Raw genomic sequence first — 121,807 nt, 5'->3', positions numbered from 1 at the left:
CTTGTGAATTTTGTAGTCAGGCAACTGGAACTTAAAAAAGATGAAATGGAACATTTTGGATGTGATGCGTGCTATTGTTTGTCGCTGGGACAAAATATCAGCTGATGCAATAGCCTTGTGCTTTAAACATGCTGATTTTTCAGCCCATCAAGATGATGAAATCGAGTTTGATAATAATTTGGAAGACCCTGAAGGTTGGGAAGCGATAGAAACCCATTTCAATTGGTGTAATTCCAGTAGTTTTGTAGGAGCTGATGACTCTGCCCCCTCTTGTGAGGAAATGACTGATGAAGCCATCCTAATTGCTGTGTGCAATGACGTTGTAAATGTAGAATTACGCTCTAATTCAGAGGATCTGGAGAACAGTGTTGTTGCTCCCCCACCAAAAAACGATGTATTTAAGGCCCTTGAAGCAATCAACGACGTGTACAGGGCAGCAGTGCCTCAGCAGACGATCTTGGTTCATTTACTGCCGTTGAAAAGTATGTCATGCGTGCAATGGAAAGAAAATTGAAGCAAGCAACACTGGACTCTTTTTTAAATTAATTTTCATTTAAATTAAATGTGTAATTAGTATTTGATTCTGTGATTGAGTCTAAGTGAGTTCCCAAGCTGTGGGGGATGTGAATAACGGCAAGTTTATAGTCTCACTCAAGTTTGTTTGAGTATATTTTGTTTATTAATTCTGGACGTTTGCTTAAGTTATATAATTTATGAGGAGTTTTGCAAATTATAATTCGTTATTTATTCTAGATGCAAGTAATGCACTGTTGGCGAGGGCATCTGTAAAAAAGCTAATGCTGTGCTTTTATGTAATTTCTAAACTTCTGCATCCTTTTTAATCTGTCGCAGTCATGAGAGAATTGAGAATGTTAAATTAATAAATTGCTTCTAGAATTGAGAATGTTAAATTAATTAATTGATACTTATAAGATTTGTTGTCCATCGAGTTCAACTAATGAATATGCTATTTCTTTTCATACACATTATACACATTATATCATAACCCATACACATTATATCATCCGCTGTGTCTTGCAGCTTACTTTTGTTTTAGCTACTTAATTGACATATGCAAAATATCTGCGTAATATTTTTCGTGAAGTGCTTTCAAGTAAATATCTTTTGTAACATAACCAATTTTGATTGAAATCGTTTATATTGCAGTGCATATACTCAATATATTATATCAATGACGTCACGGGCGTAACACTCAAAATAGAACTTATTATGAAGCAACAGCTATTATAATGACATTATTTTGCATGCTTAGCAAATTTTTTTATGTTGATAATGCAGACAATGCATTCGATGAAAGAAAAAGTCTTCCGAGGCAGGGTTGTTCCACCACCTTATACCGTCTTCTTCTGCATAAACAAATGCGATGTGATATATCACCTAGCTTCTAAGAAACGGGTAGGTATAATAAACATGAACCAATGGAAGCATTGGAGGAAAGATGCAACTGCGATACAATATTATCAATAATTGTTTGAATTTTCAGTAAACAAATACTATGATTGTGGATTGATCGCGTAAATGCTCTTAGTTCAAAGAAAAGTGTGGCTGGGTCAATTGTGCATTGGAATAATTTTTGACAAAGCAATGATTTCCATGATTTTGATTCAGTACGGCGCTTATAATTTGAATGGCTATTTCGATGTTAAGGTAAGAAAATTAATTTAGTGATGCAAAAAACATCACATTCTTTCTAAATTCATGCTTACGTTTCTCAGTTAGATTATCTCCGTCCCCACACAAATCCTGCTCCTATATAATTGTTGGAAATACATTTATTGGCTATTACTTGCTCCACCTCCAGTTAAGTGACAATTCACTATAGGGAGTGTTTATTGGAGCACCTTAGGGTCTCGTTTTATCGAGGTTGTACTGTATTTGGTGATAAAAAAGAAAGAGTATTGTGATATTATTTTTTAAGCTGGTAAAAACTAGCTCCACACAATGGTGAATATGATGTAATTCTGCTAAATAATTTATTTATGTTTATTTATGGCATACTCCAGCTGTGTGAGTGATACAACTTCAATCTGATGACTGTTGGTTAATTAAAAGTTACTAGCGAGTTTCCACAAATACTTTAATTTAACGTCACATCCAGTTTCAATACATTTTGTAGTATCTTTGTGCAAAATTATGTAAATAACGCAAAATGTGTTGAAACTGGTCGTGAAATGAAATTAATATGTTATATTTCCATCAGATTTACCCTGAAATAAGTCTCTGTATGGATGACTATTTTTAATCCTGGGGGTTATATAATGAATCTTCTGGGGTACAACAACCCACTGAATCTTGGGGTGGGAAAGATTGTGGAAAACTCATTGACAAATCTGAATGAGTTAGCTAAAGCAGAGGGAGGCTTCATCCTCTCCGCGTAAAATTTTGCATGACGTTCAAAAGCAGAGCCACTAGGGATGAAGGCTCACATAATTTTTCAAATTGTGTAGCATCCAGTGAAAATGATTTCATGGGGGGTCAGTGCCCCCTCGCTTTCCCATTTTTGCATCCCTGTGACTCTTATGTTAATAATACAGTCACACTTTCACTTTTGAATAATAATTTCCATAATGTCTTTTAGTATTTAAAATCCCTAACTGAACTTTGTATCTATTTATAACAATGAATTTAAATTATGCTGGTTTTCATTGATATTGATACATGCATACCTGTTTATCTTGATAAAGAAGACTTCGGCAATTTCATTTATGGTTGTGTAACTGTGGATTTTCATACTTATGTAATTTTTTGTGATATGTGCTGACAATATGCTTCTTAGTCATTTTATTGAGACATAAACTGAGTGTGTGATCCAGCCATGTGATTGGAGTATTTGTTTATTCTTTACAAATGATTCATCATGACAAATTATTACAGAGATAGGTAGACTTCATCTGTATTTTTTTCTAATTAAGTACCATTGAGAATAAGTCACTAATTTCTATTTATACATAATTTATTGTTTCTTGATTAAAACCGCTTACCATTGACTTTACTCTTTGATTATTATTGCATTGACATTGAAAGCAAGCTGGCTACTTGGAGGAGGCTCCCTCTAGCCCTTTATAAGCTTAATTTGTGATTGCATTTTGTGTGCTTTTTCATCAGTTTGCAAAAATACCCGCAGCAATTTGATGAGTGCGGGGTGATCTATTTATTCTTAATATTTGCACTGGTTTATTAGCATTCATGAGGAATAAATTGAATAAGTTATGAATTCAATACGTTTTGCTGGCCTCGTTGGCAGTGGGGTAAAGTCCTTGCCTGCAAAACCGAAGGTCGAGGGTTCGAGTCTTGCCTGGGTGAGTTGCTCCTACCCAGGGCATGAATTTTCATGCATGTTTAATTAATAATAATAACAACAATATCTGTAATGATCACAGGTTCCCCCAATTACTATCAGATTAATGTATTTGGAAAATGTTCAGGCAGGACTCGAACCGGCGACCATCGGTTTAGCAGGCGAGGGCTTTAACTGCTTAAGCTTCAGAGATGGCCAAATTGTTAAATGTTATGAAAACCCAAGTGTAAAAGCCAAATAGCTCTGTTTTGCAGTGGTGCAGCAGTAAATGAAATAATTTTTATCACCCTGAATACAAAGTTCAGTAAACAGCCTTAATAGTAACTTATTCCCTTGTGAAATTCGGATCACTTTGCCATCAGTGAAGAGGGTGGTCACTTTCATAAACCCATTTAAATGTGTGGGAGCGCAGTTCAATTATTTATAATTATAACAAAAGCCTTGAAAATGGAAAATTTAGTTCAGAAACATCGGCAAATATTTTCTTTTAAGCCCCAAGATTACATATTTTTATTAGTTATTAATATTATAATAATATTTTTATTAGTTCCAAGACATGAGGTTAGCATTTATAGAGCAAGTCATTCAGTTGCATATATGTACATAATTATAATAATGATAAAAGGCTTCTTAAGTAGCATTTACGTAAATATGCAACATATCATTCAAACAAATACACAAACACAAGTATTGGTCAGTTGGGGAATCCTCTTTAGCAATATTTGTGCCAAGGAGGATGGGAGCTCATTCTCATCTCCTTCTGATTTCCACATTTTTCCACGAATTATCCTTGTTGGAATCAGTGACCTTTCATTAATTGGGACATAATAATATCCCCAAAATTTTACTTGATTATTGATTTCTTTTACTTTACTCTGATAATTTGGCAAAAATAGGAGATTTTTTTCACATGAGAAATGAAAGAAACTTTTTCCTGCTTATTGTGGCCTTGAAGCTCTGTTAGACGGATCAGAGATCTTTCATTGACAGTAAGGATGTGGGTAAGTGAAAGAAGACTGAAGCATCTTCTTTGACTGTTTACCCCTTGATTCACTTTGAACTAAGATGGTTTTGTTTTCCTTTTGTGATATTGACCCGTTATCTTTTTGCAGTCATAGTTGTGTACCAGAATGTATAATGGATTTAAGGTTTAAGAAAGAGCTTTAATAATTGCTAGGTGGGGCTTAATGTGTACATGTATAAATTTTCCCAACTTACATCTCTTTTACTTTGTAATTGGCGTCCTAATATACCTCACCATATGCCTATTGTGGTGGCCTGCTGGGCAGTCTGAAGATGTATACTACATTCATGCTACATTTTAACATAAATCCTTATACATATATGAATGTTTTGCCGGTGATATATAGTTGGGTAATTTTTTTTATTTGGACTAGAAATAATGGAATAGTAAGGGAAATTGAAATAGAAAGTTTGTAAAGGTCAATAGATTAGATAGTTTCTCCATAGTTATTAGGAAGGGAGATAAAGCCAATGGCAAATTACAAAAAGGATCATTCTTGTTTCCTTTTTTGATTGTTTAACTTACAGCGATTGCCATTCACTTTGTTTCTCTTGTGTTTTCATCCAGCACTGCGGTCTTGTCGAGAGTTCTACACTCTTTGATAGATTACTGCTGGGCATTGCTTGTAAGGGACTGAATTGTGTTTTCTTATTACGTGTAAAAACAACCTCTCAGAAAGAGGACCACTATTAAGGGAGGTATGTTAACCCTTTCGAGATGGCAGAGTTTTCGTCTTAGCATGACTGCTGTACTGAGCCCCAAGAGACTTCTTTCTCGTGGTACGGAGCATTTTTGGAGGACATTCGTAAGGAAGGGTCTCGTGGATACTCACACGCTTTCAGCTCCAACCTTTTTCGACCCCTTCCAGCTAGGACTCTGACTCTGAGGGTAGTTGTGCTCCCTTCTTTCTGGGTTTATGGCCATATCTGTGGCATTGGTTCGCGGTCAACTTATGGATTGTTTACATGTATTTGTCATATGGATAATTGTTGCTTGCACGTAAATTGCTGACTTTGAATTTAATTCCTCATTTTTTTCTGAGTATTGTCAAATTTTAAACAAAGTTCTAAGGTCAATATTAATGCATTTAATGCAGCAATAATTTCCATGTTGATGTTTATACAGACCTCGAGATATAAGTTAATATTTATCTTAGAATTTTGTTTAAAAATTGTAAACGCTGCTCAAAAGACAAAGAATTCAATTCTTAGTTTATATTTCTAGAGAAATGAACAAATATTTATTTTGAAAACTGACTGGATAAACAAATGCATGACCGCTGTCCCTTACCACTAAGAGGGGTAATAAAAGACGAGGGGTCAGGGTACCTCCTCCCGGATTCCGAGGGTAAAATCTAAACCCGGCAGCGTTGGGTCCTGAAACAAAGAGGACGTAAACCCGCGACTGTCATAAAAGGGGAAGAGCTATAAAACATATTTATACGGCTTTCATTCACAAGCATAGGAAAATCTGCAACGGAAATATACAGCTTTCGTCTCCCGGATCAAGAAACGTCCACATGTATATTTATGTCTTTAGTAGGGAAAAGGTTAAGTAGACCAAATAATGCCACTGTCATGCTGCTTACCTATTAGGCCACCCAAACCTCAGAAGGTTTTTGTCCTCACCAACAGCTCCTTACCATTTCTTTCGATCTTCTATCCTGGAATGTTCTACTCCCATTCTTCTCAGGCCATTTCTGATCTGGTCTTTCCAGTGCAGTTGTGGTTGTGTCAAGATCGCTTTCCTCTTGGTAGGGCTTCTGACACCATATAGCAATTTTATCATAACTGTTGTCATGCTTGATTCAGTCATCTCCTAGTTAATTGTGATAGGTGTTTTATTTTGTTTCTTCTAGTACCATTTAAAGTCAACTGCCAGTACAAACAAAATTTAAATGCATTGAATATTAACTATTATGCTAGCATTCATGAAGTTGCAACGCACTAGGCTGAAGAAATATCTCTAATGTCTGGGACATGTTACTATGTCTTTTGTTATGGATATGTTACTTTGTCTACAAATTCAAACTGTTTTACTTTTTTTGTTTATAACATCTAAACTAATTTGTTTAGCACGGTTTTCTGTCAATGGTAGGGCACATTACAGATAAATGGGAGTCATATTCCTCATCGAACATCACTAAGACCTTCATTTCAGTGGACTGAGCTGCTGTCTTTATTCTCCAAATAATCACTGGGCTGGGATGGGTCAGACTGAGGAGTTATCCCTGACAACTTTAAAGGCTGCCTTGCCATGCCATAGTGAAATGTGTTTACTGTCTTGCATGGTGTAAAAAACTGGGAAAGAATGTTGCTATAGACGGCAAGAACACACTTACTCCGAATTTATTTTCTGTACCAATGCTAAATTTCATTTATTTCAGAAAATTGAATTCAGGGAAAAATTGAAGCAAAAAACTTAGAGATTACATAGAGACAAAAAGTTAAAATTGTATTGGCAGAAAAATTATAAGTAAAACCAGAAGGACACTGCTATTAGTAAAAAAATTATTGAACTAGCAGTGAAACTTAGATAGGATTTGTTCATATATTTCCGTTTCCTGTAGAAAAATTTAACCTTCTGGTATTAAACCACATTTGTGAAGCTGAATTGTATTCAGACAAAATATTTTTACTGGGGTAATTGTATTTTTTGCCATTTTTAAAATGAGCTATAGAGAGGATTTATATCGCCTGACCTGACAAACATTCTAAATAGCGATGAATTAAAAAAAAATAATAGGTTAAGGAATGCATTTAAGCATCCTTACTTTACCCTTTATGATGTAACACACAATGATGAAAAGGGAATAGAGTTCTAGAAAGCAGAAGTAGCCAAATGATTTCTTATGTTTATGGGCTCAAGTCATCCTTAAGGATATGCACTGTTGCATGACCCGAAAATGTTGCATATTGCCTAATTTGTCAGTTTTATCAGTCGATAACGTTCAACAACCCAAATTTGAAATAAATACATTCATGATCTCATGTTATGGAGGAAAAACAGTATATTTTTGCTTAAAAATTATATTTTTTCCAAAAATTAGTCTCGTTGAAGTTCGGATTTGTACAAACATGTTTAGCAGACTCTTTTCCAAAACATATCATATTTAGACTGATTGGCGATTTTTTTTGGGGTTTCTGCAGTAGATGCTATAAAAATTTTTTGTTTTTTTTTCCCACAATTCTCGTGACTGTGGAAACTGCTGACAGGGCTCGTAGTGGCAGTGCCACTGGAATCTAAGAGAGTATTTATTCCAATGCTCACTTTAAAATAATCAGTATATATAATGAGGAGCTTATAAAATCGATAACTCACTGCACAGATGCTCAGCAATCACCCACCGTACAGGGGAGTGCAAAAAATTTTCAAGGGACTATATAGTAACGTGCAAGGATTTCCCCTCATGAGGCTCCCGCAATAAAGGATTAAAATTCAAAGATTTCTTGGACAATTCTCTTTTACTTATACCACTACTTTTTTATGTTACATGACCTGGGTTTCGATGAGAAATCATCATCTTCAGGCGTAAATTATTACATGTACATCTTATTATTGTTACCTAGTTACCAAATGGAGGAAGAGATGAATTTTAAAACAGATGCCAGAATAGGGAAAAAGGATGGGTAAAGATATTCGTTTATCTGAGTATTGTCCTGGTTTTTAATAATTTTTAAAATTTCTAACTGCTCTGGTGAGTCCAATTCATGGCAGTCGTTGCATAATTTTAAAATATTCATTCAGGAATCCCACTCTAATTTATAAAATTCACTGGTGTTTCCAGGTTTTCATGGTCGAAATGTCGTCAAATTCACGGTCTGTGGATAAGGCATTTTAGACAGAAATATTGATCATAGCAATCATCGGCCACACGTTAACTAAAAATGTAGCAAACGCAACTGATGCCATGAATGCAAACGCAGCAATGAAAGTGCTATCTCTCATGACTTCACCTATCGTTAGCAAAATTCAGGGCTGACTAAAGGTTGCGAGAAGGAAAATGGAGAGAGCAGGGTGGCAGGGAGGTGAAGAAGTGTCTGATTTTTCACTAGGGTTAATGAACACTTTACCGGTTACTGGTCTTCCGATCACAGGCTTAAGGTCAATGTGTCGCCATGGCTCACGGACCAATAACTGCTCTTTGAATACGCGTGTGTAGATAAATGCTTGGACAATGTCTGCATGTGACTCGACCTTGAAATATGATTCAAAAGTAGATTTTTCTTTTCATCTGCCAAGCTTTAAGGTTTTATGATGAAATTCACGGCTATTTTTAGGTTTTTTCACGGTAGACTAAATTTATGGCTAAATCGTAGTTTTAAGGTTTTCACGGTTGTGTGGGAACCCTGTCATTTTAAAATCACTCCAGTTGCATATTAAGTGTTTAGCAAAATTACTTTCATCATCTTTGCTATTTTTGTAAGCACTTACATGTTCTTTTTTCCTGACTTCGAAGCTTCTTCCTGTCTGCCCCACGTAGACAACATTGCAATCGCTGCATTATTTAAAACTATCGAAAGTCAGGACAGCACTCTGATAAACAAATATCTTTACTAGAGATGGGTCGAATAGCAGATTTCTCGAATTCGAATATTAAATCATTGCTCGAATATTCGAATACCTCGAATACTAAATGATGAATGCTGGAATGTTTGACTCGGTTGCCTATGCAGCAGGTAACACAAGATTTTGGGGAGTAATTTTGATTTCCTTTAAACGATTCGAACAGGAATTTAGCTGATTAATGAATATTTTAATTTTATGGAAACAATTGGGCATATAGTTAATTCAACTAACATCGCTTTACCCCCACTCCTGCTGCCAAGTGCTAGCTGACAATCTGAGGCATTTTGCAAAATACAAGCTCTTTTCCACCGGATTTTCTTCAATTATTTTCAGTCCATCTTTGGGAGTTCTCACGAGATAAGAAGATGAATTGGAATTGCTATCAGGGAGAAACCAAATATTCTGAGAAAACATCCCTTTGTCTGCGACTGTAACAATGAAGATTTATAGCACCACTCATAAATTGTAACTTGATATATGTTTTCGGAAAAAAATACCGCATCAACTTCCGAGAAGCTCTGCTGCTCATATCGAGTTTCGCCAGAATGCTAAGTCTCCGTCGTATTTTGACATTTATTTCTTTGCGTAAAATGCTTAAATAAACTCATAAATACGTCGTGCTTGGTCTTATTCTTTTTGAAATTACGCGCGCATTACTAATATTTCAATTCAATAAAGGTGTAACATCAATTGACGAAAGTCATTCTTAGACACCTTTTGTGCTAATAGATGACTCATGCAGCGGTTGACCTCCACAGAAATGGGGAACTTCGAAGCTGGTAGGAAAAAAAAGGTCAGTGGGGGAGAAAAGGGAGGGCCCGAAACACGTTTCTATTGTTCTCGTGTAACTTGGTATTTTTTCGAAGCTAAGGTCTTCGTAATATGATCCCTGCGCGAGCTGTGACCTTTTTTTATTTCGAAGAAGAGTAAAGCCTCAGAGGGAGGGGGGCTAGTGCTGAATGGAGAGGGATACCAGATCTTGGGAAATGCGCTAATGCAAGTATCCCACGGTACTCACACAGCAGTTGACCTCCAGAAATGGGGAACTTCGAAGCAGGTAGCCAGAAAAAGGTCAGTGGGTGAGAAAAGGGGGGAGGGCGTGAAACACGTTTTTATTGTTCTCGTAACTCGATATTTTTTTCGAAGCAGGGGTCTTCGTAATGCGATCCCTGCGCGAGCTGGGACCTTTTGTTTGATTTCGGAGAAGAGGAAACCGTCAGAGTGGGTGAGGTGAGTGCTGAATGGAGGGGGATAGCGGATCGTGGGAAATGCCCTAAGGTTGCTATCCCACGGCACTGAAGTTCTCCTGGTGGGGGGAATCGGGGATTTTGGGATTTTTTCACCCGACCATTTTCGGTTCCCCTCGTCGAACTCTTTTCACCGCTAAAATCCACGAATTTGATGTAATTCGTCAAGTTGCGTAAAACGGCGCTGCGAGCACTAAATGACTACAGTTCTCTACATTTTTCCGAGTCAACTACCAACGACGTGCGTGCGACAGTGTATGACGCGAAATTCAAAGTATTCGAGGTATTCGAGGCGGTACTTTTAGCATAACTATTCGAAACCTCGAATATCGAATACTTTCTAATATTCGAGGTATTCGAGTATTCGCGGATACTATTCGCACATCTCTAATCTTTACCCATCCTTTTCCCCTATTCTGGCATTGGTTTTAAAATTCATCTCTTCCTCCGCTGGGAAACTAGGTAACAATAATAAGATAAATGCATCATAATTTATGCCTGAAGATGATGATAACTCATCGAAACCCGTGTCGCGTTATGTAAAAAAGTGTGGTATGAGTAAAAGTGAATTGTCCAAGAAATCTTGTAATGGAATACCATACAGTTAAGAAAGAGTTAGTGAATTTTGGTTAAAAATTCACTCAAATCAAATATTGTACAGCAAGCTCTGTATGTTTCTTTACTTTAAAGTGCTATTCATAGGCGGATCTAGGGGTGGGGGGGGCACGGGGGCACGTGCCCCCTCCAGACCCTTAAAAATATGCAAGATTTTCATTACGGTCCCACTATCATTGCGTTCGTTTTGTATTACGAGGTATCTTTGTGCCCCCCCCAGAGCAAAATCCTGGATACGGCCCTTGCTTGTGCCCCCACCCCCCCCCAGAGAGAAATCCGCCCCTGGTGCTATTTAACATGATACATACGTCCTTCTTACTCTTAGCATTTTGGTTTATTCATCAGCATATCAATGGATGACTGTGCACCTTATTTCTAGGAATAATAATCCTCTCTCCTCAAAAAATAAATCTTTAATTGTAAACCATGATACTCTTTCTGATGCTCTAACATATTAAAATGCATACAAAAATATGATTCTGCTAATTTTGAGTGGGTGTACAATATCAAACTGTAAACTGCACTGAATTCATATAAACTCTTATCATTTGAAATAACAGATAACAAAATTCATGGAAAAATAGACTCAACTACAAAGTACATGACTAATGGTAACTATGTATCTACTGAACACAAAGCATAGCCATCTGAACACCATTCACCATCTTCACGATTCTCTGGGAAACAATTTATTTTTGAAGAGATAGCTCTTCTTTTATTAGCTGTGCAAAATTCTCCATCCCCTGTTGGATAAAAAGGATATAGTAAAGGTTAATGATGTCATTGCCATTGACAATTTCAACAAGGATGCTCAAATTATACAACTCAAAACTAGATGAAAGTTCAAATGGTCAAATCACCGAATATCTCGAATAATGAGCCTTTCACACTATTTGATATGCGATGACACTAAGTTATCAAGTACTTCAATTTCGAATATACAACAGAGATCATCCATGATTCCTTCAAAATCTGTTGACAATGGTTGGGTCTCTCATGATGGTTAGCACATTTGGTTGGTTTAATACTTTAAAAATAATTTTACCACAACTTATCATAGAAAGTAAGCATTGAAATATGTAAAATGCTGATCACTCCACAATTAGAAATGTATGTATACCTTAGAAATGCATGCAGGATTGGCAGTTTATTTTTTTCTGACTACCTGTTGTATGATGAAATTCACATTTTACATGTTCTAATTTTAAAGTAATAGTCAATTATTTACTTAATTTAAACTTTGCAACAAACTCAGTAGAGCATTACCAATAATATAACCTTCAATGTGCATATAATAAAAACAAAAGAATTGCGGTGCTTCATGCGCACAAGTTTGATCTAATTGTGGGTGACAGTAGCATCAGGATTTAGGAGCTGTAATGAAGACAAAGGAGTGGCAAAGTGTTCAGCTTTTTTTTAAATTTCAACTATCAATTGTTTTTATAATTGGTGGAAAAATGCCTATTCAGTATTCGATATTCAAGTGAGTTATTTGGAAAAAAATTAGGTATTCGTATACGACATTCAAATTTGAGAAAAATGCTATTTGAATCATCTCAACTCAAAACTGCTTCCTAGCAAAGAAGTTTGATTACATGTTTACAGGGCCCAGGGCTTCAGGCGGAAGTCCCACCCCCTACCCTGGATGCATTAATCCAACATTTGCAGGTGACTCAGTATTTCTATGTGAAACCTACCCTATTTATTTCCTCCTCAGTTGGCATTGAATAGGATAATCTCACATACTGACAGGGCTTGGATGCATCTGCCATGAACACGTGGCCCGGGACAATTAGTACATTCCTCTTCACTGCTCTTACTGTCACCATTTCGTTCACATCTTTGATGCCATTCACTTTGATCCATAAAAACATGCCAGCCTTTGGTACAGTCCATTCAGCCAAACCTGTGTAGGAGATTGAAGTCATGATGTGCGTACCTTAAATTCATTAAAATAATTTCACAGTGCATTGACAGATAAAAGAGAAATTTTAAAATGAATGCTCAAGAGTTAGCCATTTGGCTAAATACACAGATTTTTACAATATCGAGAGCGGGGGGTTTGTATTTATACTGATCCTAATTTTGGTAAAAAGGAGAGTAGCTGAGCTATGTGAAAGTATTTCCCCTAGGAGGAGCTACTATTCTCCAAAACAAAGAATTATGTAGTTGAGCCCCAAAGCAGATGGTAACCTCAGTGACAATAAGCAATAATGACTGTCACGACACTTCTGGAATCATCAAATTCAGTCAGGTGATTTTTGCCCTTAGAGCATTTCCTCCCTCAAATGTTTCACACATACAGTTAATAATGCTAGGGACACTACATGATATTTTGCATATATATTTACCCTCACTATTCTCCAGATTCATCAGGGAACTGCGCCCTTCCTCACCGTTAAAAATAGAGAGATGTCACACAGGGTAGAATCACTAAGTAGTGGGACTGAATTCATTAAAAATTTTTCACAGAACAAACCCAGACAAATCCTTAATATTCCATGAAATGGAGCACCCTTGTGCTTCAAATAACACATGTAATGCGATTCCCGGAGAGTGTACACTTTCTGGAACTCACAATCCACGATCCTGTTCGTAGATGTCATCATGGCCCCTTGCAGGTCTTCTACAGACCTGTATGTATCTGTTTCCCTTGAAGTCTTGCCAGAGCCATGGAAAAAGGAAGAAGTCTGGTTGTGCCAGATATGGACTGTAGGTGGGGTTAGGCGATGTGGTAACCCTGTTCTTGTCTAGAAACTCCCTCACCAGTAGCATGGTGTGGCAGAGTGCATTGCTGTGGAGAAGCATCCAATTATCCGCAATTGTTAGCAGCATGTGGAGGATGCATTTCTGCAGACTGTCAAGCACATCCACATAAAAACTAGCATTCACAGTCTGCCCAGGGGTTATGAACTCCCTGTGAACCACCCTACGACGGTCAAAAATGACAATGAGCATGTATTTGACCCTTGACTTGTTCATTTTGTCTTTCTTCTCACGTGGGGACTTGCTGGTTTTAAAACCCTCCCACCTCTCAGAACAGCTCATGTCACTCAAACAATGTTGAGCAGCTCATGGCAGCATCCTTAACCATTATGATGGTCTCGTCATGGTTTTCCGGAGTTTGACACAATTTTAATGGCATATCACAGCTTGAGATTTTTCCCCGTCTTGGATTGAGACCTGACTTCTTAACAGAGGTTCATGGAAGTTGACGTCGTTACTCTCCACTTATTCACAGGTGACTGGAAAAAAATATCAGGCTCTTCAGAAGGCTTCCACTACCAAACCCAAGTAGTCTGTTTCCCCATTAGCACTGCAGAAATTCAGTCCTGATACTTTTTGATCCAACCCTGTACATATGGACATTAAAAGGCAATAAAACTTCCTGGTTTCAATATTTCCCATTTAACCCAAATCCCTTTCCCACCAACCCCCTTCCTAAACTCCTCCACCTCCTTTCCTAACCCTTAGCACAGGAGCCAACCCCATCTCAGTATTTTCCTGGCCTGGGAAGGCAGCTGACCGTGCCCAAACCATCCTGTGAAATTTGTGAGTCATCTTCAACTCGGTTTGTACTTGCTTATTTTTTCTCATTCTTTGAGTACATTTTTATAATACATGCCGACATATTGTTTTCCACCGCTTCAAACAGCTATGTCCTCATAGCTGATTCATTAAATTAATGCAGACTATGATTCAATTATCCTTGATAAAAACTGCAAATGGTAATTCCCACACATTAATTCAAAACTTAACTACTGACCATAGCTTCAACATATTGAGTCATTTTCAAGGCAGACCCCTGAAAACCATGGAAGAAAGAAAACTATGGTCGATAGTTGAGTTTTGAATTAAAGTGTAGAAATTAGCTATTGTAGTATTTATCATGGATACATCGAACTTCCACCAAGTCAAGCCTGAAATGATTCCATGAGATACAAGATTGTTGCCTTATTTTCCTCACTTAGGTTTTCAGGAGATACGTATCCTAATCAAAAGCAGAGGCATATAAACAGATCCCAATTTCTGTAAGGGAGTGGGGCTGAAATCAATTTCTCAAAATTGAGGACATTACATACTCACTTTAATTACCTATTTAGATACATAGGTATTTACCTGTTAGATGTTTCTCTGCAGCTCTGATCATCATATCACGCTTTGATTTGTAATATTTCTGTACAGATTTCACATGCTCTTCAAACTTATCAGTTTTCCACAATTCTAATAGATTGGATATGATGACCTAAAAATCAATTGGAGAAAATGGAGATTAGAGAAAGAAATTGCACCCAAATATTTTATCGCACTTTCTCTTCTATGTACTAGGTGGAGATGGCTAGTGTGTGGTCTATTTAAGAAAAATTGAAAAACTGAATTTCTCATTCCATCAACAGCCTGGCCAGGTATATAAACAGTAAAAGAGAACCTGAGGCTCCAAATCTATGGAAAAAGGGGAAAAATTTGGAATTTCTAAATAAAAAGAAAACAAAATCACTTGCATCATTATTTGTGATTAATCATTTCTTTTTAGGAAATTCAGTCCCCAAAAATGAGAATGACCATCTTAAAGAGAGATGCACGATACAGGGAAATGTTCGACATAAGTCACTTCATGGTCAAATGCAGAATTTTTTAATGCAATAGCGCTTTATTATATATATTTATAGCACCTAATTACTCCCAGAAGAAATATGTTTGTATCACTGAAAGGAGATCAATTTCTCAAAATAGAGGACTTTACATCTATATTTTAATTATCAAGAATATGGAACATACACAATAAAAATTCAGGACTAATTACATTTTTCTTGGAAATCATTACAGACAATTTCAATAGTAATTTTTCTTACAGTATCCATGACCCTGGAACAGGGACGCCGACTTACAAAAAAATATTGGGTAGGCCCAAACCGGGGATCTTGCCCCGGGAAATTTCATAAGTAGTGAGTTTTCAGTTTTTTAAGCATTTTAGAAGAGTCATGTGATCAACATTAGAACCCTGATAACTCGAATCTCGATACTGGACACTCAAGGGAAAATCGACAAGCTTCACACATTTTTTCCTCACACCCATAATGAAATTTTGAGGGGGCTCGCACCCCCTCAGGCCCCATGGAGTCGGCACCACTGCCCTAGACCAGGCACATTGTCAGGGAGGGGCTTCAGGCCCCCCCAAATTACTTTCCCTTGTGGCGACCACCCACAGTACATCTTCTGAGGAGCACACTAGCCCAGGAGCACTTATCTAACACCTCATTTTTTGATTCTCCACACACACAGTTAGATTTAATGATTTCTGCTTCTGGCTAGCAATCACATTCACTTTAAGCATGATGCAAGCTAAATATATAGGGCAGAGAAAAATTATGTCACCAAATTATAACCCTGGCTAGCTGATGCCAGCAGGAACTGAATTTACTAGTGATGTTTTGGTCGAAAATGCATTAACCTGAAGAAACTTTTAGCCAACCACTCCGATTGGCCGCGAGTTTGCTTTGTTGCTGGAAGCTCTGGACTTTGAATTCTTTGCCTGCCGGAGATCACGATGCATGAAAGGCATCCCACAACAGGTCGAACTTACAGCCATTTCAAGTGCTTCGTTAAAAGTCTCTGTACTTTAAAAATGGTACATCTGACCGAAAAATCATCCGTAATTTTAATTTCCACTGGCATAGGCTATCCAGAGTTAAAATTTCGTGACAAATTTTTTCTTCACCCTACATAGCTAACTTGATAAAATGTACTGTTTTCTAATGTGTGCAAATTAATGGAGGAGATAACAAGAGAATGGGCAGCCTACATACTTCCCTATCACTCCAAGAAGCAAACTTACGCGCCTGCCCTGAACCACAGGTGTATTCAGACATGTGTTTTGGGAGGAGGGAGAGGGGTTCTGGCAAGCATAGCCAATATGTCATTCACAATCAATCCTTTTGATCCAAAGATTTTTCAAAATTTAACAAAACTAATAGGCATCCCATTAAAGGACTGATTAGCCACTTAGAAGTTTTGGCCAAAATAACCACGGTCACCACACACATTTTGCATTCATTATTGGAATTGATGACCCCCTACCAGGGAATAAATGGTAGCTCAAATATAAATGATGCTTGATTTCATGGCAAGCTATTCGAGACTCAAATCACCGATGACAGCGCTGAAGGCAATGACGTCATTTGCTAATATGGCCAACGCATCGAGGATGGTGTTGTGATGATCACATTGGTGTAATAGGATGAGACGTCGAGCCAATGTGAAAATTAAAGTATAAAATATCAAAGGAGATTTTTCTTGGCTTTGAGGAGGTATTTTGATTCCTAGGGGCAATGAAAAATAGCAGTTAAGATTAAGGAATCAATAAATTATAGCTGAAATATCCTCTACTAACTCACGGCGATTACTCAAAGACTTCCTAATTACCATAAATGCTCCGATAAAAACACTCTTCTTAGCTTAGTAGAAAAGAAAAGTCTAATATGTTGGTTACCTTAAATGCCTTTAACCAACAAACCACCGTGATGAACTTTTGCAATGAATGGCAACTAAAAGGCATTGTACATGAATATGAATGCATAAAATATACTAATTACAATGTTGTGATAGCTTATTAGCACAAATATAATTAGAAACATCAGAAAATACCCAACAATACCAATGATTAACTTTCCATTCTATTCGGGTTTCTTCACCGCGTTTGTTGTATTTTGAAGACAACAGTTTTGCTGAAATTACAGTCGGCGTCTTCAGGTCGAAGGTAAAATTTTTGGAAAATTTTTCCGCCTTATATAGGCATAAAATTTTCCGCCTTATATAGGCGGCGGCGGCTGCTGATCCGCTGCTGCTCTCTCATTGGCCGGTTGTCCATCTCTCATTGTTGGTGGTCGGAGAATCCTCTTCCATGCAGTATGCAAGTTGTAGCCTTGATCTCTGTTGAAATTTGCGGGCGTTTTCGCTATCTCAATAGCCTCTCTGATCAAGCGAGGGAAGTATTTATTCTCTTTAGCTATTATCCTGGCGTCTTCAAAGAGGATGTTATGCCCAGGTTCACTCCAAGCATGCTCAGATACGGCTGAGAGTTGGTGCTGCTTGTTTTTCGTAGCCCTCCGATGTTCCTGCAATCGGACTTTCATTGACCTGCAGGTCTCGCCAATGTAATATTTGCTACATGAACAAGGCACTCGATATATACCCTCATAAAGGTCCATTGGGAGTTTATCCTTCGCTCCGGGTAGCATGTCTGATATTTTTTTTCCACGCAATTGAAACGTGTAATTACGTTGTGTTTTCTGAGCATTCTGGCAATCTTTTCTGATGTGCCCGCCACAAAGGGAATTGTGGCGTATGCTTCCGGCTCCGGCCGGCTCTCTTCCTCAGAGGTCCTTTTTGGGGCTGCGTCTTTGTTTTCCTGCTTCACAAATCTTCTATTCAACATGCTACTGCTGTAGCCATTCCTTACCAGCACTTCAATGAGATGCTTCTTCTCCGCAGATAGTGACTCGGTGTCTGAGATGGCATAGGCACGATGTATTAATGTTGCCACCAAGGAGATTTTTTGCACTGGGTGGTGGTGCGAAGAAGCGTTCAGATAGCGGTCAGTATGAGTTTTCTTTCTGTGAACGGCATGTCCTAGGAGCCCATTTCTTTTCCTTTTTACCAAAACATCCAGGAAGGGAATTTGACCATCATGTTCCATTTCCATTGTGAATTTGATGGCGTGGTGCTGCGAGTTGAGATGCTGTAGGAATTTCTGCAATTCTTCGGCGCCATGGGGCCAAATGATGAACGTGTCGTCAACGTATCTCAGCCAGAGCGATGGTTTCTTTTCGTACGACGCGATGGCCTTTTCTTCGAAATCCTCCATGAAAAGGTTCGCTACAACTGGAGATAGTGGAGACCCCATAGCTGCCCCCTCTGTTTGTTCGTAAAATTCCCCATTCCATAAGAAATAAGAATTTCTTAGACAATATTCCACTAATTTGGGAAAGTCATTCGGGATGCCTTCAGAGATGAGTCGTCGGATGATATCCACTGATTCTTGGATAGGGACGTTTGTAAACAGAGACACCACATCAAAACGCCCGCAAATTTCAACAGAGATCAAGGCTACAACTTGCATACTGCATGGAAGAGGATTCTCCGACCACCAACAATGAGAGATGGACAACCGGCCAATGAGAGAGCAGCAGCGGATCAGCAGCCGCCGCCGCCTATATAAGGCGGAAAATTTTATGCCTATATAAGGCGGAAAAATTTTCCAAAAATTTTACCTTCGACCTGAAGACGCCGACTGTAATTTCAGCAAAACTGTTGTCTTCAAAATACAACAAACGCGGTGAAGAAACCCGAATAGAATGGAAAGTTCATCTAACCAACGCCGCGAAAATCTTCGAACCTACAATACCAATGATTTGTCGACATTGGTTCCTTAGGTAATTTCTTGGTATCCTCGGAGTTCTACTTCCGAATTCAGCCGATACTTAGCGTATTGCTTGTCTAGATTCTCGAATAATGAATCAAAATATAATATGTAATGATTACTCTATAACTGGTTTTTGTGTCCAAATGGATGAAATATTTACCTGAGATAGGGAGCTGGCGTGCAGGCTTGCAACTTGCATGTGGAGCTCAATCCTCTTTACCAAGGGCTTTGGCCCCGAGACGAATCCCATTCGAAGTCCTGAGCTGAGGATTTTGGAATACGAATCAAACCTCAGAACTCTGCCTTCCGTATCCATGGAGAGGAAACTTTGTGGGTTTTCCTGAAAATGATTATCATTTTTGTTAAACTCTACTTCTGGGAGGTAATTTACTTCATTGCAAATTTGTTAGAGTGATTGAGAATAATAAAATCTGCTAGCAAAATGACTTTTTTGACATAGGAGTGATTTAAATTAAACATTGGTCAAGAAGGAATTATTTATAAAAACTTAATTATGTTATTTGGTCATTACCATTAACGTATTCAACGGTGTTCGGCGAGATGTTGTGGAACATAATGATATTACTGTGGACATGCACTGAGTTTGCTCTTCATTTATCATTTTATCATTACCATTAACCATTACTGCTCAGTATATGAATACACAGGGTTCGTGCCAACTTTCCATTTCCCCTGATTTTCCCTGATTTCATGTCCCAATTTTCTTTATTTCCCTGACTTTATATCAAGTGCAAAGCAATTATACACACAAACTCGCAGTTTGGAAAATGCAGCATGGTTCATTGTGAAATAAACTTGATTCATCCCGTGAGTGTAACACATTCCAGTTAAAATTTCAAAAAATGTAAAATTCACGCAGTCATTGCTCAGTATCTGAGATTATTATTCATTATGTAAATCCACACAAAATTAATGAAAATTATCTATTTGCTTTCCATTATTGCAGCAAACTAACGTATCACAGCGATTTAACCCAAGGAAAATATCACTTGACACACTGTATTTTAATCTTAATCTTATTGTACAGTGGTTTCCAAAAGTACATCCACTTCAAGATGGCTCTCTGACTAACAATCCCTTATTTATCTCTCATCAACATAGCGTCAAATCAACAAAATAAAAATAAAAACAAACATTCTCACAGACAAATAAAACAAACAACAAATGAACTCAAAAACAGAAAACAAACTAAACATATACAAAAGTGATTCCGGTCATAAAAACACATACATCAAGACACATACATCAAAATTAGTCATCATTTGAACTAAATGCCACAGTTTTATCAGTTACTAACTTAGCCCTCTAGGCCTTAAGGTCATTTGTTTACTAGTACCCCGGGCAGACTTGCAGGGTTATACCTCTGAGGGCTGGGAACCAAGACAGAGACTTTCACACCCTTACGAGGGGTGTGTAGAGGAAGGAAAAAGGGAATGGAGGCACTGCCACAATGTGAGTCCGACGATGCCACCAGGGTAGATATAGGGAGGGAAAGGTTTAGGATGGAAAAATCCCAACACTGTACATACAGTAAAACCTCTATGTAGTGAACCTCTTTACATCATAAACCTCCATACAACCCCTACGGTCCTGTCAGATTTACGTGTAAATTTACAGGCAAACCTCTTTGTAGTGAACCTCTTTCTTTCATAAAACCTCCACTTATCATACCAAGGAGATACCCCCGAGACAGCCTAACTACCTCCGCAAATTGTTCCGTGACAACTATCGACCATTAATGCAGCTGCGATTACGTACATGGAATGATTTTTTCAGCAATACATGTTTCACACTTATTTTTTTTCTTTTACACTTTTAATATGCTGTTATTTTCATGTTAACCATTAGTTATGGCCATTTTGTTATGTATGAGAGTATACCTAACAGTAAATAAGAAAAAAAGATATCCAACTATCCTGTGTATCCAAGTGACTGTTGAATTAATAGAGATCACATCATTTTCTCTTGAATCATGGTAAAAATCACGCGATAGCGCTCGCTTTGTGTTATCATTAAATAATAAATATGTAGTCACTCTTGTATGCATGTTTATATAAACGCATGAATATAATGGTTTAAAAGAGAGTAGTACCTTACATTTCCAAAGGATATGAAAAATGGTGCATATCACTAAAACCTCTCTATAGTGAACCTCCATACATCAAATTGCCCAAATTTTAGTCCCCTCCATTACGATGTAAAGAGGTTTTACTATAATTAGAGTGACAAGGGCTAACATTAGGTAATTATTAGGCCATTAGGCCAGCTAAATTTTGAGCCAATGACCTCTTCTTCACCTCTCTCTCTCTTTCAGAATGCAAACAAAACAAAACATCCACCTTGCCACTTCAACACAGGAATGTTCAACTACTGTTTCACTAAATTAAGTGTACCGGGGTCCAGCCACAGTGATAACTTTACGTAGTCACTGGCAATGCACAAATTATGCAAAAATTCCACAGAGAAAAAAATCATTCACCCTGACCAAGATTCAAACCTGGATCCCCCGATTTTCTGTCGAATGCTCCTTAATTTTAGTCTCATATACTTAATTTAGCCAAGAACGAACAGCTCTAATGCTCGAAGCTGAGACTTTGCTATCTGGCTGTGGTGTAGTGCGCAAGACTTGGACTGCTAGTTTCACAATAGGCTCAGTAGTCCAGACCATCTTGTCTGGTATAGTCCTAAAATTTCCAAAAAAAGGAACAACACCTTGGTAGCTTTACTGGATAAAGCACTCAACCAGAAGTTGGGAGATATGGGTTTGAATCCTGGTCAAGGCAGCTGATTTCTTATCTGTGAAATTTTTGCACAATACTATTTTCACTTTTATGCTGCACAGCTGAGTTTAATCAAATAATCTAATTTCCCAGACAATTCCCAGAGTTCACTGACCCTTATAGTTATGAACCCAAATACATACAATAATACTGCTATTTAGGCTTACATCAAGGAAATGAAGGTGATAATATGGGTCATCTTCGAGTATCAGTAAGTTGTACTTGCAGGCTAATTGGTAGATTTCCTTCTTTCTCTCCAAAAGGAGAACCGTTCCAGTTGGATTTCCTCCAGTAGGGTTGATATACATTACCTGTAAGAATGGAATTTTCACCAAATAAATGCAGGACAAACATCCAATGCACAGATTGAATAGTCTAAAAATTAAATACATATGTACATATTCAACATAATTAGGTTGATTTTTCAAATTCTTTCTGCAACAAGTGCATACTTCTTTATCATTCTTAAAATATTACTGATAGAATGTAGGGGAAAATGAAAAATAATCTCATATAAAGTAACAATGTACACATAATAATTTTTACAGACATTATTGTTTTTCCCAACTTTGAAAATTTTCATGTGTTTTCGATGAAACTTAATGCCCCCAACTAGTCACCACACTGAGTTATGGAACAGACATTGTCCCACAATTGACTGCGTAGGAGGCATGGATGGGTGGAAAACTTTCTCCATACCAAAAGAAAGAGTCAAACTGCCCAATACTACTGGTGGGCATTACATGCACTTCTGTGTAAATTTAAATTAGGTACCTTGGGCACACCTTTCCTGTCATTCACACTCTTTCCTTTGAAGCATGCCTCCAGTGCTTTCCTGAGCTTATCAGGCTGCATTCCATTCTCATCTTCAGGAATGCATATGAATTGAGGATTGAGGGGCTTTAACTGCAAAAGGATAAAAAAAGGGTTTTATGCACAATTAAATAAAGTAAATGAAATTTATCCACTAGTTTTTTCCCAAATGTAAAGTTAAGAAAATTCCTTCAAATTCTCAGTCGTTAAAAAAAAAATTGCTAGAGCTAGAAGAATGCATTATTAAATACATAGGTATCCTATAGGTATTCATTGTTAAATATACATTGCTCTTGAGGATGTTTTTAAACACAATATTTATAATTATAAATGCATGGATATAGTGACCTACTCATAACTTATTGAAAGAAATATGTATGCACCCACTTTCTTAACTTTTATCCCTCACAATGATACTCATTCAACAACGCAAGTACATAATCTTGTGTCTTCTGCTTTTCAAAGATATTAGTTCTGGATCAATCATTAAGTAATGTCACATTGATTGAGCAAGAATCTAATAATAATGAAATAAAATAGGTAATTTTTAATTCTTAATAAAATGTATAAAATTTATACTTTGACATAAAATTTTGTTGTAGGCATATGCATGTACTGATCTCTGCACATTACCGAAAATTTTATAAAAGGTAATAACAAAATGTAATTGGCACTTACACCTAACTAGAAATAACCTTAAAATAGTAATGGTAAGAAATTCTAGTGACAAATAGCAAAATCTCAAAGGCAATTTTCCAATCTACCTATTTCCTAATTCACAGCATGCTTGTAAGTTCAAACATTATCATCAGATGCAGGGGTGCAGGTAGGAAATAAGGCTAGGGGGGGTTTTAGGCACAACTAATACTAGGGGGCCTGAGGGTGTGGAATACGTGCCAGGGTAAGGGGCCCTCCCCCAGAAAAATTTTAAGATAAATGTTAAGTACACCAATGGATGAATTTCGCCACGAAAAAATATTTGACTAAGCCGGGATTCGAACCCAGATCTCCCGATTGCCGTGGGACCCATCCCGAAGTTCGCTCTGAGGAAATGGCTTGGTGGTGTAACTGGCTAACACACCTGACCGGCAATCGGAAGATCCGGGTTCGAATCCGGGTTAAGTCAAATAATTTTTCGTGGCGAATTTCATCTATTGGTGTATTTAACTTTGCACCCGTGCGCGTGACTGCGTACAAAGTCACTTATTCCTGTAGTGTCTTGAGATAAATGGTTAAATGGTGAGTTTTACAGCTTCCTGAGGAATATTTTATTAATTCTTACACTATTACATAAGTAATATTAATTTAATTAAGTAAAATGGATTTAACTTAAAAATTTCTCTGAGCTCTATGGGGGGGAGGGGTTTAACCCCCAAAACCTCACCCTCACTGCACCCATGATCAGATGGAGACTAGATGTCTTTTCCTAGTTCCAAAGAATATTTATATGAGAACAGAAGTGAGATTATGAGAAAAAAGTTTTGTCAATTTCTTCCCTTCATCAAAACCTCATTTTGCCTCATAATCTCATCTCTCCTTTGTTACATACACTTTGAAAGCAAAAAAGACATTCAATTTCCACTCAATTATTAATATGTGAATGTAGGAAAGTGCTAAGAAATGAGGCGAATGTGGTATGGTGTGGTATTTGGTATGAGGAAGCAATGGACAATTTATGTCATTTGCACCACAGGGAAGAGCAGGGAAGAAGAGTGGAGAAAATCTCAGCATTAGAATTAGCCTACTCTTAATATAAAGTACCAAGTGAACCATGGCTGAAAGTCCCATCCAATGGATGGAGTGTCATACTTGAAGTGTCCTCCACACAACATACAAGCAGGGCTCAGGAAAAAATATCGGTCACTGCCTGGATTTGAACCCAGGCCCATGGGTTATAAAGCCAATAATCTAGCCACCACAAAAAACCATTCCCTCACGAGTAGGATATTTTAATTGTGGTTCCGTTTTTGTAACAGTGAAGGTCTATTAAATATACACCCTAAAAATGTTTCTTTTCTAGCACAGTTACTCACACAAAATTCTTCATCTACCATCGATCACCTGTCATTCCACAACAATTTGTTAGGTTGGCTGATTTTTAAAATTCAATACTTTACCTCAATTCATTTAGGACTTACGATTCCTAAGGCTCCTGTGTAAATAGGATCTTGTACAATTACAGGTTCCCCTTCTTCCAGGCTCATTTCAAAGGCTTTACTCAGCCCATCTTGGCTGCCGGACGTGACTATGATGTCATAATTATCCCAATTTGGAGGATTGTGGGTTTTCTTCATGATTTCAAACAGCTGCTTCCTCATGGCAGGGTAACTACAAAGAAAAGTCAATAAATGAATAGCCTCCAAGTGTATTCATCATGGTGGAACATATAAAAAGGCTGGGCCTTAGTTAGATTTCAGTTAAGATCTTAAACTGAGGCCAGAAATGGACTCAGGCTGTCCTAGGGCAAAGTCTGTTGAACTCAAATGAATAACATTGTGGCGTTATTTGAGCATTTACAGCTGCATTATGTTGGCATTTGTATTACTCAGGTTGAATGGCTTCAGAATATCAATATGCTCGTGGCAATTCTCTCAATCTGCGGGAGAAATATTTTGTACCTTAAAAACCCTAAAATCAGTGTTATTCTTATCCCCAGAGAAATGTTTTGCTTTCAATTTTTTTAATAGAGTTATATTAAAGATAACCTCTTACCCTGACTACAGGACACTCCCTTGCCCCTGATACTATCATCTCCAGTAAATTCTGCTATATCCCCAACTGAAACAAACACTTTTCATTTTATAGAAGATAGCGTTCACTTTGGTATAAAATTTTTATTCTTCAACATTACTTTATTTGTTTGACCAGGGCTTTTCACCTCTTAATGGCATAATCAGTCAATTTAATCTTTGTTACAAATCCCCAAAATAGTTGACACTGACATGCCATCATGAAATGGGTACACCTTGATGGTGCAATAAGTCCTTGTGCTATGTTGAAAGTATTCTGTGTACATTCTCAAGGTCCCTAAGACTTATAACATATTCCAATAACCTATCTGAGATCCCCCATTGGGATTTGAAAATTGTAGATTATTTTTAATATCAGTCTGAGCCCACTATTAATTGTTAAATTTTATTCATTAATCTCAAATATGCTTCCAGAAGGCAAAACTGATCATTTATTTTTATAATTAAGTTTACATCAGTTACAGTTAAGGATTGGGAAGGAAAAATGTGTAGGCAGGGTTAAAGTTAGCGAAGAAAAGTTGTGAATGAATGTATTCAGAGAAAAAGTTGTTGGTTCCGCCTTAAGAGGGTGGAGAAAAATTGTCTGAAATTTTTAACCTTGGATAGCTGATACCAGTGGGAACTAAAATTACCAATGAGATGTTTTGATTGACAATGCACCATTTATAAACTGCAGAAACTTTGAGCCAAGCGCTTCCGATTGGCCGCGCGTTTTCCCTGTTGCCGGATGCCTTGGATACATCGCGATCTCCGGCAGTCAGAGCCAAGGTGCATAACGCACCTTGGGCACAGCATTCAAAGTCATTAGTTGCCCAGAGCATCTGGCAACAGGGGAAAAAAAGGGACAATAGGAGCGCTTGGCGCAAAGTTTCTGTCATTAAAAATTAGTGCGCTTTCTAGCTTAACAGCATTTTTAATTTTGATTCATACTGGCATCAGCTATCCAGGGTTAAAATTTTCTGAAACAATATTTCTTTACCCAGTGTTAAGGAATGGAGAGAAAAATGATTGAAGGCAGAACGATGAACGTCTTTACCCAGACCCTTAACGTCTTTACGTTAATCGTTGTCTTCAATCATTTTCTCTCCATTCCTTAACACTGGGTAAAGAAATATTGTTTCACATTGTATTGTATTGGTTCATAACAAATCCTCAGTGTTAAAATGGAATTCCAAGCTTTATTAGACGATTGGAGTTGTGTAGATTGATGGAGCAGGTAACTGACCTATTTCTAATAGATCTTAACCAATAAAGGGACTACACCAAACAACAAATTTGTTGGGACAGGAAAAATCATGCCTTCGCTGCATGGGGTTTCGATGACGGCTGTGATACGTGGGTCGCGTCTGCACAGGGGCATCCAAGTGTTGCGTGTTCTTTATGATGCAAGTCGAATAATTTCTGAATCTTTGTTTACTCGCCATAAAAATTTTTTCTTTAGCGATGATAACCAATTTAATTACTGTCGGCGTCAAAATGATGTGCCGCTGTACTTTGCAAATTTGTATCTGGACTTCAGTGCATGCTATACAAATGAATAATATGTCACTTTAAAGGAAATTTTATTCTCAATTCTAATTTATTTTGTATTTTATGAAAAATTCAAAAATGTAGACACGCGAGTGCAATAAATTACTCCGCGCACCATAAAAGACCGTATCGCCGTTCTCATAGTTTTTCGCGCGCTCTTCCTAACAATTTCGACCGAAGAAGCTAAACGATTACGTTTTTAACTACGTTTAATGATCCATTGTTGTTTTCGACTGAAGAATTTGTAAAACGATAATTGATACGACCCTATGGAGCTTCGGCAGAATTTCACACAAATGCTTAAATTTCAGCTTTCTACCTTTTTTTGCGGCGATGGTAGTCGAGAACATTTTTGGAGTGCCATAATTTAAGTCGATATCAGTTGACAGTTTTATGAAGCCATTATGCTTGAAAGAGCACGAGCACATATTTTCCTTCAGACTTACGAGATAAAACGCATTATTAGAATTCCATTGAATGATCGGTAATTATCTATGCTCGTAACCGGTATATACTAGATATGGGTAAACGACGATGAATATTAAGTGGAGGTAGTGAGTCCCCACGAGAGACAACACGCCAGTTTGCAATGCCCTGAGGTCACAACGGCATCCTCACAAGATATTGCATTGATGATGCCTTCATAGAAGCTGGACACGAACGGCATTCTGTTGACTTAACCGTTCTTCTGTACCAAAACTCAGAACCATCCTGGAGTAAGCCAGGTAATATTTGAATACACGCCTTTTCGCCCTTCATCTAGTACACTAGATGGAGGGAGAAAAGGCGTGTTAATTAGTTAATAATTACCCCTTCATAATTGAAGCAAATTTAAAGTCAGATTTACCCTTAATCAGTCCTTAGCAGCACGTATCTCATTTTAAAATGTGCGCCATCTGAAGGCTAAAAATAGAAATATTTGGAATAATTAGTCTTTAAAGCACAATCACATGAGTTGAATATGTCTTAACAGTTAAGGGAATAAAAACACGTGAAAGAACCTGATCCAACTCATTTTTTATGACAACAGAAAGACCTCTGTCCATGCCAAATAGAAAAGCAAAGATCGCTGTTCCGAAAACTCTAGTTGTACCGGTAATGTTGCAAGGAAGCAGTTTAGAATGGAGATGTTTTCACTCGATCGTAGCAATATACCTAACCAAGCACACGCACTGAAATGAGTGAGGGGGAGGATTGCATTGCATTTCCAACTAACTCCTCTCAAACATTCCATACCAAAATGAAAATTATTCAATTACAACCGAAAGAAAGAATAGCTATGCCTACATAGGGGCAGTTTGGGCTGATTGTGAGTTCCCTGCTGGGGCTCTCCTTTGGAGAATTTTAGGCAATGCACGGCCGTAAAATGGATTTTGACGCTATTCTGGCTCTTAAAAACTAGATAAAATTTAAAGAAAATAGCAATTTCGTAATAAAAATGCTGTGATAACTGAGATTTCACAAGTTATAACATAGGAAATTGTATTATGGTTCTATTATCTACTGAAGAGAATTTTTTCCCTTAAACTGCACCAAAATCTAAAAAAATCCCAGGAAAATAATATTTTCGAATAACTTTTTCAGAAAAGCATCAGGATAGCAGACTGTTGACTGATGATGATGAAAATAATTTCGAAAAATTACATAGGTTAAAATCATTTTTATTTATAAATAAGAAGCGGTAACTGTTTTCAGTTATTTTAATTCAAAATTATTCTATTTAAAAGTAGTTTTCTAAAGTCATATGTCTCACACATATCCTCATTTCTCTGGTGACTGCTAGCTCAATCTGCCGCAGAATATTCAGTCTTTCCTCCAGCTTCTGGCATTTAAAAACTCGCTCCAAAACATCTATTTCATCCACCTGGGCGCATCACGCTATTGCTACCTTCTTCTTCTCTCTCTTTATCGTCCACATTCTGTCTGCGCCAAAATTCGGGGATCCTCACTGCTAATCGGTCGGCTCACTGCTAATAAAGCAGTCGGCTAACACAGCGATATTATTATCACACTCTTCGAAAAATACCCCATAAATATACAATAACACTGGTTAACATAGATTTTGTCCGAGAAACGTTGTTGGGTGATGTTAGACGTATTTTTCGCGCTGATCTGGTGGCTAATTTAACTAAATCGTACCAAAAAATGGGCTGCAATATGAATTTAAAAATTCACTTTCTCGATTCATACCTCGACTTTATTTCCACCAAGCCTCGGCGCTGTTAGTGATGAACACACTGTGTTTTTCCACCAGGATATTTTACACAAGGAAAAATGGCACCAATGAAAGTTCAGCAACATGTTAGCATATTACTGCTGGACACTGACTAGAGGCTTGCCAGGGGCTAAATATGCGAGGAATTAATTCTAAGAAAGTACCCATTTTTTCACATTTTTTAAAATAACGATTTATTTCTTGAAATGTCCTTGAAACCTTATTTAATCCGGTCGTCTTAAGGAAACTAGACGTAATATTAAAAAAAATCTGAGCCAAGTTTCGTAATCAGCACGAAAAACACCTTCAAGATCACCCAACAACATGTCTATGACACGGAAAAAGTTTTTTTTCTTTGGCCAGTGTAACAGGGTAGTTTCCTTCATCAAAGAAAATGAAAGGCATTGATTGCGATTCGTTACCCACCATTACTGTATTCATAATATACAAATTATTTGGTTTTAGAATTCCCAATTTAAACGAATGGAAATGGTCAATTTTAAACTCATTTGAAAAAGGCAAGATTGGCGCCCATGCGATGCCACTCCACGTGACGTCACAGGGACGTAGTTTCTACACGAGAGGATAGGAGTTTTACATCGTCTGAGATTACCAATGCATGTATGAGTCACAGAGCTCAGGGAAACATCTCTTAACCCTCTCATGCATGGTGTCCTCATATGAGGACGCCAAATGTCTGTCGCTATAATGTAACCATATGTGACTGTGTCGGTTCCCTAAGCTCCTAGCAGCTTTTTCATGATGTTCCGATCCAGCAGAGACAAAGAAACTTCATATTAGTGCTATATTGTCCCTCTTGGAAGTCAGCAAAGGAGTGGGGGTAGTGGCGCTGTGATCGGAGCGTGGATGCTCATTTTCGTGCTGTGATTTCATGGGTCTACAACCAGTGGATTTTGCCTTTGACTATAAATATTTGATTTTTGATGTTTAATTAATTATTTACGGCAATAAGTTAAACAAATTTTATATCTATAAACATGTTTACGGGACAAATGTCATGCGTCCTCAAATGAGGACATTATGCGTGTACAAGGTCAAATGCATGGATAGTATGGAGTTTTGTTTATTCCAAGATTTTGACATTCTTACATGCTTATAAACTCAATGCTAATTACTTTGAGTGTTATTTATTATAAGTAATGTTGTATGATATTTAAAAACAGTACAAAGACTATGTACTTATTAGTTCATAATTTCTATTGCCAATATCTATACAAGTTTTGCGATAAAGTCGCTATTGATCCTTTCAAAGGAAATGATCTTACATTAAAGTTATTTTTATCACTTCTAAGTAACTAAATGTGACTTGTATTTGTATAGCAAATATTATAAATTATTTAAATATTAATATTTATAAATTAAGGGAGGCATTATTTGCAATAAATAAAAGAACGTTAGTAAGTCATGAGAATGTAATAATCAATAGAGCTAATTGAGATAGTATATTTGTGAAGAAGACTTGTGGCATGTAAGTTTATTAAAACTGAGACTTAATTATAGAATAACACAACCTACTGAGTTCTCTTGCTGATATAATATGATGAATAGCAACCCAAAAGACCAACTAAGGACGTTATTGACGTAAGTATTTGGTGCTCTAGTTCCCGTTTTTTTTACTGTTTGAAATTGATAAAATTGTCATTCGCTAAAATTCTAAGTATATTTAAGCATCACAATCAGTATATTGGCTGGAACAATATATATTTATAATCGCTTCCCAAAAAATATTTCATTGATGACCTTGTTTCAACTAGCTAACAAGTGGCAACACTTCCTCAGGATCGCATATGCATCTCAACTAGATCAAGAAAACGACTCGAGCAGAGTCGGATTGTTGAAATCCTCAATAATGAATCAGAGGATGGAATGGAATGGGATAGTGATGGCTCTATCCATGATCCAGGGAACATTTCAGAAATATCTTCTTCATCTGATGAAGATACCGTTGGCATTGCAACATCCAACAATTGTGCAAGTACAAATACATTGATATCTGTGAGTTTTGGGCGATCGCCATCCTCAGCTAATCGTAATGCAATATGGTTTGCTGAAAAGGATAACCCTTCATTAAGAACTCCCCGTTCGACTTATTCACGGATGATGGTAAACTTCAATGGGGAGTTTCCTGTCGATTACTTTTTAGGTGTAATTGCAGAAGAATATATGAAAGATTTAGTAGAGCAAAGTTGCCTATATGCATTTCAGAATGGCAAAGAAAAATTTAAACTGCCTATTTTGGAATTGAGAGTTTTTCTTGGAATTACTCTTGCCATGACGTACGCAAAATGTCCTAGAGTTAGACTCTATTGGTCTCCAGACACTGCACTGGTTTGAAACCTTCATAAGTGGCTGAAAACGTAACTATTAACAGATATGAAGAGATAAGGCGATATCTGCACTTCGCATATTCTTCTAGAATACCAGAAGATAACAGGGACAAGTTGATTAAAACCCGGCCATTTTTGGAAATTCTCCACAAATCATTCCATAATTCCCTTGATCCAGAAGAATTACAATCGATAGACGAGATGATAATTCCTTTTAAAGGGGGCTCATCCTTGAAAAAGTATCTCCCAAAAAAACCAAAGAAATGGGGATACAAAACGTGGGTAAGGACTGGGGCATCTGAATATGTTTTCTGTTTTGAAATGTACCTGGAGGCATGAAATAAATTGGAATATGATACATTGGAACATAAAGGGAAAACAGGTTAAAAGAAGCAGTAAAAAAGTTGAAGGATGTAAAAGACCTAAAGATAGGTGGGAGTTCTCCCATTGCTACTTCTACAGATGGTATAACCGTGGTTTGGTGGATTGGCAAAAATGCAGTGCATACTATATCATCATACGCCGGAATTCAACCCATGGGAAAAGTCAAAAGATAATAATGAGTACGTGGATGTAAACCGACCCGTGAGCATTGAAATTTATAGCAAGCATATGGGAGGGGTGGATCTCATGGATTCCCTTGTTGCATTGTACAGAAACGATATACGCAACTCAAGGTGGTATATGAGGATATTTTACCACATGCTGAATGTAGCGGTGGTTAATGCCTGGCTATTCTGGAGGAAAAGCAATAATGTACCAATGGTTGTACTCGAATTCAAGAGTAGGGTGGCAAACGGACTGATTTTCAGTGGCAAAGCAGAGCAATCGAGAAAAAGGGGACGGTCAAATTCATCAAGCCCTTCTTCGCAGCCGATGAAGAAAAAAAACCGACCCATAAAGGACATAGATGAGCTAAGAGTAAGTACATGTGGCCATTACCCAAAAAAAGTAAAAGCAATAACACAAATGGGTGTCAGGACAAGAGATGCACAAGCAAAACCAGATACATGTGCGGCACTTGCTCTTGGTCCCGCTATTTCCGGATTGTTTTGAAAGTTTTACACGAAATGTACATTCAGGGGCCCAAAAATATGTATTGTTATAAATTTTAAACATTTTGTTACTATTGTAATTTTCGGATTCATATTTTAAAATAATTGTTTTGCAAAGTTGTTATAAATGTTTGCTTGTATTTTTATGTTATTTTCCTTGCCTTGTTGAAAGTTTGATGTAAAAAATATTGAAGGAGATATCTTTTATACATTAACAAAATTTAGTAACAAATACCTGAAAAATATGTTTCTATGAATGTTAAATAAACAATTAAAGACATAACAATAATAAAAGCAGAGTTGAATGTTTTTTCTACCTAAAAGATCTAATTCATAAATTCACCGGATTTTGTCACGATGACCTGTTTCAGGCATAATGTCCCCATATGAGGACGTCAAAATTTTGCCATGTAATTGCAAAAATGTTTATTTATAACAATATTACTTCAATATTATGGTCAATCACATGAAGAAACTCGATTTAAAAAATTTTTATCGCTTGAATTTTGTAACTCATGCATGAGAGGGTTAATAATCACTTATTAAAATTGTCTAAGGTCGGAAAGTTTCCTTCGTTTGATAAGGTACTAATAATCCATATTTAAGCCAAGCGCTACCTCCTAGCAGGATACTCTACTACCTGCTACCATCCTGCGTCGTATCAGCGCTCAAGCCTCGCCTCAAAGTCACCTCACAGGGCGGCAGCGGGAACCAGAACGACGTCACACGGACTTTTCCCATCATTCCTACTTAGCCGTCGCGTTTTCGCGCGCTTGAAAAGTTTCACTTTTCGTTTAATCGCGAAAAATAGATATCGTCATTCGAAAATCTAAGAGCGTGAAATACGTACTCCAGTAGTAACAATCTTTCGATTTAGGCAATAAAAAAATAATAGGAAACCACCCTATTGAGCGACTTCACTCCATTATTCCCCTTACTCCGGCTGAGGGTCGTCTAGGGCGTACATTAGGGCGGATCGCAAAAATCGATTTTTTTCAAATCCATCTGGCCCAATGAAAAAAAGTTGTGGGACCGATCAAAAATAAGGCCTGAAAAATTTGAGACCTATACGTGAACCCCTGACCCTCGCTCAAATGCAATTTAGGGGGGGAGGGTCAAAATTCGAAAAATATAGTTTTTTATGGTCATTCCCTATAGATTTTGCCGAGTTACTGCCCTTATAGGGCAAATATTTCGTGCATTTTGACGTATCTGCCACCGTTTAGCCACAAAATGCCTAATTTGAGTCCGCGTCCGCGAAGAAAATATTCCAACGCCCACGCAGCGTCGCGGATACCAGAGCCGCAGGCCGATCCCTTCCCCTCCACGCTCGCTTCTCCCCCTCCCACGCCTCTAACACAGCAAAATTCATCCCGCGAATGCTGCTAGGAGGTCGTTTATCTTTGATAATATAAATCAGAAGATGGTAGAAGGTAAAAAGCGATGCGTAGTGAGACGACTTGTCCCTTATTTGGCGCCTCGTCGGCGTTAAACAAATCGATGTTACCAACTTTCAGAGAAGTGATGAAATATTTTTAGACCTGCGCACGCAGGAAAGGAGACTACGGTCTATGAAGACGCCTCTCCAGTGGCTATGAAGGTGTGTGAACTACGGTGACGCGCTTCTCTTCCATTATGAATGTGACTAAATGGATTTAGCGGTACCACAGGAAGTACTAAAACTTACGGAAAATCGTAATAGGCCAAAAGTAGGGTTTTGATGAAGTATAAGACTCAAACAATTTTAAAATGTTCCTTTTTGCAAACCAAGCAAAAAGGAACATTTTAAATTATGCGATATTTTTGCGTGTAAGTGCATGGAGGAGCATAAGGTTCCCCCAATGAGAAGTATTTTGAGAGAGAATCTGACGAAAAGAAAGATGATGGCTGCTGGATTGAACCCTAAAGAAAATCGACAACTGAGGAAAAAAGGGAATCGTAGGAGAGCGTTGAGTCATCATCGTCAATTCTTGTACGGGAAAATAGTATAAAAAATTTTCTTCATCAATTCATCCGAAGAAAATTAAACTGGCGAGAAATTAGCCGATTTGTATCTCTACTTTCCTAATGAAATAAACATTAAGGACTATAACCTCAAATTGGAACTTCTTCGGGGAAAATGCGTCTGCCAACTGTGATAGAGGTATATGCAAGAACCAAGCAACAGCAATGATCGTTCCCGCAACTTTTGCAAACGCAAAAGTCATAGCTTCGTAAGATATATCAAAGCTAGTGTACCAGAATTACTTACGTCGACAGAAAAAGATGCTAACTACTGTGAATAAGAAAAGAGAGGTGTCATTAAAGGGCCTTTTTTTATTGGAATGAAAGACTATACTCTTGTCTGATGAAAAAAGGGAAGAGGACTTATCAATACAAGTTTAGAGGGGAATGTGTGGTGTTAGTTGAAGAAACAGGGTCCCACTTTTGGAGGTTTGCCTCCCCCGTCGGAGGATTAGCAAAAGTTATAAAATCTGCGATTATCGATTCCTTTCCGAGTGAAAATTAGATACACAGAATTAAAAAGGATTTGATTACGATGGTACCAAGCGAATACCGCCCAAAAAGGAGGCATCATCCCTTTGCTATAAGCATAATTCCAACATCCCTTGCAGTGTGGGTAGACTCTTCTCGGGATGAAGAAGGATTTGGTTCTTTCCCGGCGAATGCTGTTGATGAAATCTTCTCGGGAAATCAGCCGGGTGATGATGGCCATTGCTGCCAACGTTTCGATGGCCTTCTCTGCCATCGTCTTCAGGGCGAATAAAAATTAACCCGGGGGGAATCCCGAGAAGATTTCATCTTCTCGGGATTCCCCCCGGGTTAATTTTTCCATAATGGGCAACATTTCAAGCTCCGACTGGGGGCTCATCCTAAGGGATAAATTTTGTTGAACCCCGAAAAGAGTTTACCCACATCATTCGCCGGGAAAGCATCAAATCGTATTTCATCCCTTACAATGGTCTATTTGCTAATTGCACTATGTTGACTTGGATTTGCGACATAAACGTTGTGAGGGTAACCTAGGGGCCCAATTTGCGTCTCTGCAAGGATGCGTTTGGCGACCAATCCGAGATTTTTTTAATTGCTGGATTTTAATATCGACATAAAGGCTGATGATATATTGGAGAGAGACTCCGGTTCCTTCGCCTATATCTGACCTTAGCGCTGTGGAATTTAAAAATCTATTGATGAAATTTCAAATTTAAATTTCAATATTCATTTTGCTATACATAAGGACGAGAGATTTGCGAAAGAATTTACCATAACTTTGTTGACAGCAGCAAAAGACGAGGAATGACACTAACATAAGAAATAAAGACTGGAAAGCAGGTAATTGAGTAATTCCTTCGTGATTGTTCCTCACTGGACGATGCTGATACATCAAATGCTAGTAAGACTAACGAAGAAAGACGCACTTGGTGTGAATTTTGTTGCATCTGTGGCGTTCGAGAGGGGAGCGGGGAGGGTACGCCGGCGGCCTTCACCCTTATTCATCCATTTAGTCACAGCCGTCGGACAATACCGGAATAGAAGTGCATAATCTAAGTTCCCAAACCTTCATAGCCACTCGAGAGGCGTCTTCATAGACCGTAGTCTCCTTCCCTGCGTGCGCAGGTCTAAAAATATTTCATCACTTCTCTGAAAGTTGGTAACATCGATTTGTTTAACGCCGACGAGGCGCCAAATAAGGGACAAGTCGTCTCACTACGCATCGCTTTTTACCTTCTACCATCTTCTGATTTATATTATCAAAGATAAACGACCTCCTAGCAGCATTCGCGGGATGAATTTTGCTGTGTTAGAGGCGTGGGAGGGGGAGAAGCGAGCGTGGAGGGGAAGGGATCGGCCTGCGGCTCTGGTATCCGCGACGCTGCGTGGGCGTTGGAATATTTTCTTCGCGGACGCGGACTCAAATTAGGCATTTTGTGGCTAAACGGTGGCAGATACGTCAAAATGCACGAAATATTTGCCCTATAAGGGCAGTAACTCGGCAAAATCTATAGGGAATGACCATAAAAAACTATATTTTTCGAATTTTGACCCTCCCCCCCTAAATTGCATTTGAGCGAGGGTCAGGGGTTCACGTATAGGTCTCAAATTTTTCAGGCCTTATTTTTGATCGGTCCCACAACTTTTTTTCATTGGGCCAGATGGATTTGAAAAAAATCGATTTTTGCGATCCGCCCTAGCGTACATGTATCCAGGAAAACCTGCCCTCATGAAGAAATTAGAGATGCGCTTCCCTCTACTCCATCCCAAGAAACAGACAAATGCTGGATAGCGTGAAGGTTTTTCCACTTCAGTGATTTGATGTCTCCGGTGTTTTCTAATCTAGTTTGAATATATTCAATTAGTTGCCTTCAATATGTTCTCTTGACTAGGAAATCAACTTTCTGATCGAGTGGTTTCTCTACTCGTGCAATGAGGGGGAAATTGAGTTTTTTCTTTCTCCTGACATAAATATGCAATGATAAGCAAAGATATCGTACTACCATAGAGTAAGTATATTATAGAGGGCTCACGGCATAGGAGGAAATCGTATCGACAGTTTTAATTCTCAAAAAGAAGGAAGATGGCACGATAGTAGCTAGCCAGAGGCGAGAGGGTCTTTTTCTTCAAGGTCACCTCGCCTATCCCCTTTCCTTTCCGCTCCCCCTCTTCCAACTCAGTCAGGCCCCGAGGAAGATGATGTTTACATCGGCCTTAGAGAGCATAGGAGAAGGGGAGGCGGCGCTCAGTGGCCAGGATCGCGAAAAAGTTGGACAAAAATCAGATTTTCGTTGGATGTCTTTGAAAATTGCACTCTACACGTATTTTGGCATGCTACTTTCATTTCTGCAGTTATTTTCACGAAAAAATATTATTTTAGGCGATACCTGGAACTTTAACTTATTATATGGCAAATCGTAACGCTAACTGCATAGACGAACGCAAATCATGATAAAACATGAAAATAAATGATAATTAGTTATGAAGTATGAGTTTATGATCTTTGAAATTAGTCAATAAACAAAAAAAGGCTAACAAGAGGGTGTTGGGTTCATTGACTTACGTTAAAGAGGTGCGATTTCCAGATTTCGTGAGGTTCTTCTATATGGACTAAAGTAATTTTTAAATAAATGTCAAAATAGTATTTAAGTGACTCTTTTATTCTCATATAAGCATGGTTAATGATTTATAACTTTACGGATTATGTATTATAATTATTCATCATCAGATTCTTCCCAATCCCACCCATCCCTCTCTTCGCATTCGCTCGCAGAATTTTGAGACTCTAGCAAGACCAAGAGATCACGAACCTCCTGCGAAAGATCTTTAAGGCCCCGACATTTGTTCAGTCAGTTCCTAATGTGCTAATAAAAGGGTTCGATGTCAGGATCAGTCACCGGAAAATATCCTCATTCGTATGAATTAGAGATATTTTTCTCGCGTAATGCTCGCGGTATTTTCTAATATCTTTATTGCGAGATTCCTGGGCCTCCTCCGATAGTTCTTCAATAGGAAGAAGAGCCGACTCGATTACATCTGCACCATGTATGCACTTTATGCTCCGTGGGTGGCATGTAAAACCATCCATAATGTCTCACAAAAGTTTACGCTGTATATAAGCAGAACTTCTTAAATTTTACCGGATCAATCAATAATCCGCAAGACAGAGATCTCAAAATTGTTGAGAATTGAAAGATTAATTCTTCTTCTACTCCTGCAAATTACTTGACTTCAAGCAGCTTCGTTTTCCTAATTTTGGACCGCGTAGTAACGTCAGTGAATTGTTTACTTGGCCTACCCCTTTGTATATCGGATGTACCTGTTAAAAAATGAGACTGCTAGAACAATATCCCAGGGGACCCCATGTCACCATTAAAATACTAGGAAAATACGAACCCGAGGTGCTTGGAAGGTTGCGAAATACATAAGGGAAATCAACAATTTTGTTCAACCAGTTGCCATTCCTCTAAAAAAAAGAGATTGATCGTGAACTAGCTCGCCATCTTCTCTCGTCGGAATAAAAAAATTTCATGTTCAAAAAATTAATAAGCTCAAGTTTTGCCTTTCATCTCCGTGTAATCTGAAACAACCCCCTAGATATGCATTCAAATTCCTTTTTCGAGCAACTATGGTTTTCTCTTTTTTCTCCAGCATTTTTCCGTGCAGTTCTCGCCGCGTAAATGCCCATGAAAGTTTTGACAGTCAACAATAATTACACAGGTTTGTAAAAAGCTACACAGCAGTCCTCTTTCTACAAAGTTTAAATATAAAATAGAAGGGAAAATATGAAAAATAGTGCGTGCCTCGTCTCAGACCAATTTAAAAAAACGGAAACTAGAAACGGAAATAAATGCAACATAGTATACCTGCTCAATAATCCTTATTTATGTGGTTGTCAGGAACTAATAAATTACTGAATCACATTTTTTTAGTTATCACATCACTATAACTTCTTTGTGAGATCACTGTTAAACACAAAAACTGTGGCTAAAATAGGACTTCTCAATTAGTAATGGGTATGCGTTCACATCGACAGAAAAGGAGAAACTTAAGGGTACCAAAATATTTTGACCGCTATTAGGACGGAGTTAAAAAGAAGAGCCATGGAAATGTGGCCATTCCCCCAGATAACTTGTAGACAATTCCGGTCCAGCGGCAAATGATGTAGTCAACATAGCGGTACCAGAAGATGTTATATGAGATAGAATTCCCGAATCAAATAATTGGCGTTTTGAATTGTCCGTAAATATTTCGGCTATTACAGGTGAAAGGGAATACCACATCGCAAGGCCGTCTGTTTGGTGATCAATATTCTTATTGTACAAAAAATAATTTTGGCTGGCAAGCTGTTCCATTAGACAATGAAGTTCACAAGACACACTGATTTTAATACTGTGGTCTCTCAATAAGTAACAGAGTTGTTTGTACAGGTACAGAAGTAAATAGATTTTTTACGTCAAATGAAACTAGCTTGGAGTTGGATGGTGACGTATGAGGTGTTGAAGTTTGTGTGGCAAAATGATGGGGCTATTAATATTATATTTTGGTGAAAAACCAGGCAATTGCCTAAAGATGATATTTAATTTAGGGGCTAATTTAAAAAATTACAGCAGGAAGATAAAGCTTTTTTAACACTTTTTTGGAATCTATCCGTTGGATCACGGTAGAGAATCACGAATGAGGTATCCTCCAACACATCATCACATTTGGCGATGCATGAGACCTTATTACGGATTAGCTCACCGTTCCTTTTTTCTGCTTTGGAAATAATAAAATCTTCTTCGTTGACCTTCTAATTGATTGATCAAAATCAACTTGGTTGTGATTAACTTTCATACGGTGAGATGTACTTGGATTAGCAAAGGTAATATAATTATATATATTGCACAATTTTATTTTCCTACATTCTCGCGCCGGAGGGCTACTTGTACGTCGACTCCGTCGAAATGTTTTTACATCAGATGGAAGTTTTTTAACCTTCTATAAACACATCACTAGTTTTTACTCGTCGGGACATAAGTCCCCAACAATGGAGGAAAATGAGGGTTACACCTCGGGAAAATCATTGATAGATGACATTTCAGCCACTCAGAGGAAGTACCTCCGCAAAGGCTCGTCAACAGGTTGCAGTTCGAAGTTTGGACTTAAAACTTTATGTTGCATAATCTCTGCCTTCTCTTCAGGTTTCCACCGCGTCCGTTGCCTTTTGGCGAGAACAGTATCGACAAAAGCCAACGGACGCGGTGGAAACCCGAGGAGAATGCAGAGATAATCTGATCAACGCCGCGAAAATCTTCGAACCTACTTTATGTTGCATGATTATAACAAATCCTGTATTAGTGTTGAAAATCTGTATTTAAATGAATAACTTGTTATCAAAGACAAAAAAATAGGTTTTGGACTGTTAAAATGTGTACGAAAAGCAATCAATATCTAATATACATAGAATCAAATGTTTTATAACAATTAATGAATGGATAACTCAAGATTCTAACGCGATAACATATTTTAGCCTACGAATTAGGATTCCCCATGAGGCCTACGAAGCAAATTTTGCTTGCAGTTTCGATACACAAAACTGCATAATAGGAGGTTTAATTCCGAAAAAGGGGAGGGCGGATAGTTTTGAATCGCCATATTTTTCTAGTGCCGCAACATCTTACAATTGGAATATGCCAAAAATACTCCATTCGATATTGCTATATAAATGCTCACCGCGTAAAATGTATCTTTGGATATTTAGTTTTTCGGCCCCTGGGAGAAGGGATTCATTCATATAATGAGGCAAGAATTTAAGCAATGAGTGAACCCGGGCCCAATTGCAGCCGCTATTTGTTTTACTTTTAAGTACCTCAACTAAATGCTAACGCTTAAAACAAAACTTTCCTCAAACGACAATGCGTCTTGTTATTGACGAGACGACGATTATCACAACTATGATCAGAATAAGGTCTCAAGGAAAGACAACAACATGCATTAGATGATCCCCGGCCCCATACGTAAGACCTGAAGTAGAAAACTGGCACAGCCGAAAGAAACCTTTCCATTTTCGACGTGGTAACAGAATGGGCCATTACTCATCCCGCTATCGAGCAAACAAATCAAGGTCACCGACCACCCCTATTCCCAAAAATGCTACTGCTGATCCATACCTCTTTGTGTTCGTTTGAAGCTGCGCGCTTAAGAATTCATTACCAAATACTTTTAAGCTTTAGTTACCAACTGTGGTGAAGAGGCTATGACCGTTAGCGAAAGGCAAACAGTGCATTGTTGTTCAATGTAGAGATCCAATCTCGCATTCCCTTTTTATTGTAATATTCCGGCACTTGGTGTTGTAAATAGCATTTACACTTCACCAAAGTGAGGTATTTCCTATTTGAAGTTCTGAAGCACACTACGCGAAATGTATTTCATCCGATATGTTGATCGTTCAACGATGCGATGACCATCAATAAGATTTATATTGTCTCTTGAAGCGAAAAGATCTTACCTCACGGAAAATCTCTTCCTCGTCAAAACAAAACCCTCGCCTTGCCAACCAATCTGATGGCAAAACGAACTCTTTTAGGAGGCGGGAGCTTTCTGCGTAGACCCAGGCCAGTAGGGAAAGCCTGACGAGGTGCGGCCATTAAAAATGCATAACTCCCCTTGTAATTGAGATAAAGTTACAATTCTTTCACCAAAAATAAATTTATAGTTTTGTCCAAATTTCATACGCAGCATATATGGACCTATATCGTAAGATACGAAAGTTAGCAGGCGATTGATTTTTACCCTGCAAAATTCCAGATTTTTCGTCCGAAAGATATATAAACACACATAACAACGTTGAAACTGAGTTATGAACAAATTAAAGTTTACTAGTATGGAAAAAAATGTGATATGAACATTTCCTGCAAGTTTCAACTTTATACTAAGAACAGTCTGCCGGAAAATGGATTAGGATTATAACCTCGGAAAAGTGAAGTAACTAGCCGAAATTCGAGAAAATATTTTTTATAACAATTGTTATAAACAAAATCGAATAATTAACGTCTCCACTTAACGTAGCAACCCTTTCTGCTTCAGAATATATTTTTAGACTTGTGGAACGAGCAAATTAAAAAAATTGCCAAAATTCTTCTAGTGACATCTGGTTAATCGCTCTAGAACTACACCAAAAACGTATACGATTTTTGTACGTGTGGTGAGCTCTCTATATATACTTACTCTATGGTACTACCCACTAATTTTAGTTAACAGTTTTCAATTATTGTTTCATTGTCTTACAATCATTATCAGGTACTGATATCAGGACTGGCAAGGATGCCAGGTGGTATAAATGGTGGTCATTTACCATGTTTAAACTAATACCACAGCTTTTGCAGTGATTCAATAGCAAAATAAATTACAATATAGTTAATTGGAAAGTGAATATTTTAAATCAAGTGGATCACATAAAAGCTATAATATATTAGTGTCATGTTTACTTTCATTTTCTTATAACCTAATTTCTTCACTGTCTTGTGATATTTATCGTCGATACATTACAAAATGGCGGACCCTGTTATTCGACAAATTTTGTGTTTATGTAGGGTTATAAAAAATATTCAAACTGATAACTCGAGATATTTGCTTCCAAATTACATAAAACCTTTTCAAGTGTCCATCCAAAGATCATCTGCGACCGTTTGCAAAAATCAAAATGAAATCGATGTTTTCAGTGTCGTGTCGCACAGTCCGCGCCTGCGTATGGAATGCCGTTACGCGGCGGACATTACAAATTACTTCAAAATACTTCAATCCCGTGCCAAATACTTCGAAATAGGGAGGTTCATTTGAAACTTCGCTGTATGGGGGTTTGTTGTACAGAGGTTTTACTGTAAATCCTTTCTTAACACTCTTTGGTAAACCTCAGAGAAAATAAAAATAATTTAAGGCAAATGGTAAATTTTACATAAGGCAATGGAAATCGTACACATTACCCACCTGTGCCACCCTTACACCTGCAGCAACCAGCAAGAAAATACAAGTGGAGAAAAATTGTGTCACGGAATTTGAGCACTGGGTAGCTGATGTCAATAGGAACCAAAATTACTGTGATGTTGAGGTCGAAAGCGCACCATTTTTAAACTACAGAAACTTTGAGCCAAGCGTTCCGATATACCGCGAGTTTGCCCTGTTGCCGGATGGTCTTGGCCATAGGTCTTGGCAACTCATGACTTGGAATGTTTTGCCTGCCGGAGACCGCGATGTATCCAAGGCAACCGGCAACAGGGCAAACTCTCGGCCAATCGGAGCGCTTGGCTCAAAGTTTCTGTAGCAAAAAAATAGTGCGTTTTCGACCTGAACGTGATTGGTAGTTTAGGTTCCTACTGGTATCAGGTATCTTCCCACTGTCCCTATCTGGGATTTTTCTTCCTGATAGGAAAATCTCCCCGGGATGGTGGAAAAATAATTGCGTATGCTTGGTTTCGCTATTTAGTGGGCCCTTTTTGCTTCTATAGCGTTGAGGTGTTTTTCCCCGTCCCTCCCTTCCGCTCCTATCCTTTCCCAGAGGCGTCGCACAGTGGGCTAGAATAGAAAAAAGCTGGCCAAAAGTCGCTAGAGTCTAAGATATTAGTAAATTAACGAAAAATTTCACAAATTGTGTATTTTAAATGTGCAATTTAACTTATTTAGGATTATGTAGGCCAAAATGTTGTTTAGAAGGGCGATAACAATTAAAATAGGCGAATGTGATGCGGGAAGCAAACTCTACAGGGGCACGCCTATCTTCTGCTCAGGAAATATCAAGGGAAAAATAGAATTTTTTCTACTGCTAACAACGTTAAAGCTATCAAATAGTTTTGCATAAGGTAAATTTTGAGTCAAAAAGTCAACTTTTCTGGTATGTTTTACCCGATTTTTTCTAATCTTCTAATGTTCTAATCCTTGTGTCGGGCTTCCAATGCCTCTTCGGAAAGCTGCCCAATAGGAAGAATGTCATATTTCACGATTCCCGCTCCATGTATAAAAACTTTGTGAATAGTTCCCTCTCTATTTTCCAAGACGACACTATGTAAATCTTGACTAGTCACTGTCGTTGTATCCATAACTGAGCAACTACTCTGTGGACGTCCTTCGGCAATTCGACAAGGAATACTGAAAGGAAACTGACTCGGCTAGAAATGAGCGAGCCAATCGCTTAGACGGCTTATTTTGGGAAAATTACATTTCTAGATTGGAAAAATTTGCACGTGTTCAAAGTAAAAGAACAAATCTGGGGACACAAGTGGGCAGCCGCCGAGTGAAAAGGGCTAGGAAAGCGCGCGAACCGTTAGGTTTATTACCGTTACCGTCCGCACGCGGCCTCCGCGCGAAGATCCAAGGGTAAAACCGTCAGATAAGGGTACATACCATAAAGTCACCGCAAATAATAAGTAGTTGAGTGCAATGCAACATAAATGTAAACCAGTGGCAGAGACCATAATAATTTATAATTTTAATATTGAAGAAATAATAGCTAATAATTTCACTGTCAAAAACTTGAATCAAAAAGACATTAAAAAATATCAGGTAATCAGTTCCATCGAAAACCGAACTATCATCATTCTTACATGGGTAGCAAAAAAAATTGCTGACTACAACTAGGAATCATTTTAAAAATTTTGCTTAACTTCGAACTGCTTCTCGCTACAATGGAAAGTAAAATCTTTTTCGATAGACGCGACCAACACTTTTAAAGCGCTTCTGACGTTGAACAGATCAATCCAGTGTTATAGTGGATGTTCACTCGACACTCTCTCTAGGACAACTGATGGATGTGGTACGCAAAAACAACCGAAAAACCCTAACTAAGAATTCCATTTGTCGGAACAAGTGGCGGTAAGGGTCGGCAAAAAGAGACAAAAAAGTGTAAAAAGCATAACATGGGATAGCTACCGATGAATTAGGGGAAGTAGAAAAGAGTCATTACTGGTAAGGTTGTAAAACCAGCATTGTCGGGCCAGTAAGTACGGAGGGTCGCAAATCCTCAACCATTCGGCGTGGGCGCCTGTCGCTGCACGTGCATGACCTTCCTAAACCCCTCGACCGCAGCCTGCCCATGATGCTTTAGGGAAATCCGAAATTCTGATAAAATCCTTTCAAATATATTTTAGCCATAACTCTGCCGAGGAACCTTCCAATGACCTAATCGTAGAATTGCCAGTCACCAATATAGCAAGAAATTCTTATTTGCGACAAGATGTTCGTTGAATTTAGCCATTTACAGTATAATGTGCAAAAACAATATGACAATTATTCATAAAATATGTATTCAAGTGACAAATGTCATTGGACTTTTAGTATTCCGTAGTCTTTATGTACGGATATCATATCCTTTCTTCGCTTAGTCCCGCCGCCGCGCCGCGCCGTTTCGTGGCCGCCACAGTGGACCGTGCGGCCGGGGTGGATTCACAGAAATATGGTTGTTAAAATTAGGATCGCAAGTTATCGCAAAAACTGCATTCTGGACATTATTCTATATGCTTTTGTCTATCTCACAGTGCAAATAACTCCGTGTATTCTGATGTATATACAAACGATAATTGCCGTTAAAAATGAAATTCAATGAAAAATCAACAGAGTTTTTGAAAAATTATAAAAATATAAAATTAACAAGTAAAATCAAACAAACACTGTCCATATTCATTTTATGAAGACCAATTTTATGGATAAAAATACATTGAAACCAATATTCGTAACAACGACACTGTAATGAAGCTACAAATTTAGCTATTTTCAACGGAAAAAATTTGGTCGCTAAAATCACTCCGACATGCTCTACTTTAAACAGCTGTAAAAAATATATTAACGTATTCCATGCTTTGTATGGTATCCTATCTTATAGAGTACATGCTTAATAATGAATATCAACTGTTTTTGGTTGATTTGCGCTAACTTCATTTTTCGACTTTTGGCCAGCTTTTTTGGATTTTGGCCCACTGTGCGTCGTCGGGCTCCTATCGCGGCGGCACCTCTATCCTTTTTCCTTCCTCTCCAGCCCCTCCCCGGGTGACCGGGCGTATAAGCCACGGGCTTGGTTCCTGGCCCCGGTGTGTTGTAACCTCTACGGGCTCCCCTGAGCCCTCATTCTCTGGTATCAGGTATCCTCCAACGATTTGATCGATCGATTTTTCTCTTATATAGGAAAATCCTCCAAAGGCTCATTAATGGCTGTTGCTGGGTTTCGCTAGAGTTTCCTCCGCGCCCTCCTTGGTTTTTCTATGGCCTTGGGGTAAGCGTTCTACCTTCCCGCTCCAAATCCTTACCTCCCCCCCTTGACAGTTCGACGGATAGAGTTATGTTATCTTTCGGTCGTCTTCGCCTGAGTTTGCCATCAATTTTTCCCTTAATTATAGTCATCTCCAGGGTCTTTATTAAAAACCTTTCGCGAGTTTCCGATAAACCGAAGGCATACGTATTTCTGCCCGTTTTCCTGCTATCGAGTTAAATGGATAAATGAAAAATGTATAAGGACATAAACGGAACAATTACATAATTGTTTAGATAATAGACTTAAATAGATTTGGTGACTTAAAACACTATAAATAAATATTTGTTTCTAGTCCCATAATCTCTATTTTGACTAGAAGCGTGATCATTTAGGTATAAAATTGGCATTGCTAATCTATTTTCTTTATTAGGGCTGACCAACTCGTCTATAGCAGAGAGAGACTTTGATAATTTGAAAAAATATGCTCTACCTAAAAGGCGGTATTACTGCACCTTTGCACCACTGTATCGATTATAGATAGACGGTACTATTTCAGTATGCTCAACTATAGATACAGTATTATTATAGTAATAAAATCCAATGATTCTGGAGATCCCGCTTAAAGTCACTAATCGGTGTAAAATGAGATTTGCAAAGCTTCTGTTCGACATAAAAACGTTTATTTGTGTCTCATCCGGGGTAATTTTCGGAAAAAATACAATTTTTAGCAAAAAATTGCAGTTTTTTTCCGGCTAAAATGAAACATTTTCCTGAAGGAATAAAATAATTGTATAATCGAAAAGGAAATATTACTGATTTTAATTTTTTATGGACGCATTTTTTTTTAATAACGCCGAAATATTTGGCAAGGTTTAACATTCCAAATGTCAGGATGTGGTGCAAACCCTGCAGGATGCCTTTAAAATATGATTAGGCCATAAAAGATCTCAAAATCCACGCACGACTGCTTTACTTAATTTATTTGCCTTTTCATCAATTTATACGGGAGTTTTTAAATATTTTTGATCCATAATTTGTTAGATACCAGCTTCATTAAACATTCTTTCCAGTCGGGCGATTTATATCTTCCTTATAGCTATTATTAAAAATGGTTTGACACCCCATATACCTTGGCTGAAGCATTTTTCCTCACAAAAATATTTCCAGTTGTATAATTTCATGGCGACCGCAATGTTTTTAGAAGGCAACAAAATTTCACGGTGTACAGGAAAATCTAAAGCAGATAGCACCGTTCCAGGGCATGAAATCCACTCCTATCTCTTAATATGCTAATTTATAATCTTCAGCATGAACGGTTTTAAAATCCAATGGAGAAAAGTCTCTTTGACCAGGAATAAAAGCAAGGGTATTTGGATAAATAAAGATATTCACAGTGAAGTCACAATAGTACAATATTTAAAAACAGGAACATATGGAGAGCAAAAATAATCAGCATCTTAAGTCAAAAAAGACCTTTAATTCACAGGAACAGCCAAAAAACTCATACAGTTTTAATGGCAAAAAAGTTATAAGAGAAAGTACATTTACAGCACCAGTTAAGGAGATTTATGATGATGTAATATGAATAAAAATATAATTCATACAAATCAATTCAATATTCTATCAATCCCCGTTTTATATAACTCAATAAATATAATGCATATAATTGGTTAATGCGTCTGACTCTGTCATCAATTTTCCGCACAATTGCCAAACTCAAGTTCATAAAAAACGATTAAGATAACCTTCACCTAAAACCCCTTATCGTTATCTCATTTAAATGTAGTTTTTTTTAGTCTCAAGCTAAAATTAACATTTTTAAGGCCAATTTCTTGTTATCATTATGAGAAATGGTTAAAAATCCAAAGATTGGTTTGAAAAAGATCTTCACTCGCGAACTGGCAGTATATTTATAATTTTAACTCCGACAGAGAACGCTATCGGATTTAAATGTTTCAAAAGTGGACATGGTCATTATAATTGTAACTCGCGCCAAGATTCACTTGCGCATTAATTTTCGGATTGTCGCTGACAGTCATTAAATAATAATAAAAATCGCACTTATGAATTCTTGACATCAAACATGAACTCTTTCACTGAATTCTATGATATTCAGAGAGAGGGTGAAATACAATATTTTTTCACGACTATGCCATTGATGTATTTTCTCTGTTTAGCCTTAAAACCTTTCCCGAGATCAGCAAACGCTTTCCCCGCATAAGGAAATAAAGTAAAATAGGTGCCCTAGTTAAAAAAACTACCTTTCCGTAACACTGAGGTAATACCTTTTCATTATATGGTTGATTTAAAAAGCTGTAAAGTGCAAATTAGTCTTTTAGAGAAAAATCAAACGTCTGAAATATGTCCCGGCGATTTCCCGCCTTACTGCGTCATAAAAGGCTCTTTGGGTCTCCTGCCAGTTAATATTCTTTTCTTTGCCGATATATTACTGAACCCGATTTGAATTCCCTGGTTATATAATAGTTAGGTATAAAAAGATAAAGTTGCAAGCCAACAAGTAATGCCCACTACAAGGCGTAAAAATGTAAGTATTTTCCCAACCAAAAACCTTGAACCCAATCCTTCCATTTACAAGAATTCAATTAGTATTGCAAATTAGTAAACTCTTAAACATTTGCCTTTATCTATATTAAAAGATAACATCAGAGAAAATAATTCAAAAGTAAAATATCTGAGTACAGGCAAATGTTAGAAAAGTGTACTGTTAACAGATACCATGGAAATTTTAAGATTAAAGGATAAATTTTAAGAGAGTAATCCGTCACCAATAACGACCAGTCGGGCAGGGAGTTCCTTCAATAACTATATAGATTCGATAGCTACAAAAAATTAGACTTCCAGTGAAAAATCAAACATTTTAAATATTATCCGGCGATTTCCCGCTATATTTCATCATAGAAGGCTATTCGAGTTCTTCGCAAATTAATGATATCATCTTTGTCGATATTTCAGAGCCCGATCTGATTTCCTTAAATGAGCGTCCTATTAAGATGTAACCTTGAATTTTTCATGGTGCACCGTGTAAACCCATATAAACAGTTCTATTAATCTCGAAATTGAAAGTTAAACATCAGATGAATAGCCATAAAAAAATTCCCCCGGACCGGGAAACGAACCATGGACCTTAGGCTTTCCAGGCAATTTTGCAGACCATTACACTAGGTATCGAGAACCCTGATTTACCATGGCAATTATACCGAGGCTCATGGTACTAAATGAGTGTGCAACGCTTTCTGTACGCCAGTAACAATTTTTGACGAACCGCTCAGCTTTCTTTAGTGTTTCAGTAATTTCACGCATAAAGTCTTTCTGCGCTAGATCACATATGTTCACCATGTATTCAAGGAATGGTCGGCCCTTGCGGTTCATCAAGGATTCGCGAGGGAGAAAGGACTTCAATGAAGCCACAACCGATTGAGAGGCTCAAACCTGCGATAAGCCCTCTCACTAACTATTGAAATTATGACACAAATTATAGAAATATTACACACGAGCGCCATGCACAGGGTCTCTCGTAAGTCGCGATATCTAGAGCGTAACTTCGCGGGGTCGAAAAATTTCCAATTTTCAAATGGGTAATCCATTTACATCTGCAAACCGCCGTCCATGAATTACACGAGGTGGTTTTGACGATTTTGGGACCCCTTCCTCCCCCTCAGTGAGATATCGTGATATTTGACTCAACCTCCTCCGCCCTCTTTAATCCCGCGTGAGATTGGTCAATGTGAGTATTTTCAGTGTAAATCTCTATCTATGCTTCATTGCGTTGGATGTAAAAAAAACAATTTGTTCAATCTTCTGTATTATTTCTACTGTATAGATACCTTTTTCTCAACTTATACGCAACCAAACTCTACAAATGAGGTACCAAAATGAACAGAATTTATCAGAGAACATGCGACGGCATATCTTATTTCCTAAATATTGCTATTGTTTCCTAAAATTGGTTTTAAAATAATTAAAAAAAAAACAGTAAAATATTCCTGACGTTAACGGCGCACAAACTGATACATTTGTTCATTTGAAAAAATATCTCGGATTCTTTCAATAACTTTTTATCAAAATGCGGCTGATTCCACATTCAAGTCTCCTGTTGATACGTAAGTATGAGTCATCATGTGCGTTTAACAGAGCATAGTGTAATTACTTCCAATGTTGTGTTTAAAGAGGTCCTCTGACCCCAATTTGTACATGAACATTCCAATTAAATTTGTACATAAGACTCTGCCTTTTTTTCTACATTTTAAAATTAGAAACGCGCCTATCCCTCTGTGGACCTGCATTGAAAAGAGCGGGGGAAGCCCGCTGGGAGCGGGCGCAGCACGCTCGTTATTTTTATTTAAGATTAGTTAAGACTAGTATTTAAGATGAGTAAGATTGCAATCTTACACTGTTTCTTGCGGAAAAAAATACGTGATACCTACTTGCCAGGAACCCAATCTCTCTCCCACGTGAGATTGGGTGAGAATCGGTTTGACCCCCCCCCCTAAACGCCTCACGTAATCAATGGATACCTCCTTATAGGCTTTTCGCCGGATATGTTGGGACGCCAGTCGTTTAAAAAATACAGAAAAGAGTAAAGGAAATGCGCGTATTGAGTTCCATTTACAATTTATTGTTCTGGGGAAAACGAATTCCTAATCCTTTCGGCAAAGTATACTTCTTAATCTACCATTTCTTTCGGACCTTGAAATATAGAAGCGTTCTTGTATGATGTTCTGCGTGTCGCTCTGAGAGATATCTATTCTCAATTTCTCAAGCAGTCTAAGCCTAGCGCGGAGCCTCCGAGTCTCCAGTGGCTCCCAGCCTTATTCGTTTTGCGCCTGTGTAACGCTTTCTGCACGCCCGTAACAATTTTTGACAAACCTTTCAGGTGTCCTTAGTGTTTTATGAAGTTCACGGATTTAGTCTTTCTGCGCTAGATCATATATGTTCGCAATATATTCAATGTGTGGCCGAACGAGTAAGCAAAAGCACCTCTATTACACTTTTTTACCCCAAAATCTTGTCACAACACGCTTGACGAATCCTGGCTACTTCAGGCCTCTGCCACAAACACTTCTCATATGAGGGGGTGAGAAGTCAATGGGTACAGTTGATTATTTTTTTCTAAGTAGAGTTAGGAATAGAAATTAGGCAAAAAAAAAAACGAACGAGATCAACTGGATATTTAGTATTGCGTTTGAATTTCCACTCGATGTCAACACAGATCAGAGACTCGTATTCCTTGGCTTCTAAGTTTTTGTATATTTCTTTCTTCAATTTATGTGCCTAACTCTGTTTAGAAAGAAAATCACTTGGCCTTTTGGTTTGGCTTCTCACTTCCTCATATGCGTTCCCCGCGATCGGTTTAATTAGGAGAAGGGAGGAAGAAAACATTATTCATCAATAAAATAGAATGGTAGGCCGGGTGCCAGTAGAAAGAAATAAAAACGTTTAGTTGGAAAATATGACCGTACACAAAAAAGATACCAAATACTTCAGAGCTGTAGATGAAACCACACGATGCGGAAATGCGAGCCCACCACCAAGAAACCACCAATAATTAAGTTCTTTTATTTCACGCATCATGCAATGTATCGCTTCGTAGATAGGCGGATCTCTTTGTACATGCGCATAGATGCAAAAAGGGCAGAAAGACACGGCTGGTCAAGGAAGAGAGAAGGGAAAAGGTCTTCTAGGTATTGGCATAAGATGTTAGTGTGCCGATTACCCATAGAGAAATTAAATTGGCGATTGAATTGCCAAGGTGATTTGCCGCAAGTGAATTACTAAACGATGCTTTTCTGGTGCAAGCGCCTTCGTGAGATAAGATTTGTGAAGATTTTGCAAATTTTAAAATGCATTTGCACCAGCGTATTGAATCACGATTCACTTGAAGCGTAATTACCTGAGTGATTTAATCACCAATGTGATTTCAAAATACGATATATGAGACATTTTCACCACCTCTTTCTGACATACCTCAAGAGGTCATGTTGGGTCTAAAATTTTGCATAAATTTTGACACAAAAGAAAGTTTTGACCATTGAATTCGACACCCCCATGACCTCTTCCTGACGCTACTGTGCCTTCTCTGTCCATTAGGCGCCCAATATGTATGTAATTAATGTCTACTAGGTACAGTTGATTAATAAATCATCTTTACTCCGAAGTTATCTCATCCTCGTTTTGTACCGCTCCTTCCTTAGTCAACTTCTTCGTAGCCAATCTGTAAAGAGTGTATAGATTCCATGAAGGTAATCCACGGAGAACAAAGTTATTTAGGTACATCAGGACGGCTTTAAAAAATGAAAGCACGATAAAATGGGTGAATCGAAGAAAAAATTTATACTAATGCGGTTAAATGATTAGCTATGACAGAAAGAAGTGAAGAAAACTTCCAATTCAGAAAACTGAAAATATTTTGATGATGACTTATAAGACCCATTGCTATTTGGCATTGCTATTCGGAGCTGAAAAAAAATATATAACGTAATTAGCGTACAAAAATAAGTAAGTTATTATACGTTGTAACGCTCAGTAACGTTGTCTTTTATAATAATGGTCAATGATTTGAAATCCTATGGAAAGGCTTGCCCTCAGTTTTTTTTTAAAGATAAGCTCGCCAATGATTTTCTTTGAGGGGAAGGGGTCGATTAAATGATGTGCGGGTTGCCTATACGGATGTTTTGTTGTCGATTCGCAAGCTTTGGAAAACCAATAATTCCGATATGTCAGCTCAATATTTCGTAAGCATATACTGAAAGTTAAATCGTCGTTTGTCATTTGCAGACGTTGAGGAATGTGATTACATTGAAAAATGGTGCGTCAGAGAACTAGTGGTCTCCTCAGCCGATGTATCGCAAGTAGCCTCTTGAATGGAAAAATTTTGGTGGGGGGAGAAGTACCCCCTATGGCTACGTGCCTGTTTGAGATATTAAAATACACAGTTTCCCTGAATACACACGGCTGCATGATGACAGTGTGCCCAAAAAAATTTTGTTTTCATTAGGACTGGAACGATTCAGTTCCCTTGCATAGATGAATCTAAATTAAACCTAGCTCGAAGTGGACATAATCTAGGTTGGAAGTACTCATTAAAATACAGCACCATAAACAAAGGTTTTAAACAACTGAGAAATGTGTGGGTGCATTCTTATCACTAACCATTGATCTTAAATACGATGCTACCAAATCTGATGAAATAAATTCCCTTGAAGCGTAAAAAGATAAGTAGGCACACCTACAACATTGCATTATCGGAATCGGTAAACTTTTCCCCAACGAAGAGGCATCCCAATTTATCCGAAATACTTAGAGAATATGCACACCAGGACGTTGGAATGTAACAGAAAAGACTACCTACATGAAGATCAAAATGTATTTTTGTTACGTTGCCTATCAGTTAAACTATACCAATTAATACCAAATGCCTAATTCATTAAACTTTATCCACAATTTTGAAAGAACATTAGCAATTATAAATATTTCTCTCGACCTCCACTCATAAAAAAGTGGGCTTTCCACTCAAGCAGCGGTAATCTATGTATATAAAAGAGGATGTCTGTTTGTCTATCCGCTATGCGTTTCCACATGGCTGCACGTATTGGTGCCAAAGTTAGTGCATAGGTCCTTTTCATGCTCCCGAACCCCGTACTGCTACTTTCGGTTGCGTCCGACGCGGCCTTCGAATCGTTTTCTCATTACCGAACCCTGCAAGTGCGCTCAGCGCCACTTAGCACCCATTCTCCACCCTCTGCTTACTCTCCCACCTTCCGATGACATCCCCATTCACTCCGCCATGTTTGTGCATCTTTGTGAGCGCTGTGTGCGAGGTGAAGGCCGATTCGGCGACTTCCAGTTCCAATACTGCCTTTACTCGCAACTTCATCGCTCACAGGTATATGGCCCACGAATATCCTTGCTGTCCTTTTAACCGTGCATTCCGGCGGATCGCATTCCTTCTAGCGTTCTTCGATAGTTTCCCATTGAGAGGTCAATATGACCACGGATTCCAAGTACTAAGTTTCCCCTTCTCTGGGTAATATTTCTCCCGAGCAACGCCCGACTAGTAGAGATGGTAAAAGAGGATAAAAGCTCATGATTAGTCCAATGGAGAGGGAGAATGAACTTTCGTTTGCAAAAGTCTGCGAGCACTTAAGCTCCACTCACCAGTCGAATAGATGGGGCGGATGTCTGGACAACAACTCTTGGGCTGATCGGTGAGTAATTTTGAGGGTGAGGAAGTCCGTAAAGGAGCGAATTGGGGTAAACCTCAAGGACTATGTGGTTGAAGGAGGAGGCACCGGCTCAGAGAATGGAGGGGAGGAGATGGAACACGGGCATATCTAGAGGTAAAGGCGATGACAAGTCAACGTTCGGCTACCAGAGAAAGGAAATTCATCTGATGTTTCCCCCGCAATTTCACACGCGTGCGTAATGGAAGCGGAGTAGTAGATACTTCTTAGAATGCTTCGAAAATTTACCTTATCACAATTGGCATGGTAATAGTGAGCTATGAATGACATAATCTCGCGTTCCATCGCCTCCCATTCTTTCCCTACCCAATCCCACAATAGTCGTTGAATTCAACGCCATGTCATTAGATCCGTAGAGTTCGATGGCGGCGGGATATTATCAAGAGGCAATTTTTGCGGTGGCGCTCCTGTGACTACGCCGATCGTCTTCACGGCACGAATTGGTCACTGACGGCTGAAAATTGGTTTTAAATGGTTATGGACTACAAAATAAAGATTAATTGAAAATTATATGCTCCCATGGATGATTAAATATTGGACGATATTTTTTTTCAGACTTGTTTGTCTAAAACACGACGGCCAGGACGACTGGTAGCGGGGGGGGGGGGGGGGGGCGACAGAACGACCCGGAGGGCCAAGGGGTTGAAACCCTCTATGGGGGATATGTGAACATTTTTATCTCTAGAAATCACATTTTACGCTATTTTGGCACTTAAAATTACATATTCGTTTGATCGTCGGGAAGCTGTTTCGCTAAAATTTTCTGCTGAAATTAATGGGTTTGGGGGGTGTCATGTGCCCTGTCCCCCCCAATTGACCCAGGCTACGCCACTGCTCTGAGTGTTTGTTGTTCTTAACAGCTGGGGCGAAATTAAGCAGCATGGCCAATTTGTTGTTAATAATTGGCGAGGTATTAGAAGTCAGAAGAGTAAAAAGAATCTGATTATTTTCTGAAGGGGTTATTGGAAATGCTTATTTTAGAGTTTTTTTTTAAGATTTGTATTATTAAATTTAATAAGCTGTGAAATTCTCATTTGTACAGAACATATTATTCTGAAGAAACTGCCATTTTCATTAACTTTTATCTAGATTTTAGGACCCAGAATAGCATCTAAATCCATTTAATGGCATGCAGTTTTTTTTTAATTTTCCAGGGGAGGGTCCCACCATGAACCCCAGCCGAGGGCCCCCATTCACCCCAGACTATATTTCAAATAAGCGAGCGATCTGAAACAATAAAAAAACTAGGGTCTGATATATTTTTCAATAACCTTTCCAGTCATGGGTTTCTTTTAAGTATATTCACCATCTTATTTAGAGGCATTAATTCCCGTAAAATAATTTCAACAAAAAGAGAAGCGAAACCAGCCGGGAAGATCGCTAGGCGTTCGCTCTTATGTTTCACAATTTTTTTCACGAAGCTATTGGCAATATCAGGCTAAAGTTATCAACTCGTATTGATATTACAAGACATTTTTTCGTTCGTTTAGATTAATATCTTCGATCAGAATTTCTACATCAAAGTTTGGACAAAAATATCAAAATTACGAAAAATTTTTTCGGATAGCCCTTCTTTATACCCTCCTTTAATTTTGAATTAGTTTCGTGAAAATTCAACCACTTGGTTTCGAGAAGGTTTCTAATTCAAAATTGGAAAAAAACTTTAAAATATATCGATTGCGTTGGTTAGTCCCTCGCGACACCTGACTTAAATTTCTACTTCGGCTCTTGGACATTCGTCTCCAGTGTGACGACGGTTTTCAGAGTCCTGCACGGTACGATAAGGGAAGCAGCTATGCATGACGTCCGTATAACTAATCCACCTCACGATTCTCCCTCACACCCTATCCACATCTTCCACTTCCCATCCATTAAACTAGAGTTACCCTGAATTCGATGGGCCCCTGTCCTGAGGTTTCCCAAAACCTACCGCAGTTCCCTTCCCACTCTACCTCACTCCATTGCCAACGGCCTTATAAAAAGCCGCAACTCATACAGGAGAATTCTTACTTGAATATTGGACGTCGTGGTGAGAACTTTCGTTCATTGAGCTGATGGTAATGTTCGCTGTTTTAGCATGAAGTGCTCTGCTGGTGGACGCCGAGGACAAGTCTGGCCGGTGTTAGGTTCCCTCCGAGTAAGTTAAACAGTTTACCTTAATGTCAAATTAGCTATTTAATTGGTAAAATAATTTGTCGTGTTTTTTATCATTTACTCTAATTAGCTAATCTCATTTAAACATTAACATCGTTATCGACTAACTGCATTGGATTGATAGCCACGAAAGTTTCGAGGAAATTGATACCGACATCTTGATTTGGTTCTGTTTAACACGCAATTTAGTAAAAAATATTAGATTAGGCCTACTATTTTTATTTCTCATCAAGCTCAGGGGGGTTATTTTTTTATTCAGATTGCACTTCAAATACGAAGTTAACGATATTAGGCCATACGTAACATAAATATCGATCAACGCCTTGTCAAGGCGATGCGGCGATATTATTGAATCACCATTTAATGTCAACGAAATTGATTTCAGTTGTAAAATAATTCGGCATGTTCTAATGCCATCAGCAGCTATTGTAATTTTTACTGTCAATGATTACTTATTTGGATTATTTTTTTTATTCCTATCTTGATAGACTGATTTATTTTCTTGGAGTCTTTATTCTAATGAATCATTTTGATCCGTTTCAGGGCAGTCATCTGAAACCTGCGCTCTACGTTATTTGAGGCTTTCCCTCCCTTTCACAACGCTGCCTCTGATACTTTGACCACAATCAAGTCTTCTTTTCACGTTTCAGCCTAGGCGATACCTTAACTCATTTCTTTTCTTATTGTAACTTCTTACTTTGTCATATTAATAGATCAGCCCTGGTGCTGCTCTACTCAAAATTCTCTGATCAGCTGGTATTTGTATATTTATTTTTCTAAATCCATGATCAATTGCTCTGCTTATAGATTTCTTGTGGTTTAATAACATTCTTTTTCCGTCACGAATTCTAAAACTTTACTCCTACCTTCTTTGCAAATAATATTTTCACCAAGCAATTCTTCATAATTCTCTCAAATTCGTTGCGGTATTAAAATTTCCATATCGGCCTTTAACGCACCTGATCTTCGCTGCTCGCGCTATTATCCGCATGATCCACATTCACGTCTTCCTTTCCGATGGCCGCGGCGAGCGGAGGTCGTCTAAGGGATCAACCTTCCCCATAATGCTGGCGGAATATGACCTTAAGTTCTCCACTCCTATTGAACTTCTCCGGAAATGTACTACCTCTACTACCCAACCCCACCGATTTTTTTAAATCTTTAGCCTTCAGCCTAATTCTCCCCCGTTTGAAGAACCTCCCGACGTTCTCCGACAGCATCGAGGTCCAGCCAGCAATGAAGACAGTGCTAGTGAAGTGATCAGAGCTCTAAATTCATGGTCAGTTGTGTGATGTTAAGTGTCAATTTGCGTGTGCAACGGGGGAGCGTCGATGGAAGGCTGAGCTCTTCCGCCGATGGACCTTGCAGATGAGATAAGGTAAGGGAGCGACTCCTCTTCCAGGGCACCTAGATATTGTGTAGGGTGTCCAGGTTATCTCTCGAGACATGGCCCATTCGCGGTAGGGCCCTCCGATGGGGCTTTAAAGAACCGTACTTCTGCTCACTGCTCCAAGTACAAAGCTTGCCTCTCTGGAAATGCACTCCCAATAAAGAATTTCTTTCCTCGTCCATTTCATATTTAAATCATGGTTTCTTGCGCAGTTAGGTGACTTTTTTTTCAGGTGACTACTATTACTGTTAGTATCGTACCTTATGCCTTTCTGAAAATATCCCCTTTAAGCAAATTTTAACTCCCTAATTTAGTTATAGGCTGGCCAGGGTTTTTTTTTTGGTACAGTTTTCTTTTTCAGGTGACCAATATATTAATTACCGCCGTAAATTGTACCCCTAATTTTTTCGAAAGGTTCTTAATTAGTAGGATCTCCTTCGCTACCTAGGGTAATGTTTATAGAGGAATGCACCCAAAGCGTAGGAGGTTAAAGAAATTCTTTTTGGCAAGTAGTAGTCCGGTCTGGCAAACTCTTATCTTGGAGCAAGCAGAGTACACCCTTAGAGAAGTGGTGGGAGCAATTAGGGACATTAGCTGATGGATTAGGTAGGAAATTTAAAGGTGTTAGGCTCTTAAGGTGACTTACACGAAATTAAGCTCTCCTCATGTAACCCTACCCTGAATAAGTGGATTTTTAATGGTATGTGATAAGGCTTATTTTTTTTTGCTGGTGGAGCTATAAAAAAAATGTAAAATAGTAACAAACTCCTCATTGTAACAGCACCATGGTGGACTCGGAATGCCTGTAAATTTTTATGTATCACACCTGATTGTAAACGGCCTTTTTTTTTTTAAATGTGAATTGTAATAAATGTTTGTGAAACCAGTTCCAGATTCGAAAATACAAGGCGTTCTTATTTTATTTCCGAAGGCAGCCCTCGTCTGTTTTGAAGACGGGGCTGTAACATGGCACAGTAGGACGTCTCTCGCTGTCATTCGTATGGATGTGCAGAATTCGAGACGTGATTGGGCCGGCCATTCGGCCTTCGTCTTGTTTTCCTGTCAGTGACGAAGGCCGAGAATTGGGTCCCAGCGAGCTAGCATGATACCTCTTTGGGTGGCACCAGGAAACTCATGCACTCTTTATTCACTTCTTCTCTCTCCCCTATTACTTTTTCTTCTTTCGCTATCTCCGTGATGATTTTCGTAAATTAATTGTTATGTTGACGTGGTTTGGCTAAATGATATCTACTATTTTACTAGTGTGTAATATATTTTAACTGAAAAGTGTGATCGCCATAAGACTGTGTGTGTGGGATTAGATTTTTTGGCGATGGTGTTCATTTCTTTCAACGCATCCGTTGCATTTTTGTAACAAAATTTTTCTTAACTAGCCGGCTTCAAAATTTCCGCACTTACTTGCTTCTGTTAATAATGCAATTTTCAATAATCACATAATTGATATTTTGTAGAATTGTAATAAAAGTTTCGCATGGAAAAATAGTTATAAATTTTCTAATTAAATGGCGTTAGTAATGACTTTAAAAGATCTGGTTTAATCGATTACATGATTTATCACTTAGTATTAGAAAATGGGAGTAGAATGAAAGAGATTGAAAAAAATGCCTTTTCCAATAAAAAGTCTAAATTCGCTAAAATAATAAAAAGTAAACTTTCCATTACTCGGGGAGCACAGCGTGGGTGTTAATTAAGTTTCAATCTTAACATTGCGTGCCAATTCCAACTCTCCTATCAAGCTCTTCGGCGCTAATTTCCAATTACACTACTAAGAACTTGGACTGAATTGTTAGTGAAGAAAACCTTATTTTTTTTATTTCTTACCGAATCTTAATATTTTGTAAAATAGCGATTTTTTAAAGTTTTTTTTCTTCTTTCGCTATCTTTTTGTTGATTTTCGTCTTTATGTCGACGCGTTTTGGCTAAATTATACCTACTAGTTTATTAATTTGTTATAAATATATTTAACAGACGAGTTTGGTCGCACGACCGTATCTGAGATTAAATTTTTTTTTTGACGATGGGGTTTATTTCATCGCATGCTGCATTTTTATTGCAATAATTTCCTACACTGGCTGATTCCGTTTGTATGCTTCACCGATGGAGTCTTCTAAGTTTAATTAGTCTTTAATCACTCGGGGAGTAAGGTAAGTGCTAATTAAGTTTCAATCATAATATTGCGCGCCAATCCTTACTAGCCACTCAAGCTTTCAGACACTCATTTCCAATATTAAATAGCACTCGGACTTTATTCTTGGATTGAAGAAAAGCCTATTTTTTTACTTTCACTGATTTATTTGTACTGTTTTTTGAAAAACTTTAGGTTTTTTACAATTCTCATTATTTTTACCTTTTTTTTACTTATACTTTACCAATACTTTGAGGGCTTCCAAAATTTTACCTTCACTGTTAAAGACCTGTAATATATTTTAGGGGTGCCTGCAATGATACACGGGCACTCGGGGCTATAGGAATTTCCAAGTAAAATATAAGAAATAGTTTCAGGCGTTACTCAATATTTTTAGAAAGATAGGATAGTGTCTGCAAGATGGCACCGGATTAAGTACTGATTTTGCTTAACGACTATAGCGATTTTCGCTCCTGGGGGGGAGGGGGGCGCAGCTGCCCCCCCCCCCTGCCCCTCGCTGGGTACGCCCATGCCGTTGAGGGCATCGAAGCTGTTCTACGAAGGTAATATAGACATCGTGTGAACACGCGTAGGATTAAGAGTTTTACACAAGGTTACACACGTAACGATCAACAGTGAGGGTATAACTTACAGCTAAGGGACCTGCTCCTATTTTTCATATCCCTGTTTGACAGAAACGAGGACTTCCTCCTCACTTGCTATTGTACACAGGAGCGAGTAATCCTCCGATAGACATTTCGCGCAGCGATGGACACAGTGGCTGTAGTAGACTGGGCTGGGCAAATTACAGGCCGCGGAGTATTTGAAATACGAAATACCGCTCCGAATGTGTTTTTAAATGCGCAATACCACATACTTTTGATTTGTGTACTTGAAAAACAAACTACTCGGTGGGGCAACATAATTTCCTTTTTCGACACTTATTAAATCCCAGGTTTTCCCGGTGTATCAGTTGCTGAAAAGTTTCTCGGGTTTTCCACCGGTTGATGTCGTCCATGTCTCACGACGTTTCGATCAGCGACTGATCATCCTCAGGGGATCTTCCGAATGAGGATTTCCTGATGATCAGCAAGTCGCTGATCGAAACGTCGGGAGACATGGACGACATCAACCGGTGGAAAACCCGAGAAACTTTTCAGCAAGTTATTAAATCCCATTGTATCGATCAGAAACTTTTTGCTTGTTTTTTTATAATGTAGGCACACATCTAAAGTTCTGTTTCACACAATTTTGAAGACCAAGCCAAGCAGGTGACGTTCCCCATTCTCCAGACAATGAGTACACCATTTTTTGGCGTTTGTCATGGCTATTACCAGCATATCAGGGGGTATGCTCGTAGGCGGATCTAAGGGGCACCTGCCCCTCCAGACCCTTAAAAAATATACAAGATTTTTTATACGGTCCCATTATCATTGTGTTAGTTTTGTATAACAAGGTATCCTTGTGCCCCCCCAGAACGAAATCCTGGATACGACCTTGCTTGGGCCCCCCCAGAAAGAAATCCTGGATCCGCCCCTGGGTATTCTGGAAAATTCATCCCAAATGTTGGTATTAAAAGTTTGCAGGGTCCTTGGACTGTGCACATAAACATGAAATATCAAAAGATTCAATTGAAAAAATCGCAAATAAACATTCAATCGGGAGAGAGGGTCGGCCGCTCCAAATCGCCCCTAGTTGAGATGAAGCGCTCAGGGAAGTGTTCTTCAAAACAGCCACCTATGGTCTTTCAGTGTGAGCCGGCTTAACGACAAATGATGGCGATTGAATTTTGCAGGAACAAAACTTCATAGTCGCGTCTATCGAACAAAACCACTAGCGCTCCGCTAAAACTTCAACCGACTGAATGGCGCCTATTAAAAAAAAAATGAAGTCATGTTGCCGCACCCTGTACAAAATATTATTTTAAATTTTAAAATACAAAATACATTTGCATTGAAACTGAGGTCTTAAAAAAATATACCTGCCTCGGCACCATAGAAGCTCTATGCTCGGTACGTTATCGATACTCGCAAACATAGCGAAGACGATTCTATGGGAAACAAAGTAATCTCTGGAGCGTAATGTTACAGAAGTGTTATCAGAGCTACTTCAAAAGTGTTTTACAAATGTATTTTTTATTTTAGAATGGGAATAAACAAAAATCTGCATTTGAAATACAAAATAAAAGACACATTCAGGTCGTGCATTCGTAATACCAATTGAAAATGCATTTCAAATACGAATTTTAAAATACGTATTAAAAAAAATAAAAAAAAGTATTTGAAGAACTGCCCGGCCCTGCGTGTAGGTATGGAGAATTGAAAAGCTATGCAAAAAAAATAGGGCACGCAAAAATTTTTTTGCGCGGGGACGTCTTTGCAGCCCGGGTTGATGATGATACTAATTACCCAATTGCTCGGTGATTCAACACTAAGGCTGGTTATGATAGGTGAGGGTAGAATTCATGCTAGGCTAACCCGAAGCAGTGAGATGTTCACACATTCACATCAGAAGGTACAGTTCCTTTCAATGGACCACCTCGCACAAATATTTGGCAGTACCGTAACGCTTCACCTGCTATTTACTAGTGTTCCTTTCAATCAGTGTTGCATGGAGCTTTTGGTTGAAAAGGTAAGTACTGACATCTGTCGTGTTCATCTGGCTGCATTGCATAGCAACAGCTCTCCCGATGCATCTCACGTAATGAAAGGAATCATTTTTCTTCTCTTTCATGAGTCTCACCCCTAGGAGTCTTCTCATCGCGGTAATGTTGTCGGAACTGTTAAATTCAATGGTTAGATCGCACTAAGTGCATCCTAACAAACTGCAACCTTCCGGAAAATATTTGAACTGATCTGGGTTTTTAATTCATGGCAACCTTAATAAATAATTTTATATGATAAACATATCGAGATCGTAAAATTGCTAGCCATGGAATTTCGGTGATAATAAATTGTAGAATAAAAAAAGATTTGCTTAAATATAAGCAATATTCACCATGTATACAATCCATATAACGACATGTTAGTAAAAAGCCAATGCAGTAAAGGCAACACTAGGTTAGCTTCAGCTGGGGTACTCATATCCATAGCCAAATGTGATAACGACCGCGTGGTTCTCCCGATTATAGTGTACATATATTAAATCCCTTCAAATATTTATTCATTCCCTAAAATTTAACTTAATTTATCACCTTTGGATAGCTATTACTGAAAGATTGCTTTGATATCATGCCTTATTTCGATTTAGTGCCATAATCGATTTAAAGTCGCATTTAGGATCACAATGAATATGTCACTTAACCTCCACATTAATAAAATCAAAACAAAAGACTTACAATTTCAAAGTGCAATAACCTTTATTGGCTAATAAGTTCAATCAATCAATGCGGTTTTTGGCATTGTTTCATTTTGACGAGTGTGTCGATATTTGGTTTTAATTTTGTAGTTGAGAAGTGTCTTCTAATAAGGTGTCGCTATAGCGTCCTCAGTTTAGTTCACGGGTGCGGCGCGATAGAATATTTTCCTTAGCCTCTGAGAGGCAGCAAGAAAATAGCCGCTGGGCAGCGGGTAGATGACCCTCGCCATAAATGAAGTACTGGACAAAAATATCTTACCACTCAGGAACCGAAAATTTCCTAGTCTCGAATCGCAGGCGAATCTAGAATGCCACTGAACCTCGTCCCCGATTTAGAGAACAACAAACACTCGGAGCATGGAGAGAGGGCAGACTCCCGTGCCGGTCAAAGAGAGTCTTGAAGTCCGCGGAAGAAGAAGTTTTGACCAGCGATTTTCATAGTAAATTGCTCAAGTGTCCGCGTGCGGGAGGGGATCATTCGTGGAGTTTCCCTGTTCCCCATTCAGATTGTTATCAGATGGACAGGTGAGATCTAGTAACCAATATGCTTGTCACGCGTTCAATAACGTTCGGAGAGCGCAACTAGACTAGCATACATAAAGCTCCAGCTAACTTTGGAATGGCTTCCCTCAGAAATAGTAAATCTTGGAGAAAAAAGTGCAGCGACAATTTTGCAGATAATTTCCTCATCTACACTTAGGGACTGAGCAATTTTTACTGTAAAACTAACCGTTTGGCCAAAAGGATCCATAAAACCCATTTTTTATGACCTGGAATAAATGTTTTGCACACACGGGATCGATGGGCAGTTCTCAGGATTTCATTAGAGAGGTATCCTTAATGACTATGCGAATTTTCAACTTGTTGGGAATTTATGCAAGGGTCAATGTCTATTTCGACCGGGTTATTAACTAGTATTTGAGGCATAAATATTTCGAATTCAATAGGTTTTTCAGTTAAAATAATTATTTCGGTAACAGCAAGTAACAACTAATTTTCCCTAAAACGCACAAGAAAATAAGTTGAACGGTGATTGCGTCAGCACCGAAAACTATGCTGAGAATCTCTGTCAAAGCTCGAACGATATCACTCCGGCGACAACGAAATCAAGGAAGAGCGCTGACTCGCACCTAGGCTAACTTGCCGTTGTGGAAGGAGGGGAAATCACACCAGCAGATGAGGGGAGGTAGTTTGGGGAAAAGGTGTCTGGCTTCGAAAATATTATGATTGTAAGTTTTTGTTTGTTTCTCCAACTACCTTCAGGAGGACGCGGAGAAAATTTTGCTAATCTGTGGTTGAATCATCTGTATGCTAATGGGTGCTTTCCATTCATCGTCAAAAGTCGACTTGTGTCGAGATTTTAATGTTCCATTCTGTGTGCCACCGACTGTAGTGACACAAGTCAACAAATGATTATACTCAGGAATATGCGAGTTATAACCACTTTCCGTGAGTCGACTCTAGTTGACGCGCGAGTCGCATCAATGGAAAGACCCAATGTAAATTGTTCGGTACTTTAGAAATGATTTATTATTTTTAATTTCAAATAAATTATTATTAATAGGCAGGTGTAACGTTTGATATTCTTTTTATGTTAAATTAATACTTCCATTGATTTGATATTTGTGTTACAATTGATGTTTATGTGGAAAGAAAAGGGATTGGAGGCAGGGGCGCAGGTAGGAATTAAGGCGGGGGGGGGGGGTTTAGGTGCAACTAATACCGGGGTGTGTGGGGGTATGGAATACCCACCAGGATAAGCGGTCGGAGCGAGATCAATAAATTGCTGCGGAATTTTAAGATAAATTGTTCAAAATGGTGAGTTTTACGGCTTTCTGAGGGATATTTTATTAATCCTTACACTATTCTATTAGTAATATCAATCCAATTAAGTAAAATGGATTAAACTTTCTCTGAGCTCTGGGGGGGGGGGGTTAACCCCCAAACCCTCGCTGCGCCCCTGATGGAAGGTAGCTAAACGGTTGTTGAGGGATGAAAGGGGGATTGTTGTGTGAGAATAAGCCATTCAAAAAAGATCTGTAAGGAAGGAAACGAGGAAATAATTTGTACTTGAAAAGAATTAAAAAAGGTTGTGGAAGATAAGTGTTACACATGGTTCTCCCCAGAATCCGCGTAGTAAGGTTACAGTCACAAAAATGGCAACACCGTAGTTTAAAGGGGAGGGTTAATTAGGTGGGCCAGCATTTGAATATCCCTATAGGTGGCTCCTCCACTACGGAATTTTGCTCTGTTATTAACAGCTTTTACGCTGAAATTTAAGGTATTTAGCAAAGTGGTTGACGTCAGTATTTACCGGCCGTGCGCCAAAGCTTGGCCCATTAATTGACGTCATTTTGGTGACAGTAAAGCGTAAAAAAGACCGGTTTGCCCCAGCTGGGAAACGATCTGATTTTTTTAAACATTACAATACCACTCCCCATAGCACATTTTAAAGCAAGGGTCTTCAATCCGCGGCCTGCCGGCTAATTTCTTGCGGTCCCTAGAGGCTACAGAAAATATTGCATCTCGCCACACGATATAAAATATACATCGACACAGTCCTCAAAAATAAACAATGTAAAAAACCGCATTGATTAATTGAAATTTTTGACCAATGAAGATTACTGCACTTTGAAATTATTTTATTTTATTGATGTGATGGTATAAAGTGTCATGACTTCTATACGATGAAAAATCGATTTTTGGCCCTTCCTTTAAAAAGGTTGAAGACCCCTGATTTAAAAGGCTGAAATAAAAATTCGAGAAAAATTAAATAAATAAGCCACGCCATAAGGCCTGCCCCTTCCTACTACACACAACGATATATTAACGGCACGGTTCAAGGACACATTTATTAAGTGAACTATTGATTACAGTAGGAACTATTGATGACAGTAGGAAAAAAAATTAATGATGATGATCAGTCCGAAACGCACCAATTTTAAACTACCGAAACTTTAAACCAAGCGCTCCGATTGGCCGCGAGTTTGCCCTGTTGCCGGATGAGATCGCGTGACGTAGAGACGCAGGGGCGCAGCTAGGAATTAAAGCTGGGGGGGTTTAGATGCAACTAATACCGGTGTGTGTGGGGGTATGGAATACCCACCAGGATAAGCGGTCGGTGCGAGATCAATAAATTGCTGCGGAATTTTAAGATAAATTGTTCAAAATGGTGAGTTTTACGGCTTTCTGAGGGATATTTTATTAATCCTTACACTATTCTATTAGTAATATCAATCCAATTAAGTAAAATGGATTAAACTTAAAAAAATCTTTGAGCTCTGGGGGAGGGGGGGTTTATCCCCCAAACCCCGCCCCCCTCGCTGCGCCACTGTAGAGACGAACCGCAAGACTTTCTACACATTTACGTGTCACGTCGTTGGTAATGGGCGAGGGAAGTTCTTTAGTGTGAACTTACAACCATAGCGCTGCCAGTCATCCGAATGTCGAACGCTTAAATGGGTTCGCAAGGCCAGATGTTTTCACTAACAATAAGACGTGATTTCCGGCAGGCAATGCATTCAAAGTATTAGTAGTCCAGAGCAGTGGAACTGCGAGGGGGGTTTAGGGGGATAACCCTCCCTCCCCCCCCCCCCCCAGAGCTCAGAGAAATTTTTAAGTTTAGTTCATTTTACTTATTTGGATCTGTAGTACTCATAGAATAGTGTTAGGATTAATCAAACATCCCTCAGAAAGCAGTAAAACTCGCATTTTTAACGATTATTCTTTAAAAATTTCGCAACTCCCGCTTACCCTGGTGGGTATGCATTACCCCCACACCCGTAAGTATTAGTTACGCCTAAAACCCCCACCTCCCTAGCCTTAATTTTTAGCTGCGTCCCTGGTCCAGAGACTCCGGCAACAGGGCAAACTCGCAGCCAATCGGAGCGCTTGGCTCAATGATTCTGCAGTTCAACATTGGTGCGTTTTCCACCCAAACATCATTAGTAACTTGGGTTCCCACTGGCATTGGTTATGTATACGGAAAATCGTTGGGTTTCTCTTCCTTATAGGGAAATCTTTTCTTTCTAGAAATAGAAATTATGTAGAGGAAAGAGAAAATCTAGTAGTAGAAAGAAAAAATCATGGTTTCGCTATTAGTGGGCCCCGTCGTCCATTTGGCAGGGTGGATATTTTTCCCTATCTCATCCCTCTACTTTCCCTGGAGGCATCATTGGGCTCACATCGCGGCGACGCCTTCCATCCTTATTTCCTTACACTGTCCTTCTCCTCCCGAGGTGCAAAGGTGAAAATCGAAGGCTTATAGGTTCTGCCCTCGGGAGTGTAACCCCCCAAGCCCGCCCAGGGTCCTCATTTCACCTGGCATTAAGCTATCCCGGGTTAAAATTTTGCAAAAAAAAATTTCTTATAAATGGATCAAAAACTCATAAAATTTGTAAACAAAAAAATATCAAAAAGCTGAAGGAGAGAGAAAATTTTCCAAGTTTTTACCCCAGAATTTTATAATGGAGTGACACTGTAGAATAGCAATTAGGAGATTGAAAGAAATCCAAAGATTCAAACGTGATGGAGAGGAATTTTTCCGTTTTGGAATAAATAATGTATCCTCATAAATTAACATATGATCGTTGACCATTTCCCGTATTTATTTCATTACACGGAGGTTGAAATGAGTTCCCATTAAATGAATAAAAAGATTGGAATCATTTCAGGAAAACCTTGTGAATAACTCTATATTAGAACAGCTGGAATCGAAAAAAATGCAACTTTGGCATTGAAATATAAAATGAGCCTGGCAATAAATGAAATGAATATACATAAAACCAAAAAAACTATTCGGAAAAAACATAGTACAATATACCTGTGGTACCATGTTTCCCACAAACAACCTATGATGCATCAGAAAAGATGAGAAAATTTTGGCACAGCCAGTGAAGTAAAATGTTTCAAACAAATATTTCCTAGTCAACAGCTAGATGTGTGAATTTTGAAATTTGGGAAGAAATTTATATTTTTTGTTTTAAATTTATATTGTTATATTTTTTGAGAATATAATAAAAATTGTATCTAGACAGTGCAAAATTATTAATAATTATGAATTAGTTCAACTTAAATATTTAATTTCAAAAAATCGGATGAGTAAAAAAATGGCCTAATGTTTTTTTTTTTTTAAGGTGCAGTGCAGCATTGCACTAAATTGTCTTCAGCATATTTTGCATGGTATGGTATAGTATGTGGAGGAAGTGACAGACATCTGAGGTAATTTGCTCCATGAGGGATGGGTAGGGAAGGAAGGGGGGAGAGAAATCTGACAGCATTAGTAGGTTATCAAGATAAAGGTATAACAGGGTAAAATGTACAAAGGTACAATGAATGTCCCATCTGGCGGATAGTGCTGTGCTTGAAGTGTCCTTCAAAAATAACTCTAGCAGGAATTGGACATTCTTTGAAAAATGCCAACCATTACCAGGATTTGAATCCTGAACCACAAGGTGGGAAGCTAGCAATCTAGCGGCCATACCTACTCAGTCCCCCTTCTTTCATCAATATCAGAAGAAGGCAAATTTGGGTGTTAAAAATATGTCACCTACTCTTGATACTTCCAAATTCTCCTAATTTTCTACCTGCCTCCACTTTTACCTTCCAATCAATACAATCAAAATCAGTCCATTATGAAGAGGAATGATTATATTTAACTATTCCAAGTGATGATAATGAATAGTATCAAGATTTTTTGTTTTAATGCCCTTTCAAATAAAATATTTTCATTAAAACAGGGTTCAACACCATAAATATAAGGGAACTGTATAATATTATAGTGTCAATATAAGGAAAGAAATAATTTGTGGGTATTTTAAACTGACCCTAGGGCTGGCCCAGTTTTGGTGTAATAACCACAAGTATTTATTTGATGTAGAACACGCATAAGGGTTCACTATTTGCCGAGCTAAAAGATTATCCTTTTCTGAAGTTTAATTAGAGAAAATTTTAATTTGTAACTACAAAATACAAATTTAATATTTAGGACAGAGATATTCAAGTTTCATTTTCCCTTCAGTGAAAAAATATTACAATTAACTAATAAAAATACCTCATCGAAGTTGATTCATGGACTGCTGTAGGATCGAAAGCTGATGCATGAAAACCAATTAAGATGGTCAAACGAAATCCTTACCAAATATTCAAATGTAATGATAATTAAGAAAAGAAAGAATATGCAGCATGAAAGAATGGATTATGGCCTACAGAAAGATTTCGAAAGACAAACCTAGGAATATAGTTCAATACTCTAACATTAAAATTTCTTAAATTAGGGAATTTGGATGAAATTTCATCAAATTTGGAGGTGAATTACATGGAGCAAAACAAATTGTAATTTTTAACTCTTTCAGACTTACCCGGGAGTTGGTTGGTACTGCAAAGCGGCCTCCAAAGCCTTCCCAGTAAGGGTGAAAGTTGTTCCATCCTTCAGGGTAAATTTTGTCTCGGCAAAAGGAAATGTTTCAGGGTTGGGGAAACCGCCAGCAAAGAATACTGTTCCGGAGGGAGCGCTAGCAAAGAGCGCGGCTGAAGGGAATGGAATGCAACCAAAATATTTATATAAATAAGATATTTGCGAGTACATGTAAAATTAATGATTCACCATTGAGTACTGACTAATTTCTCTAATTTTGGACGGTTTCCTTCGAATGGACACATCATTGAGAAAGCGGTTGTAGTCCAGAGGAACCTTTGACGTCTGCGTGGACATGGCTGCCAGGTTTGTGTAGCTACTGAACGAATTCACCGAACATTTCCGCACGGTTCTCTGAAAATTAGGATGTGACGGCACACAAAGATAAAACACACGGATACTCACTCAAAGATAAAATATCACGGGTACAGATTGCACAACACCCAAATTAGAATTTAACTGCCACCTACATAACAGATAAAACGGCTCATTTTCTTCTAACCTCTCTAAGAGGGTATATTACGGGACACAGAGTGCACTGTTTACTCCAGTAATTACTAAGCATAGAGGAATAATTTATGCAGACATAATAAACAAACAGAATCATATGCTTCAAATTAATACAAAAAATTGCTCAACGAAATGCGTCCTTGCGTAGTAGCAGACGACCATGGAGATGACAATCATCTGGGATGCTGCAAAAGATCATAATCCAAGCTAAACAAGCTTAAAATGCGCCGGTACCAATGGATATCCGTACATTTAAATTTTATATGCATGGAAATTTATAATTACTCAGGATATATATTTGCAAACATTTTTTTGCACTGCGTAAAATTTGTGCAGTAAAATGCGTGACGATCGGTGACGTTTTTTGTTTGGGTTTGGTTGGTCTTCAATTGTTATTTCAGTGACCCTGCCCGGGATGTGCCGTTGAAATCATCTGAAATGTCGTAAATTCAAGAGCAACAAATTCTTTGAATTACCATCGCTAAAATAGTTGTCGAGGGATGAACACGTACATAGACACCTCAAAAACTACGCTGAAATTCTTTCCTCTCTCCCTTTTGGGTGAGTTGGCACTTAGCCTAGAGGATGTTATCAACTTCAACAGGTGTCATGCATTCGTAATTCACGAATAATGTGAATTTGTTTTTGTTTACGTTATAGTATGACAAAACTTACGGTGAAATGGCTCTTGGAATATCTCGAGGTAGCGGAACCGATAATTCAGTGAAAATCGTGGCCAATATTTTCATATCCTTCATAGGAGCGGGGGTTCTTGGATTACCATATGCTTTTAAAGAGGTAAATTATCAGGCGATTTTGATTGTTGTTACTGTATTCGCTCTTCATATTTATTTATTCGAAGACTGCTGCAGCGTACGTGGCTGCATCGTTTACCTTAAGCTGCAGTGATGAACCTGTTTTATGATTTTTCAGGCTGGTATATTAGAAGGAATCACAATTTTATCCGTGGTGGCGTATTTCAGCGTGAAATCAATGATAATAATAATCGAGTGTAAGGAAGAAATTTTAAGACGCAAGCTCATTTCTAACCAGAGGATAAATGCCAAGGTTCAGGTATCTGAAATCTTACTTCCTAGTGGCAATCGAGTTGAGTTGAAACTGCCTTTGTTAAGTTGTGAAGAGGACAGTGATGCTGAAGCTCAGTCGGAAAACAATGACGCTGATGAATTGTTGACGTATGGTGATGTGGGTGAGTGATATGCTGTCGTGTAATAATGCGTTCCATTTTTCACGTGAAATAGATCCAATATACATAACGAGGTCGTTATTATTGCAGGGCATTATGCTCTCGGTGACAGTGGACGTGGCTTGATAGACCTAGTGGTCCTCGTATCCCAAATAGGTAAGGATTGGAAACATAATGATAACAACTCCCTATGATGTCACCCACGACACCTGGAAATAAATTCTTGGTCTCTTGATTCCTTTCAGGCTTTTGCTGTGCCTATCTGATATTTATTATGGAAAACCTCTCCAAGTTTTTTACATCACTTACTCACTTTCATTGGCTGCTGTTAATTTTACCCCCATTATTTTTCATTACCCTCCTCAGGCATTTAAGTAAATTGGCAATCTTCAGGTGAGTGGAATGGTATTCTGTATTTTTCCTTCAAAAGATAGTTCAGGAAAGCAACTGTAGTTTACTGTTTTAATTCTTATTCCTCTTCTTTTCAGTTTATTTGCACAGATAACTAACTTATTTGCGTTCTCTGTTGTATTCTGGTTTGATTTTGAGCATTTCAACGTTGTCAAATTCCACCCCAAGGAATTTTCCTTAAAAGGATTTCCATTTTTCTTTGCTGTTGCAATATATTGTTATGAAGTAAGTATTTGACGTTCCCCGTCTCAAAATATTGTATGGAAGTGCGTGATCCATTGGCATGAATCAATACTATTTCGTTTTAGGGTGCTGGTATGATACTTTCCTTGGAGCATTCACTTGCTTTGTCAATTCGTCATAAATTTCCGTATTATTTGACATCAACTCTAATTGGCGTAACCCTCCTGTACATGTGTTTTGGAACATCAGGCTACCTATCTTTTGGTCCAGGTAAGGTTACCACATTTCTTTTAATGCTATAGATTTTAATATTGTATGAGAGTTTGATCAACTTTATGGCATGATTTTTGGCTTTTAAGCTGAATTAATTGCCCTGGCAATGATGATTGTTTTGATGGATTGATCCTGTGGAGATGCCCGTGGTCATATCCTCCCTCTTTCCCTTCTGCTTGCACCAAAAACGTAAGATTTCATAGTCTTCATGGAAGGTTATTCGGGAATTCCACCAGGTTAGGTTCTCCAACTTAGTCTTAGCCGACAGATGAACGAGTTGTACATTGTCATCAGGGTATGATAACGATGGACAACTAGTTCATTGAAACGTCGGCTGAGATGGAGTTGGAGAACCTGACCCGGTGGAAATCCCGAGTCACCTTCCATGATTCGATATGCTGGGAAGCCTGTGATCATTCTTTTCATAGTCTTAGTTAGACGACCAACATTTTTACTTTCCTGTCTCATTCTTAAGGGTGTCATACGGGGTGAATGATCTTTGCGCGTTGTATCTGGTATGGATATCTCGACAGTCTCCGGAAGACAGACTGTGCATCAGTTGACTTTTTAATTTGTTTCTAGACGAATGCATATAAACTAAGTTAAAAGAGCTTGATAATGACAAAGGCCACAGAAGAATGTAAGTTGTGCGTCTAAACTAAAGTTTTGTAATTTGTGGCATGTTCTTTGTGGTTTTAGAATTTGGTCTTTTGACTTTGTCTTAGACTGTGCTCCTGTTTGTTTTTTTTTAGCTTGGTTTTTGCTTGGTTTTTGGCTTTTGGGCTTTGGCTTGACCCATAGGGCATCAGTCATCTTCACAGGCTTTGTACTTTTGCTTTAAAAATTGCTTCATTTTCGAGGCTTTACTATTTGACTTGCTTCTTTAACTCTTATGTTTACGGTAAGGAATTCTGATAAGTAAAAATTGCCCCACCCCAAACATTTTGTGTGCGAAAATGCTTGGTACGCTATGTGTCCCGCTTTGTCCCTTCCAAGATATGGTCACTTAACCTTAATGCAAACACCATGCCCCAATACAACCTGAAACCCAACCTTAAAGACAATTACTTCAATGATTATATTAGTTTAATATGTACAATGAATTTTAGTTGTTGTCTCAGCGCTTTCCTCCATATACAGAATTTGAGATAATGTTATGAGACAGAGTGAGAGAATGTTAAGCAAGTGAAAAATCCTAAATTTGGTGAAAGAATGGCAAAAAATTGGCCATTTAGCAGTAGCAGACTGTTTCTGCATTAATGATAGGGTGAGATTCTTCTATTCCTCTTCATTTCCCTCCCATATTGTATTAATTATGCTCATCTTAGCAACACCACCTCCACATTTTTTCTTCCTTTTGCCCTTTCACACTCTGCTGGGCATGATAAAAATCGATTAACTGTAGATTAGCTGCTTTGGGAGAATCGACTTGTTCACCTATTATATTTAATTTTTTATTGTGATAAAGTTTGCACGACATATGTAAAAAAAGTATTTTTCCAATTTTCAATCCAGTGCCTATCTCTGGAGCTAATTGCTTGACATAAACCCTTTTTGCAGACAAATTGATAACATCATAAACTTTTACCAAGCCCTTAGTCAATTTTCAACTTCTCCTTCACATTGTGCATAGGTCTTATGTGCTCCATTGTTGGTCACTCTGTTTTGAGCGAATCCTTTCCTCAATGAAAAGATCTCTCTAAACCATTAAATAAACTAGAACTCATATGACATCAGCAACTCATGGAAAGTGGCCAGCAACTTCTCTGTTTGCTTACTAAACTTATGAAAGCATGGCTGTCTAGAGAAGATTTCTCATTGTAACTTTTTTTATGCGGTCCCAATACAGTGTGAGAGCTCCTTGTTGGTGACTATGGCCTTTTGAATTCCAATTTATATCTAATAATTGTGCCCTCATGATCTGCTCAGTCGAAGCTATTTAGATAACATGAGTAGGACAACCTCTTTGAACAACGGTTATCATAAATAAATATTCCTGATAACATTCCACGTTAGTCATGTTCACTGAGTGTATGTAATTTGTTATTTTTCATATATTCCGAGTTAGAAAATAAAATTTTGAAGGTCATAATAATACATAGGCAGAGGGCCATCACTAAATGCACGATTATCGACTTTATGGTCACCATATTAACTTCAAATGATATTTATCGTTAAGAAGAATATTTTAAGAAATGAAATTGTGTAAAAATGCACAAGACTACATATGCATTGTGCATTTGGCTCAAAATCATTAGATGATACATGTGCTCCCAGGCCGATTTTTAAGGAGCCGACACTTTTTGCCTTTCATTTGTTTTCGCAACGCAGAGCTGTGAGGGGCAAAATTTGCTGGTGGGGCGGAAGCTCTCATGGAGTCGATGCAATGCAGAGCTTTGAAGGCACCCTTACAGGTTTTCAGTTACGAAGTAGGGTGGCTATGTACATTTGGCTACATTAAATTCACTACTCCTCTCTGTTTTTCAGTACTACCCCTTCCCCATTAGGAAAACGTTCGGAGTGTCTGGGCTCTCAGGAAAGCTCACCCGCAAACATAAAATGAATAGATTATGGCAAACCAGCACACATACTTAGTGTGGATTGGGGGTCCATATTTAAAAAAATAATGGTTGCATTACAAAAAATTAGAATATATATGATTAACACTTTTAATTCAGGGTTCCCACTTAACCGTGAGAACCTTAAAAGAGTGAATAAGCCGTGAATTTCGTCTACCGTGAAAAAACCTGGAAAAAGCCGTGAATTTCATCATAAAACCTTAAAAATCTCTCAAACTTATGGAAAAGGAACAACAATTGATAGATCAAAAGAAAAAAGATATCGAAATCATACCACATAAGACACTGTCCACACATTTATCTCCACACGTATATTCGAAGTGCAATTATTGGTCCTTGTGCCACGACGACACATTGATCTTGAGCCTGTGACTGGAAGACCGGCAAACGGTGTTCATTAACCCTGGCGAAAAATCAGACACTTCTTTACTTCCCTACCTCTCTGCTCCCTCCATTTTTCCACTCACAACCTTAAGCTTCACCTTTTGTTTGATATAGATAGGTGACGTCATTAGAAATAGCACTTTTATTGCTACGTTTGAATTCACGGCGTCTGTCGCTGTTGATAAATTTTTAGTTAACGTGCGGGTGGTGATTGTTACGTCATCAATATTTCTGCCTAAAATGGCTTATCAACAGACCGTGAATTTTACGATATTTAGACCGTGAAAACCTGGAAACAACTGTGAGTTTTATAATTTAGATAGAGTGGGAACCCTGTAATTTGAAAAATCTGTAAATTGTTCAAACTTCATCACAATTGACAGTAAAATATATGGAATTGGTGAACGAGTCCATTCTCCCAAATCTTCCATTTTAAAGTGAATGGACTTTTTATCATGCCGAGCAGAGAGTGAAAGGGCAAAAGGAAGAAAAAATGTGGAGGTGGTATTGCCAAGATGATCATAATGAATCCCCTATCAGTTCAGGACAAGTTAAAATGGGGATAGCATAGGAATTTCATAGCATCGTCAGAAGAGGATGCATAAAATGGCTGTGCAGAACCTGAATTCAGCATCCTAAAAGAAAAATAAGGCAATTCCATGTGATGATAGTCTCACAAGAAAGGGCATCTGTGAATTATATTTAGTCCTGTCATTCATGGGAAATTGGTATAAATCTGGCATATAGAGGTTTAATATCTATTATCTTAATAAATAATTTGTTTCAACCTAAATATATTGCCATTATGTTCAATGTCAGTTGGTAATTAAAAATATGTGCAGTGTTTTGTAGAAATTTTGTAACCTCGAGGAAAAAATCTGGATTTTGATACATATCCATTAATATGGAAAGAAATTACAAGTATTTCATCTGCAATCTTTTAGCATTTTCCTGGGTATTGTTTTTTTTGCTATCTGATTACAGTGGTGAAACAAAGCAGGTTGAGGGACTACAAATTCAAAGGCAGCCCTTTGCAGGAAATCATCTATTCCTCTCATCCTGGTCCTAATAATTCATTATTCCTTGTATGTCATATGTTAATGGTATTTATCAGTTGAATTTTTCATGTTTTTATAATTACTCAAATATATTTTGTGTGTGTATTTTGTTTTGCAGAAACTAGTGATATAATCACTTTCAATCTCCCCACGGACAAAGGATTTAATTTTGCCAACCTGGTGACTTCATGCCTTTGTTTATCTTTGTTCTTAACCTACCCTATTATGATTTTTCCGGCGATTCAACTTTTGGAAGCAAGACTACTAACTTCAGATGATATTACCAAAGGGGTAAGTACAGTCTTAATGACAGAAGTTTATCCTATTTTGCTTGTGAAAAATTTTTCTTTTAGTGAAGGGACCTATGTACTACATATGTACATTGAAAAGACAGAAATTCATTTTATGGTAAGGATTGCCGTTTATTATGGAAAAAATTTGTCTTTCTAGTTGAATCTATGTTAAGGCAAATGACATTTTCTTCTGTGCAATTTTTGCACTTAGAGGTTACTTTGTGTGTTGCTGGTGTAAGTTTTATTTTGACTTTGAATTTATTGATAGGAAACTGACAGTGATGGGCATGCTTTTATGTTTCCTTTCAGAATGCCTTAAGGTTTGTTGTGGTGTCCATGACTGGGATGATTGTGATTGCAGTTCCCAATTTTGGTAATCTGATGGCTTTGGTTGGTGCTACTTGCTGCACACTACTTGCATTTATTTTGCCTGGAATCATTCACTTGATCATTTTTGAAAAGTAAGCATGACTTGTTTCATCACCATCATTAGTCATCATTGTGAAGATTGGTTGTTGTTGGAAGTTGTCTTGTCTTCTACGCAAGGTTTTCTTAACATGTTGCGTACAGGGGTATTTAAATTCCTAGGAACGCCGAGATTGGAAATATATGCCTGTTAGGGCGTAATGCCTTCGGTTTAAACATGGTTCAAAAGCTAATGTTTAGAATATGACTTTATCCAATCAAATGTTATGATGCATCAATTCATTATGAATAACGAACAACAACTGAAAACATACTAACGAATACGTATTGAACGCTTTAAAATTGTTTAGGTTGACACGCCTAAATGACGAGAATTTTCGTCATCCGTCCGGAACATTCGGGAAAAAAATGACGAGAATTCTTGCCATCCGTATGCAACGTGTTAATATATTTATTCTCTCGTATCTTCTCAGAATTTTGGTGTTTCTCAAGTGTTGTATCCTATAATATCAACCAAACAATTATAAATACTCCTTAGAAACAGCTGTGTGAACTTTACTTTATAACCTGGGATGTGCAATAGCAGTAAAATGAAAAATAACGACGGTTTAACTTTTACTCAATTTGCCACATATGTATTCAGTTTTCTTTTCAATATTCATTTTAAATTCACCTATTTCATAAATGTGTCTGGTAAAGAGTTCCAATTGTCACTTGATCTTGAAATTTGTCCATTTGAAATGATAATTTGGTTGACAGTGTTTCATTGATTGTGTTCTATGTCACTTTTTTCCATGCACTGCTTGGGAAGCACCTTGGGGGATCAATGATTCCCTAATTACCGTTTGATTTTTTTGTTTATTGCTCAATGACCTCGATTCTTCTTCAGGAAGCTCACTGAGAAGCAGAAACTTTTTGACATATTCATAATATTCCTGGGAATCGTTGGAACGGTCATTGGAACTTGGGATGCTGTCGCACGCATGAGGATCCCAAAGCAGATCCACGCACACACAGGTTTTACTACGGCAAGGCCATTTAATGGTACAGTTGATGTTAACCTCATCCATAATGGATGACTCTATATCCTGAAAGAAATCTTGGTTTAGGAAAATGCCTTTGATGATCCTGCAGAGTGTTGTGACTTTGCTCCTATTTCTAAAGAATATTTTTGTACCAAAGTGTCTCTTTTTAGGAGATAGATAAATTAACACTGTTGAAGTGATGAAAGCTCATGTAGTCTATAATATTCAGCATTGAAAGAGTATTTTTAGATAATTGCTGTGTTGACATGGGCTGGATCATCCATGATTTGTTGGTATTTTGCAGGCGTTTGTTTAAGAGGAATATTTTATGTAAGAGACTACAGTTTTCATAAAATCAGAGACTACAGTCTCTGATTTTATATTACTATAGGTTATATTAAAAAATAATTCTGTTTTTTTAATGGTGTATGTACTGGTTGAATCCACAGTGTTTTTCAATTAATCATTTTGAATTTCCTGCTTTAATTACTAATTTATGATGGCCTTTACTCTGGCATAAGTGCTTTTTGTATGGCATGTTAAATTCTTTGTGCAGCATACCTTTTCAGCGAGGCAGTTATGTATTAATTTTGTGTCAGGTGAATGGGTCACAGATGATATAGGGGCTTGAAGTAGTGGCCATGTAATGCTTGTAAAACCCCTGTTCAGTTATTGCAGTTGAAAAATTGCTGTATATTGACTTACATGAGAAATGCCAAATGTAATGGTTTAAATCATCCCATAAGTTTTTAATGCACTGGCTAGAAAATTTTGTATTCATTATTCAGGTGATGGGTACTGCACAATGCTTTGATGATGAGGGAATTTTGAAGCTTAAACCTTTGTTTTTAATCTAGACTGCAGGGCTTGGCCACCAACCAATTTCGTTTTGTTGTGATAGAGTTTGAAAATTAGGAAGAAGCATTTTCCATTTTTTAATCTGTTGCCTGCTTCTTGAGGTATTTACGGCCAATTATCAACTGCTGGCTAGTCAATGACATCATGAGCTCTTGCTGAGCAGGTTGCTGCATTAAATGAGCGGTTCTCTCTAAACAAATTAATGAACCAGAACTCTCATGATATTACCGACTCATGAAAAGTGGGTGGCAGATTTTGTATTCTATTATTTTAAACTTACGAGAGAAGAGCTCAATGTGGAAGATAATTCTCCGACATAACCAGTTGTGGATCCAGGATAGGGTTTAGGGGAGGGGTTGGTGGGCTGACTAAGGGGTAACCCAGCATTAGTGCGGGTCCGAGCAAATTTACCATTATATCTAGTGTAAATTGAATACCCACCATCCCTTCTTTGTATTCGCCCCTGATCATAATTCATTTTTAGTTTTCTTATTTTCCATTGAACTGAAGTCTATAATTTTCTCTTGATTAGTAAGCTAAGTCCCCCCTTTTCTTCACATTTTTGATCTTATGTGGTATTTCTCATGAGTGGCCAATTATGCTCTGAGTAAACCTTGTAGGACCATTAATGAGGCATGATAATATTTTCTATTAAATTCCATCATTTTAAGGTAAATTTTCTTTAGAAGTGAGTGAATTGTTGAGTTCAGTTGAAGTATTTTGTTTTTTAATGTGCCAATATGAAATTACAATATTTTTCAGTTGTTTATATTGTTCACTTGGCACACAAGTTTGGATCCAAAAACTTTAAAAATATTTAGTAATAGTTATCAAGACTTCCCTGGTTGTGAGGATATAAGTTGCTCTTGGAACTGCCATATTTTAACTGCTAGAATGAATCGCACACTGTTGCAGGCAGGCAGAGTCTCTTTTTAAATTAATGTTTTATTGGCTTTTGTGCTTGGTATTTTTATTTACAATAGTATTCCTTTCCCTCCAATTGGTTAAATTATTATTATTACTAACCCTGAAGCTCATTTATTAGGTATAACAGCACAAAAGCTTAGGGAATAAAGGAAATACATGGTGAAAATGAAAAAGAAGGAGCAATTTCCACAATTTTAAAATTTATTAATACTACCGGTTTCGCTTTTCAGCATCATCAGGTGATCTGATCGACCTGATGATGCTGAAAAGCGAAACCGGTGGTATTAATAAATTTTAAAATTGTGGATATTGCTCCTGCTCTTTCATTTTCATTATGTCACATTTCCACTCATGCTAACTGAGGTGATTACCAAGTTATACCTTCTACTGAACTGTGTTGTGCATTTGACTTTAGCTTATAAGTGTGGTAAAATGAGAAATGAGATAAGTAGTTGCATTTGATATTCTGCTGCATTGAGCCCATTCAATCCAATCGAATCGGTGAAGTTCGGTTCGTTGGATGTATTTTTATTACTGCCAAATAATGTGCCAAGATAAAATCAATGGGAAAGGGTCGGGAGTGGACCTGAAACTTCTCAGCACTTCGTTGAAAAACTGGGATTTACCTTGGTTTTGAATATTTCGTGTAGGTATATTTTTTTGTATTGTTAATACCCAAGTAGTTTTTCACCAACTCTTTATGTCAGGGAAAGGCCAACCATCTGAATGATGGACCTACTTCACCTTAACTGTTTTAAGGAGGGGGGGGGGGGGGAATTTTGAAGTTTCGTGCTTCAGTAACTTTTACTTATACCACTACTTTTTTTTTTACTCGGGTTTCGATGAGTAATCATCAAGACCCGAGTCACCGTGGGAGTGACTTTAAGATGAATATTTTGAAATTATGCAACGACCAGCAAGAATTAGATTCAAGAGAGCCATTAGAAATTTACAAAATTATTGAAAACTAGGACAACACTCTCATAAACAAATATCTTTATCCATTCTTTTCCCCAATTCTGGCATCAATTTCATAAATTCATCTCTTCCTTCATTAGGCAACTAGGTTACAATAATTAGATAAATAAGCAATAATTTATGGTTGATGATGATGATAACTTATCGAAACCATGGGTTACTTTATGTAAAAAAGTAGTTGTATAAGTAATAGTTAACTAACCAATAACCTTATAATTGAATACTGCACAGGTAGGAATGAGTTGGTGAATTTTAGAGGAAAAGTTGTTATTTTTTCTATTTATTTGGTGAGAGAACACAAAGATGATGAGCCACAATTTATGATTGAATTGGGGAAACTGTTAGAGGAGATAAGAAGGAGACAGTGTGTGGTGGGAATGAGTGCTAAGCGGGGAAGAATGATGAAGATTGCAATGCTGTAAAGGAAGGAAAGGAGTGTTATTCACATATAGGGTGAAGGGTAATTGACTGTTTTTAGTTGAAGAGGGAATTTCATGTTGGGAAGAAGGGCAGGCAGAGGGGATTTGTAGAGAAGCACAAAAATCATAAAATTTACATAATTTCACAAATTGATGCAATACGAGGTTATTTTGCGACAAAGCACAATAGTGGCTTATTTATGCAATATATTACAGTTTTTTTATTTCTTAAGGGACGTGCCAATTTTGTGTAAGAATCAAATAACTATTGTAAGTTAAAACTTACCACCAATTTTTCACAAAAATATTAACACGAATGGTTTTATTAGACGTTATTGTGAGGTTCTTGATTTGTGATCCGACCTGGCAATAACACAAAAACTGGTCATGTACATGGAAGGATCCAGGATTTTTCTCTAGGGGGCACAAGAGTCTGACAGGCAATCGGTTTTCTCATATTTAAGATAAAAAACAACATTCAACAATTGATGTTCGAAATAATCTTTTTATTTTGATATGAAAGTTATTAATGTGAAATTAAATGGTTGAGGCTCTGTAATACACAAAACAAAACAAACATAATGATAACCGTTTCAAAAATCTTGTCTAATTTTTAAGCCTCTGGAGGAGGGAGGGAACATACCCCCGTGCCCCTCCCCTGAATTTGCCTTTGGTCGTGTGAATAAAAGTGCTTTTTGAAAATTGCCAATATTGATAATTACTAATGCTAAGAAATGAACGTAAAGCACAGAATTTTAAATATTCTTACCCCAGTCGTTATTTTCCATTTTAAGGCATTATAAAATTCACCAGTTTTCTTTTTGCTCACCTGAATAGCCATTTGTGACGTACATACCTTCAATTTTCTGTTATTTCTTGAAATATAGACGAAGGAAGTTGAAAGTTGCGAGTATGTTAATCACTTAATAGATCTATGGCATATTAAAAATATAATATTTAAAATGACCTGCATGAATTAGAATGGATATTACCACACATCAACCGCGTATTCATTTCAATAAAACATTTCCACAACATTTGCATAAAATACAAATTTTCATTAATTTTCATTTTATTTTTGCTACAAATCACAGAATACAAACTGCTATATATCCATGTCTCATGTGATTAGCATGACATTACATGTGAATCTGCTAAAATCAGCATATTAATTATAGGTAGTAATTATTTTTTAAAAAGATACCTATTATAAGACCATATTGTTATAGTGCTTCAAACAGGTTACCAATATGGAATGCAATGTTCAAAACTGAAGGTAAAACATTTATGCATTTCTTGGTTAGTTTTCCCCTTAATGCTAAGCATAGCAGAGGTTCCACTGATAGATTATATAATTTTAAAAATTGCTTCCCAAAGTATTTTCAAGTTAAAAAAATGAGGTCAATTACTAATATACAGTAACCTTATGGGGAGAAGTAGATGATAATCATTTATCATTTCACTAAGGCTTAAAAAATTTTCATGCATTCTCTATTTTTATGATCTTGAAAAGTATCTTAGATTTTTTGTTTTTGTGATACATACTATTTTTGAAAACTTGAGCCAGTGCAATAAGTTTTAGTATCTCAAGAGAGTACAAGAATGTACATATATTTGGTCTTACAAACATCTGTGCAATATGTAGTTACATACTAGTATGTTCACGTGCTGGTTTTTAGTTATTTTTTCGAAGTTTATTATTTTACTCCTTTTACATTGTTTGTCGCACCATTGTGACAGTGTTGGACTAGAGCATGTGTTTTTGTAATAATGTACACTTAAATTAGCTACAATGGCAGTATAAAATTACCCATATTTATTAGTGGAAAGGTATGCAGTATTTATGAAATCACCTGTATTGTGTACATATGTATATTTATGGACAGAGAATTATAGAGCAGCTATATGTTTAATTCCATGCAAACTAATAGTGAAGTTGGTGTTTTTTTTAAAACTTATTCAGCCATGTCTCATTTTGTGCAGAGAATGTTTTCATATGGTGTATTCCCTATATTATCTTGCTCAAAACGAAGGCGTATGTATTTTCATTTCGGAGGTGTCTTCCATGGTTTAATAGTGTGGGCTGCTATTATACCTGTGAGATAAGAAATAGTTTTGAAACTATGTTCTGTTAATATAACATTCCAAGGCATAGGGAGTGATTTCTGTTGTGGCAAATGTAGGTATTATTTTTTAATGGGGATGGGGTTAATTTTTTGTTGTGTTTCAATTGAGATTGGCCTTGTGGAGTTCACATAAGACTGTACCTTGCACAGATTTTAGTATTAAGCAGGAAAAAACTAAATCCAGGAAATGAGAAGGTTGACCAAAATCTGTATTGTAATGTGCTGCTGTAGCTATGAATCCAATTTCAAGTTATGCTCATGCTCCGTGCATTTGGGGAAATTAGCTGACCATTCGTTTATCATACAGGAAGTTTGAATTTTGAGGTACATTTTCCATTTGAGAGGAATGAGAACAACTGTGTATAATCCCCAACAAATTACAATGGATGTTCACTTCTGAATTATCCTGTGACTGCAATTTGATGAGGACTGTTTAACTCAAAACCTGATTTGCTTTTAAAGAAAAATGTACAAAACCATTCTGATTTCTCTGCCCTGCGGTTGAAGTTTGCTTGGAGAAATTGAACTCTGCTTCCCTTTTCATACAATGTTGAAAATTTTTCTTGAAATAACTGAAAATACATGATGGTGTTCAAAGCTTTATTCTTGGGTAACTTACCGCAAGTCTCTGTTGCCATTAGCCAATGTTAATGGTCTTTTGATGTCAGCAGCATTTTCTTGTTCAAAATTCCAATGATAAAATATTTTATTACCTTGGGATGTGGGTGAAAATTGACCATTTTGAGGATGGTGAAAAATTGAGTTAAAAATGTATTGAATTTAGTTCAAAAATGCATAAGTTTCATACATAGGTTAGTGCGTGGCCTATTGTTTCACTAGATTGAAGGAGGGCACTACAAGATGGCAGTACTTTATGGCAGTTTCCCGGGCAAAAGCTTGCGGAGAAAGCACAAAAACTAATGATGTGTGTACTTAAATTCATCCTCCTACTACATACAATGTATTTTGGTTCTTAGAACTTGATCATTCTCTGGCTACAAATGATGGGTGGTTATTGAGACCAATACCTTAATTTTGGAATACTATCTTATAAGGCATCCCTGATGACCTATTGACTAGTAGTGTTATTATTTTGTTTATATGTATTATTGAAAATTAATCTTAAAAATTTCTGTTATGGCTGGTGAAAACCATTTTATTTTCCATTAACATTAATTATAACTTGTTGAGAGAAGTTAAATGGGATGATATCTGCTGTTCCCTTATTCATGAATTAGGGGTATCCACATGAGGCATGACTGTATGATAAATCTTGCTGCAATATGCTGAAAAATTGGGAACAAATCTGGTCCCAGGATGATATGTCTTTTGTAAAAAGTGTTGAGAGAGTTCCTGTTGGAATTCTGCAGTATTCATTAATGGAATGAGTTTTTATACCATTGTGGCATGCTGAAGTTTTTTTTTCTGCCATAGTTATTTGAAATGACATATTCCTTAGAGCTTCCATTGTATTCAAAAATATAGATCTAGATACTTTAGTCTGTGTGAAGTTTTGGACTTAAGTTTTTAAAGTTAAAAGAAGTTTTGGTGCTCAGTGGTAGCATGATGAATGGAAATTGCTGAGCAAATTTTTACTGGCTTTGGTTGACTATATTGTCGAAGTCATTAAGTGTTATTGCTAAATCAAGGCTTTAACATAATGGACCACCTTTTAAAATAATGTTCCTTTTACTGAACGTAAAGAGTTACTCTACTTTGTTAACAATTTTTAAAATCATTCTAGTGTTTCATACTACTATATTAAATCACTTTGTTTGCATTTTAAGAAGTTACCTATTTTGACTTTAAATCAAACATTAAAAATTGGGTTGGATGTGTACTTATTGAAGATATAGTACTTTGAAATTCAATTCAGTCCTCCGATTAAGTTTCTTTACTGGGGATCATCTTAGTGGCATTTACATTTAAAATATACCGTTGAAAGACTGAGTTGATTATTCTGAAAACCTAATGCTTATGTTAAATTTTTATATGATATTTATAAATGATGGATATTTTTTAACATAGTGTTGCTGTTCAAAATTTTTAATTGCTGTTATCTTTGAAAGATATTTGATATGTTGGGCCAGGTGCATTTAGTAAAATGTATTGCTACGTTTTTGAAGAACAGGTTTTGTAAAGTTTGCTTTTACTGTGATTCATATTATTTTTAACAACTATTTCTGTTGGCAATGTATATGTTTGTATATTATATTGTATTTGAAATAAGTGGCTTGCATTATTACACTTTATCCCTCAGGTATAAATTTACTTTTACTGGACAAAGATTTTGGGTGGACGTATTTGGTGTTCCTCTGTTTCTTTACATGACTTACCTAAACTGGACAAGTTGATGATTTGTTTGGAATTTTCAGAAGTTGATGGAATTTTAAATTCAATATTTATGAGTAAAATGCGTATTTTGTTTACTATGGCATTATCAAGTCCCCCAAGTCTCATCTATATCGTCTTTAACCACTTTCACTCATACCATTTCACCCTCTCTGCCAATTACCCTCAGGATTAAATTTTTAAATGCCCCTGGCATTAAGATCGGAGTTTTAAGTGACACTCAACATGTGAGCTGGTAATGAGACAGTAGCTGATTAGCTGATACAAAAAATTCAAGGGGGGAGGCACAAAAGATATCTTGAGCCACCTTTACTTATGTAGTAATGACAAGTAATAAAGTCACATGAAAAGTTTGAAAAAGGGTTATTTAAACTGGAAATATGCATTTACAAGACAATGCCGTCTTATGATATGAAAAAAGTTACAATTGTGGTTCTGCAATGCTCGGCAATGCAGGTGGCCCTGCAGGCACCCGGGTGCCTGTACTTACGTATCCACCACTGTAATAAGATACTCTTTGGATCACTGTGATGATTACTTTGTAGTGGAACAAGAAGTTTAAGTCTAACCTTGCAAGGACTGGCCTTCTTTTTTTGTTCATTTTTAATAACAGTGATCACCATGCATATATAACTGATAATTTATTTCGTTGGCATAATAACCTGCTATTTAGTTTTTATTAAGTCAAATGGAAGAAAAAATATTGCTGAATTATCAATTGATGTATTATTTCAAAATTTCAACAAAAGCATTTAGTTGTAACTGAAAATCAGCTACATTCATATAAAATTGAAAGTCTTTGGACTTTAACCAATTGACATAAAATGATGTTTACTGCTAGAGAATGTGCCAACAAACATAAGTAATGCTTCCACCCTTGATGTGTTTTTTTATCACTTCTTAACAGTGGAAATTTTTTTTTCTCCAAGTAACCTAATTGGAAATTGATAGTAAAAGTAAGTCAGATGGGAAGAGTAAATTTTTTAAGCAATAAAAGTAGGATGAAGCTTTATGTTTAGGCCAATCCATATTCTTCAAGTTATTCACGATTGAAAACTTATTAGCATTTAACTTTTGAAAGGATACATATTCAAAAGTTTTTTCGCGAATGAGTAAAACACTATGTTTAATCCCTTGTGCTGAAATGACATGTCTAGCATGTCATGAACTTCTGATGCCAAATCACTCAGTGATGTGTGTAGCTCGTTATTGGATTTTCATAGTTTTAGCTTTATTTAGGGTAACAATGTAAATATTTTGAAAGTTTAACAATGTTAAACCATCCATAATGTACATGAAGAAGTCGTATTTCATAAAATATGAGCATTGGAAGGAATGAAATAATTTCATATGAGTAGCGAAAACTGTTCTTGATTTTCTTACGAGAAGAGGGTTCGTTTGTGAAGAACTTAAAGTAATAACCACTTTCTATTTCACTGTTCTACGTGGATTACAAACTACAAAATATCAATTCATCACCTGCCATTCAATTTAAAAAGAAAACTGAAAAAAATAACTAGATAATAGGAGCAACTATATTCAGAAAATAATTTGAGGTGGAAAGGGTTAATATAAGAAATTGGAACAAATAAAAACGAGACTTGTGAAGCAACAACGAGAACCATTATTGAAGGAATGATCTAAATGGAATGTAGAGCGAGATATGGTTGGTTGAAGGGTACATATTTTGATTAATACTTACTTGATGTTTTTGGTATCAAATGATAGAATAAGGCTTGATTTCATTGGTATAATAAGTGTTGGTAAAAGTTCTGAGAAAAAGTAACTGGGCTCAATTGCAGTTACCTCGTAAATAAGTAATCAATTATGAGTACACATTACTGATTTTAAAAGTAATTCTTTATAATGACAGTTATTACTATTACTTTTTGTAAGATTGTGTACTCAGGAGACCACTGAATAATGCAGTAAAAATGTGGATTAGTTGAGTTAAAGGAATAGCTAAAGTTGCAATTTTACTTGAGATACATACAATTGTTACTGCTGCAACGGCACTAGGACTGTCATATTTTGTACCCATTGTAAGCAAGGTAAAGCATAAAAGTGGTTGAACCTAATCGCAAAAAATGATGGTACCCAGAAAATCAAAGTTATCTATAGGCCTTGGTGAATCAGTGAAATCAGTAAGGTAATCATCAATTATGAGCTATTAACAATTACAAAATAATACATTGCATAATGAAAGCAACGATTCCTCTTTCACCGTAAGGAGTAAATTAAAAGTAAAAATTACGTTTTGTGAAAAGTAATCATTACAAGGACATATTACTGTGAAAGTTATTGTTACAAGTACGTAATCCGATTACTTTTACTTGATTACTTACCAACACTGTGTATAATGACCACGACATTTTTTTATAGTGCTTGAATAGACCTTTCAAATGAGTATTGATATAAGTCAATTTGAGTACACACGAAGGTTTTCTGAGGACATTTTTCTTGCTCCAAACAAAATTGCTTTGTTTTCCTGCAATACAGACCACCACCCGTGTACCGCTCTTCCCCTCACCTTTTCTTCATTAGCATTAATATTCATGGGCGTACCCAGCTAGGGGCAGCTGCCCCTCCTAGAAGCAAAAATCGCATGTGTCTTGAAGGAAAATGATATTTTTTCAAGCGAATAAATTTAAAAACTAAGAAAGAGCTGTTACATAAGGACAATCTTGTTAAATAACATTGCAATTGACAATGCTGTAGAGTACATCACAAACTCGTTGAGCATCAATAAATAGAGTAAAAAATATGTAATGTCTCATTCAGTCATTATTAAGCATTTCCGCTATACCATGCCACAAACCATGAACGTGTGATTTTGGAGTATGCTTGGTTGCTAATTGCAAGGGAGAGAGGGGCAACCTAAATTAGCCTCTATGAAGAACTGAGCAGCAATCAATATGCCAACAACATCCACTCAACATTGTCGGTGTTAACATATGACATCTGTGCAATGTCCATGTCAATCCAATTAACGTTTTACCGATATCTGTCAAACATCCAAATGAGCCTCCAAATAATGTTGTAGGGATATCCAGCAATCGACTTGGAGGTCCGTATTACAATATCATAATTACAAGAAAATGATTTTCATAGCATTTTATTATTATGTTATTCTCCGATTGCATTACTTAACAGTTTCACTACTACCACTGTCTATAAATACATATTTGCAAAAACTTTTCAATCTTTCCTTAAATTGTTAGGCTTCCTCTGCAACTGAATTCACTGTCGAACTTGAGCCATTTCTGTTCTTTTGTACAGTTAAAGGTTTGCCTTAATAAAAAATAGAAACTAATAAAAATCTCCAAATTTCATCAAATAAATCTTTCAATATCACTTCATAATTTTTTCACATAAATCAGCCCCAACATACTCCCTGTAAGTTTTCTTTTGTGGGGACTGCCCACTCTACATCATACGGGCACTCTACATTACTAGCCCAAGGGCACTTATCCACTGCAGATATTCTCTCAACTATTAAAAGTTGTGGACTGAGATCAGGGTCTGCGATCTGAAAATTTTCCTCTAAGTCGGCTAATATCAACTACTACCGCCAGCAGTGGTGTAGCTAGGGGGAGGGTCCCGTCTCCCCCGAAGTATAAAAACACACTTACTTTGCATCACAAAAGAATACCAAATATTGAAAAATCATGAATTTACAAAAGATTCCTTTGAAAAAATGAAGTTTTTTCGATTATGAAAAGTGTAAAAATTAGTTGAAAACCCTCAACTTAGTACCCTGTTTTTTAAAAATTTTCCCCTCTCGGTTTGGTCCCCCCCCCCCGAACAAAATTCCCTGCTATGCCACGGACCGCCAGGGCCTCAAAGTTAACTTTTTGAAAAAATTAGGCGGAAGCAAAAGCTTGCGGAGACCAAGCCAATAATAACTAGGACCATTACGGTTATAACCAACGATGGTAATAAAGGGAAGCATTATCCAAAGGAATATTAGGCTTATTTAATGAAATTCATGGTTTTCTGATACTTAGGAATTGACAAAAATTTACAAGTACATTAATTTTTAACAGCAATATCCCCATACCACTCGAGCCATTCCCATATGTCTACTAACGTGCCAAGCCTTTTTGCCTTAATCTTCATTGTCAGGAGTATTGAATGCAGACGTTACCCTTAAGTTGTATTGCTAAAATTCATATTTAATAACATAAGTCTATGAGCTATGTTCGAGGCAGACTCGGCAGGCTAGGAAACTCATAAAGGGTCATTTTGTAGAAATTCCAGTGATACATTCAACTATTTGACGCATGATAGTCTACGAATCTATGTCTAGTGTATGAAATTACGAATACCGTCACAACAAAATACCACAAATTAGGCAACTTATTTCGTCACAAGAGGATTTTTGCTTAAAAACGGGGCTGGCAAGTGAAACTAAACAAAAGTCAAAACCAGTAAAATTTCAATAGTTTTGTTCCCAGGAGCGTGATGCAGAAATGAAATAGATTTAAACCCGGGTAGCTAAACTCAGGGTCGAAACGAAATCGGAGTCAAAAGTACTTCGGGTTGAAACTTAACTAAAACTCTGGGACGAAACAAAACGCAGATAGTGTTTTACACACCGGAGGGACCACGTGCTTCACCTTCGAACAGTTAAGTTTCGACCCACACTCCGAGTACGAAGTGTGGTTGAATGAAGTAGAGCTTCAGCCTACCGCCATTAGATACATTGGGGACTCATATTTTTTACCATTAACGCGAGAACGTTGAGCGTAAACTGACCATTCGATTTTTAAGCTCGATGTTTTAACAAGGCTTTTTGGTGAATTGATATAGATATATAAAGCCATTGTACGCACGTGCACTAAAAAAGGAAATGCAACTCTTCTGGCATATGTTTATGAAAGCGATTCAAAGTTACAGTAGCTTGTGCGAAAAATCTACAGAGAAAAAAATAATTCTCCTTGACCGGGATTCGAACCCGGATCCCTCGATTTCCGGGAGAGAATGACGCCTCGGTATCTTGAATGGCTAAAGAACTTGACCGGAAATCGAGGGATCCGGGGCCGGGTTCGAATCCCGGTCTAGGCATATTTTTTTTTTCTCGGCGGATTTTTCGCATAATTAGTGCATTACGGCTGAGTCCATAAAGGTATTACGGTGGCTAGTCCCGGTATATTTAAAATTACACTAGCTTGTTTTTATCTACTAGATGTCTAGAATATGCCTATTCCATGAAAGCATGGCTTCTGCCTAGCCTTCAAAATTTACAAGAATTTTAGATACTGCAAGTAATTAAACAAAAAGATTATTTTAAGAAATAATATGTGTTTCAAAATACAAAAAATGTTTGTAATAAAAGAGCAGACATTGTCAATTCAAGCAATATTTACTATTATTTAGTTAGTCAAAATTGATATGTTACTACGAACTGTCTCAGCTTAATTAACATCAATAACAAAATCCAATTATGTGGAACAAAGGGTATGCCAAAATTCCAATTCTCTTAATTCTTTTTAATTAATTTACAACTATTTTTTACTTTCGTAACAAACATTGCCATATCCTTTTATGTGTCACAATTATGTACTCATATTCACTAATAGCCCTGATGAAGATGTTTAAATACGTTGGCAAACACTTGCATTAAAAATTATTCTGGACTTATACTGCTAGACACTGAATCAACATTCATTGATAATGTTGCAGACTCCTTTGAGAAATCTAAAAGTATTTTGTAAGCTGCTTTGGAAACTTCGAGATTCCAATATTCAGGAAGAATAAGGTACCATACCATCACCTCCTACTCCACCAGCAGGCCATCAGCTGAAAAATAAACTCTTTTTATACCGAGACATATTATATTCAAGCCATTTATCCTGAATTTTTTGAGTGAGTCCAATTAGAATATGAATGTCTAGAAAATATCTTATCTTGTAGATATCAGAAAAGCAGAAATTCAGGCACCTAAAAAAATCTAGATGTCTAGAAGATATAACAAGATATTTTATAGATATTAGCTGAAGATGTTCTAGATATTTTGTAGAGATCTAGTAAATATTTTGTGCTATGTGGATTATAACTGACGCGTGCCAGGCATATAAATGATGTATTGATAGCTAGGATTACTTTAATGCATATATTTATTTTTATGCTATTGAATTTTATTTTTGTTTTTGTTCATTAAAATCCTAAATCATTATTTTGGAGTTATTGTAATAGTGATAAAATAAGATACAGGGCTATTCTGAAAATGATAGCGGCTGCGCTATCATGACGAAGATGCTACTTGGGGGCAAAACTACTCGCTACCTTATTTTGACAAGGTTCTAACCGAAATTTTTGCAAAATTTGGTGTTTTCACTCAAGATAACTAAGTTTAGTTTCTCTGTGTGTTGCACCAGTTTTTATTCCTCTATGTAAAATAATAACAGATTTAGAACAGTGACAAAGTTCCAACTGCAAGGAGAAAAAACTAATATTTGGTGTGACAAGGTTCTAACTGCATTTTACTTATTTTATTACTCATATAAACATGTAAAAAAATAAAATAAATGACATATTTTCTTAAAGTAATAATTACTATTGTATCTAGTGGATCACTAGTGTATGTGCCAAAAATAAAAAATAAATTCCTATTAATAATAGAAATAGAGCAGTTTAAACCTTTGACAAGGTTTTTCTCAAAACCAGCTGATGGTCAGTTAGAACCTTGTCAAACCAAGGTAGTGTACTGCCTCGTTCAGATTACGATTGTTCCAGCAATCGTAGGAACTATCGTGCATTCACACGACGATGGTTAAAACCTGTGCTGCCCTCTAGTGCTGACATCTTAAGTGAACGAGAAATTGACGGTTAGCAAAGCTGTTGAGGTATGCAGGGTCGAGATATTACTGTGTTCAACGTGTATTTACCGAATAATTTTTCTTCCGCCCATATTCTTCCTTCCTAGGACAAATCCATGAAAAAAATAGAGCGAAGAGATTGCTACAGGATACCGTAAAAAAGACCACAGAGTGGTGGAGTCTGTGAAGGCTGAAATTGAACTTAAAAAAGTGCACCACAATGACAATATCTGCGAAGAAAACTCCTATCAATTTTGATTATACTATTGACTCCTTGCTTCTTAATCGTGTGTCATCCATGAAAGATCTTGGAATTATTGTGGACCACAAACTTCTGTTCTCTGAACACATTCATGCGATCAAATCAAAAGCCATGTCACTCTTAGGACTACTCTACCGGTTCACGGATAAGTAACACCGGTACTAAGGCACTCCAATCCTACTTCACAACCATATTTCTTCCGGTGATCACCTATTGCTCCCCAGTTTGGTCAATGTCTGCTCCAACTAATCTTGCCACCCTTAATAGTGTTACAACTTTTTTTCTTCAAAAATTGTAAAAATTAGAAACCCAAATCTCCGCGAGGCACCTACTAGTGCAGTTTTATCCTCTTTATCCCTCCCTAGTCTCTCCCGTCTCCGACTTCAATCGGACATCGAATTCATTTACAATGCCACTTCGACAGTCCTGACATTGTCTCCATCTTCAACATCAGAGTAGGTACCTTCCCGCCACACCCGATCTTCCTCTTTACTCCACATACCTACACCCAGGCTATCTGTAATTAAGCGCTCTCCCTTCCATTGACTTTCTTTTCTAAGAAATTCTCTCCCGGGTGATATTGATCCGTTTTCCCTGAAATTTAAAAATTTTACTCACCTGACATCAATTTATTTAAAATTCAACAGATGGATGGATGGATCGAACCTTGATGTAATTTTTCCCATACACAGTTAATTATTGCATGTGTACGCATTCGTATTTAGCCATAATTGCCGCAGTGAAATTAATGCCGTAATCAATGTACTATGACTAACCTTTCCATTGTGTACCGTTTACTCTTATTCGCTTAAGTATATCTTCATGTCCAATAAGTTTGATCATATACACTGTATGAGTTTTATCAAGAACCCTATAAGAGTTGTTCGTCCTCATTGTAAGATTTTCGTCGCCTGTAGTGCGCGGAACGGTTTTATATCGTATTTGCATCTTGCTCTTGGATCAGCAGTAGTATCATAAAATCTAAAATTGGCTTTCGCAGCCTGCTTTGTAGCGATGAAAAAATTTAAATTTTTTAGTAATTATTTTTAAATAAATATTTAATATATAATGTCATGTAAATATTTTTAGTAATTATGTCTAATACTACGATAATTATTATACCGACGACAGATTTTACCAGGACGATATATCACGTCCTCAAAATCAGCGTAGTATAACACGGTGCAATATGCAAAATCAAAATCAAAGCTATTTGAAACTGGGAAAAAGCAGCGGCGCAGTATTGCGCCCTCAAGATACAGAATAGCCCTGTTAAAGAAAGGACTGTTGCACTGAAGGTTTAAGAAGAAGATGGAGCTGTTAAAATATTTATTTTATTTGAAACTATATCTATACTGTGGAATAAAAATTGATTGCCGAAGAATAAGAAAAGTAAATGGAGTTATTAAGGGTTGGCACGATATAACGGTAATGATTTAGTTGTTAGTATTAGACCGCATGGAGTGCAAAATATCGAGAGGAAACTCCGACACGTTATGTTAAATCATTCTCTTTAGGTTCTCCTGTTCTAGAGAACGCAAGTAGTTCTCATGAAGCGGGAAATCGCATTTAAATAAATCACCTTATTATCTTTTCCGGTCAATCGATTGATAGCTTATTCCATGAAATAAAAAGTCGTTTGGCTATTGCCAGCCTGCACCCTTTGCACCAAAAACGAAGGAACAAAATATTAAATGCTGTTATCATGGAAAAGATAAAAGGCCATTGGCTCGATCGAATACCGTAAAATCTAAATTTAAATATTGGATCGGGGACTAAAACAATATATAAAGGCGGATCTTATGCAGAGCATCACTTTCGTAACGGTTCAGTGAGGAGTTAATCACCATGGCAGCGGGAGTCTTCGCTTTGTTTTTCTGCCTGTCAGCGCTGGTGCACATCCAAGTGACGGAGAGTTACCAGTACAACAACGTCTTCACTCTTTACGTGTCCAGCAGAAAAAACGAAACGGGGCACACGGTGGCCGAGGCATCCGTCAAGAAGGAGGGAAACAAGGTGTCGGACGAATGGAAACTCAAGGTGCAACGATCGCTGACTGAACACGAAGGAATCACACAATTCCACCTCCGAGCCTTGGCTATTGGTAAGCCTGCATTTTATTCTATTTAGAATAGCGCAGTAGGCGACTCGTTTACACGAGGTATATCTGAATCTGCATACTACACCGTGAGCCGCCTGAATAGACGTTTGGCTGGGAATATTAGGACATCAATTGTCAGCAAATGAAAAGGAAAATGCTCTAACGATCTTCCCCCACCTGGCATTTATTTAATTACTTGATTGTTCGGGGGAAAAACTTATTCCATACCTATCCGTTCGTAAAAAATATCTCTTTTAATTTATCGTTTCTTTCGGACCTGGACATATAGTGGTGCTTAATTCTAATTCGATGCTCTTCGTGTCGCTCTGAAATATATGTTTTTACACACTCGTAATTGTTCAAAAACCGTGAGTAGGAGCATCACAAGTCAGGCTATTTAAATGCTATTTGAAATCGAGTCTCTTTATTAGTTTTTCATTTCAGCACTCACAATAGTTTTACTTTTAGGAGAAAATTTCCATTTTTCAGTCACGAGAGTATACATTTCCTTTCAGGATATATCCTTTTCCTTATATCGGAGTTAATTGGAAATTCATAACTTAGGACACATTCTAAATTGTGGATTGTTGACAAAGAATGATCAACTATCAATCATTCCGCATAGTGAAGCTTACTGAAAAATTTTATGATCATAATGGTAGTTTGGGTCAAGGAGAAAAAATGACAAAGGGGCAAGTTTACGCATTCTGACTCAGAAGTGTTCTTGTTTGGAAAAATCATTTTGAACTTTCCTCATGCACGTTGGCAAAAGTAGGCCGTTTCTTGATGTGATTATTGATATTTTTATTTTTTCAACGAAATGACGCACAAATAATTCATAAAATAAATTTTTAATAAATTATTTTTGAATATTTAAATAGTAAATATTTTTTATAAAAATAAATATAAAAATTCCCTCGTTTACCTAACATTCTAACCTCTAGCACTGTTTTCAACATCCCCTCCCTACTAAGTACTCGCTCCATCCATAACTTCTGTCTCCTACCTATCTCATCTAAAAGCTGCCTCTCTTCACCCACCATATCCAGCACTTCGTCGTTCCTCCTCCTCTCCGTCTACTTCACCTTCATTCTTCGCCACACCCACATCTCGAATGTCTCGAGTCTTATCTCGTCCTCCTTCCTAAGTATTTAAGATATTTTTCTCCCACCTTAAAATTTTTTTAGAAGCGGTAGTTGAAATTGCACACCGTATGTTTGCTATTTAAAAGTTTTATTAATATTATTGTTTAATTATTTGTACACGTTTTTATTAATGTTAAATTATATAATTATAAAAATAAATACTTTTTAAATAAACTTTCAAAATTTTGCCTGTGTTTGATCACGAATTAAATAGAAAAAGTGTGATCAAAAGTTGTCACAATCAGCAACCGAGAAACCACCCTCCGAAGCAGGGCTTTAGGCTGGGAGCCTGGTCCTAGCCGGATTTGAATAACGTCAGTGCGTGGAGCCAAGAGTGGCGGCTAGTACTTAATTTTAGCAAATGCACGGCGGTATACTTCTTACGGAGGTCCTCATGTGCATGTTGTGGATGGGGTCAAAATAATGGCGATAGATGAAGTGAAGTATCTGTGAGTTACAATATCTTCGAACCTATCGTACTATAATTATCTGCCGCAAATATCGTGAAGAACATATTTGTGGCAGCAAGCCAAGTAGCTAAGATTCGTCAACGGTGTTATGGGAAGATTTTCGGATGAAAAAGTAAAAGAGAGGCGTTATTTCGCACTCGTCCGGTCACACTTTTGAATATGCAGCGATTACATGGTAAAAGACTTAGTGCAGGGACATAATAAAATTCAAAGGAATTCTACGCGATAAGTCATAAACTGTTATGGTAGTACAGAAAGCGTTGGACAAATGCTAAATGAATTAGTATAGGAGTCGCTTGAGACTCGGAGGCTACGCTTTCGGTTTAGATTGTTTGAGATATTGAGAATGGATATCTCTCAGAGCGACGCGGAGAACATCATATTAGAACCCCACTATATTTCCAGATCCAACGGAAACGACAAATTAGAGAGATATCTTGCCGAAAGGATGGATAAAAAAATTCGTTTACCCCCGAACAATAAAGGATTTTAATTAATGCTAGGTGGAGCAAATCTTGAACATTTCTTTTCTATTTTCTAACTGCTGGTGTCGTAGCATCCTCCGCCACTCGCCTAATGAAGAAGCTTGCGGGGTAGTATGCAGATGTAGAATAGAAACGATCAAAAATCAATGGAGTTATGAATTTTTATAATTCGGTCACTCTTTGCGAAAAGCAATCAGTTGGATGATTTTAATGATCTCGCAATTTAGCTCGAAGCTCAGATACGAAAAATCCTTGTGTCTTGCAAAACGTTTATTTATTTTAGGATTCACTTAGACCCGAAAGAACTGAAACCATCACTCACTGATCCATCTCCGATTGACCGGATCTATTTTTTCATCTACAACCACGCCTACATAATGCCTTGCGAACCAACTCAAAGGCGTTTGGCAGGGGGTGATTACACACTACCATGCAGCATGCAATGCGCTACGTCTTCTTAGTCATTGAGAAAAAGGCCATAGCAAATGCACGTGGGCACCAGGGGATGTGAGCTCCCACCAATCATGCATTGCTCCAAGCAAGTTGACACCAGCCACGCAAAAAACTAAATTATTAAGAGGATAAATGTACATGTAGCTGCATAAAACTAGTTAGTAAACCGAAAAGGAAAAGAATTCCTGCAAACCGCAACCAGAAAAGGAAAAAAAAGAAAAAAATACGTACATTTTGTCGATCTAGCTAGTGCAGCGATCAGCGATCCATAATAGTCCCAGGAAAGAACTACAACTTAAATTTCTCTGTTCTGTGTTAATAATGAAAAACACTTTGTTACTTCCACAAAATTCACTGTTTCTATTTTATTACCGGTTTTTACGCTATTACACCATTTTCAAATACATACAATATATGGTTTTTGAAAATGTATTTGAAAATGGTGTAATAGCCGAAACCGGTAATAAAATAGAAACTGTGAATTTTTTGGAAGTAACAAAGTGTTTTTCATAATTGATATGGAGCCCTTCCACCACGTAAATGCTTCAAGTTTCGATTTAAATTCTCTGTTCTGCTATCTATTTATTCTATATTCTTCTCGTGATCTCCTCCATCATAATACGACGGTAGGTGAAGTATAACTTAATGTCATCTGCGAACAAGTCCTCTCTGAATCTGCTTACAATTAGTAGGTTCAGTGGATGTTTCATTCTTTGCTCAAGTAACGACTCCCATATGGAATCGTTTCAGGCTTGACTTGGTGGAAATGCGATGTATCCTGGGGCGTTCTGGGGTGATTGGGGGCACTCCTTACCGGGGGATCCGGGGGGGGGGGGGGGGCGTCCCTCTCCGGAAAATTTTAGGAAATTGCATGACCTGAAATTGGTTTTGACGCTATTATCACCCCTAAAAACTAGATAAAAGTTTGTTAAAATAGCAATTTCTTAAGAAAAATACTATTAAATATGAGAATTTCACACCTCATAAAATATTATCATGTGTCATAGTTCTATTATCTTCTTAGTGGATGTGGTCCTTGAAAATACACGGAATCTAAAAATCATCTGAAGTAACCTTTTCGAATAATCATTTAAAACAAAACCATTCGGTTCCTTTATTTCTCCTTAAACATTTATTTTGTTTATTGTTACCTACATTTTTTAATACTGAGTATGCGGCAAATAAAGCAACTTATGAAAACGCAGAATTTTTATAATTGCAATAAAATTTGGTTCTAGGAATGTCTTTTTTTAATTACACCTATTATATACGCTTCACAATAGACGCGAGCTTTGTGGGGGCCCCCTAAGCTCGGGGCCCTCGGCGATTGCCGACCAGCCGACCCCGCCAGATTACTTCTGGATATATCCGTGATAAAATATAAACGAAAAATTGTAATTTCCACACTCAAATATAAAATAATCCACTACCGATCGTGGTTTCGACATTATATGTCATTTTCAAGGTGATACAGCAAACTCCCTCTCGTGTATTTATACCCAGAGCTAAGGTAGAAGAGCCAAGGGTATATGGAAATTGCGTGAGGGGAGTGGGAGTGAGAGGGGGAAGAGTTCGGGTGAACAAATTAATGAAGGTCGGTGTTATAAAACAGACAACAAGAAAAACAAACCTTGAACTTCGCCCACACCCCACATTGCATGTATCTTTCCCTTCCATCTACCGACTTCTTTTAAAATGAATCGCGATTTTGGGTCTGAATGAATGACCAAATTGTATCAAGCGTTTCCCAACTCTGATCTGATCGATAATTAAATGGAGGACTAATCCAACAAGATCGGATCTTATAAGGCATTAAAGCATGACTAGAGATGCGTGAAAATCGCAAATGCGATAAATGCGGTATAGATGCGATGTGCGCAAATAAATGCGACATAGATGCGATGACTGGACTTTTATGATATTTTTACGCAAATTTGCCTTTTCTACGGCAAAATTTGTACATTTTGTGCCAAGCGCAGTTTAAGGTAGAACCTGCGCTTCGAAATACTGCTTTCATTAATTAGATAAACTCGACAACAACAAGTTATAATGCTCAATGCGTAATTTATAGTCATTTCTCTTCAAGGTATAAAAACATAAGGGCATGTTTTCTAAGGTCTTTGTAGTAGAGGTTCTACTTAAAGCATGTGAGCGAGTGGCCAGCTGCTAATTGGCTGGGACTCTACATTGCCGCGAGCTACAAGTGGGCGCGGGCAAGCTACACCTCCGCCAATATATGTCTTATTCCTTAATTTATTATTGTTCTACAACATAATTACTTAAAATATTCTGTATTTTGTCATATAACTGTGTTTCACTACATTTTATCGTCATCTACCTCATTATGAAAATAAAAAATAGACGCTACAAAATGCGATAAACTGTTATTGAAAGTGCGATAAAATAAAAATGAAAGTGCGATTTTCACGTATCTACAATCATGACTAATCTCAATTTTAGGTGAGGAATGGTTCTTCTGTGTCAATGAACATTTCTAGCTGATCGCCGTGTCCTCAATGAAAGGAGACCCTTCTTAAATATTATTAATTGCAAATACAGATCATCGCACCTTCTTTTTCTCCTACTGCTTCGTTTTCGTTTGCGCACGACGAGGTCGAGTGACCTATTTTATTGTTTCACACCCCACCTTTCTGTCTCTAAAAGTTCTTTTCAGTTCAGACTCCCTTCTTACCTGTGGCGCAGCTAGGAATTAAGGCTAGGAGGGGTTTTAGGCTCAACTAATACTGCGGTGTCTAGGGGTATGGCATACCCGCCAGGGTAATTTGGAGGTGCGGGGGCCCTCCCTAGAAAAATTTTAAGATAAATAGTAAGTTTTACAGCTTTCTGAGGGATATTTTATATATCCTTACACTATTCTATAAATAATATTAATGCAATTAAGTAAAATGGATTTAACTTAAAAATTTCTCTGAGCTCTGGGGGGGGGGGGGGGGGGTTCATCCCCCAAATCCACACCCCCGCCTTCGCTGCGCCACTGCTTCTTGTATAAACTACTATTCAGAACGTGTTCCAAATTTTGAGCCTTTTTGCATCCCTCATCTATCTGTCACCATCTCCATCGTAATATTCTACTCGTATTCCTCGCACCACCCTATGAAGTGTACCATTCTTTGTTATGTATTTGGTAATACTGTCGAATATTATTTTATTCATTGTTGGTAACGCTTTGCTTACTATTAGCTATTTTTTTTTGATATTGTGATTCCTCTGCAATTGGTCTCGTGTTGTTTTTGGACTGCATTAAATAAATAAATGAATTGTCAACTGTTTCAACTCTCTGCTTTCAGCTCCGCCTAAGCGTCCAGTGGGTTACACCTTTTTCCCAGGGGTTGGATACTACAAGTTCCATTCTAACAACGTTCACGGATTTGATGAAGCAATAAGGATATGTGCCCAGGAAGGGGGACATTTAGCCATTGCAAATTCCCCAGCAGAGCATCAAGTGCTGAGTACTATCTTTCAAGCAGGCAAAGGAGGATCTACTTGGGCCTTTGTTGGATTTCATGACCGAATTACGGAGGGACATCACGTCACGATCTTTGGTGAGCACCGTCTACTATACCACATGTCGCCCTCATGCCACCTATATCGTATGTGGCCGGGGGACGACTAAATATCCCAGCATGCACAAAATGTGGCTGCTAACACAATTGAATGTGAAATTAATCAAACCAAGCATTCATCATAATATCTACTCCAAAGGACATACTTTTGACCCAGATCTTAATGCCATACAAGGTAAAGGTGGGTTAAGGCCCTTGTTACATGGGGGATTCATTCCTTACTGTGGCGCCTTGTCGTGGAATAAATCGGAGCCATAATCGGAGCCTAACACGGCAAGTCCCTCAAGGTTCACCACCAGATCTCGTTCAAATTTTTCTAGGTGATAGTAAATGTATACCCATGAGGTATAGATTTTGTTTCAGTTGCCAACGCTCAATACATTTCGAGATATTGGCGACGGAATGTACCAGGGAAACGCCTTAATTTATGCAACACACATAACAACAATACACCTTCTGTGTTCTTTGTCCTGCCAATGCTCAAAAGCCATTTTAGTAATTAGAATTGATGTATGAAATTTATTGTGGAAGATGAATGTTGTAGACATAGCAGTTTTCCTTAGGTTTAGTTACAAAGTTCATGATGATGCGGCTAATTTTACGGTGCGCGTAGTCATTTATTGTAACTGGTAACATTTATTGTATCTAAAATTTTGAATTTTTGATAAAAAACTTTAGAAAGAATTTAGAGTACATTTTTCTTTAAAATGACGTATTATTTATTAGCATAGCATGTAATGAAGCCCAAATTTAAATTCGCTAAGTATAGCGGCACATCAATTCGACGCCGACATTAGCAACGGAGTAAAAAGGCCGTTTTACACGGGGCACGTCATTGCGCAGGTTAGCACTGCATTTATTTCACAATCTTGCAAGTAATAATAATTGCGCAGACGGATGCGTTACCGCTTTACACTGTACTCGCAATCAAGCATTCATTCGCGAAATTTCGTCGTCTGTTGAGTGCGCTAGTAGCGAGTTAATTGATAGAACAAAGAAGAACCGAAATTCCATGTGAAACGTTGTTTACATAGTGGTCTGTTTCTTGTAAATGCACTGACACAAAGGCGATTATCCTGAAACTTAAGTAGACGAAATTATGCGTAGAATTAAGAAGGTAAAACACTGAAAAGGAAGACGAAGATCCCACGCATAGTTAAGATTGCTTTTCCATTTACGTAGAATTTATACTTCAACGCGACCCGCACTAATCGAAATAAGACAGTACTTGTAATCGAAAATTACGAATTTTTCACATCTATTAAATTCATGGAATTCTCTAAAATATTGTAACATATATGTATATGGTGATCACCACAAATCTCGGAAATGTAAGGGAACGTACACTCGAGATGAATCAATGAATATACACAATGCAACTGCACAAAATGCAATCCACCAGTATAACGGTGGATTACTATAACGCATATCGTCACTCAGCTTCTTCCGATTATTACCACTGCTACATATATCGGAAGTAGTTGTTGAAATTGCAAGAATGAGAGTTCGGAATTAGAATAGGGGGTATTTCGCCGTCTCAATTTACCGCTTTACACGACGCAATTTTGATTGCGCCTTCATTATTGCGTCAGACTGCGCAATGGCGTGCCCCGTGCAAAACGGCTTTAAGGGTCTATTGTTGAGCTTCGTGTTGCAAAAATGTAGGAGTTTTCCTGGTACAAATTCTCTAATATCTCGAAAGCTATGTATTGAGTGTTGGCAACAGAAACAAAAACTACACCAAATGGGTATCCATTTACTATCACCTAGCAAAATTTGAACGAGATCTGGTGGAAACACTTGAGGAACTCCCCTTGTAAGCACTATGATGATGCTTTAGCTCTGAAAAAGACGGAAAACGACTTATAACCCAATGAACTACGAACAGATTTTTCCTGCGCCAACCATTTAGCAGTATTCCTTTTCCATGACTTCAAAAGTCTTTCCTATCGCCTGGGGCGATTATTAAAAAACGGACACTATCCTTCGTCTTTACCACGTATGAGTAATTATGTAACTATAACTATCTCTACCAAATCTTCGCGCACGTAAAGAAAGGAAGTTGAAAATAATGTCTATTTTAAAAATCGATTAATAGTGATAGTTGCAAATTAAACTACTGATAATGGACTGTATTGCACAAATGTGGAATTCATATTCTTTTCAACTCCCAGCGATAGGATTGTAATAAAATCTTACTGCATACTATGATCCATAAAGCATCACATCGATGAAATATCAGGGTATGAAAAGTGGTTCTTAAAAGTGTTTTTTGGTTCAAATTTACCCATTTTACCCTATTTCAATACAATAAATGAAACAATAGCAAACAATAGAAATTAATCATAGCAACAAGGTGTAAATATTCATTCAAAACTATATATTATATGAATTAAAACAGCGATGTTATTGGTATCTAACCTTACTGTAAACAGGAAAGCTTTGATATAATAATTGTAAAACCAAATTTCAGCTTTCATTATTAATTATTCAAGGAGCATTTTTTAAGAAAGTGCCGTTTTGAAAAAAGCCAGTGAATTTTTTGTAACAATTTTATTGTAACACAAGGGCCCAAGCTTTAAACTACTTTCGGATATAATTTCCGTTAAGCTTTAGTCATTTTAATATCGAAAAACAAGCTTTTGAATACCATCCTCATAGAAAATCACCGCCCGAGTTCAGTGGCGCCGACTCCATGGGGTCTGAGGGGATCCGCGCCCCCTCAAAAATTCGTTATGGGTGTGAGGAAAAAATGTGTAAGGCTTGTCAATTTTCCCCCGAGTTTCCAGATATTGAGATTGGAGTTATCATGGTTCTAATGTTGATCATATGACTCTTCTAAAATGTTTAAAAAACTTAAAACTCGCTACTTATAAAATTTCCCGGGGCAAGATCCCCGGTTTGGGCCCCCCAATATATTTTGTAAGTCGGCATCCCTGCCCGAGTTGGCAGCCAATGCCAAACGGTTGTTTTTACGCCTTCATCGTCATCATGGCGCTGACTTGCTAGATCTTTCTTCGGATGAAAAGAAAACGTGGTAGTCACTTGGCCATAGATCGGGACTGTGTGAAGGATTATTAAATTGTTCCCCACCAAATGTTCCCATGGGATCTCGAGTTCAATAGGCTGCATTTTGAGGAGCGTTGTCATGCAGCAAAACGATCCCTTTACTTAGAATTCCTCGTCTTTTGTTCTGAATTGCACGGCGCAATTTGTTTTAGGTGTCACAATATCTCAAAGCATGTATTGTGCCACCATGAGGCAAAAGCCCCTGTACAAGCACAAATGCCTTTCCTGTCCCTAAACAAGGGTCCACAACAGTTTTGCAGTGTCTGTCCACTCGGTCGGCAATTTTCTATGTCGACGGTTTACAAAAGCTTGTCCTTTAGATATGAAAAGTGGTGAAATATTTATGGAAATTCTGTGTAAAAGTATTTAAAGTGTGGAAATTTATGTAAAAATAAAATTGTTACAAAACGTTTAATAATATTTTTTATTTAGGGTGAGCATAACGTCTTGTCTTGGTAACAAAATTTTATAATAGAATAACCTTTTGACATACTAATTTAAATTGGATGCTTTTGCATTGTTCAGTGTTACTATATTTTTTTAACACCCCTTGGTAGCTCGGAGAATGTGAGAAACTGGAATACCGCTTTAACATTCTCCGAGCTACCAAGGGGTGTTAAAAAAACTAGTAATACTGACCAACAAATATGTACCAACAAATTTACATTATTATGTCAAACGGTTACTCTGGATTTAATTTTTATAACCAGGGCAAGAATTTATGCCCACCCTGTATTTCAAAAGGGTACTTACTTAAAAAATCGCCCCTTGCACTACAAAAAAATTGTGTTAGTTATCAAAGGCCACTGTTCAATGCCATGATGACTTTATCTTTCTTCTTTCTCCTAGGTGAGCCTCTCGGCAGCAATCCATTATGGCACGATCGTAATCCGGATAACTATGGCAATAACGAAAATTGTGGCTCCGTCCATCGCAATGGACGTTACAATGATATCAACTGTAATGCTCATCTACCACTTATATGCGAGTATGATTTATCATGGGCTGAAAATTGGAAGTGAGTTTTTGTGATGTGTAATGTGCATCGTTCAGGGGCAGACTTGGAAGCTTGTCAAGAGGAACTGTTGGGGAAAATGAAGATGTATCCTATTCGGTGACCTGAAGAAGAAGTCGACAGCATCGCTGGTGAAATTGTCGTCCGGAAGAAAAAAAACGGGGCAGTCGTGGGACTGGCCGACAGAAGTGAAAACTGAAATAATTATTATCCATTTATTTTTTATATAGATTTAATATTATTAAAGAACTAATTTTTCCAGTAGTACTCATTTTTCAACAAAAATTGAAATTATTTTTTCCAGCAAACTGTTTATTATTAAATATATATTAAAAATACGATGTGTATGAATAGAAAGTAACATCATTTATATATTAAAATATAATATGCTTTTATTTCTTTTATTTAATATGCTTTAAACCTATTCCTGTTCACTATGCAAATAAAAGAAACTGCCTTAAATTGTACTGACCTGTATTTTTATAGCATGTACAATCTTCTGCACGTTCATGCACGAGCTCTTTATATTTAATGAACTTATACAACATACACTATAGATTTTTATTGTCAATTTTAATATTTTTAAAACAAAAAGACTTTAACAGTCTATATATTAACAATATATTAACAAAGTGTATATATCAATCTCTATTAACAGTCTACAAAATAATACGCACTCTATAGAAAAAGTACACATGTAAAGTATAGAACTAGAAGCAGACAGATGCCAGTATTCAGTATGTAAAAGTATAGCGGTGACTCAACCTATACCATTGCATACAATATACACACAATGCATATGTATATCTCGCTGTAGCGATCGCGGTGTCGGGTCGGTGACGCTCACGCGAATTCTATGCTTTTTCTCCATCCCGCAAAAGTGCCTAGTCAGCCTGCGTAGTTGAAATATCCATTGTAAAATTTTTTAAATTGTATGAGATTGAGAAAGAAATTCCCCCCCGGCGGGGAATCGAACCCCGGTCTCCCGCGTGACAGGCGGGGATACTGACCACTATACTACCGAGGGTGTGATACTAAGAGACAAATTTTAAGACGGAAATGTATATCTCGCTGTAGCGATCGCGGTGTCGGGTCGGTGACGCTCACGCGAATTCTTTGGTTTTTCCCCATCCCGCAAAAGTGCTTAACGCCGCTAAAGAAGTTTTAACTTCAATAACCACTCACGGAGTTGAAGCATCTTCACTGAAATCAATCAGAGAAAGCCTTTTACACTGGGGAGCGGGATTATTTAAATTCCGATAGGCAGGGGGTATCACTATGTTTATTAATTTCTGATTAAAATATGTTTCGTTCCAGAGTTCATTTCTAAGTTTTTTCTCTCACCCTATTTTCTATTTCTGCAGTCTTTGCATCAACTTCTGCCTCTCGTTTGTCTTTCTTCAGGGCTATCTGGATACAAGAGTATCCGAATGTCAAAGCTGGAGGAGTATATCTCCGAAATAGGTTTTCATGTTGAACCAGCCAGCCACCCGGCGTTGCCCGGGAAGGGTAGTACCTACTCAGAGAAGCTTAAAACTTGGAATTTATGGTCAAATTGGCCTCTAAAAAGGGAAATATGAAAGAACTCAGGAAGAAACACGATTTTTGGGATTGCACGCTTAAAAGGGAAGTAGATTCGTGGGTCATTTACCTGTGAACGTCGGAATTTGGAGAAAAGGCAGTACTGGAACTGGAAGTCGCCGAATCAGCCTTCACCTCGCACACAGCGCTCGCAAAATATAAAAATGTGGCAGAGGGAATGTGGAAGTTATCAGAAGGTGGAAGAGTGAGCAGAGGTTGGGGAATGGGTGCTAGGTGGCGCTGAGTTAACTTTCAGGGTTCGGTAATGAAAAAACGATGCAAAGAACGCGTCGGACGCAACCAGAAGTAGCAGTACGGGGATCGGGAGCATGAGGTACACCTACGTACGCAATCCATGCTACCGTATGGGAACTCATAGCGGACAGACAAACAGGAATCTATTTTATATATATAAATAGATAAGGAATAATCTTCGCGGGGTGAAAAGATTTCAATTTTGAAGCTTTTCATGAAACATCTGTGGGATAAATTTTGAAATTAATACTTTTTTCTCCTCATATCAAAACTGGTTCGCAGCTGACCTTAATCCTTCATCCTAAAATTACGTTTAGGTTTACTACTTTGTTGTTTAAATTTTAAAATAAAAGATATTAATATTAAATATTACATTTTTGCACGTTGCATAGACTAAAACGACTGATTTATTTTATGTTTCTCACTAAAGATGTCCTGCACTCCATTACTATTTATTTTTTTTACAAAATGTCTTAATGGTTAAGCATAAAATCTTGTCCATTCTTCTGACATTCTGCTGCGAATGTATGTTTTAATTGGCGTAAGGTGGAGAAAGATCGCAGAGCCCAGGGTTTAGCTGTTTGCACACATGTATTTCTATTTTTTATTTGTATTGTGGAAAGAACAAGGGTACTGCATAGAGGAGGCCTAATGCTATCCCAAAGAAGGCTGATTTCTGTAGCCACTTCGGTCGCATTTTAATCGGTTTTCAAAAATACCCGCGGCGCGGGGATGAGTGCAATGAGATCCACTTTTTTCCAATATTTTGCATTAAAATGTTTGTTATTGCAAGGAATGATGTTGAAAACTCATGAATTTGATAGATCTTATCATCCTGTATGTGAATTTTGTTTAACACCCCTAATTATACCCTATTTTCCCGTGAAACTCGGATCACTTTTTCCGTCAGCGACGCGTGTGGCGCCTTTTGTAAACCAATTTAAATGCGGGGTGGGTGACAACACATTTAGAGGCCGACTTGAAGATCCTCTTTTGCAATGTCCGTGGGATAGAAATTCTCCGAGTTGCGAGGGATGAATTGTAGTCTCAGGCGTGAAGGCCATTCGAAATCCCCCACCAGGACGATGTTTTCGTCGAGCGCAGACTAGCTATCGATCAATGACCAGAAAATCTGTCTTTTTAACTTAGGCTCAAGGCTCTAATTATTGAAGCTCCGTAATACACAAAACAAAACGAACTTAATGATCATGGTGAAAAAAACCCAGTACTATTCCACAAACTTTTTATTATAGCTGTCAACTAGTTTCGACGTTTTTACCGTCATTATCAAGACTAACAGGACCGTATTAAAAATCTTGTCTATTTTGTAAGTATCTGGGGGCGAGGGGGTTGGGAGGGCACGTGACCCCGTGCTCCCCCCTAAACCCGCCTATGGTTCTAGCTTTATCGGTGTACACGATACAACAGTGTTATAATAGTGGACTGTATTTTGTATGAGCGCCGGAAGTCCTACGCTATCGAAATCACCAGGGCTCCCGTCGATGGCTTCCCCAGGGCAGCGTCGGCTCAAGAGCATTCCAACAAGACGACACATGCACAAATCCCAACTTTCATGGCCAACAACCTCGAAAGCAATAACTTTAAACAATCACATCCTCGCCCACACGGACGCACAACAAACAAAAAAGCAAGCGAGTGGCGAGCGTAGGAATCCATATGGCGCGAAAAATCGGGATTCGCATTTTTCAAACTCCTGACAGTTGTACGTAGGCCAGCCCTATGACATTCCCTATCCCACTCCATTGGGAACCCATGGTCTTTTATTGAAGTCGTTTCCTCAACCTGCCGCACGTTTGCCGGACCGGCGCCACGTATCCCGGAGGGCAAGCGTTAGCGGGTAAGTTCATTTCCTTATCGTTGAGCGCGTGCTACAGGTGAGTGGAAATGGTGATTTTTGTAATTAATGAAGATTTAGTTTTATTTTATTTTGGTATGTTAGTTTTCTGCATTATTTCCTTATTGTTCTACATTAATATTTCGTGGATATATATTGTAGATTTACTGAAAAAAGGAAAATGCCGTGGACGTATGTGGTACCACGTTGCACCACTGGTTATGGCCACAAGACTTCGGGGATTTCGCTTTTTAGAGTCCCCAAGGATCCTGAGAAGCGATGCAATAGCTGTACGATTCCTTTTTTGGTGTGCTAAAGCTCCAAAATTTATACATATTTTAAATTACAGGTTCTGATGTTCCAGTGGTCAATGTCATTCACAGTGGAGGAATGAAGTAACACTGAGAAAATGCAAGATGTGCGACGGCTCTCATAAACTATTCATCATTCTCTCTTACTAAATTGAATCTATTATAATAGAAATGTTAAATTGTGTGTACTTAAAATTTATTTTTAATGAGATTATTTTGCATTGATTGTATAAATAAATTCAGTTTCAATAGAATTGTGTAATCATTCTGGAAATGTAGATTTGATGTGTGTGTACATTATATACGTTGGAAAAATGTGAATCGTTTTCCATCTTAATACCTCTTTCAATGATTTCTTTTAATACAGCTGTTATCGATGGTGTAACTCTCATGAAAAGTACATTTACTGCTTATTATAGCCTGTGGTTTCTGTCGTATACTTATCTTATTTTTGGGAGGGATAATATTTCAGATTTGCCAGCACCTAAAATTGATCAGACATCCGCAAATCCCTCGGATTATATCCATTGCACTGTTTTCGTGGAAGTTTATTCGGAAATTATTTGAAAAATCTCTTTCGTTCTTATCTTTCAGATGGTATTTTACTTCCTATTAAATCTCAAATTATTCTTTTGGTGAGTAGGCAACCATCGTTATATAATAGCCTTTAACGGTAACAATAGTACTTCCGGAAATTATTCACCCTGTTCAACCCTTAAATATGCGTATTCTATACCCGCAAAACGTCCCTAGGATAGAATCATTTTTTTAGGTTTGCTGTGTCCTGCCTTAATATTATCACTTGATCGAGACTCAGGAGAGTAAAAACATTAACATACGTCACTTAATAAGAAGTATTTCACTTCGGCCTTTGTAAGAAGCCGTTTGCGTTTCTGATATTATATTTGTAAATATTGTTTGAAAGCAAGGAATAACATCTGAGGCCGCGGAAACATATCCGATGGGCTCAGAGGCAATGGTGCGTACGTTGCTTCTATGACAACTTATGTTGACATTTACCACAAGATAGCTATAAATAATTATTTCCTTAAAAATACCTGTCCTCACTACATAAGGTTTTAATTGCTGACAATCTTTCGTTATGGCTGTAACTGATTTTAATACAAAGGTATGGAACCAGACGAAGCTGAAATCCAACGCCTTCCATTTGATTAATACTCACGTATGAGAACGTTTTCAAGGCGTGTATATGAACTTGTTAACTAGTAACCACTCTCGATGTGTTTATCTTCATTTTTGCCATTAATTAGTTCATAATTACTGAAGTATCGTATAGATACGTAGGGAACTTGCCCTTCGGGATAAGTGGCGCCCCTACCGACCTCAACGGGAAACGGTTTCATTAAATGACCATGCCTGGACGGAGAGTTTCCAGACCTTCTCATATTCTAAGACCGTGACGTAGGCCTATTAGCAGTTTATTCTTCTTTCTTCAGTTAGTTGATGGATGAAGGCAATACTTCATGGAATTTCCGCAAGTTAAAGGGGGTATTAATTGATTACGTGAGCCGTTTAGGGGAAGGAGAGGGTCAAGCCGGTTCTCATCCAATCTCACGTTGGGGAGAGTATTGGAGAAGTCCTGGAGTATGCAAGTATCAGGTAATTTTTTTTCCGAAAAAAACATTGAGAAATTACGATCTTACTTATCCTGAGTACTAGTTTTAACTGATCTTATAGAGAAATAATTAACCTAATTGTTTTTCAAAATAAATCTAACGCACGGAGGCATATATTAATGTATTTATACCTAAAATGCGCATTTTGAACAATCTCACGTGAGATTAGAGGAGTGGGTCGAGCTAAATCTCATGATATCTCACTAAGGGGGGAAGGAGGGGCTAAAAATCGCCAAAATCATCTCACGTAATGAATGGGCACCCTAAACATCTTAAAAGAAAACCACTTTGTGCTTGCATCTTTGTTTGACGGGTCCCTTGGGTATCTGACATATCCATACGAAGTTATTTGGATTAACATGGATGACACGGATGTCACAGATTAGGGCCGACAATGTCGTCTAGATGTTGTTGGGATATTGATTGCTGCTTGAGGATTATAGGAGATAGGAGTTAGTATTCTAAAATCCAATAAAAAAATTAAAAAATGAAATGTAACTACGTTACGAAACCGGGGTCGTGCCCATATTAATATAATAGTGAACCTGACAAAGTTTTACTCCTTTATTTCCAATTCTAAAGTCCATACGAGAAAGGAGTTCAGGTTAGACAGAAGTCGAGTTTAGGGTATTATGAAGACATTTTAAACCTTAAGTAGTCGCGTGAGATAAATTCACGTAACTACTCGCGTCGGGTCGTATTGACCCATAATTTAAACGATATAAGTAATGATGGTGACTTATCAAATATGTATATTAAAGAGGATGCCTGTTTGTCTATCCGCTATGCATGTCCATACCGCTGCACGGATTGCAACCAAAGTTAGTACGTGGGTGTATCCCATGCTTTCTAAGCCCGTATTGCTACTTCTGGTTGTATCCGCATCTTTTATGTCGTTTTCTCGTAGTTTGTTACGTCACCTCATACAACTTCCGTGGTTGGACATACTGCCGTGTAGGCACACCTTTTGACAATATAAAAGAGAAAACATACCTCAAAGGGTTCTACACTTAACTAATAATCCTCTCGGTGCAAACCTTTTTCCTGAGGTATGCGTCTACTCGTCGTTTTTGGTCTGCTCACGTACGGACACATACACTGATCAATTCTGTGGAGCGAGGTTTAGGCAGGGGTGGCAAGTGAAACGCAAAGAAAGTAAAAACCAGTAAAATTTCAATAGTTTCGTTCTCGGGAGCAAAATGTAGAAATTTAACTAAACGGATATTATAACACCAGGGAGCTGAACTCGGGGTTGAAACGTAATTGGAGTAAAAAAAAACACTTCGGGTAGAAACTAAACGCAACTCTGGAACGAAACGAAATGCAATAATTTTTCGCACCGTCGCACAGTGGCCCGAAATCGGAAAAAGCCGAACTAAAGTCCAAAATAGCGTTTTTTGAGGAGGAGACTAGAAAATTGACGAATATGCTAAAAAATAATTGATGATCATGGCACAATATGCCATTTTTCATAGATCTCATCCGTTGCTAAGATACAGAGGACCAAACACAAACCCAAAAACACGCCCGATCTCATTTTTCTTCGAAAAACTTAGAAGTTAAGCTGCTGGTAGAGTTTTTAAAGGATTTTAATGAAGTAAAAAACGTTATATTATCCAGTAATATGCTACTTTATCTACGTTTTCCACTCTTTTTAAATATTTTGGTTGGTATCGATTTGGTATAATGTCGCAAAATGGCGGCTCCATTTTTATGGCAAAACCTGACATAAAGTAGACATTATCCTTATTTTGAGAAGTAATAGTTCTTCAATTTTTTATGAGAATATTTAGTATAGATATCTTAAGAATATAAAGCAGACATCTTAGAAAAAAGTTTGCAGCTGCAAAAAGAACGCAATTTTTCGATCGCGCTTCACGTCCCGACTCCGCGACGCGCAGGCTTAGAGACTCGGTGATACAGATGGATATTTCATGTTGTTTGGAACTTAATTACTTAAAATCGCCGTTTTATGCACACTATACAGTCACGATTGACCCGAAATATTTTATTGAAGATATTACTAGGATATTGGAGCGATGTACTGGGTAACTCGTAAATGTGGTAAACATACTTAGGTTTCCAAACTCAGTGGAATCAGGTCGCATATTACGAACATCCTTTGAGTGGGAATTAAAGTTTTCTGGCGAAGATTGACATGCAAAATTACCAGGAAAGGCAACAAATTTCATTCTTTTACTAATTAATTCCCTCTCCATCCTCGACGATGGGGAGAGTGCGAAAAGGGACATTTTAAGACACCGCGCAGCATTTGTTGTTATACATACATTGGATATTTCCGAAGAGGTTTTTCCGCTGCCTATCCTTTTCAGCATAGGTACCATATTACCTACCGCGAGGAAAGTATAGTAATTATGGAATAATGAAATGATTTAATAGGTTTTTTAAAATATTTTTTTTCGTATTTAACAACAAAGTGTGAATTAATGCAGTTAATATAATTTTCAATTTAAAGTTTTGCAATTGAAAATCCCATCAAAATACAAATTATAGTTTAAAACTTCGATAAATTCATGAAATCAGTACGCCTCTAAGGCCAGAAGTTCCCTCAAGTCTTTAAGAAATTTCCTTAGTTTTTTCTACACAATATCTACCCATTGGATGAGTAAATGACCCTTATCCCACAATTTAATTAATTGTCGCGCGCGAAAGATGAATTATATTTTTAACAAGGGAAAATTACAACCGTGAAACACTCTTAAAAACCCATTTTCTATGTAATTTTAGAATTTGAATGAATCACTATGGTTTTTCTACACAATATCTACCCATTGCATGAGTAAATGGCCCTGATCCCACACTTTTACCTATTGTCACTTTCTACGCACGCGTGTTGAATTAACAATTTAGCAACTGAAAATGACAATCCTGAAACACTCTTAAATGCGCGGTGGTTGACAACACATTTAGAGACCGACCTAAGAATCCTCATTTGTAATATCACTAGTGCTATAAATATTTCGAAACTATGGACGCATTCAGATCAGCCGAAAGTCGTTCTCTTTAGCATAGACTTGTGTATTTGCTCCGAGGCCAAATTGGGTACGGCCGTATTTTTCGGACGGCGGCTGCCGCCCGGAGTGAGACGGGGACCTTGGGCAAGGCGTGAGGGCGTCTCTCTCCGCCGTCTTCCGGGATTCGTCTTCCTATTCTCTCTTCCTCGCTTTCTCTCTTCCGGGCGACCTTCCGAGGAGGCAGACACGTCTCCAAGGTGAACGCGTGTCCGTGGTGAAGGCTGGCCCGCGTTGATTCATCTCGGATTCTCCAACTATTTTTAAGGTGGGTGCAGTCCTTTCAGAAGTCGGTGTCCCCTGCGCTGCATGGGCGAGTATATTTCGGGAAAGTACCGCAGCACGGGTGTGCGCGTATGCATAATTACTATAATCTCTTTTCTTTTAAGGAAATAGACTGAAATAATGAAAACTAAAAATAGTGACGATTATTATTTAAATTTTACTTTTATTAAGGAAGATAATTGTATATTTAGTCTATTTAATTGTCTATTTTCATTTATACATGATAGCCTTGTAATACTGAAATAATTATATACAGTGATGTTAATGTTAATATAATAATGTTATATGAAGGGGAAACAAGGGAGGAATAAGACAGTGGGAGGTATGGGACAGTTCTTTTCCTCTCTGGAAGTTTTTTAGCACTTGCTTTTCTCACATGTATGAGATGCAGTAACTGCATTTCCTCCTAAAATGGCTCCTGGCTCACATATCTGATTGTGAGTTAAGAAGAGGATATTGGTTTTCATACCAATTGTGGAAACTTTCATGCGATTCTTTAACTTTAAATTTCTATTATTTTAATTGTGACTTTCTCTCGCTGGAAGGACTGATGAAAATGCGTGTCCTTTGAGTTTATAACTGATAATTTTAATAACGTCTAGTTGCTTCTTAAAACCAAATAATACATGCGAAATACAAAATGGCCCTTACGGGAGGACTGGGACATCAGACATGTGGGAGGAATGGGACAGTGTCCCACTCTTTCCTAGCACTATTATTTTTTGAGTTTTATTTTATAAGGCAATTTAATATTTTAGTATTAGATAATTATGCCTAGTAAGTAATCCAGAATGGTATTAGGGAAAAATCCAGATATGGTACCGGTGCCAAATTGTACTATTCTGGATTCTGTGAAGATGGTTTGTGATGAAGGAAAAAGTGTGAGAGAGTTAGCAAGAGTAAAGAAATCATCAAAATCTGCACTATCAAGACTTGCAATGAAAGTATTTACGTCGAAGGACAGGGACAGTGTCGTTTTTCAAAGTAATCTGATGTGTGTAATGGTTTTCCTCTTTGTACTACACTGGGAAAGGTGTTAGTAATGAGTATGATGATGGATACATTGTAAAATTCATGTGAAAAAGGGGAGCCAATTTAAAATTTTTCTTCCCTCAACAGGAAGACATTATTTTCATAGAGAAAAAAGATATTGTTCTCAAACTGAATTCTCCAATTTGTTTAAAGCCAATGAAAGAGTGAAATCCTTGCTTACATTTACTACTGATACCGTAAATCATATAAATATTATCAGAAATAACTAAAATATCTATTATTTACGTATTTTGAATTAATTATTAATTTTTTATTGCAATTTATGCACGTATACATTAGTATCACATTCATCCCGGAATGAGGAAAAACTGGGACAAATGCCATATGTTCAGAAAATGCTAAATTCCACAGCACTCACCCATTCTAATTCCTCCAGAAATTTTTTATGGAATTAAGAAGGGTCTAGGCAACTAAGGATAGCAAAAAATTGATCTAAGCCGCTTTAATTTTCACAAAAAATTGTATTCCAAAATGTGTTCCAATCCTCCCCAGTCTCCCCCATATGGTCTCGAAGAACACACTACCAGTGATGATACTTAGATAAATAAATAACTAGATTTTAAAACAGAAGCTCTAAAAAGCGATATTGACAAAATTGTTTCCAGTCGTTTCAATGGGATGCCTCGCAATTCTCAGTGAGGAAGATAGAACACTTCTTATCAAAGGAAAGTTCTTCTTGAATTTTATTTCAATTTGGAGAGATAATTGTATGTAAATAACTTATTGTTAACATTTTTATATTTTCATAACCTAATAATAATTAAAAATTTATAATAGCGATGAATTCTTATACGGAGACTTGCCATTTCTCAATGGGACTAGGCTCTATTCTAGGCTTCCCCTCCCCTCCGAAGTTCCCCACCACAACCACTTTCCCCACCTCTCGGTGGAGTTGTGCACATTGAGGGGCCTCCAAGTTTTGATCGAATAGGGTGGTTTCCTTTTGTTTTTTTATTGCCTAAATCGAAAGATTATTACTCCTGGAGTACATATTTCACGCTTTTAGATTTTTAAATGACGATATCTATTTTTCGCGATAAAATGAAAAGTGAATATTTTCAAGCGCGCGAAAACGAGACGCGGAAGTATGAATGCCGGGAAATCTCTCCGTGTGGCGTATTTCTGGTTCCCGCTGCCGCCCTGTGAGGTGATCTTGAGGCGAGTTGTGCGCTGATACGACGCAGGCTGCTAGCGGGTAGCTGAGTACCCTGCTGGCTGGTAGCGCTTGGCTTAAATAAGGATTATTAATACCTTATCAAATGAAGAAAACTTTCCGACCTTAGCCAGTTTTAATAAGTGATTATTAAGACATGTTTCCCTGAGCTCTGCGCCTCATGCATGCATTGGTAACCTCAGACGATGTATAACTCCTATCTTCTCGTATAGAAACTAGGTCCCTGTGACGTCACGTGGAGTGGCATCGCATGGGCGCCAATCTGGCCCTTTTCAAATGAGGATAAAAATGGACCATTGCCATTCGTCTAAACCGGTTTTTCTAAAACGAAATAATTTGTATATTATGAATACAGTAATGGTGGGTAACGAATCGCAATCAATGCCTTTCGTTTTATTTGATGAAGGAAACTACCCTATTGCATTGCGTTGCCCAAGAAATGAATGTCTTCTCCTTTATTGTAGGACTCTCGCATTGCGGTTGTCATCCTCAGATTTAATACAACTATTGATTTCTTCCTGTTGACAGCTACATCTACATTGCACGTTGCTGGTCCTTGGTCTCTTATCGCACACAAAAAATAAGGCATCTTATATCTCTAGGTATTTATTATATGCACGAGGGTTGTACCAAAAGTAAGATTCCCAATGAGCTACAATGTTGAGCTAAGGTGATAGGCTAAATCCCACAACATTGCCGTGCGCAGTGGTTCCCCTACTCTCGAGTCCACCAGTCCGCAATTCACTGTGTCGCTCATAATTGGCTTAGCAACCGTCAACAATGGAAGTGATGAACCCCGTTCCTGCCAAGTGTGTGAGGATCGAGCAGTAATCCGATTTTTCCTTGCAAGGAGGTTACCGCCATTGGATATTCATCAGCAAATGACTGAACTTTATGGTGAAGAGTGCATGTCCTTTCAGCTCGTCCGCAAATGTTGCAGGGCTTTTGCCGAGGGTCGCACGGAAGTTCATGATGAAGAACGGAGTGGAAGACCCCCGTTTTTGGATTGTCCAGAAGATCAACAGTGAGCTGCTCAATGATCGGAGGGTCTCTGTCCGTGAACTTGTTGAACACATTCCTGAAGCTTCCCACGGCACAATTGAAAGAACTTTAACAGAAACGTTGGGTTATTGCAAGATGTGTGCTTGCTGGGTCCCCCGTATGCTGACTGACGGACACATGCAGCAAAGCCTTGAGTGTGCTCGCAAATTTCTTCAACAATTTAAGGGGTGGGGAGGAGTTGTTGGTCTCTATCGTCACCGGAGATGGAGCGTGGGTATTTCATTATTTCCCCGAAACAAAACTCTTAGGTGGCAAACGCTTCAAGAGCGACGATGAAGTCTGAGCAGAGGTCACACACTTCCTCAACGGGTTGGCGGGAGACTTCTTCAACTTAGGGATAGAAAAGCTGGATCACTGTCTTTAAAAGTGTGCCAAAAAAAATGGAGACAACGTTGAAAAATAATCAAAAGTGTAAGCTTTTCAACGATATGAAAATTAATATAAATAAACAAAGTTTTGTATTTGTAAAAAAATATGGGAACCTTACTTTTGGTACAACCTCGTACTATGTATGTAACACTAAAATTTAAATAGGGAAAGAAACTGGTAGAAGTGGAGGAATTGTGTTATTTGGGAAGCAGGATAACTAGCAACGGGAGAAGCAAAAAAGAAATTATCAGCAGAATATCCCTAATGGGTGTTTGGGTGACCAATGACCAATATTATGCATGCAGCAGGACCCCAAAACACTGCACACCGCACAATCGTAAAATGAGCACAAATAAGAAAAATAAAATGCGTCCTTATTTATGTAAGTGGTGTACATCGCTGCATACAACTCGAGGCCACAACGCAAACACTCTCATATGGGAAACCAAAAGTTGCCAACGGTTAGAAACTGATGACGTATATCCATGCATACGTAGAACAATGAAAAAAAAAACAAACAAGGAATGAGTCGTCCAAGCAAGCGAGACATTTAACTAAGACACCGTTGCTATCTGGGATAACACGAGGAAAGAATGTCATTTTAAATCTTTCTGTTTTGCAGTCTCTTTACTTTTTGTAATGGGTCGGTAAAAGTTTGTACGTTATTGTAAAATGTATTTATATTTATAGTATATATATGATGCTTAAATATATGTGTGTTGTTTATTATGCATTGTTATTCTTTTTGCAATCACTTTAGTTTTGATTTTTTACGCACAAAATTTCTTGTGTTTTTCTTCAGGTAATGAGTATTTTTGGTGTTATGCTTTATCATTTCCATATTCAAGAACTTTGAAGTTTGCCGAATTCAGGCTTATTACCTTAGAGGCTACCTTACCTCCATGAATGGAAATAATTTACTGTATAAGCCTATTTAAGGAAGAAAATATACATATTACATATATTGCATATATGTTTTACAATTATACATATATATTATGGATGAAAGCTTCTCGGGTTTCCAACCGGGTCAGGGTCTGCATGGTGTAGGCCGACGTTTCGTTGGGAGACTTTCCCAACATCCTCAGGGCTGATGTCGAAACGTCGGCCTACACCATGCAGACCCTGACCCGGTTGGAAACCCGAGAAGCTTTCATCCACGCTATTCACCGGGAAAAGCTCATATTCTTCATATATATTATATTTTTCTTCTTCTTGTGATCCGGTCCACCATGGTACAACGGTAAACGAAGAACGTAAGATCTTAGATGCTCCCGGCGTACCGAGTGCAGAAGGGTTTCTCGGGCTTTTCACCGAGTAATTTGCTCCATGTCACCCGACGTTTTGGAGAGCAACTTGCTCTTCATCCTCATGGGATCTTCTGAACGATCCCCTGTTCAGAAGATGCCCTGAGGATCAAGAGCAAATCGCTCTTCGAAATGTCGGGATAAATGGAGTAAATTACCCGGTGGAAAAACCGAGAAATCTTTCTGTAAACGAAGGATGTTTTTCACATGGCCTGAGAAAAAAAATTCCCCCGATTTTACTGTGTGAATTTAACCTCTAAATTTTTATCTTCACCCCTGTAAAGATTCACATCATAATTCGCCTAAAATATTTTCAACGCTGCTCTTTTTACCGCAACCACCCATCGCGAAGAATAATCCCGGTAGCTTGCTGGTCTGAGCACTTAATCCGCGAACTGAATAAAATACAAAGGAAAGTTGCGCGTTTCGTCAAAAACTGCTACGGGCGTACGGACAGTGTTACCCAGATGTTAAACGAATTATGCTGGGAGCCGTTGGAGACTCGGAGGCTGCGCGCTAGGCTTAGATTGTTTGAACAATTGAGAATGGATATCTTTAGGAGGGACACAGTGAACATAATATTGGAGCCACACTATATTTCTAGGTCAGATAGAAGCGATAAATCAAGAGAGATATTTTGCCGAACGGATAGATATGGGAATTCGTTTTTCCCCCGAACCATAAAGGACTTTAATAAACGCTAGTCCCAACCTCGTTAGAGCACTTAATTTTTTTTTTGTTATAAGCGGCTGGTGACCTAACACCCCCTGCCACACGCCTTTTAGGTGGCTCGCGGGGTATTACGTAGATATAGATCTGTCCCGAAAGCAGAAGGTTCGTGATTCGATTCCCGGTTGAGGTGAAAAATTTTCCTTGTGTTTTCAGCCATCATTCGATCTCCACGCCACGGCAGTGTTAAACGCAAGTGTTTGTGTTGTCTGCCTGTCTCTTTGTTTCATCTTCTGTTTGTATAAATAGTAGGTTCTTAAATGAAATCGATGCCCGAAAATGTTTTTACTTACAAAGAGGAGATCCTAGGGTGCGTCGCTGACGCTTTGCTCACATTGTTACTTTGGGCGAATTTTAATGGTTTTCTTTGACGCTCGGATCCTGGCGACGAATGCAGAATGATCCAGTTTTATCCAATATATTTGCTATTTGGAAATTCATATTATCAAAAAATTTTCGTTTTCATTTAAAGTAAAATTTCAATTTTTTTTCTTGAGTCTAAGAGGTCCCTTTTAAGGCCGAGGCCCCAAAGCTGCCGCTTTCCTTGCCTGGTACTAAACCTGGCACTGATAGAAGCTTACTGCCTTGTGAAATCTGTCTACCACTTTTCTAAAGCTGTACAATTATGCGGTGAGTGGCAGCTGGGAGGAGAATCCTCAATAATATAATATTCGAATTTTCGGAAGCTTTCCCGTTGAAAATCAATGGGCCAAAGGCCTTCCCACGTCAATGACACCGAGAGACAGACACTTTGCCGCTCATTTTCTTCATTAATGAAATGTAGGGTATAAATTAAAGTGTACAACGAAAGAAAAAGAACGATTTAGGAATGAGGGAAATTAAACTTTATGCTCGAGACTTATGAAGAGGTCATTAAAGTTAATGCCCGAGACGTACAAATGGAAGTGCAGGTGAAGTTTGAAGTTAAGTGAGAGGCTGAGCTGTGAGAAAAGAAAATTCAGTTTCGTTATAGTTAAAGAGTTACATAAAATATACAGTTTGGGAGGAATCGCTGAAATTCGAGATAAGCGAAAGATCTATTGAAGAGGAATGATTGTATCAAGAAGCCAACAGGCGTCGGGGATTACGATAAGACACAACACAGCCTGTATTCGGCGTATGAATTTCACGTAAACCGTTCTCTAGCCCTTCACTCCTTCACCATCGTGGTACTTACATTTTTCGGCGGTAGTTGGCGTCTTCAGGGCTGGAATCGGGAACAGTGCATAGTCTTCTCGTTGCGTTTCATGGGCGACTATGCTTCAGCCGATGGCGAAGTGTAGCGATCGTTATTCCATAGTAAGAATGCACGAGTCCTCGTCTCATCTTACACTTTCAATTTAGTGTAGATTCTATCTTATGCCGCAGTAAGGGATTGTCTTCTATCCCTCTTTTCATTTCATATTTTGGCAATGCTCTCGAAGGGAAGAAAACCACAGACGACGATGTATTTTACAGAGACATCCGTTCCAGCAAAGATAAGGACGAACTAACGAATGACCTTGCTGCTATCCTAGCGTGGTGTGATGCATGGCAGTTAGAATTAAATTTGAAGAAATGCGTTGTAATGAATTTCTGGAAAAAGAATAACTTCCCACAAC

The 121,807-nt window shown here is 37.7% G+C and overlaps 3 protein-coding genes and 1 non-coding gene across 4 annotated transcripts; 2 read left to right on the top strand and 2 right to left on the bottom strand.

Moving 5' to 3' along the window:
* Window positions 1-11,169: 11,169 nt before the first annotated feature.
* Window positions 11,170-70,796, bottom strand: LOC124162355 (kynurenine/alpha-aminoadipate aminotransferase, mitochondrial-like). Its single transcript, XM_046538865.1, has 10 exons — window positions 70,613-70,796; window positions 70,346-70,496; window positions 70,087-70,255; window positions 24,949-25,138; window positions 22,772-22,903; window positions 22,165-22,308; window positions 19,357-19,536; window positions 14,894-15,020; window positions 12,472-12,680; window positions 11,170-11,517 (listed from the first exon to the last, which is right to left on the bottom strand). The coding sequence occupies exons 1-10, from the start codon at window positions 70,631-70,633 to the stop codon at window positions 11,464-11,466; spliced, it is 1,377 nt and encodes a 458-aa protein (XP_046394821.1). The 5' UTR covers window positions 70,634-70,796; the 3' UTR covers window positions 11,170-11,463.
* Window positions 70,797-71,020: 224 nt separating this feature from the next.
* On the top strand, window positions 71,021-80,488 carry LOC124162086 (amino acid transporter AVT3B-like). Its single transcript, XM_046538462.1, has 10 exons — window positions 71,021-71,213; window positions 71,313-71,450; window positions 71,586-71,862; window positions 71,950-72,015; window positions 72,105-72,252; window positions 72,348-72,495; window positions 72,579-72,723; window positions 76,866-77,038; window positions 77,350-77,501; window positions 78,356-80,488. The coding sequence occupies exons 2-10, from the start codon at window positions 71,334-71,336 to the stop codon at window positions 78,543-78,545; spliced, it is 1,416 nt and encodes a 471-aa protein (XP_046394418.1). The 5' UTR covers window positions 71,021-71,213; window positions 71,313-71,333; the 3' UTR covers window positions 78,546-80,488.
* A 14,546-nt stretch (window positions 80,489-95,034) lies between these two features.
* Window positions 95,035-105,699, top strand: LOC124162334 (hemolymph lipopolysaccharide-binding protein-like). The gene is made up of 3 exons (XM_046538838.1): window positions 95,035-95,338; window positions 101,197-101,451; window positions 105,391-105,699. Exons 1-3 carry the CDS (start codon window positions 95,083-95,085, stop codon window positions 105,561-105,563), a joined length of 684 nt encoding a protein of 227 aa, XP_046394794.1. The 5' UTR covers window positions 95,035-95,082; the 3' UTR covers window positions 105,564-105,699.
* An 812-nt stretch (window positions 105,700-106,511) lies between these two features.
* Trnad-guc lies at window positions 106,512-106,583 on the bottom strand. The gene has a single exon. It is a non-coding gene; the product is annotated as a tRNA-Asp (tRNA).
* Window positions 106,584-121,807: the final 15,224 nt, after the last annotated feature.

Source organism: Ischnura elegans, chromosome 7, assembly GCF_921293095.1.
Source record: "Ischnura elegans chromosome 7, ioIscEleg1.1, whole genome shotgun sequence".
NCBI classification, from domain to species: Eukaryota; Metazoa; Arthropoda; class Insecta; order Odonata; family Coenagrionidae; genus Ischnura; species Ischnura elegans.
Note: the sequence above shows the minus strand (reverse complement) of the source record. Positions and strands in the feature narration are given on the sequence as shown.

Excerpts from the sequence above, each read along its gene's own strand:
- LOC124162355 (XM_046538865.1), bottom strand. The coding sequence starts at position 70,633 with ATGAGCCGTTTTATCTGTTAT. Across the intron at positions 70,497-70,612 it reads TGAGCCGTTTTATCTGTTAT|AGAACCGTGCGGAAATGTTC; the intron begins GTAGGTGGCAGT and ends CCTAATTTTCAG. Across the intron at positions 11,518-12,471 it reads CTGAGGAGGAAATAAATAGG|GGGATGGAGAATTTTGCACA; the intron begins GTAGGTTTCACA and ends TTTATCCAACAG.
- LOC124162086 (XM_046538462.1), top strand. The coding sequence starts at position 71,334 with ATGGCTCTTGGAATATCTCGAGGTAGCGGAACCGATAATTCAGTGAAA. Across the intron at positions 77,039-77,349 it reads CAGATGATATTACCAAAGGG|AATGCCTTAAGGTTTGTTGT; the intron begins GTAAGTACAGTC and ends GTTTCCTTTCAG. Across the intron at positions 77,502-78,355 it reads CACTTGATCATTTTTGAAAA|GAAGCTCACTGAGAAGCAGA; the intron begins GTAAGCATGACT and ends ATTCTTCTTCAG.
- LOC124162334 (XM_046538838.1), top strand. The coding sequence starts at position 95,083 with ATGGCAGCGGGAGTCTTCGCTTTGTTTTTCTGCCTGTCAGCGCTGGTG. Across the intron at positions 95,339-101,196 it reads CCTCCGAGCCTTGGCTATTG|CTCCGCCTAAGCGTCCAGTG; the intron begins GTAAGCCTGCAT and ends CTCTGCTTTCAG. Across the intron at positions 101,452-105,390 it reads ACATCACGTCACGATCTTTG|GTGAGCCTCTCGGCAGCAAT; the intron begins GTGAGCACCGTC and ends TCTTTCTCCTAG.